We start from the raw sequence: 139,985 nt of genomic DNA, 5'->3' as shown, positions 1-139,985 counted from the left end.
AGGTCACAGGTTTAGCTCTTGGATGAGATAGCCTGCAAGGAAACAAGCACGTTGACACTGATTTTCCCCCGGAGTTCATTTTCCACTTTTCAAAGTTCTACTGCCGTAAAGTTCAGTGAAACTGTGTTGCAATTGTGTGTGTGTGTGTGTGTGTGTGTGTGTGTGTGGAAGGTTTGTGTTTAGCACATGTTTAACCTATATGGACACTGTGTTGTGTAGTTTGCGTCATGTTTTACGAAGCTCTCGCCCTGATGGTGCGGTGGGTCCATACGCGCCCCTAGCATGTCATTCCTCAGTAACCAGCTCTAGGGGTGCCGCTTGCTCCTCACTGCTCTGTCCATGGAAGTGCGTCCCTGGCCAGTGTGGCTGCTGGGAGCTCTCTCCCGGCCCGGAGTGTCTCCTCCGCTGAGTCCCTCTGCCACTGAGAGGGACCGGGCTCCTGGCTATTTAAATCGGCACCATGGCAACGGCCCCCATTCTGGGTCAGGATCTGACCTTAGCAGCTGTGACGCTTCCTCCCCCAGTGCCAATAAAGGGGCCAATCACACCACATTAAAGAATAGAAAACCGTCTACACGTTTGTGCATTGGCAGAGAATTTCTAATCATTTTTTTTTGCCCTGTGACAAAAGAGTTTAGCTCTAGTAATTGAAATAAGAAAGTTGCACTGGTGTACACTGAATCAATATTGATTATTCAGTAATAGTCAATAATAAGCTTGTTATGTCTAAATGTTGAGACACAACATATTACTGCAATTGTTCGTGCACATGATAGAAACCATTTGATATCTCAGATATGAAGGTCGTCCCAAATTCGTAGGTTCTGTGTACACTATTGTGTTCACAATGTTAATAGACAAGTGATATTAATACTTGTTATAACACTGTAATTGCAAGCAGTGCACATGCAGGTACACGGTAATAACTGAGCGTTTGCAGGGATGAGGAGCAGATAGTGTTAACTGTAGCTGCAGTGCCTCGCTCTGCTGTTCATGTGGGAAAGGAACGAAGACCCTGGAGACAGAGTGCAGTCCTGAACTCTGGAGCAGGCCAGTCCAGCCTCACAGGGCCTGATAATGTCAGCCAGCCTGCCTCCAGGGCTCTTCATTTCCCGGCTATTTCATTATTAGTAGTATTTCTCTCTCTCTCTGTCTCTCCCTCATTCCCATTCTGCAAAGTGAACTCAGATTACAATCGCAGAATTTGATTTGGATCGAGGGGGTAATTCTTTCCAGATGAGGGCTGCTTTTCTGCTAATTGCGCCCGGAGCCATGTGGATTGCTGCTTCAATCAGCACAGCAGCTCGTTAATATCCACCCCAGCTTTGGCTGGGCCTCATAGGAATGATGTGAAAGAGAAAGGAGCCAAGAAAGAAAACAGAGCAGGCAGGGTGATAGACACAGATAAGGGTGAGGCAGTCGGCTCTTTTCACCTCTCCCTCCTCCGTGCTTGTCTTCTCTCTGCTTCCCATCTCCTGCTTTTATTTCGTTTTGTGTCAGTTTCTCTCTCTCTCTTTATTCATTCTGTCATTTGCTGTGTCTCTCTTTCTCATACTCCTCTATATGTCCTTCCCTCTCCCTCCCTCTGCTCTGCTACACGACCACTGCCTGGTCGCAGTGATAGTGGCAAAGGTACCTCGATCTGTATTGCCCCTGGGGGAATTTTCTTGCACATCAGGAGCTCGTCAACATACCTGACAATAATACAATACAACAGCAGTACAACACCACCATACAAAACACTGTTCAACAGCATTGCTCAATCAGAACTCTTCTAGTGTCATAAGATTAAAAAAACAGACAATTCGCTTGTTAAGAGCTTGTAACGATGCTCTGGTAATCTTGCCACCAGTCCTGATCACTTTTTCCAGCTTATGATTGTTCTGCAATGACAAGCCACTCTCCCAGCTCGGAGTGAAACAGAGTTACAGCAGGAGACTGGAGCACCATGGCAGAGGAGTGAGTTTGCATCAACAGGGTCTCAGCACTGCCACCTTCAGCTCTTCTGTTCAACACAACTGGTTGCATGAGCATGAAAGACCAGGAAGTACTTCACTGAATTTACACATGCTCTGGTATGCATATGGTGCCTTGCTTCTGGCTGAATTGTGTGTGTGTGTGCTACCACCTGCATGTGGCCGAATTTTAAGAAAAATGTCTCTGCTATGACAATAACTCCTGACAAACATAAAGTGAGCGGAACCTCTAAACGATGGAAACAACGATTACTTTTGAAAAATATATATATATGTACATTCTTCTTAAATCTAAAGGTGCCCAAAATATGTGTTGCCACTCAATAATTAATAATAATAATTGCTTACACTTATATAGCACTTTTCTGGACACTCCACTCAAAGTGCTTTACAGGTAATGGGAACTCCCCTCCACCACCACCAGTGTGCAGCCCCACCTGGATGATGCTCAAGTTTCACGCTGGTAGAATAACGGACAGTAAAACCAAAAAGAAACACGGAGTCAGAGGAATGAGCTCACAATGACAAGTACACATTGTGTGTATACAAGGCTGTGTGTTTTGGAAGGGAGGAGAAGGCAAACTCATAGGGTTTATCAGATATAAGACAGCCAATCGCATCACCATCCTCGTGAGTCCTCGAAAACGAGGGCAGGGACTTCGATAGCAATCTGAGCACTCAGGACCTTCCACAGCTAACTGTCCGGTGACACCCAACACTGACCTCTCTCCAGCCAGTGTGCTCAGAACAGCCAGTGTAACATGATCACTTCATGGAAAGGCTGTCCAGTGGGAGAGTCAGGATTATGTCTGGGCTCCACAGCCTCTCTTAATCCAATTCAAAAGCTTTCATTGCTCATGCACAACATTGTCCAGCTCTGCATGAACTCCGTCTCACGGCTGCGGCATTATTAATAATGTCGTTGCATATTAATATCTTCTTTCTTTTCTATGTGCCGAGCGTTGCCTCCTGCTCGATGTGCTTCATCACATCCTTTTTTTCAAATTTTGATCAGGAGAAACAAAACACCCACCCCCCCTCCGCCCCCCTCCACCAGACAGCCCATCAAAGGTATATTGTCCCCTCACCCCAGTGATGGTGCAGCTGCCCCAGGGGCTGAGTGCCCAGACAGAAGCTGGCGCAGAATCTCTGGGCACTCAGTGGCACTCCACCCTGCAGTCTGGGCAGAGCCGATGAACCATTGAACGCGGTTTCTGGAGGGGAGGAAAATGAAAAGAGAATCCTTGGAGACAGACCTATCCTGGGCGCTTGGGACGTCATTCTCTGATTACTCAACAGGAACCCCAGACTTGTCCAGACTCACAGCCTTCCTCTCTGGGCTGATTACTCTCCCAGACTCCACTTCTCTGAGCCCTGCCAGCTTTCTCACTACCCTGCAGTCTCTGCCCACACTGGGCTCTGCACAGCCCGGCGCCCGCCTGCAGAAAATTGATTGAAAGATGATTGTTACTGTGCCATTTTTCATTCGGTGTTGCTGTTTGTCTGCTTCCAAGCCCTCACCCTCCAAAAGAAAGGAAGTTTGACATGCTAGAATAAAGTAATGTCATTTCAGACAACACATTTCTCACCTCTGTGATATTAATCAACGTCATTTGAGATTACTGCACCAAGTGTGAACACTGTTGTAACTTGCCCCTATATTTGGGTATTCAATCCATATTTAAGTGATTGATGTTCCTTCTGGCAGCTTAAGTGGGGGGTGTTTTTTATTCATCTGGGAAAGTTTTTTTTAGATCCTAGTCTAGAGTACAGACAGACAAAATAATTGCCTAAAGTTTGGGGGGAACAAAAGCTGCCTTCTGTTCCTGTCGTTCTGAAAATGCTGTCCGGATCTCAAAGATCAAAAGACATACCAATGTGATAGCCAAGTAAGGTTCTTAGCCTTGCAAGGTACGAAAGGGATTGGACAGTGTGTTATGAAATAATTATCCCAAACAAATAAAGAGCAAGGGCTTTCAGAAATTCCACACCCCGCACTCCCAAAGGATCATGCTGTCAAGAGTTGCGAGTGTCTTGAACAAGGTGCCCAGCGGTGTTGTTTTGAATGATTTCAAGACACAGCAGAATGAGATCCTTGGCTGGATTATCAACTAACTACCAAACAGGCTGGATAGGCTGAATCCTCAGGGATCCTCTCATTTCTAACCATTCTTCTGTCATTTCTATGCGCAAAAAAAGTCACAAAATAAATCAATGTTCAGTACTGGCAATGGTCACAACTCCAAACTCACATTTCTTCTGTTGAAATGCGATACCTGTCAAGAGTGCGAACCAGAATCTTTTCCTCTCACACCAATTTAAGGTGAGACAGAAAACCATCTGCAGTTCTAGGGGTAAATTACAGCACGCCTCTGCAATTAAGCTAATGACAGCTCCAGTGGAATTTCAAATTGAATCTGCTGGGAAAAGCCTCAGATTAAACATGCAGAAATATATGTGGCACAAGTAACAATTTAATTGGGTTTGCAATTTTGTTTGCAAGTTTGTTATAGGGAACATCTCCTTATAGAACGTGACAATTTCCCATGGGGTTTACAGTTTTGCAGAAGGAGAGTCTATTTGATTTGTCTGTTTACTTAGGTACCAGGACCTTATCAGCCTGAAGAACAAGCAGACAAATTCTAACAAATTGGATCAAACAAATATGGTCCAAGCAAATAAAATAAAATATATTTTTTTTATTTATGGCAATTATTTCTGCCATTATCCAGCTCCACAAAACGGAACATTCTTTTTGAAAAGGAGGAAACCCACTTAATGTGATGCATAGGATTAACATGTCATTTCTGATCTGCAGGGTAAGTTGTGTTGTGTTGTTATCCACTGGTAAAGGAAGGCGTGACAAGTCCAGTAAAATGAGTAACCAGGAGTGGGTATCTGAAACAAGGGCTGAAAATCCTTTCTCAGAAACCACTGACTTCCTTAATTTACAACACAGCGCCTGGTGTCTTTTCGAAGATGTTTAAAAAATCTTTAAAGTGAAGTACGTGCTCAGAGGGGCCCTGCCCTGGCTGCTTTCTGCCCTGATTTATAGGTCCGTCTGAAAACATTCCCAGAATCCTCTGTGTGATAGATGGGGCCAAATAATGAACATGTTAAGCTCGGCCCAGTGTCTCTCTCTCTCTCTCTCTTCTCTCCCAAGCCTGCGAAACATGAATCCATATAAAAAATTGCGAAGGAAAAAAAGCCAGTTTGTTTCACACCAGCAGATCAGGGCCCGGCCTGCACTCTCGGCGCTTTGATTGAAAGAAAACAAAGAGCGTGGCAACGGCTCTGAGGACGCCCCGACCCTCCTGCGGGCCTCTGCGCCTCGCTCCTGCAGGAGTGCCAAGCATCTTCTGCCTATGACGCTGGCACAGAGCGGGGAGGCTTTCCACTTGTTGCAATTAATCTAATGAAATGGGATGAACGCAGGGGCATGGAAAACACACACACAGAACAAAAAAAGAAACAAAGAAAGAAAAGGCTTTGGCAGCCCAGGCTGGGCTTTAATTAGTAATGAGCTGGCAAGGCCTGGATAAAGGAGCAAAGTTCTCATATTCCTTTATGAAGATATCCCATCTGTCAATGCCAAGCTGCCTACGGGGAGCCCTCAGAGCAGAACCGAGAGGCTGGGATTTCAATAAAGGTCTCCGGGGGACAGTTTGTCAGTGTTCTGGAATATCACAGGCCCGCCGTGTCAGTGTCTCCATTTCAGCTCATCTGCCGCTCGGCGGAGGAATCCAGTCCTCTCCATCTCCCCAGGCGGCGGAGCAAGGAGCTGGTATCAGGACCGAGCGGCCACCCCCTGCGGTCCACTGTCCCAGCGTGTCAGCCAGCCTCCCCTGCTGGAGATGGGGGCTGGCCGAGACGCACGTGTTGGGCTCGAAACTGCAGGAACAGGATTAGGAGAACGAACTCCTGTCAAGCACCATGGAGGGCCTCTGAAACCTTGGACGCTGTCTTCACTGAGCCGGACCAGGGACTCCGATCTCAACAATCTGAACATCTTATCTCAACTGTCTTAATCCCGTCCTTAGCTCAGGCTTGTGTGATGGAAGCTGCTCTCAGATTTCACCAGGGGCAGCAGAAGACCAGCTAATTTTCCCTTAATGACCTTAGAGTGTCGGATACTTAAGTTTTGATTTGTCTTGATGCCAAATAGCACAATTCCCCGGTGGTCTATATAATTAAGGCAACTAAAAATTCATGGCAGCAAAGCTGTCAGACATCAGGAGTTTTAAACCATGCAGGAGATTTGTTGCTGAGTAGTAACTGAACTCTGACTTATCTCTTACTCCAGCTGTGACTGAAGTCGACACCAAAGAAGGTTCTCTCCCCTCCTTGAGCCGGCCGGTCTTGAAGTGCAAACTCACAACTAGAGACGGTTGCAGACCATCGCGCAGGACCCCCATCTAAACCCCCCGACTCGGCCATATCACGGAAAAGCAGAAAAGGAAAAGACAGAAAAGGCAACGAAAGTGAAGCCAGTGAAATGAGTCGCGAGACGTTACTGCCTCTGACTCGACTCGGCTCCACAGAGGTGATGCCACCTTCACCCGGATGGGAGGCTCCCGCTCTGTCGCCCCTAGTTGAGCAGCTCTCCCCTGTGATCATCTGCATTTCACAGGCTCCTTTCACCCTCTCCCTCCCTCTTCCCTCCTTTCCCTCACTCTCCCTCCCTCTCGTTTCCTGTGCTCCGGGCTGCCAGACGGTCCCGATTAAGAAGGAAATGATCGCCCTGCTGGCTCTCTCGCCTCTGACCATCGGGGCCATTAATGGCCGCGACTGCAGTGATTGCCCTGGGGGTTAGGAGCTCAGCGTTTAACCCTGTGCTGCTCTGCAGGCTTGCAGCTCCTCTGCACATCTCAATGGCCCTTTATGCTAAGAGGCAGGTCGTGAGGCATGATCTCATTTGTAAATGGCACATCAAACAATAGTCCAGTTTTTAAAATGCTGAAGTACAAGTCTTTCTATGTCCCCTGGCCTGCTACATTTTAGATAGATAGATACTTTATTGATCCCGTGAGGGAAATTGCAGTGCAACAGCAGCTTAACACAGCCACAGTGTAACGAATGATACAATAATAATAATACAGTACATACAATGCAATCAGTACAGTGAGAAGTGCACTAAGAAGAGTTACTCACAGTCCAGAACAGAACAGTACACAAAAAAGTCGTATTGCACAATATGACTATAAATATAAATGTATTGCACAGGTCCCTGGCTTATATTGCACAAAAACGGTTGTAAACGGGAAAAGAAAAAGAACAGATGCAGTTTAATGTTCAGTCCAGAAACAGGTCCCTGTCAATGTTGCCTCTGCCCAGACGCAAGGTGGATGCGTTGTACAGTCTTATGGCAGAAGACTATTTTGCACTTACTTGAACCATCGTGGTTATTTTGCCCATGCCTATGAAGAGTTTCATTCTAGGTTGGCATGAAGGCATTTGCTTTGTATCCAATCATTCTTGTTGAGCTGCGAAAAAGCACCTGCATTTGCCGCACAGTGGTAGAGTGTGTGAATTCACAGTCACAGCAACTCACCATGCTGAACACTACGGAGCAAGCCACTACACAGTACATATCTATTTAGGTTTTGTATATGTTTTATATATTTAAGCTAGCTGGCTTATTGGTAGGGGATGTGAAAGGATGGCTGCTAAAGAAAATTTGAGTTTTTAACTGTTGTGGATGAGCAGAAGCATGACGAAGAAGAAAGAAAAGGAGCTACGAGCAGAGGCCAGAAGCTGCCCTGTTTTCCAGGAAATCCGAGTCTTTATTCCCCACGAAGCAAATGGGGCACTTAGCTTTCCCAGAGAATGTGAGGGGAGTCGGGTTCTGAGTCTCTGACAGTCGCTCCGACATTTCAAAGAGACAGAGGAGGGAGCCCAGGGGGTTCCATATCAGCACTGCGGCCACACAAGGGCTCCGTTGAGAAACCTGGAATGTGAAAGCACAGACAGAGCACAGAAGGCCTTTAAAGAACACTGAGAACAGATCGATAACGAGGCCAGCGATTCAATCACTCCGTCAAGAGGAATGCCTCATGTGAGACTAAAGCCCAGGTTAAAGACTGATGCTGCAGTCAGCTCCAGAGTCCCTCTTTACCTGAGTTGTCAACAATGCCTTTATTCTCTTATCACAGAAGGCTATTCACTGTGCTCGGAATGCATGGAAAAGCACAAGGAGGCTTTCTCATTTTATAAGGACACATGATAGCAGACGGGGCAATATTTTTAAAAAGCAGGTCTCTCTCTTTGTCAGCCCCCTGGTCTCCTGGGCCATGTATCAGTGCCCTCTTTGCAAAGCAAGACCTCGGAGCCCAGCAGATCTTCACAGGGCAAAGAGCCTGATCAACTGAGAACCGTAGCTGCACTGAAACCCCAGCAAGTCTTCCCTCAGCCATGGGCAGTCAGAACTTTGAAACTGTCTGTATATTCTCAAAACAATAACAACAGCAATAATAATTCTGCAGTTTCCACACCTCGCCCGGAATACCAAGGCCCCAGCGCTAACAGGAGATGACACACACTGGAATTCGAGCCCCAGGCCAGGCCTGCGTGTGAAGGTAAATATTTCTTTGTGGTCAAGCAAGCAGCTCTAACACCCCAGAGCCTGCAGGCGCAGGAGGTCCCATCACTGGGCTTTAATGGAGGCGAATTCTTGAGTCAACATGCTTGTAGCTTGTGTTATCTCCAGGCGTAGAACATTCCTTAAAAGCAAGCAGGACGGTTATGGGACGCCCTGTCCTTGCAGGTCTTCCCAAACGCAGCTCTGATGGAGAAGTGTCCTCCTTCAGGTGGAGCCCAAGAAATCTTTTCATGCCTGTCAAAGCCCATTCAACAGAGGAGGGATCTTGGTGTTCCAAATGCAGTTGCATTCAATTGCAACTTGTGGGAGTTTTTTCTTGGCTAATTTCTCTACTCTTTTTTTTTCATTTCTTATATATACAGGAAAGAACAAGTGGCTCCATACTGTGATGCATTCAGGCTCCTTTTCCAGTTACATTTCCATCCATGAATAATGACATAACCAGAATAAAAGGCTTTCATACAGGGCTTACAAAACCTGCCACCCCCCAGTCCATCCTGGCAAAGGAGATGAGCTGATTTCTAAAAGAATGCCCCAGAGCACAAAACATTACACATCAGTCTAGGTTTTCATAAACCACTCTGACAGCTCAGCCTCTTTGAAAGTGTTTGGTATTCTTCTTTTTTTCTTTCTTTCTCCTGAGGGCATTGCATTGCAGCAAACCGACTTCATACAGCTGGAATGTTGTGCGAGGTGGTGACCTCAGCAGAGATAACCGGGGAGCACGTCGGAAACGAGGAATCTGCCACTCAGGGAGGGATCGCGGTCTGAGGTTGTGGCAGGTTGACGCTGCGATGGCCCCAGTGTTCAAACGGGCAGCACAGGGGCACAGAGACTGGAGGAGTGAAGTAGAATAACATCTGCCAATAACGAAGACAACTGCGTGGACAGACTGGTCTTACGGAGAAAATTGACAGTTTTTTGTATGGATGGTTAAAAGGAGCAGGGACGAAGGATTGAGCTCCATTTCTCCTTTTCAGTATGTCATGTGACCTCAGAAGCAGGGTTGCACTGAACCCTCCTAAACCACGTGCCAGGACAGACACATGCACACACACCTGTCACAGTGCTGTTAGGGCCTGTTGTTGCAAAACCCTTGCCTTGGATGAAAATGTCAAGGGAAACGTGACAATCTGATTTGTTTTTGTCTTTTTTTTTTCCCAAAGCAGTGTTCTTCAGAGGTTTGTGGGTGTTTAGGTCCAGGGAGAACATACTACAGTTGCACACTATCATACACAAGGGACAGGAGGCGTTTCCAAGCTGTCTGCTCCCGGCTGTCAGCTGCTGCCTCGTGACTAACCCTAACCCTCTGCAGAATGTCCAGGCCCAGCTGTCCCACACAGACAGTGACACACAGGAGCGCGATGCTAAAAGTAAGAGCTTTTTCCAAAGACCCCGTTAAGAAAACTAGGCCAACTAATCAGTTCAGGAAAGTCCCAGCCCGCTGCCCTTTTCTCAGTCGTCCCGCGTGGGCAGAGTCTGCGCGGGCCGCGTGTGGCCGGGCCCAGGAGGAAGCGACAGGGACTCTGAACGGACGCGCGTGTCGAGTGCAGCAGCGCTCCTCATGGAAAGAGGCCCCAGAAATTCTTCAGCCGGCAGGGCCAGAAGGGCAAGGTCCCACATCTGCACATCATTTATCTGGGCCCCTTCAAAGGCCTGGAAGCTGCCACAGGTATGAACGCTAATCAGAAAAGCCTTCCCCCTGCAGAGCAGCACGGCAACACCTTGACCCTCTGGGCCGTGCCTGAAACCTGCGCGCCGGAGAGAGCCCCTTCATCCCTGCTCTCCCTGCTGCCTGGGGCCCCGTTATTTACAGCTGCGAGAAGTTAAAGGCATCTCGGCCTTTCTCAGGACGAGGAGAGTCTTAAATCACAACAGCATCTGTCTCGTAACACACCCTTAAACACCTGAGTGTAAATTTGAGTTTACTACCCGTTCTAAAAAGTTATGAGGGAAAATAAATTGTAGATTTGGGAGGGGGGGGGGAGGGGGTTAAGTGAGATTCACAGTGATCTTAGGAACCTTGGTCGCATAGTCTTCATACACTGTGACACATTGTCCCATAAAACCGAATGAATTGAGGCATTTATGATATAAATGTCATTCTTTTCATTGACGTCACTGGCGTATGACAACGAGTCGTTACGGCTTGTTGTGGCACAGTATTAACTTTTTTCCTATATCTAATCTAATCTAATCTGATCTATGTCAAATATCTAGCAAGGAAGACGCCTCTCGCTCAGAGGCTACTGTATTTGCAGGGGCAGCATGTCCAGCGCAGGAGACCGGGAGCCACGACTCCGTGACCGCGTACAAAACGGGAAAGAAACCGTGCGTGGGAGCGGCCGGGCGAGCTCGCCGGTGGCGGCGGCGTCACTCCGCGCGTGTGCGAGCGGCGGTGTCAGAGCCGCGCGTGTCAGTGTATACAGGGAGTTGTGAGCAAAAATAAACACGACGGACGAAAGCCCTCACGTGGCGTTCATTACCAGATTCTAAGAAAACATAAACTGTTTTTTTTTTTGCTTTATTATTTTCTTCACCCACTACCCTCCCCTCTCTCTCCCCCAGCCCCTTCTTCACCTCCGCCCCACACGTGTTTCCAATAAACCAGGTTATTTTTAGCAGTTTGGGATTTTCGGAGGAATTTCAATAACTGCTTGCACTTTTTTTTCTCTCTCCGCCTGATAGCCACGCTCGGTTTATTTTAAAAAAGAGCCCCATTTACTCAGCGAAGGCAGAGTTTTTCTTAACTAGCGGAGCTGATGCTAACTGCCGCCCGCGCCTTCCTGCGCCGACACCGAGCCCGCCTCGCACCTGCTACACTCCGAAGGCAAAAACAAAACAAGAATTCCTTCAGTGAGGACCACCTGGCTGTCTCATAATTAGATACCGGGATATAGACTAACACGTGGCCAATAAAAGCCAGCTCCAGCGCACTTGGCAGGAGAGAGTGAGGGTTTTGAAGCCCGTCGGGACGCTGTTTTCAACCCAGGCGATTTGACTGTGCTGTTGCATCCGGGTACATGACCTGTAATACACTTTTTTATACAAGGCCTAAAGAGAGCTTCAGGTTTTTAAAAAATGCCATACTGGAGAGAGTCAGGCCTTTATTCCCAAAGGCAGACGCTTTCTTGCATGATGAAAGCTAACACCTGGCAGTGATGATGAATCCAGTTTAGTCCAGTGATCACTGGGATCTACAGCCAACAGGCTGTGTCTGTGCAGTGAGCGCCCGGCTGTTTTCTGCGGGCTGTGTCTGCGCAGTGAGCGCCCAGCTGTTTTCTGTGGGCTGTGTCTGCGCAGTGAGCGCCCGGCTGTTTTCTGTGGGCTGTGTCTGCGCAGTGAGCGCCCGGCTGTTTTCTGTGGGCTGTGTCTGCGCAGTGAGCGCCCGGCTGTTTTCTGCGGGCTGTGTCTGTGCAGTGAGCGCCTGGCTGTTTTCTGTGGGCTGTGTCTGCGCAGTGAGCGCCCGGCTGTTTTCTGTGGGCTGTGTCTGCGCAGTGAGCGCCCGGCTGTTTTCTGTGGGCTGTGTCTGTGCAGTGAGCGCCTGGCTGTTTTCTGTGGGCTGTGTCTGTGCAGTGAGCGCCCGGCTGTTTTCTGTGGGCTGTGTCTGTGCAGTGAGCGCCCGGCTGTTTTCTGTGGGCTGTGTCTGTGCAGTGAGCGCCCGGCTGTTTTCTGCGGGCTGTGTCTGCGCAGTGAGCGCCCGGCTGTTTTCTGCGGGCTGTGTCTGTGCAGTGAGCGCCCGGCTGTTTTCTGCGGGCTGTGTCTGTGCAGTGAGCGCCTGGCTGTTTTCTGTGGGCTGTGTCTGCGCAGTGAGCGCCCGGCTGTTTTCTGCGGGCTGTGTCTGCGCAGTGAGCGCCCGGCTGTTTTCTGCGGGCTGTGTCTGTGCAGTGAGCGCCCGGCTGTTTTCTGTGGGCTGTGTCTGTGCAGTGAGCGCCCGGCTGTTTTCTGCGGGCTGTGTCTGCGCAGTGAGCGCCCGGCTGTTTTCTGCGGGCTGTGTCTCTGTGAAGGCAGTGGTGGCAGAGGCGCAGTGCAGATGTGGGAAGGAGCTCAGCCAGTTCTCAGGCCCGAGGGAAGTTCCTTGTGATACGTTGCCTGTGATAACCCTGAGATAGATATTGGCAGCAGTCCGTCCCGGGCTATGAGGGGAGGCTTTAGTGTCTTTTGGTTCCTTTCAGCTTTTGTCACAAAGCTAAATTAATTTTACTGCATCTTTTTTTTCCAAACCAGAAATTCTTTGAGGGAGGCTGCAGTCTCAGCCTGCAAACCTCATTTTCTTGTGCCTTTGAATCTAATTTATTCTTTGCCAATAACACTTTAATTGCTTCAAAATGTGCATTTTCAGAGCTCAATGGCATCTGGTCTGCATCCCATTTCCTCTGCACACTGAAAGAAATATTATTTCATATGCAAAAAACAAAGAGCAGCTGATCCCACAGGCTGCACTGTGGAAGGTCTTAAGAGCCCCTAACAAAGCAAATGGCAGCAGGGCTCTGAGACTTCCAATGTCTAATATAATTAACAAGACAAATATGAATGTATTCAGCAGCTGGTGTGTAGCTGAACAGTAAAACCAACACGTCTTTGATCCCAGTGTGACGAAACCCAGGAAAAGAAAACATCTTGACTTCCTAACTCCTGTACCTGCGGCACTGCAAACGCCACAGGAGAATCGGAGTCCACAGGCTAACCTGCCATTGAACACATAGCCCTTTTAGCCCACCAGGATGAGGTTATCCTCCGATCAGCCACCGGTCATTTCCCTTGCAATTAGGTGCTCGTATGGCCCTTCTTCAATAGGTGTGTCTGGACTAACACAAGACCTACCCTTTTTGCAAACCTCCTTTACAGTTTATAGCCTACTCACTAATGGGAGAAGAAGCTTGATCTGATCTTGTTAGTGACATCTCCTGGCTGTATGACTAAATTACAGACAGACAGACTAGCACTGTACATGCAGCCCTCAGTTTTCTGGTACATGAAGTTTCTTAACTGGGGAAAAAAACCCTGATCTTGTGCGACTTAAAATGAAAGTTCCCAGTCGTTGCTGGAGTGCAGGTTTTTGCACAACCGCCTCGCAAAAATCAAGAGAATTTTCATTTCTTCTTCTGCCCTCTGTTCACAGCCAGGCCTGTTGAAAAGCTCTGTCAGATTGTGTTTGTCTAATGGAAGCGGTGAGATTGTGTTTTTATTGTAGACCCACCCCGTCTGGAACAGCCGGTTGTACACAGCCGGGAAGCAGGAGAGTCGGCGCAGACTGAGGGGGTGGCGCTACCCCTGCTGGCATCACTGCCAGGTTCCCAGCGTCACTGCTCCACCTGAAGCTGAGCAGACCGGGTCTGGCTGACACCCACCCTGCTCCGGACCACACCAGCCCACACCAGCCCACCCCAGTCCACCCCAGCCCACTCCAGCCCACACCAGTCCACTCCAGTCCACTCTAGCCCTCTCCAGCCAACCCCAGTCCACCCCAGTCCACTCCAGTCCACCCCAGTCTACTCCAGCCCACATCAGTCCACTCCAGCCCCCTCCAGTCCACCCCAGTCCACACCAATCCACTCCAGACCACACCACTCCACTCTAGCCCACACCAATCCACTCTAGCCCACTCCAGCCCACACCAGTCCACCCCAGTCCACTCTAGCCCTCTCCAGCCCACTCCAGTCCACCAGAGTCCACTCCAGCCCACACCATCCCACACCATCCCACTCCAGTCCACTCCAGTCCATTCCAGTCCTAGCCCAGAGGTACAGAGGTACAGAGGCAGAGAGCACAGCCCAAGTGTGTCCCACTCATCCTGGCCAAACTTCCCCTGGGCTTTACCAATCATGGCCTCCTAAGAATCCCCATCTCTGAACTGGTTTCATCACTCTGTTCTCCTCCCCCACTGAGAGCTGGTGTGTGGGGAGTGGACTGGAGCACTATGGCTGCCGTCGCATCATCCAGGGGGGGCTGCACACTGGTGCTGGTGGAGGGGAGTCCCCATTACCTGTAAAGTGCTTTGAGTGGAGTGTGCAGACAAGCCCTACATAAGTGTGAGGAATTATTATTATTATTTCTCAGCTGAGGACGGTGCTCCTGGCCAGAGACTCAGTCAGACAGGTCAGTTACACCAGCTCAAGGGTCCTGTAGCCTAGACACAGACCCACCGTGACACAGCAGAGCTGTGTGCCAAGCCAACCACCACCAGAGTCGCACGGTCTCGGCCTTTTCATCTCATTAGCCCAGGTGAAGAAACGGGGGTTCAGATTTTTTTTTTAAATGAGAGAATCCATCGATTTTGCACAGTTTGCATTTTGACAAGAGATTATTGCCTTTAAGATTGTTACCGAAATAAATTATGTTTTAAAATATATATGCTACAGACATAGCTCTCGATAGAATGGACTTTATATTCACCACCACCACCACCAACAACAACAACAAAAACACCCTCACAATTTTCGGCATCTGAGTCAAACCAGTTTGACAAAAAAAAATAACGCCCCCCCTGCCTAATCTGTCGGAAAACGTTGTGTTTAAAAATTCGCCAGTATTGTGCGTAACAGTGTTTGCGCGTTGGGTCGGTTGTTTTTCAGGTTCATTAAAAAAACGTCTGTAGCGCCGAACTAAAAAGACATCCAGGCCCGACGGGCTCCCTTTATTCGCTGACCTTCTTAAATAAACTGAGCCGCTATTATCTGACTGACTGGGGGCTCTTTCTCCAGCACGGGCGCAGTCATACGTCCACAGTGACTCAAGCTCAGCCTCCCGGAACTTTTCCGTGGAATTGTACACGTTTTTTTTTAAAGCAAGCTGCCTGCGCTAGAAACCCTCCACAGAGGTACTGTAGTTTGTAGGGCTGATTTCCCACAGAAAATTCCTGAAAAAACTAATAAGGGGACGCACACTTGAAGATGCCTACTTCCACACACACAGCCTGCGTCACACACATACAGCCTGATTAATCCGTTACGGGCTCAGGAAACCGCACTTCACTGACGACTCAAGAGGCCCCAGTCGTGCCTCAACAATGCCGAGGGGAACCGTCAGCCCAGTCCCCCCAAAAACCTCTCCAGCTTTTCTGAGACAATTAACATCAAAGCCGGCCGGAGCTCCGCGTCAAGAGCTTCTGGAGATCTTTTCAAAAAGAAATTTGTAAAAAAAAAGGGGAACAAGAAAAGAAAGTTTTCCTTTGCCCTCCAGCTTCAAACGTGCTAGGAGAAAGGGGGTAAAAAAAGTAGAAATATAGACGCTACCACAATCCCTTGAGGAGAGATTCTGAGCGGAGTCTATCTGTCCATCTGTCTGTCTGTAATGAGGCATTTTATAGGTTTAAGCGCATTTTGTTTTGCTTTTATTTTAAAAAAAAACAGCTGATGCTATGCACAAACAGCCTGCAGCCTATAATTAGTAACCAGATCGTCTCTCTGCCCCGGCTGTGCTCATGGAGTAGTTAAAACCAGAGGCCTGGTGAAACAGGGCGAGTCACGAGAAGGAGGCACGCGTTCTCCGGAGACCACGGCGCAAGTGACGACCCGAATGAGCGCCGCACTTTGTTTTCCTTTCTCCGTGAGAGAGAGCATAAAACTTTCACTGAGCAAATGAACAGGGGAGGAGAGTGAGAGAAGAGCCCGTTAAATACCTACACCAGATCACTGCTGTAAACTGGGAGAACAGGGTCCTAGCACAGATTCCTGTAGTACGGCACGAATTACTGTACGTCACCCCAGTGTAAGCATTCAGCCCCTATAAATGTCCTCTCCATTCATACTCTCTGTTCCTCTCTATTTATTAAACTCTGTTCGAAAGCACACATTTCCCCAGATGCCTCATTTATTAAATGAACATCAGAAAAGAGCAGAAGAGGGTTTGAAGGGTTTTGAGTGAGAAGGAGAATCCAATGTAATTGATCAAATTGTAATTTAATCCACCACAAATGCTGTCATTGGCAATGACCAGCGTGGTACTATCACACCCACATCAGATCCGAAACTGCACCCCTCCTCTTCGGCGATGTCACACGTCTCTGCGTCGCACACTTCGCTGCTGAAGTGAGCCCAGGCCTACAGGAGCAGAACAATCTTTTCTGCGGCAGAGACATGAGCACTGCCGAGCAGGGCCTTGATGCATTGTGAGAAGGCTATGGCAACGTTGTGCAGGGTATTTAAATGAACATTGCAGTGAACTGTTTGGCCGTGCGAGATGTCCTGTCTTGCTGCTCCAGGCCTGGCCCGGCAGGAGCTCAGCGAGCTGGATCGGACTGAGCCACCGAGCTCCGGGCTCCAGCCTCGAACTGTGCAGGAGCTGCAAGACCAGGTGGCTGCTGGAGAACACTTTGCTTGCTGGCTTGAAGATGAACCAGATAGCAGTCTGGAAACCAGTCACCACCAGCACCCAGGCAACAGGGAGCCCTAATTCCTACCGCAGGCCTCCGGGATAAAAGAGGGATCCGTTTTCTTTGGCAAGCAGAGCTGCAGTGCTGACAGAAAGGAAGGACTTGATTAATCCTAGACACTTAGTCTAAGTCTTCTAGCCTCCTGCAAGCTGGAATATTGATTACTGCGGTAGCTGCCGTCCTGTGCTGGGCGTTCTTTTCCTTTCCTGGGGCTGAGAGCTGAGCGCGCTCTTTCCTCCTGATAAATGGTGCTTGTGCAAGAGTTTAGAAATGGTTCCATTTGTCCCTGACACAGTCCTTCCAGCAGATCTAGAGGGTTTTACATGGGGCTCAGACAGGAGCTGCTGGAGGCCTGGCAGTGTCCCACCTATATCAGGCCTGGTGTAGCCCCCAATAAATACTCCAGCCGCATAGAGAGCCTGCTGTGTGCTCTGCAGACGTGAGCGTGTTCAGGGCCAGCGCAGCAGGTAGGCCCACATGAACAGTGCTTTGGAAATATGCGCTGCTAATTACAGGAGATGAAAATCTCATTAACTGAATAGCGGCGAAGAGGAGCAATTTGATTCTTCGTGTTGTCATTCTTTGCTCTTTTCCATGTTTCCCACTTTATACACACACAGCTGTGTATGTACGTACAGTATAAAGGGTCTGATGCTTCTTCTGCTCTTTGAAGTTCTCTTCCCTCGGGTCGTGCACTGGCACTCAGACATGAAGTGCCCAGATTCCCAATGCTAAGATAACATTCTAACAGCAAGAGGAAAACTGTACCCAATCTGTCCGAGGAACAACATTCCACTTATAATGAGAAAACTGCTGGTGAATGTGAATTAATTTGGCAAAGGAAGCTCCTCCATCCTTCATAAAGGGAGGGAAAAGCATCCTGCAAGCCTTTGTTAATGATGGGGGCCTGTTTCAGGTGGCTCTTTTATTCAGGGGTACAGTGGTTCTAGACTTTCCTCTCGGGACACCCACGTGGAAACACTACAGCACGCGCTGCTACAGCCGACCTCCTTTCCAGCACTGAAATTGAATGTCGTCGTGCCCATCCCTCATGTCGGTATTTCCCGGTGTCCTTCCTGTCAGTAGACACACGCCAAAACATCAAAAACATGTCGTGGTTTTTTCTCGAGTCCATAATCACAACTGCCCTGCATTGATTGTACTAGGCAAGCTAGGCACACCCAGGCTGCCAGGAGCCCGGAGACAGCACCTCACCGGGCTGCTCCTGCAGAGGTCAGAGTTTGGAGATTGTCCCTGTCCTTGCAATGTTTCATTGACGGTCTTGCAGTTACAGCTTTCATGCTTTCATAGAAATATGTTACATGTACGTGTGGTATGTCCCATGTCCCATTGATGAGACAGAGAGATTGGCTACCCTCTGTGTAACAAACTGCTGCTGTTGTTAAGGATGGCATTTTTCTTAAGCCACTCCCTTCATGGTAACACCATGTGGAACGTATTATTTTGTCTGAAGGACTTTCTGACTATCCGCCTGTTCCATGCTTAATCCCGCCCCCACATCCTTGCAAAAACTTTAGTATTTTGTTTGGCTTTTTTGTCTCATTAATCAAACTGTTTCTAATTCCTTTGTCCTTTCTCAGATAAAATGAGGGCATTCATCAAGGATCAGCCTGTGCAAACACAACTGCTCCTGTGCCCCAGCCCTCTCAACTGGCTGAGGACCTCAAATCTTTGTTGTACCAGAGGCAGGTTAATGATCTCGCTATTTTGTTTGATTCCTCTAGATCCCTCCCACTTGTTTGCATGACCTGAACAAACAATCACCCAGTGTGCGCAATGGGGCTTGCAGACGGGGAGTATTCTTAATGAAATTCAACGCGCAGGGGCTGGATCACTTCATGAAGTTATTGAGACATCTTGGACGGCTATGCAGTGTCCTCTAAGTTCAGTCTTAACAGAGGCCCTTCAGATAGTCTTGGCACTAAGCTAACAGGAACCAGATCACATTACCGAAGGCTACAGTGAGAGAGGCCTAATCTGCTTTAATCTCTCTAGCTGCCTGCCGTGACAATCTGCACGAACCCTTAACCCCGAGTGGCACAACACAAGAAGACTGCCGCTGAGCGCTGTGCTGGGAAAAAGGAGGACAAACATGAGAAGCTCTTTAGGACTGTGGCACTCTGTGAGCCAGTGAGCTCCCAGGTGCACTGCTCTCTGGACCTTGTCCTTCTGGCCAGCCTGTGGTCACAGTGCACCTGAGCCAGTGAGCTCCCAAGTGCACTGCGCTCTGCCTGGTCCTGCTGCTCTGGACCCTGTCCTGGCCAGCCTGTGGTCACAGTGCACCTGAGCCAGTGAGCTCCCAAGTGCACTGCTCTCTGCCTGGTCCTGCTGCTCTGGACCCTGTCCTGGCCAGCCTGTGGTCACAGTGCACCTGAGCCAGTGAGCTCCCAAGTGCACTGCTCTCTGCCTGGTCCTGCTGCTCTGGACCCTGTCCTGGCCAGCCTGTGGTCACAGTGCACCTGAGCCAGTGCTCTCTGGGCTCCTCTCTGCTCCGTACAGGGACGCAACCCTCATACTGCTCTCCTGCCTTCCCCACGGCAACGTGAAAGATCGAACTAACGAGGAGCAGGGGAGGCTCCCAGAAAAATCCCCAAAGCACTAATTAGAACAAAACGATAGAACTCATTATTAGGCAGACCCAAAGATTTATAAAAAAAGGGGAAAAAAAAACCTAGCGAGAGAAGAAAGGCGCTCCAGTGGCTGGCTTTGTTTGACCCTATTTACCTACCGCAGATCTGCTTTTCTTTCTGGGTTCCTTTCCCTTCTTGTTCAGAGCCAGCTTCTCTCCGCTGGGCCGTATTTCACGGCAGGGTAATTTGAGTCTTATTTTTCTGTGAGTCAGGTTTCGCCCTCTGCCAGCAATCAGCACATGGTCCTGGTTAAAAGCCTCACGAGTTTGAAATGAAACACAATCCTTCATGGAGTTATTTTTCTCATTTTCCAGACTTCATTAAAAACTTTTTTTTTGTGACAACAAAAAAAAAACTTTGGTTGGGGAGGGGTGGGGGGGGGGGGTGGTTCAGCAAAAAGATGAAGAGGGGGAAAGAAGGGGAAAAAAACAGCTGCAAAATTTTTGTGGCTTTTCTTGATTCTGGGACTGGAACAGCCTAAAGAAAACACACAGCGCGAGAACAATGGACAATGTCAACCGCTGAGGACGGTTTGAATCAACTGGTTTTACATCACAACACTGGCTAAATGCAAGCAGCTTCAGGCTGCAACAACTTTCACAGCTTTCAACAATAATCATGCCGAGCCTGGTGCTAAGATGAAGTTTGACTAGTCATTGACAAGCAAACTGATAATTCTGCAAAGCTCTGCTTCAACAGTCTGGAGGATAAGAGCCAGACCTTTTTAGTGGAGACCCAGCCATGCTTACACAACAGCTGATGGCTGTAGTGCCTACTGTACATATAGCTTAAGATATACAGTAGCGCCCTTCTGATTACTGTATAGGATGAGCACTAACTTTTACTGTGTTCTAATGCTAAGGAGTTTTTATGCTATCAGAAGTACTGGCCAGATCCTTGTAATTGTCCGTCTGGGGAGCCGAATCAGACCCCGGTTGCTTTCACCGGCAGCGATCAGCGCAGCTGGGGAGGGCGACGAGCACACGGACGGGGCCCACGCTCACGCCACCTCACCCCGCAGGGCCTCCTGCCTGCGCTCACGTCAGGAGCAGGCCCTTACTTTCATCTTCCTGCAGCAGCAGCACTGCAGCAGCAGCCGCCACCTTACCGAAGCTGTGCACCCAAACCCTCTATTACAAAACCGCACAGGCCTTCATTAAATTTATATATAGGTCTTTTTCAGGCCCAGGAGGAAGTATTCCAATTGGTTTACACAGGCCGTGGCTGAGCTGTGACGAGAGTGAGGGTGGGGAGAGGGTGCAGTCAGCAATCAGCACCATGCCTGGGGGCCTTCAGAACAGGACAGTGTGTCACTGGCTGTACTTATAGCACTTTGTGTGATTGATGCCCTTTAATTCACGGTGCTGAGTCCCCGAGTGAGCTGGCAGCCATGCCGAAACAGCCACACGCTCTGAAGGTGTAGCTCTCCAGCCGGCCAGCCCTGTGGAGGCCTGCGATTCCTTCAGATCCGTGGGTAGGAGTTGGCTGGTTGGGGGGGGGTTTGGAAGAGACACAATAGGTGCCAATCAGGTGGGAGAGAAGGGAAAGCAGTGAGATGCACACCCCAGTGTGTGGAAATTAATTCTTGAATGATTTTACCCAAGGACATTTTGCGGTTTTCCTGTAATTATTGATCATGCATTTTCACTTGGCTAATTTCTCCATGGTTTCACATAGCTTGTGTTATACTTTGCCACAGGTCTGTATTTTTTTTTTACGACGTCTTATTGTGTTTACTCTGTGCTTTTACTGTGGAGCAAACGCACAGCAAACTCTAGCACTGGGGATGACACAGACAGTGGCTTGCTTTAAGCCCCTGCTGTTCGCCATGAAACCCGAGCTGGGCTTTGAAGGAACCTGTAAAAGCCATTAGCCACTTCTGAGCTGAGAGTGACCTCAGGATCCCAGGCCCCTTTACTAATTGAGAAGACACTCTGGAAAGAATTATTCTGGGGCTTTGAACACTCGAGTCCGTGGCCTCTGCTTTTTTAATGCAAGTCATAAACCTTAAGCAAACAAGAATGGTTACTTGCAACAACTTACTAACTTACTAAAACGTTTCAATTAAAAAAAAATGCAACTCTAATTAGAGTGCGGCTGGTTTTTGGCAGCATCTGTTTGGGGTACTGTTTGAATGGCATGTCTGATTTCCAGATGGTGTTTTATCACTTTGGCAGTGGTGTGAGAATCATAAAAAAAATCTCCCGTTTCTTCAGAGTGGGCTATAAATTTAAGAGAATTTCAGGGTGGCTCATAATGAAGAAATGAGTTTTCCGTGCCTCTGCGGGGCCAAATTAAAGACAGGGCTGTTCAGGCCGCCTTCTCCACTGTCACACATCATAGGCAATTTTACTGGCTCAGGTGCACGGGGCTAGTTCTGGTTGGAATGACTATAAATGCCAGTAAGAAATACATTTTACAGAGGCTGCAGACAGTGCAATACTACTATTGCTGTCTTTCAGAGTGCAAAAAAACAGACACTTCATAACTTAGGACTCAACGCTGCCATGATCATTATTCTATTCTGTGCCTTCTGACTTTGTACACGGGTCTACTGGCCCTCCCAGGGCTCAGGGTTGTGTCTTTTTAAATTTGGTTCTATAGTCACAAACGGCACATTTGCTGCTGCTAAAACAAGTCCAGTGAGGGATTCGTCACTGTGCTTCTGGCTTGTACCACTGTGAACGAGTGTGAAAAGGATCGTGTTTTACCATGTCTCCAGAAATGAAAAGCTTGAGACACTGTATTAAAAAAAAAGACATTTTGAGAGGTGTTACTCTTGCTTAGCATTGGGCAAGTGTACAGAAATCTCACTGTCTTGGCCTTGATTGAACGTGTTTTTTCAGACCTGGTGAAATGTGTGGAATTAGAGCTTTCTGTTTGTTTCATGTTCACTGTAGCAACATATCATTCCTGGCTGACTGGAAGTGTGGAATAATTGCAAGTTCGTTGCAGGATTGGCAAGACTCTGCTTGAGACTCTCCATTGATGACCACGGTTTTCATTGCAACAGTAATCAGCAGAGTTTTCACGCAATGAGAAAACCTAACAATTAATCATAAAAAGTAAACACAAACTGTCAAGGAGTCACAGGAATGTTTGAAGGATTCTCTCAAGGACAGTTGTGTATCTACAGGAGATATAAGTTGTAATTACCATGTCTTTTTTTATCACTGTTCCAATTTACTCAGAAAATAGGAGAATTGTTGATTGCCCATGCCCTTCAATTTGTACTGGCAGTTTTCTTTATTAGGAAAAAATCATGTAGAAACAGGACAACTTTTAGAAGTTTTGCTCAGCTGTGAGCATTTCAGATGTTCATTACTACACAGACAGAGATCACATCTGGAATAGGTACCTCCAGCTTTGATAGCAAGCAGAACCCTGCAGCTCTTGGAGTGTTCCCTTGTAGCTTTAACAAAGAATCTTTTTTTACGACAAAGCATTGAAAATGATTACTCCCTAATAATGATATCAATTAAAGACATCTGTATGAAACATGGAAACAGCCACAGGAACTAATAACTCAGGCATGTATGCAGAACGGGGAGGGCTTGCTCACTCTTAGATGAACGGCAGATGTTGGGAGGCTGGGAAGGAGATTAAAGGGAATCTGCACAGAGAGCTGAGAGTGGAATCGGAATGTCTGAGATCTTTCTCAGGATTCAGCTGCAGCCGATTTGGATCATCCTTCTGGAATCAGATCAGAAAGACGGAGATGAAGGCAGAGTAGAATGATCTGTCTCTCGTTATTGGAGTTATTGCAGCAGAACCCCTGATGCAGACCTCCGCGTTGTCTCCTTACCCTGGTCTGGCCTGCAGTCACACCGCTGAGCTGAGTGAGAAGAACCAGTCTCAGATCAGATGTGACCGTGTATTTAAAAATATGCTGAATACATTTTAAAATATTAATAATTACTCTAATCGCAAATTAGTCTCTTTGCATGAAAATGTTTCTTTTTTTTAAGTGGGGGGGAAGGGTTGGCTCCAGTTTAATCAATTCAGTCAAAAAGACATGGAATGTCCTTCCATTTCAGAAACAGAAAAGTATTAATTAACAAGGTAACAGGATGACAAGCATATATAGCACAAATGTCAAGACAGAAAAAATTGCTGTACAGCAGATTGAAGCATAGAAGTGATTTTCATTGGCGTCCTTCAGGGAAGTAGTGCGGGAAATACACACACGTGTTGTGATTTTACTTCTGTAAATGCTTCACATCTTAGAGCAAAGGTCTTGGACAACCTTGCCCAGGCTGGCGGCTGTGTTCCTAACGAGCCGCACAACACTATGACTGCCTGAGAGGTTAGCTGCCCCCCGACCCACAGGGCACTACCCCCTCTGGCAGTACAGCCCTGCACAGCCAGGCGGGTTTGTAGGGATATTTCTCAGGTAATCTTTTTCCCTTTCCGGAAGTGGTTAATTGTGCTCATATGTGACCCTGAGCTGGCTGTTTTGTTATTAAGATAATAGTTTTGAGAGTGCAGTGCAGCTTTCTCTCCCATTAACCCTGCGTGACCCCGCAGAAGAGCAACCACAGCTTTGCTGCCACACGGACTGAGAGAGGGCCAAGGCAGCTCTGCGGCCGTGGAAGTGAACACACTGGGGTATTATTGTCATTATACATCCCCACACGCACTGACACACTCACTGACACACACGCACTGACACACACACTGACACACACACACTGACATACACACTGACACATGCAGACACATGTACTGACACACACACTGACACACACACTGACACACACACACTGACATACACACTGACACATGCAGACACATGTACTAACACACACACTGACACACACACTGACACACACACACTGACACATGCAGACACATGCACTGACACACACACTGACACATGCAGACACACAAAGACACTTAGGACACATAAGACACACGCAGACACCTAAGACACACGCAGACACATGAAGGCACATGAATACACAGGCACAGACACATGGATAAAGTAGTTTAGAAAATCTGTGGAGGGATGGAATAGGTATGCAAGAGAACCAGAACACAATATTTCTCCTGCTTCACAGAAAAAACATTTCCTCTAGTACAAAGTGGAGTAAATCTCAAAACAGAGGTACTGGCCAGTGGCACAGCTGGAGATAGGCCTGCTGTCTCCACACCAGAGTTTAATGACACAATTCTCACATGAATAATAATATAATAATATGTTCTTTGAAACTTCTTTAAAACATTTCTTGGCTCTTAAACATTTTCTTGTGCTCTCTGTACTGTCACACTCTCCTGAAGACCAGGAGTGCTCTCTGTATTGTCACTCTCCTGAAGGCCAGGAGTGCTCTCTGTACTGTTATACTCTTCTGAAGGCCAGGAGTGCTCTCTGCTCTCTCACACTCTCCTGAAGGCCAGGAGTGCTCTCTGTACTGTCACACTCTCCTAGAGACCAGGAGTGCTCTCTGTATTGTCACTCTCCTGAAGGCCAGGAGTGCTCTCTGTACTGTTATACTCTTCTGAAGGCCAGGAGTGCTCTCTGCTCTCTCACACTCTCCTGAAGGCCAGGAGTGCTCTCTGTACTGTCACACTCTCCTGAAGGCCAGGAGTGCTCTCTGCTCTCTCACACTCTTCTGAAGGCCAGGAGTGCTCTCTGCACTGTCACACTCTCCTAGAGACCAGGAGTGCTCTCTGTATTGTCACTCTCCTGAAGGCCAGGAGTGCTCTCTGCTCTCTCACACTCTCCTGAAAGCCAGGAGTGCTCTCTGCTCTCTCACACTCTCCTGAAAGCCAGGAGTGCTCTCTGCTCTCTCACACTCTCTGGAGTGTTTCCACGAGAGGAGAGTGAGGCCCCTGGACTGCAGTCAGTGACACAGAGCTGAATCTGAGTTCCTGCCTGGAAACTACAGGACAGCCACAGCCCCCGCAGAAGATCCAGCCCTGAGCGCACCGAACGTTTCTTTTTTTTTTTCATTTTAATCTCTGCCCTTTATTTGTTTCTTTTTTTATTTTTAAACTGCATGGTGTTCAGGAGGGCCCATTTAGGAAACCGGTGATCCCCCCTGCTGGGGCCGAAGCTTTTTTCTTTTTTTGTGAGAAAACTTTACTTCATTTGTAATGTGGTGGCAGGAGGCAATTAATTCAGAATAACCTACTGGGAGAGGTATTTCCATTCAGCTCTGACTGATGACCATATAAAATTGATTTATGAATTGAAACAGCCATTAATTGATTATATGTGCTTTAAGGGGGGCGCTCATACTTGGGGCAATGTTCTCATGGCTCGTTGTGATGTCTTGCCCTATTCAGCCTTCTTTATAAAAACACACCAAGAGGGAGTTTGCAAAGCAGGCTTTTCTTCAGGGACTCAAAGGTTCTTTGAAAAGGCGAAATCAAGTACATTAAGTAGGTTGTCTATTCCAGCTATAAGTGCCAGAACTTTTCAAAGGGCCCTGCAGCAGACAGAAATCTTCAAGTCGCAGTGCTTTGCTTTTTTTTCATGGAGGGACGTTTTCGTTTGTGCGTTACACTTGCACATACAATCGCAAACATGCGGTACCCTGCCCTCGGCGAGGAACTCTGCTCCGCTTGTCTTCTTTTCAGAGCACTCTTCCATTCTCCAGCTCCCTGACCTCTTTCCCGAACAATAATCAAAAATAACATCACTAGTTTTTTGTTTTGCTTACCAAGATCAACATCATATCTCTCAAGTCCTTCAGGGCAGTTTCTTTGGCAGCAGCAGAGAGCTGGTTTGTTTTATTATGGCTTCGGGCAGTTCAATCGATCTTTTAGGACAGGAGCCTGTTCTGTTCAGTTGTCTCCCCCTGAAAAGCAGGACTTTCTGTTTAAGTCTCTCCGATGAGGAGGCAGTAAGAGAAGACTGTCCACTAGCTCGTGTGGAGCAAAGTCCATTTGCGCTGCTGCAGACCGTGAAATAATGACAGACCTTCAGCGAGACTTTCCTCACAAGCACTCCCTCCATCTGGACTAAATAAAATCTTTGCTTCGCAGCCAGAGGTGTCAGATAAAGAAACCAGAGATGATCACTATTTAAAACATCCATCCAGAGCGTGGCTTATCGTGCCTTGACTTATTTGTCCATGTGCAAGCGAAATATTCCCCTATCCAGAGACATCAGTGACTTTGGATGGTGTCAGCATAACAGGATCTGATGATGACAATATAAACAGAATCCCAGTGAACAGTTTGCTTTTGGTTCACAACGTGAGACCGGTGTGGTTATCTGGAATAGTGTTTTCATTTAACCGTGAACTTTTAAGAAAACAAAAACATGCTTGACAACTTAACACACTTCATAAATTATTAGAGCTTCAGAAAAACAAAGGCAAGCACTAGCATTTAATCAAAGGCCTGTTCACTTTTGACAAAGACTCTTTTTGACAGGTGCTGATTAGATGCAATAAAAGCGGTCTAGGCTCTTGCCAAATACAGGAACAGGCAGTGATTTCTTCAGACATGCAGAAACAACACTGTCACAATCTAGCATGGAAGTTGCTCTGGAGGAGTCACAGTCATGGAGAGCCTGGGCTATCTGCTTGCTGTCGAAGCTAGTGGCTACTTGCCTGTGTTGGAATGTTGTTATGGTTGGCCAGCAGATTCAATGCTCATGTGCTACAAAGGGAAGGGGGCCAAAGACTGGTGCCACAGCAGAATAATAGGTTTTATAAGAGAATCTATGGAGCAACATGCATCTACTTACAGGAATCTCTCTGGCAATGTATGATGCTTAGCAAGAAATCAGCAGCTTGGCCAGGAGCTGCTCATGAGACCTGTAAAACATGAAGAACTCTTTGCAAATAAAACTCCTTGAATATGATCCGAGAGAATTTAAACTAGAACTCCAGTTTGCTTTTTTTGCATGATCAATACCTTCCATTCACGCGACAGCCTTTCTCATTTAAAATATATACAGTTTGTTGAATTACTACATTGAGATGCTGTGCTAAAGGCTAGGGTGCTGTTATCTGTAATGGGTGATAGGAGACCTGTGTACAAATGCTGTTAATCTAGCACAGTGTGCTACTCTCCATTTTAATTTGTTTTTTAAATCCTAGTGCCACATTTTAAGTCAAACAACAACAACAACAACAACAGTAATAATAATAATAATAATAATAATAATAATAATAATAATAATAACAGAGTTTTATTAACTCCAGCTTGGTGACTGCCTGAAGCATTGAAGCATTGTGAAAGCTGAAAGCCGCAGGCGAGAGGATTGTGACGGCTCAGATGTGGAAGGTGGGCTTTACGCTGTGCATCAGACTTCTTTAAAAAGTGCTTCTCATTCTCTCTCCATTGTGAGTGTGGAGGGCTGGTGGGTGGTGCCTGCGCTGCCCTGCTGAGAAAGGTATTTCTGGGGAAGAAAAGCACCACTCGCTTTGAAAAGCCCCCCCTCCCACCTCCAAGAAAGGGCCATTTTTCCTGCCTTTGGCTGAGCTGTCACGAATAAATCCCTGTGGCCTTCCGTAACTAATCAGCAGGAATAAGGGGGCTTTCGCAGTGCAAGCCTACAAGACACTTATTACCCAGCCTGCCCCGCTGTGGGAACGGAGGAGCTGATGGAGCTGTGTGAGAGTGGGGTGGAAGTGAGGGCCGAAAGGAAACACCCCCCAGACCCCGCACCACCCCCGCGATGCACATGGTACCCCCTCTGTCTAACCCCTGCAAAAAAATATAATAATAAACACTTGGAATAATATTTTCATACTCTGAAACCGCCTGGGCTCTGCTCCCTATCTGAAACTCAGATCAAGAGGCATGAATACCCGCACTGTCAGGAAACAGAAAGCTGGGACAAAGCAATTAAACCAGACAATAACGATTCATCAAATTAAATTCCTACACAGACACAGCAGTTCCTTTCCCCCATGACTTTGGTTTTTTGGGGGGCCTTCAGCACGAAGGTTCAACAGGTTTTTTTTCTTTTTCTTTTTTTTTTAAAGCTAAAATGTTGTTTTCAGTTTTATGTCCGTATGACGTAAAAACATGTCAGCGTATTTAGGTTGAGCAACGGAAAACCAGGAATCTTTAGCATGAGCATAAACGATAGCATGGGTTACATTCCGTGCAGCACTGTTGCAGAAGAAAGGCTTAATATCAGACTTTTCTGTCAATTTTCCCAGGGAAATCCCCTGGCCTCCCTCTGCAGCCCAGTGTCTCCCCTTAGGCTGCTCCATCTCTGCTCTGCACCCAGCCTGCTGCAGCTGGGAGGGATACCTGGGCTAAATGTTTCTTTCTGCCGAGAGAGAGCCAGGTGTGGAGATCATGTCTTAGCTGTGCTGCAACCCTCCCTCAGGCCCTGGAGACCTTTCAGTGGGTATAGCTGGGTTGAAACAGAAATCTCAGGGTTTGACTATTATTGTGACATTCTCTATTATGGGGTCGACCGTTGTCGTGAAACCAGTCCACTGGACTCCCAGGAGTGCTGACAGCTCCTGCCACGAGGGGCTGGCCGTGTGGCCCAGTGGGGTATCTGTGCAGTGTGCCTCTGGATCTCTGAGCTGCCTGGAAGGAGATGCTTTCCGTCTGGGGACCAACCTCACACACTAAAGTTGACACCTAAACTGAAATCAGTTTGTACCAAGTTTACCCACACCTGAAGAAGGCTCCACGGCCGAAATGTAGTGTTTTCTTTCTTCTCTTTTCAGCATGGAATAAACCTTTACTTGTTCCTTTGCAGCCTACGCATGCTGACGCAGCTGCCCACCTGAACTACTTTACCCATTTCTTGTGTCTTTTCCAACTGTGAATCAACTATTCCCAATTTTGCGGTTGCATTAGACAAGAGTTTCTTGACGTATTAATAGAACTCATAGTTTTTTTTGGGGGGGGGGGGGGGGGGTTTCAGAGGTACTGCACGGTTCGGCTTCCGCAGGCATTACAGCGCGAGTGTGTTTTGTTGAGCTGATGGATGCAGAATTAACTTAACGCACAAGAACAAGGGTTTTTTTTCTGGAGGAGAATCAAGCCATTTCATTATGCACAAGAAAGGCAGACTTCAACCCACGACAAGCCCCACATTTGTTTTCTCCTTTGGGTTAGTCATGCAAGCACTTAATCGCAGGAAGCCGACCTAATGAAACTCCTCTGAGCATCGCTCTCAGAGGGCTCCTCACTGAGAGAAAACATTGTTCCAGCCCTAAAAGCACTCTCATAATTACATCCCTCCGAAAGGGAACTAAGGCTTAACCATTGGACCCTTTAAAACCCAGACCGGGACTAATTGGAAATGACTGGGAATATTTTCCAAGGCTTACACAGTTTAATGTTATTAATGGGATAGCATTGCAGCTCCAAGTTGGTCACTCATTTGTCGACCATTATTGCACCAGTAAACTACTTTATTTCAATCCTACAGGAGTGCGGATCTCATTTAATGAGGTATAGCGTAGGGACTATTGAGTGTAGTGTCTCAGCTCTGCTTCAGAACCATATTTTACTTGAATCCACTTTTGTAAATTTGTACAAGACCCACCCACAGCTGTATTACGGAGACCAGCTATGTCAGAGACCAGAGAGGAACTGCGAAAGCAGTACAGTCTGGTCAAATCACACTTCAACTACATTAGAGCAACAGGTCCCACCCCATGGAGCATATAAAAGAAGCAGAGGTGACCAGGAGCCATGAGGAATGACTTCTCCCTCTGTTCTCCATCAGTGAAGGACAGGTACAGCCTCCAACTAATTTCTGCTCCAGGTTCTTTGACCTGAGCCAGAAATAAAAAGGCAAGTGAAGTCCGCCCAGTCTCATTTATTCCTCAAATCAAACAAAATGTACTGGGTGATTGTCTGGGAGCACAGCTGAAGGCTGGCCAGCCTCAACCTCCGCTCCCAAGTGACTTAATTTAGCTAATGATGACAGTTTGATATTAAAAGTACACACAAGACAGACAGACAGACAGACACGGACACGAGCCTGAAACTTGGACGGAAATTAAGGGGGCTCTAAAATCACAATCCTTCAGACTGCTCAGCCCTCTTCTTGCACGGTTTTCTATCCATCCCAGCTTAGGTGCAGATCTCCCTCCCCCAATTAAAAATACACACTAAGCGTGTTGCACGGACCTTTACTTATACTAAGGCCACAGCACCTACTGCAACAATGCCACAGTGGCTTAGTTCCCAAATAAAGCAAACGTTCATGGACAAGGTGTCTGCAACACTGGCTTTCCGACTGCTCGGCCCACAACACAGAACAAGACCTTCCAGCACATCTTAGGGCCCGAAACCCATTCTGGTCACGACCTGTGTTTTAGCCTTGCGTCGTACCAAGCACTAGAACCGATGCCAGGACGCACGTCATGACCTCTTCTGCTCACGTCATGTCACTTGCACGTCCCTGTAAAGCCTTGTGCGTGTGGTTATAACATCCTGTGTAGCGCTCACGAGGGTTGTGTGAAGCTATTACACGGCAAACGTTCAAATAAAGGCGTTGCCACAAACAGCAGAAGCGTTTAATTTTCTATTGCACCTTCTTTATCTCGCTCCACAAACACGGTTCAATGATAACCTAGCGCAGAAAATCCCGACGTACTGTACGTGTGTTGCTTGTGAGTGCTGGGAAGATGTGGGAGACTGTGTGTGCACGTCGCCGTGCTCCAGGCTGTGTCTCGGCGTGAGGAAGTGGATTCCATGACTTTTTGACCTTCAGCCATAATCCATTCCGAGTGAGTCTGCAGGTGTGCAGGCTGATCAACTTGCTTGTGATATTTTTTTAATTGGCTGAAAATGAAAGAAAGTGCAGAACAATGGGGCCTATTGGAAGGCAGGGAGTTTTATGAGTGTGCTGAAGACACGCTATAAATTTCGTTTCTCCTGCAAGGTTCATTTCTTTTCCAAACTGAAGCTTGAACAGTTGTTTCTAGATGAGGGGCTGGGCTTGTTTTAATCCCACCGGGGAATTTAAAAAAACAGACCCCCTTGAGAGAGCTGCCCCCCACAAGAACCAACTGGAAATTGAGGACGGTCAGAAGTGGCGGCCGGCTGGTGTGTTGCCAGTTTCGATCATCTACACAATCTGAGACAATCAGAAGATGGTTTAAACAAGACAAAATAACACTTCCACTTTTGCTCTCAGAGGAACGTGAAGGGTGATTTCTTGCTCCTTTTAGGCTCCATCACGCTCCTCTCCTGGGCCGTACTGCCCTGCTGGTAACCAACGGCGCCAACGCAAACTCCAGATCGTCTCAGGGCAGATAACGAGGGGCTCCTGAATGGCGCGGGGGGTCAAGCGACAAGGAGCCACCCCAGAAACCAGGCAGAAGAGTTACAGTTAACGCACGGCACAATAGGTGCAAGAGCTGGAAATAAACCTGCTAAACTCCAGCAGATGATGTCAATGAGGCCTTTTGCAAAATGCACCTCTGGGAGCCCAGACGGAGCCGCTCTGCACCCCTCAACCCCCAGCGCACTTGGAGAGAGCCAGGCCTGGCTAGCCCTTGTGGGCTGTCCAATCGCCCCGGCCCTGATAAGACAAAAGAGAAACAAGCCACCCTCGGCCCAATTAGCGGGAAGCAAAAACAAATGAGATGGGTGTGAAATTCTGGGGCTGAGAGCTCAGTGTTTGCGTTGCTCGGCAACAGGGGTGCAATCTGAGCACCTCACCAGGTTCCCAGAGGTGGCAGAAGAGTGACACGTACAGTACACACAGAAGGGAGGCTGGAAGAGGCTTAGAAAAACATCAGCTTTATTGTTTATTTTTTGTGCTTTCTAACCACAGCCATATCATTTCCACAAGTCTTCTCACACTTATTGCTACATGTCTATCAGTGCGTGTCTGATCCCTACACTAACAGTGAATTTGATACGCAAACTGAAGAGTACTGTATAGTCTGATGCCTTTGTGTTTAATCATCCCAGTTAGAATCTCTTATCTTCCACTCATTACAGTTTACCACAACATTTCTTGTTTTTTTTTCCAGGGCTTCACTGTGCTAGAACTCTGCATTTACTGTAGTTTTTCAGTACTTATCCCAGTACTGTATCAGTCGGTACCATTCAGTTCTGTACATAACCTCGTGTTTATAGCGCCTTTACTTTGCTAGTCTCGACTGTATACCACAGTGATCATCGTCTGAGCAGACTTGATGTTGAAAAAGTATTGGGTGCATATTAAGTAATACTGTTAACAAAGAAGTTTTTTTACATGACGATACAAGCACTGATGTTTTCGTTGGTAGGCACATAACAGAAACAAAAAGAAAACTGACGCGAAACAGGAACATTAATACATAACTCCACAATAATGCCTCCTCAATTAGCCTGTTGTGACTAAGGGTGAGGAATCTTGCAAAGCATTGCCGACGTTTCTGCTCTGTACTGTTCCCTCACTACGCTTACCGATTCTCGAGATTTTTTACTTCTTTTTTGGTAATGGACAACACCTTGGCTTCATGAGACCATAATTCACGAAACCAAAAAAAAAAAAGACGAAAGTTTTAGTCTATGGCTTCTCGATTTAAGACAACGCCAGCAGCAGCAGCAGCGATACACGTTGACTTCTCACGCAGGCGTTCACAAAAAAAAGTCCTTCAGGTTAAAACGCACGCCCTCCTCCTCACTGCCTGTCCCATCAGGAGCGCAGGCTCTAGTTCTGCCCGCAGCCCCGGGCCGGCTCCTGCACTCGGGGAACAGCGCCCTCTACCGAGCCTGCCGGCACGCACACCCTGAGCAAACCCGCGGAGGCGACCCCTCTGAGCCTCGGGCTATATCCCCCACACTTTCGCCTTGGTCCCTTTTGCTTTATTTTATACAGACGGGACATCGAAAGAGAGTGAGAGAGAGAGAGCGAGAGAGAAGACAGGGGAGGACGGGGTGAAACGTCTTCGGTTTTGATGAGGGCTCTTTTGAAATCACAAAATCTAAATCCTGACAAATCCCCAAGTCTTCCCTTTTCAACGGGAGACGTGCCATTGATCCGGGCAGGATTCCTCCACACGCTCGGCCCCCGCGGACGCCAGGCGTCTCAAAACCGAGGCCCACATTCCTGAGATTCATCTTCAACCGGTCCATGTTCCTCTTTGTTTTAAAGCGGGACGGGAAAACAGAACGGGGGAGCCTCGCTCCGTCTTCAGTGAGCGCAAGGCGTTCAGCCACTGTGAGTACAGACATGTCAGAGTGGCAGGGCTGCTCCCCTGTCTGTGCCAACTCCCGCAGGCACTCCGGGATGAACCGTGTTTTTTTGGACAGAGTTTTAAAACAAGAGGGTTTCTGGCGTTGGATGCAGATTAAAAGGGGATTTTTTTCCTTCTTTAAAAATCTAACATTTAATTATCTGTCACTCCCTGGTGATAAGGAGATGGAATGCACAGACAGTGTTCTGGCCTATGATGTGAAGTATTGCTCAGATAAATTAAAAAAAAAAAGATACCAGCACCTGACAGCTATTTTCCTAAGCCTCGAAGAGTGGAAAAAAAGTTACTTTGTGTTTGCCCTGCAATAGGAAGGGCTTAATGAATTACAACCTTTTTATCTTCACTGTAAGAATGACAGGGTTACTCTTTTTTTAAAGTCAAAACAAATGGGGAACCTTTTGTATTTTAATCATGAGAAAGCTATATAAACTTACAGTACCCATATACTAATGCACTTGTGTGCAAAAGACGCAGGAAGGAAAGGATTCTGTGCATAAAAGGTCATTGGTATGAGCTGCATTCACACCGCCTTCATACAGCGAAAGAGCTGAAAACTCCTGCCTCCTGCCACAGGGGATACACAACCAGACACGCACAAAACGAAATATAAGTCACTTAAGAACATGAAGGAAAAAACTAAAGCAAGAAAAGGGTGTCTGACATAGGAAGACGGAGCAGAAAACAAGGCGACGTTAGGATCACCCAGCTTGGATTTTCGGAAGTGCAGCAGTGGGCTAGGCCAGGAGCAAGTGCAGTTCTCCTTCTCTTCCCCTGCAGCCAGTGGGAGATCCACAGTGACCCGGCCAGCCCTCTGTCACGGGACAAGAACCGTTTCAAGAGAGCTGCTCCCTCCCAGCAGCGCGGGACCCTCATTAAGGTTAAGTAGAAGCATATTTAAATGAGAGTTAAGCAAACACTCCAGTGTGCGGCTGCCCCTCCAAGTCCTTTTTAATGCCCATTTTTGTCAGGCAAAAATTTTTGTCCCGGGAGGGGCTGGGGCTGAGGTGGGGGTGAGGAGCAGAAGGAAAGAGAAAGGCAGGCTCTATTGACTCCTGAATGAGGAAGATAAAGAGGACCACATGGGAAATGTCGGAGGAATGGAGAGAGCAATAGCCCCATTCCTCGTTCTCATTATTATCCTGTTTTTTGCCAGTGGCCCAGTCCCATTCAGGTCTCGCTGCTTTGGCTGTTGAGTGAGCTCGGGGCCCTTTCAGAATCACTGGATCACGTTAAATCCCCATTCAGGCCCTCATCAGCTGTACCTAGGGCAGCACAAAGAGCCCAGCCGTATAATTAATAGTCTCTGAGACGACCCCTCGCCCGGCATTTACCTCAGCTATTCCGAGCCTCTTTACAAGAGCACACAGTTATTATGTGTAATATTTACTCCTTTTGATATTCTTACTGGCCATTGTGCCCCCCAAAAAACTGAAGCACCCCCAGCGCCACCAGGCCCCCCTCCTTTCTCCTCAGTGTCCCTCCCTCCCGTTCCGCCCTCCAGACCTACAGCTCCCGGCAGCTTGTGCTCCACTGATATTCCAGTTGCTGATGGTTCGCTTATTTATGCAGAGGGGGGTGGGAGTGGGGAACAAGCTACCCAGCCGTGCGGTTGAAGCCGATACCCTGGCTTCTTTCGAGAAACAGCTGGATGATCAATTCAATTCAATGATGGAGCTAAATGGGCTGATTGGCTCCTCTCACTGCTTGTAATCGTTCTTATGGTGTCTGAGACTCAAATCCCAGGTCTGCATTGAGAGTTAAAAAAAACAAAAAGGGATTAATTTAAAGAGATAAAACACTCACTAGGTAGATAGTTAATCAATCGGTTTTACATACATTAGGTTTTTGGTTGAGTCTTAGAGTTAGGGGGATGGTACAGCACCTTGTCAGTGAGGGGGACGCAGAAAAGCTTGAGCACGCAGGGACACACCAACGGTTCCGAACACGTGATCAGGGTGTTCACAACACGGAGGAAATTGAGTCCACTACGATACAGGATTTATCAGTGGACGGTCTTTTTGTGGACACCTTCATCCTTAAGGACATAGCACTTGGGAAGTGAAGCTTCTGTGGAAACATCTTCATCCTGAAGGATCCCAAAGCACTTTTACGTACAGGAGGGCACACAGTTTCACCAGCCGCTGCAGTGCAGCGCCACCCGGTGGGCATGCTGCAGTCATTCTGCACCAACAGCCTCAGATCAGTTGGAAGTGTGAGAAATTGCTCCATCAGTTGAATAAAGGGCGAATTGTAGGGAGACTAGAATGTGTACCCCTTCTGTCCCCTGTGAATACTGCCATAGGATTTCAATCACCAAGAAATATCTCATGTGAAGACCTCCTACAGCAGTGTCCCCAATCACTGTAGTGAGGCGTGGGTTTGGAAATTCTGGTCCACAGAAAGAGCACCACTTACTAAAACAACCTGGTCTTCCTTATAGCTCTCCTGTCCTATCACTGCCCCGCCTTGCTGAGCTTCTGACAAGTTTGATGACCCCCAAAGCCCAGAAAAAACGTCAAATAAGAACCAAAGATTAACAATAATAACGAAATGTCAAGGAAACAACTCAGTTACACTGGGATTATCTCAAAGAGTAGAATCACATCCTCTTTTCGAACACAATAAGTGTCTGTGGACAGAGACAACTCAGTGTTGGCTCAATGACCTCAGTCAGTGACCTGTGGCATTTTTACTCCCCCCACCTCACCTGCCCCTCACCAAATCCAAACAGGACACTGTTAACGTGGAAGAAAAACAGGAAACAGCACCACCTTGTGGTTGTGCTGCATACAGGCTGCCAAAACCGCCTCTAAAGAGAAAAGGACTCTAAGCTGGGATCACGCACTGCACTTCCCCTCACAGAATAAGGTTTTGTGGATCACAGAGACAAAATAAATATAAGATGCAAACAAACGATCCCAGAAACCAGCTATTTTAAAATGTATTGTGTTGATTTAGAGATACATGTGCAATGATAAAGGGCTAAATCAGCGACTGGGGCTCGAGGCGTGGACGTGAGGGCTACCCCAGGCCCTGCCCGCTAGCCGGGACAGATGGGCGACTGTGGGTGCTGCGATGGCCGATGCCCCCTCTGCGGGACAGCTGGCTGAGACTCTCGCTCAGAGCCCTGGGGGGCTGGGGGGGCTGGGCCGGGGGAAGGATGTGGCCGCCCTTCCTGGACAGGACGCCGATCTCCTCTCTCAGGGCCTCGGCCTCCTGCGCCTGCGTCTCCACCAGCTGGATGAGCCGCTGCCTCTCGTCCTCCTCCGCCCGCCGGCGGCCCTGGAACTGCCCGCCCTGCTGGGACAACACGGGCAACATGAGCGCTCTTAGCTTTCTTGCTGGGCAGAGGGGGCTCTGAGGTTTCGAGATCGGCAGCGCCAAGCGAGCAAAACGGGCGCCTCGCCCCGGTACTACTTTCAGAGACGTCAGCTTCGACCCCGTGCGCTGAACGGCGGCAAGCTGCCAGATTCACGTCTTGGGCGTGTGCCTTCTTACTGTTGTGAAACTGTATTACCTGGGGCTCTTGACACAACCTGGCACGGTGTGTTCGTTCAAGCTCTTCGCCAGACTTTTGCTCTGCCTGAGAAAGAGAGAGGCCAGAGACTCCAGGCGTGCAGAGCTTACCATCTTTCTCTGGCGGGCGTTCAGCCGCTCCTCCAGGTCCTTCCTCTCTGTCAGCAGCTGGTTCACCTGCAGGAGTCTCTGGGTGTTCTGGCGGGTGACTTCTGTCAGGATTTCTTTGGCCTCCTGCACCTTAGCCTGGGGTCGCACACAGACACACAGGCACGGTCATTCATCCCGAAAAGAGTGACACTAGCGGGAGGGTCAGAGGTGAGAGGCAAGAGCAGCCACCATCTGGGCATTCAAAACCATTCCATTATAGGAGTTTAGTACAAAGAGTTCCCCCATTACTGGACTAGTTCCTTAGTTCAGGTCTTCAGTCCCCAAGGCCAGATCGTCGAGGGGTCCTGTCACAGCCGGCAAGTCAAGTCAGCACTTTTAGCCTTTCATTCTGTTTAATTTATTGTACTATTTTGTGTTTACCTGCCTTTTTTGTTTAGGTTTAAAATGCCTTGAGATGATGTATAACTAAAAGGACTATACAGTATAGTTTACAAATGCTGCTGCTGCTGATGACTATTATTATTATTACTATTATGGTAACACATAAACTGAAATGTTTTTTTTAATATATTCATAATGAATTTAGTGAAACTCTCTCTTTTAGAAAATTGTCATCACTACTGGCTTATCTTTAAGACTCACTGATGAGGCTCTCCATGACCACCGGTCACAATGGCATACAGAACACAGTCTTGACACTGGAAACTCCTAGAATCAACCTTAACCATGGCTTTGTGTATCCTGGCGTTGAACCTGTGACTGCCATGGACTAAGGCAACTCAGACAATTCCAGTCCGATGAAACAGACCGTTTACTATAGTGAAGCCTTAGTCACACGACCTCGGACCTTTGCACATCTTTCTCTGGCCATTAATGAGGTTTGTGAAGCTGTTCCTCGCGTTACCTCCCAGAGCTGGAGCTCACGGCCATTGTCAGCCTCCTTAGCTTGGCTCTCCTGCTTTAGTTCCTCCAGGTTCCTGTTGATTGACAGGGTCTGCAGGGCCTCCAGGTCTACTTCTTTGCCAAACTTCATCATCATCAGCTGCTGACATTTTTCCTCAAGCACTGTGAAGAGACAGCATGTCATTATTAGAATCCTTCCTGTGAACTATTAAAAAAATATATCAACGTCCAGGCTGAGGAATCTAGTAACTTGCATTTTCTGACTATTTTTATGCATGTTTCTCTGAAACCTAAATAAAAAAAACATTCATCAGGTTTATTACAGTAGCCGGCCAGCTTTCAGTGATCATGAACTTACGAACCTTGTATCTTGGCCGTCATGTCTCTCTTGTCGTGGATGAGCTGCACGTGCTCCTGGCGCGCCTGGCGATACAGCTCCCTCTGCTGGCTCTTCTCCAGTTGCAGCTCCCGGATCCTCTGCTGCAACCCCACCAGCGCTGCCATGTTGAATATCAGGGCCTGGGACAGCTTGCTGGGCACTGTGCCATTATTGACATACTCAATCTTCATGGGCAGAGAAGAGAAGGAGAGGGAGAGGAAGAGACAGCAGTCAGGTCAGTGAGACTGTGGGGACATGGCCATAGTCATTCAGGACTCCTTCAGATGGAGAAAAAAACCTTCATAGGTGCTTTTGTTTTATTATTTAAATGCTCATTGCACTGTGCAAACAGATAATCCGCAGTAAATCCAATTCTTAAGTACCTAATTGTAATAAGTGAAGTAATGAGTGTAGCAGGAGATAAAGTGGTTTACTGTATCTCACTCTAAGCAGGACCCCATCTGCACAGACCCACCTGATGGAGTCTCAGAGGCACCACCACATCTAACTCGTTAAGCTTCTGTTGCTTCTCCCGCTGAAACAGCTCCAGCTCGCCCTCTGCTGTCTTTAGGCTTGCGCTGACAATTTTCTCCTGAGAGGAAAATGGCAATTGTCATTAAAAACCAGAGCCCTGCAAGCAAAGCAAATAAACCAGCAAAGCCAGAGTGCAACACCATCCTACGTCTGAGTCTCAAATGGATCAGAAGAAGTTAAATGGTTGTGACATTTTCTGGGGTATGTCCATGAAAACAGTGCCCAGGCAGCCTCCTCGGAGTTAAGACTTGCCTTCTTAACCAAGGAGTCGCATTCCTTTTTCAGGCTGTCTGCGATCTTCTTTTCCTCCATCAGGGCCTCCTCAATGTCCAGTCGCTTCTCTCGCAGCTCAATGGTGCTGTCAAACAGCTCTGGGTTGCAGTCTGCACACAACCGGCACAGAGCATGTCAGCCGTTAAAACAATAGTACGAGAAACAGAATCACAAAGCAAGGAAAATGTACTTGGGAGTGGGTGTAAACTGGAGTACACTGGTAAGAAATATCATGAAGACTAAGTGAATTTCAATGGATACGAGGCAGTGGCCTGGGTTACTCACTGGGTGGGCACACACTGTCATCTAGAGGGCCAGTCTCTGACCCTGAGTCTTCTTCATCGCTGCCCCAGTCAGACTCTTCATCAGACTCCTCCTCACTCTCCACTTCCTCCTCTGAAGGCAATCATGACAGCCAAACTGTATTAATGTTTGCATTTTTGTAACCTAACTTGTCACATTTCCATGGCTTGAAGTCAGTAAGGTACTGTCGAATACTACAGAAAGAAAACTGATAGTCAGTTGTCAAAAACCGTGCCGTCCTGTAAGCAGATATGTCCTCCCTGTAACATAATCCTCAAGCTAACACCAACCTTCATCCCCTTTCCTCTCTTTCTTCTTCACTCGCTTGATTTTCTTCTTGAAGACCTTGGTGAGGAAGTCTGCGAACTTGTTGTTCTCGCCCAGGGAGGCCTGGAAAGTGGCAGCAATGGCTCTCTCTTTCTCCTGCAGCTTGGAGATGTCCCGCTTCTTGGCTTCCAGCTGCTGCTGGCACTCCTCGTACTTGCACTGCACTCACCAAACACAGCCAGGTGTCAGAGGAACGCTCGTGAGGAACACTCACAGTACTCTTCCAGAACGTGAAACTAATATCACTTCTCCTTTGTTTAACTGTGCCCCAGTTGTTTTAGCTGAGTTAGGAGACAAATTATTGCCTTGCAGAATGACTAAATATTAGGTTAAAATATAATTTATGTACACGGTAACCTTCAGGTATGGATGTGGATGTTTGCCCGTTTTGCCTTCCGGGCATGTACTGTAGAGGCAGCAACATCCTGTTGCTGTTTCCGTAACATCAGTTTTTTACAGGACAGGGCTGTTAGCCTTGTGCCCAGCCTCCAGCATGGAGGACCTGGCGCCCGACATGGGACACGAACCCACTAGCCTGAGATTATGAGTCTCATGATCTACCAACAGAGCCGGTCGGGGCCCAACCTTCAGGTAGGATTTCTATGCAATTGCTTAAGGCAGTATCTACTATTCCAATCTGTTCAATTGGTGGATTTTGACACTACCAGATTTATACAACTCGTTTTACCAGTTCGTGAACAGTGCCCATGATGAAGGAGATGGCTGTGCCATAGGTCTGACTGGGACGGCCCGTATTGAAGACTGCCCACCTGCAGCTCCAGTTCCTCCCCGATGCGCGTGTTGACTCGCTCCTGCAGGATGTTCTCTCTCTTCTCAAACTCCTTGAGCAGCAGCAGCTCCTGGAACAGCGTGACGTGCTGCAGGTCCACCAGCTTCATCTGGATGTCCAGCTGCAGCTTCTGATGCCTCAGCAGGAACAGCTCGGCATCGAAATTCTTCGTCAGGTCCTCAATCTCTCACCCGGAGCAGAGGGAAGACAAATCAGAAAGGCTAAAGCTTTCTTCAGATAGCAGAGAAACAATGTAAATGAACATGTCTGACTCAAAATGGGGCATAAACCTGTAGAATTCAGATGGACATTAGCTCCTCTATGTTAAGAAAGCAGGGAAGAATGGCAGGCAACGTACCTGGTCATTGGAATTTACATTCTCTGTGTGGGGGGCTAAATATATTTTTATCCTGTGCTCATTTATAGTCATTTATAGTGTCCTTGTGATAAGCACAACATTTATGGTACTATAAAAAGCTTGTTCTGGGTTTATCTGGTTTATAAAATGCACTCTGAAGTGCTTGTGTTTCAGAGCTGGGTCAGTAAAGATACATTAACCTCTCAACTGTGTTCTCCATATGGCCGTCAATCGTAACACTTACTTCAAAACTGCAGTGAACTGCGCTGTGACCTCCTGCCTCCCTACACCCCATTCAACTGAAAGAAGAACTGTGTCTTTCAATGTGGGGCTGGTCATCATTTGCCAGAAAAGTTTACCAATGCTTCCCCATAGCACAGTCTATCCTAGAGAGCACGTAAGCTGCTTTATTGATTATCGATTCAGACAGCAGTTCTCACCCTCTGCAGCAGGCTCTCTTGCAGGTAGAGGTGTCTAATTTCCTCTGCCTGCTGCATTTCTTCCTCCAGGTCAGTGAGGACGGCGTCATACTGCTCAGTCTGGCTCTCGCTGGAACACGGGGTGCCCTCCCTGTGGGGGCTCTCGCAGGCCAGCATCTCCTCCTGCTCTCGTCCAGCCAACTCAAGGCCCAGAAACCCAGACTCGTCTTCTCCCCCCTCCGGGTCTGCAGTGCGGGCGTGCTTGGCTCTCAGCTGCTTGTACCTCAGCAGAGTGTCCCTGGTGTAGCGCATCTTCCGCTCGGGCATTTCTTCGGGCAGCAGCGTGGGCACGCTGGGCACAGGGAGCCGCTTGGCAGGATCCAGGCGGCTCTGCACCGTCCGCAGCTGCAGGACGCAGTCCCGGATCTGCCGGATAGACTCCACTTTGGAGTTCCGGAGGCTCATGATCTTCTCATTCATGTCTGTTTTGAGGTCATGCATCTACACACGTGAAAAGAAATATAGTAAAGAAGTCAGAAAATGATATCAGATTACCAATATTTTTTAACAGCTTTCCACCAGAATTGTCTTTCAATCTATTATTTAGTTATTTTACATACTATTTAAGGAGTCAGTCAAACCAAGCTATTTTTTTTCACAATACAGATCATACTTACGCAATCGTTTTTTATGATAAGATTCGTTAAAACATTTAACGGGCCAGCAGCCATGTCACCCTGCAACTTACAATTGGCAGCCCCACTGGAGCTCAGCAGGTGTGAGCCTGGTCAGTACCTGGATGAAGAGACCTCCTGGGAAAAACTAAGGCTGCTGCTGGAAGAGGTGTTAGTGGGGCCAGCAGGGGGCACTCACCCTGCGGTCCTTGTAGGTCCTAATGCCCCAGTATAGCGACGGGGACACTATACTGTAAACAAGCGCCGTCTTTCGGATGAGGTGTAAAACTGCGTCCTGACTCTCTGTGGTCGTTAAAAATCCCAGGGTGTTTCTCGAAAAAGAGTAGGGGTGTAACCCTGGCGTCCTGGCCAAATTTCCCATTGGCCCTTACCAATCAAATTTCCCATTGGCCCTTACCTCCTAATAATCCCCCTCTATGAATTGGCTACATTACTTTGTTCTCCTCCCCCCCCCACTCCGATGGCAGGCGGAGCGACACGCCGGTTGGAGTATTTCTCGGTCACATTTAATGGCAACGTCAGCTCAAAGATTTGGTTCAAACCACCAAATGGAGACGGGGATCTGGACCCTGCTGATGCGGGATTAACGCTAGGATGAGAGAGAGATGCGTTAAAACCTTTAAAGGTTTTATCGTACTATCCACTGAGCTGTTACATGGAAATGCAATTAATTCAGATTGTAGAGTAATGGAATCAGAATGATGATCTGGTTTCAAAATGAACACCTTCTCTTCCAGGTTGACCAGCTGGACTCTCTTCTTTTCTGCATTCATTCTCAAGTGCTCAGGCACAGTGAAGTCCTTTGCCGTCTTCAGCTTGAAATCCCCCATGTTGTCCTGGGCAATTTTAATGGCCTCCACATCTCTGGGGTCCTCAAAGTTCTCATCTGGCTTTGAGGCATAACTGAAAATAGACACTTGGTTTAGGAGCTGTAATATTGGACGACCTCTAGATTTTGGATGTGTCTGAACAACCAGATCTTCAAAATCCACTTCTATACAGGACTGGTACAACTAGCTGAGTTGCATATCCATTGAACTAAACCTAGGAGCTCAGCTCTAGCAGACAGGAAGGCCTCGTTAACAATCCAATCAGACTGTTGAATTTACAGATTACCTCAGCACCGTACTCACAAATGAATAAAAACTCTCCTCTGCAGACCCACCCTTTACAGTCTCGAACAGTCTATTATGTTAATTATTTAAGATTTTTTTTTTACATTCATATTTTCAGTACTCCCAGAAAGATTCTGTGCTCTTGCTTGCCCTGTAGCTGAAACAAAGCCAATAACGGAAGTCTTACAGTTCCTCCCACTCTTTCTTCCTCTTCTCGATCTTGGCCCGGGCTCTCTCGGCCTTCTCCATTGCTTTCTGTAGCTTCTCTGCCTGACGACCCGCCAGCCTGGTGCCTGCTGCATGTGTGCCACGTCTCTGAAGCATGGCATCGTGGCCAGGGCCACCGTCCCTCTCCTCCTCTAGGTAAAGCAAAACCCACCAGTTGGCACAGGCAGCATGAGGACAACAAGCCTCACAAATACTTGCATCTCTCTGCACGGCTTCTTCTCGTGACTTTTCTGTACATAGCACCTTGGGAACATCCGCGAAGCCACGACACAAGCATGACAGACAGCGTGGGGCCCGGGGACAAGGAGGAGTGCTCGTCTGAATACGAGGAGAGGAGCACTGGCACTAATGGGCAGTACAAGAACCCCTCTTGACATTAGAGAAGAGTAACATAATAAATAATAAATATCCCTCAATAAATAATGAATTTAAAATACCATAAAAGTTGATCCATTTAAAGCTATGTTCAATTCCACACAGATATTAAAGACGGGGCTAGGCTCACCGCTGTAGCTGCTGTCCCGGCCGTACTCCGCCCGGCTGCGTCTCCGCTCCTGCCCCGCCTGGCTCGCCCGCTTGCTCTTCTGCTTCAGCTGGTGGTACTTCCTGGACAGCGCCAGGAGGCGGTAGGTGGACACCTTGTAATCGCTTCCGAAAGCTCTCACGATGACCGTGTCCGACTCCAGAGAGTCCCAGAACCTGCGCAGAGCCAAGTGAGAAAAGCATTTTCTTTTTCCTTGGAGCTAATGTCTGTACCTAGGAAAAAGACCAGCGAAGGGGAGATTGCCGATGAGTATGCTCAGTCAGTGGACACGCTTCACTGAGCTCATTCAATTCCAGGGTGCCTATAAAGAAAACATTACTCTGCTATTGTTTTACAGACAGATTTTGAAAATTCCAGAAAAAGGTTAAATTAAGTCTCGTCCTGGAACAATAAGATATCTTCTAAACTGGGGTTTGAGAATATGGGGTTTTGTATAGTGAAGGAAGATGGCTGCTATTGAGTATTCCAGTTGCATTCCTGTCCAGTAATGATATATTGAGCCCACGGGGCTGAACAGTACCGTTCCTGCAGCTTCTGCAACCCAATCCTGTGCTTCTCCTCCTCCCAGGCCAGTTCTTTGCGAACCGCACGGACCCTCTGAGCCGTCAGCCTTTCCGTTTCCTCTCTGATCCGTGGGTCCAGCTCAAACTCCTGGGGAAGACAGGAGAACACTTTGGTTTTGGACAGTGACTGAAGCAGCCTTGTTTTACATCCACTTGTCCTCTGACTCTTTTTTTTAACATCTTTAATAACATGAAAACTGAGGTGCAGTACTAACATTGCAGGGACACAGTCAATCATAGCTGTTTGTACTACGGTCCTAACCCACTGCATTTTGCATCTTTCATTTTGGCATGAATAACACCTGCAGCAGTGCACCAGCAGTGATCTGTGTACATTTCAAGTTATTCACATACTGACAGGGTGGAACATCGACTATTTGTGGAGATTTTCAGTAAAATTAATAAAATTTCAGCGTTCAAGGCTTGCTAAGAGTTAAGGTTCATACTCCTAAGACACCCAGCAGTATAAAAAGCCTTTTGTTCACAAGAGTCACAGAAACCTTTCAAGATGTTAACATGTGCGGCAATACTCCGATATTGTTTTGAAGAATAAGAGCACAGCGGCAGTGACAGCACGTGCCCGGGCGCTGCGCTGGCCAACCTTACCGCCCTGTCCAGCCGCACGTGCTCGGGCAGGCTCTGGTTCTGCAGCAGGAGCTGCCTGAACTCCTTCTCCAGCTCACTCAGCTTCCTCCTCCTCCCAGCTCTCCTCTCCTCTGCCTCCCTCCTCATCCGGTCCATCTCCGATTTCTGCTTCGCTGTCTCAATGCTAAATCACACAAAGGTAAAAACCTGGGCAAAAGATGTCCTTCTGACACGGACTTTTTCAAATGTTGTTTGTTCGGTGCCTTCTTGATGTTTAATTGTTTAATGCTGATGTTTCTATTTACATACCTGTACGCATTTGGATCTTCAATGTCCTCTGCAACCTTTTCCTTTTCTAGACCTTCCTATTATTGTTCAAAACAAATGAAAACATGACATTGTACCATAACATACAAAAGAACACAGCACTTTTATTCTGAGATAGAAAACACAGCACACAGTTGAGCTGATTTATTTTCTTTCTGTTTGGTAAAACTACAAGTTGCCTCTTGGAAACAATATACAGTATCATAAACCAAATGGTACTGTATTGTAATCAATGGCTGAAGCTGACAGTACAATGTCCTGCTTTGTGCTTCTGCCCTTGTATTACCAGTATGAGTCCTCACCCGGGGAGAAGGGACCTTGGCTCTTTTCTTTTCCAGTGCTCTGTGGAGGTCCTCCTGCGGCAGCAGGCTGAACACAAAGATATTGCCGTCCTCCCCAGCAGTGAGGACAAACTGATCGTCGTGGCTGCAGCACACCCTTCGCAACGCCCCGTACTGGTTGTCATGGACACTCAGTGCCCAGAATCCTTGCATGGAGGGGAGGACAGGGCTGTCGGGCTGCAGGGGGTACACCCTCACCTGGCCGCTCTGCATCCCACAGAGCAACAGCTGCCTGTTGGAGCTGCAGTACAACAGGTAAGAACAGGACAGGATACGGTCATTTCGCATAGCCTCACCACAGCACACCGCACTGCACGGGACAGCTTTGTCATTCCTCTGGCGATACAAAGTCACGGGAAAACAACTCAGCAGTGACACGGCTCCCTGTACTCACCTGAAGCTCATGGTCCTGATGGGATCGCGGTCCGTGTCCTGAACTGGGAGGAAACTGAAAGGCTCATCCTGTCTCTCCAGTGGGTCCTGCTCAGCGTCCTGCTGCTCAGAGAACTTGCAGTGATAGAGAAATCCGGAGTCGTACCCACCCTGTACAGAGAAAGAGAGAAAGGAATCAAGAGCTGAACAGATGAGAATTTCATTAGCAACAGAAATTCAGAAGTATCAGTGAGCAGACTGTGTATTATTAACAATATTAACATGTCTTAATCGAATGCTACTTCCCAATCTGTCCTACAAAAGAGACGTTCAGGGGTGTGCTGTACAACACAGGACACAGCACTCAGGCTTACCGTAACAGAGCCTGCTAACGTAAATTCTGTTTAATATTCAATATGTGAAAAGCCAGGCAATAAAGAATTGGGTGTAATAACGGTGATTTGAGTATGCTCTGCTTGGTAAAATACTATATATGTGACTGCAGCTATTGTTTTCTTTGGGAAGCAAGCTGAACAATCCCTTACAGAGTTAATATGATTTTGGGAGGGGGAATTCCAACAATAAGAGTTTTTGATGAAGATAAATGTGGCGATGGTTTTATGGGGATGGCCCACTTCTGCGAATAAGAGGCGTGCTCTCATGAGGCTCCCGGAAGCAGAGCAGTACCATGGAGAGCCAGAAGGCTCCAGGCTGGGAGTAGAGGCCACAAAGCAGGGGGCTGGGGGGGTCCGGGATGTGCAGGGGGGGCAGCTCGTCCTCCTCGGGCTCGGGCTGCTCCTGCAGGTCCTCCTCCGTCAGCTCCTGGCCGAGCTCCTTCTTCCGCCTCAGCCTCTCCTCCCTCTCCTTCTGCCTCTGCTCCCTCTCCTCCCGCCGGTGCGCCACCTCCGCGTCTCTCTGCAGGGCGGGAGGGACAGACAGCCACCCGGAGAACCCTCAGACACGGAAAACCACTCGCCTCCCGCTGTCTACGCCCTCCTCCCTCAGGAACTCTGCCGCAATTCAGGACGATAAACACATCTGCTACCAACACACGACATCCTGTTGCGACATCTCTGTCGCGCTGCTGAACGCCAGTTTTAAGTCAAGCGGGGAGCGGCGTTCTGCATGTTCAGAAAGCACAAGGAGGCGGCGGAGGTACGGCTCCAGAGGCTGTCCTCGTACCCTGATGCGAGACTTGATGCTGCGGAAGTGGAAGTGCCGGGTGGGCAGGCTGCGGATCTGGTAGGTGGTGCCGGAGCTCGGCAGCTCGGGGTCGGGGGCCGGGACCTCCACCACATGGCCATTCTCACACAGGACCAGCAGGGTGCTCCTCTCCTGGGCACAGAAGAGGGCTTTGAACTGCAGGTGTAAGATCCACCCTTGCCTTCATGAAACAATCTAAGGGAGTGGCAACCATTTGGTCCATCAGCAGAACGGACCAGCATGCTCCCTGTTCTTAGTGAAGGGGAAATCCTCCCATGGTGCATTCATGAAAGACATCTGTTTCTTTTTATAGTATTATTTTTTTTTAAATACTGTTCAAAAAGATATATTTTTTTAAAAAAGCACTAAAACGTACTATACAATAAGGGAAAACAGATTTGCAAACATCTGCTGCTTTAAACGGCGAGTCATCTCTAACACCCTACTGACCCACAAGGGCGACCAGTCGGTTTTCACTGATCGAACTGGTTGTGAGGCAGAAGAAGAGGGAAGGAAGAGGGGGACGCACGTGTGATGAAGGAGACCAGTCCAGGCCCTGCACAGGCCCCAGCACGTTAACAAAGCCAATGGGCTCATATCGCTCCCCAACAGTGAAGAAAAACACAGTCTTGTCCAGGCTCTGAACAGAAACACAAACACAGACACTTAAAAATGGCACTGTCAGATATGCTCAGTATGCTAAAGCTCCTTGCAGTGAAGGGTAACTGGAATTTTATTTTTAAATACCTAAAACTAACAAATGATCTTCTAGTGAACAAGATCAACACATGAACTAAAATGTCCGCTGTCAGCAGGTATCTTTTACTCTTCTTGCCGGCGTAAGCGTCCCATCTTCTGGGAGCTGGGAGCGACCTGCCTACCCCAGTGGCCAGGATCTCTCCGTTCCTCTCGTACGCGATGGCGGTGACCGGGCCGGTGTGAGGCTTGAAGGCCTGCTTGAGACGGATCTCCGCGGCGCCGGAGCGAGAGATCCCCGCCACGGCCGACAGGCCCAGAGGATTGTAAACCTCCAGAAGTCGCACCACTCCGTCCTGGAAACCCACCGTCATCAGGCCGCCCTTGGGGTTCACCTGGAGGAAAAGCAAGAAGGACGAGGCAGTTGTTACATCACGCCCCCGGAGAACTCACTGCCCTTAATCAACTCCTTCACATTCCAGTGCAGTTCCCAATGAACTAATCAGACACACTTATACCAACCTGACACGCCACTCCTTGCTCAGTGTTGGGTTTTACCCAGCTAGAGCTGCATTGTTCCCTGTTTCACAAGATTTCTAAGTTTTTGGCTCTGACCCCTGGCTTTGTCTCTGACTTCGTCTACTGGATCTCGACTTGGTTATTGTGGATGTACTGGTTTTTGACCCTGGCCTGACCTCCTGAGCCACATTTTCGGATAATCTCCTGCTGGTACTTCGAATTCAGAGGATTCTGCTTGGGGTCCTTCTTCCACACCATAACAGCAGTCACACACTGGTCCCCGAAGAATCACAGAGACATATCAGACATCAGAGACTCCGTCAAAGCGGCAGATACGGACACCTTACCATGCGAGGTGCCCAGGTCAGGGTGGTTCCTCCTTGTCTGAAGTGGCCAGTGGTCAGCTCCTTCTTAGCAAGGAAGTCAAAAATGCGCACAGACCCTTAAGATGGGAAGAGAAAATAGCCACTGCAACAATGCCTAGACTTCACTGCACACAACTCTCATGATATTGAAATTCTTCGGAACAGAAAGTGAAAGCTTAAACCTTTTTCTAGGTATGTCATTAAGGGTTGATATTTAGGCTTATTACAAGGTTTGGCATTTTGGCACACTTTGACAAACTTTTAAAATAAAGGCTATGTGACTGTAATTTGAAATACAGCTTCTACAGTTCCCAGGTCTATTTCCAGCACAGATTGTATAACGGTGACAAATCAACATTCTGTGGCTAAACAACAGACTTGTCTACCATCAAAGTAATAAGTGATTCTCACGGTCCAGCGCGGTCGTGGCCATCAGGTGAGAGGTAGTCGAGACATCCATCCCCTGGATAATTCCCGAGTGGAAGGAAAACAGGCACTCCGGGTCCTGTGTCTGAAACCAGATCACAACAGTTTAAAACAACAGTTGAGCCCCTATTCCTGAGAGACTGTGTGGCATGAACAACTGTCACCAACAGACCACAAGGTCGGCAGTTAAAAGACACGTGCATACTTCAAACCTACCGCAGGTTTTCATCTGCCAAAAGCCTGTCCATGCTTAGGCTGGGAATGTTATCTTGAAACTAACGTGAGTTAACAGTTCGGGAGCTGTTCCGATTGTTTTCTGCTTTGCTAAGATGTGTCTAAAAGGGAGAATGACTGGAAACTCCCTTAAATCAGCTCAGACCCCCCTTCTTCTCACGAGCCACCACTGGCAGAACTCATAACAATGTCATCCTTCAAATGTTGGATTAGTCTTTTTATTCAAAAATGTAAGATATGAAAACTTACAATGTTTGAAAATGACAGATCGAGTTTCCAGATGGCCCCCTGTGCATCCTGTAAGAAAAAACAGTAGACATGATGATGCTAATTAATAATGTAAAAGCAGCGATTTTACTTCAAAGTACATCACAAGCTTTACCAACTTCTTCAATGCTTACAGACATCAGAATATGAGATGTTAACACTTATTATTACTGCATATTCTTTTAGTCACTAAATCTTGACACGGTTGCTTAAATTTAGATTTTTATGTCAAACAACAGTCAAGAAATAAGACTGTTCATATTGCACTGACACTAAAAAAAGGTAGTGAATGTTCATAAGTACTGTATAGGCTACAAGGAAAATATAAATTAAAGTTACAAAAAGAATAACATAAACTCAAAGCGCCTATGCAGACCCCTGCTGCCAGTTGTAATCTGTTGGCTTACCAGAAGCACAGACCCTACCTGAGCAAACCAGATGAAGGAGTCTGGGCCCGAGCCCCTCACCATGGAGTACAGGCTCACTCTTTTCCCAATCACGATCTCATTCATGGGCTCAATCTCAAACAGCCCGCTGTCGTCCACGGAGTCTGCAGAGTCGACACCCTCAAAGTCCCACACCTGAGCCAACCACAGGACACGTGTCACGGAACATGACAACGAGCCTAGAAACACTTGCGATTCTCACAAACTTAAAGAAACAATTAAAGAACCGAGAACAGTTCACCTTTAGCCAAGACATGGCATTCTGTTAGAAAGTGACGTGTTGTTAAGACATTGTTCGGTGTAACGCATGGAGTGGGTTAGCTGACCCACATTTACTAGCATCTGCTCAAAAAACACGTCTACTGCTTCATCCATTCATCCGTTTCTCAGCACTGGCAATGACACCAGTAACTGTTCTGTAGAAAGAGGAGCAGGGGGCGAAGTGAGCTGTGCCTCACCCTGATGGCCCCATCAGTCCCGACAGTGAGCAGCTCCCCCTCGTCCAGGACGAACTGCTGGATGGGTCCCAAGTGGCACGGCCGCCCCCCTTTCCGGCAGATCTCCACCTTAATCAGCCCGCCGTCCCAGAGCAGCATGTTTCCCCACTCTGAGCCCGACACCACCTGGCACAGCGGGAACAGAGTGGTAACTGAATGCTGGGCCCACACAGAGGGCAGCATTCAGATACAGTATGTGCACTTCATTGACTAACATCTGAAGCCCCTATTCATAAAATCGTTGTCATTCAGGATCATTAGAACAGGTTAGTTCCTCTGGATACAGTTGCTAAATTGTTGCGATCACTCTATTTTTGTTACTGCTAGTTTAGGACACACGCAGTGGAATAATTAGTTACTTTTACCTGCTCCTTCCACTCTTACCCTCCACTTCACTCCAAATCCTTCAAGTCCTCTTTCGTGAGAGAACCAAAATAAAATGACACTTAAAGCACATCGGGTTAAGAAGTCAACTTACAGCAAACACCCCTGGGTTTGCCTCAGAAATCAGCATTCATCTTTGAAATAATGTGTGACCTGCTTTTTTGAAGTTCTGCATTCAAGGGAAAGAAATACAAGCAATTTTTAACAAACCTTGCCATCAGGTAGCTCCACGTAGCCGTCAATGTCAGTCAATGCTGTTTTTCCAAACCTTCCCAGCATGCCCTGCAGCTTCAGCCCAGTGAAGGTGCTGGCCATCTTCCAAAACCTGCATTTAAGCAAAAAGTCTTATGTTACACAAATAACTTAACAAAAACACAAAGGCTTCAAAAAATAACAATAAGAAAACAAGGCAGAATTAAGTAGCAGAAGCACAGTGTCTTTTCTTCGCATGATTTACACAGAAATCCTGTTTTGAAATGTTACACCAAGACTTTTTGTGGTTCAGTCTGGCAGAAATCACAAAAATGTTTGTCAGAGCTGCGTGAACTTTGTTCACCAAGTTCAGCCCTGTCCATGCTAACTCACTAACAACAGAAACCATTGCTGACACGTTTCCTGTTACAGTTTGGAGTAACTCAGATTAGTTCCTCTTCGTTACAGCCCTGAGATCGGCACTGACTTGATGTGCCCGGAGCCGGAGCTGGTGAGCTGGCCAGGGTTGTCCGGAGAGAACGTGACTCTGTAGATGTCCTGGGAGAAAGCCTTGGAGCGCAGCACGACCTGCTCCTCCTGCCAGTCCCACAAGGTCAGCATGTAGTCAGGGTTGCTGCCCACGCTGGCCAGGAGACTGCCCGTGCTGTTAAAATCTACACAGCTGTAGGCCTCCTCTGTGCCTCCTACAGTGTGGGAGATAAGCATACCAGTATTTCTTCTGAGGCGCTCCAAAACACAAAATAAAACAAACTGGGCTAACCTGTATTCTTTCACCTGAAACAAACTTATTTTTAACATGCAAAGGAACAAGTAAAGGTTTATTCCATGCTGAAAAGAGAAGAAACACAACGTTTTGGCTGTGGAGCCTGGGTGACGCAGGTACACAGCTACCTACTTGAACTACTTATTTTTAACATTACATGTGCTATTTGTTTTTCTTCATCTACTTTAGAATGTGAATTCTAACTACTAATGACAATATAGACTGTTGTCTGTGGTTATTCCTTCTTCTCATCTAAAATTTGGCTGCTGGCTTCTCCATTTGGCTTTTATACATACAAACCTCTTAGTTTTCTGTAAGGTCGCAGCGAGGGATACTCATAGATAATGATATCTGGCTGGGTGCCCTTCTCTGCTACAGCAAAATAGTTTTTACTGGGGTGTACCTAGAGAAAGAAAGACATTCAAAATGAACTTGAATGAACTGAACTTAACAATTTCATTGTTTCTAAACAACGTTTAGCACATTTTCTATTGGAAGGTCACAATATCTCAGACACAGAAGGCATCTTCTGTTAACAGTGACTGAATTTACTGTATGTTGCGCTTGTCCAGCGGATAATCTCATAGCAAGAACACTACAGCACAGCAAGCAGGCGGCAAATTGAAAGTGAGACCTGACATATGTAAAATGTATTGCCACTGATGAACAATGTATTTTCTAACGAAGCTTTCCTCTTTACTAATGAAACAATTTATTGTAACACTCTTTCACTCCATTATGATGGTACTGCATCCACTGATGCTGTACTGTACAACCACTTTGTGATTCCTGATGATGTACTGTACCATGACTCTGCTCAGTCTGTAATGTACTGTGCAACTACTGTGCTGATTGTGTGCGATGTACTGTACAACCGGTCTGCTGATTCTGTGCGAGGTACTGTACCATTATTGTGCCAATTCCTCCTCCACTACAACTCCTCAAGTAACGCTGCTCCTTAGTTGTCCAATCCAGGAGGATCACCAGGTTCCCAGCCACAAAGGCGAGGGTGTTCTCATCGAGAAGCTGCAGATTTGCCCTCTTGGTGCAGTCATAGCCAAAAGAGTGTCTGGACAAGGCTGTCAAAGACTAAACTGCCTGGCTTTCAAAGTCTTCAAACACCTTTTGTCTTAAAACAGAGTCATAAAAGCCTGACACCTGTGAGATGTCTGGTGGGATACTGCTGTTGCCTCTTTGAGTAAGGTACTTTACTTGAATTGTTTTAGTAAATGCCCTGCCTTATAAATGGGTCTGTGGGCCATATTTGTACATGAGAATTTGCTCAAAACTGAATTACGAAGGAATAAACAATAGTGCTTTGCTATTTGCATTTGCTTGTTTTGCTCTGGTTGAATGTGAAATCGGTTAGTGTACATTTTCTGAAGTTCTGTTGGTTTTTTTTTTGTGAGAGGTACTATTACGCCACAGTTTAAGTTTAAACCTTGAAGTTCGAAAGGTTTTGCAGAACAACTTTCAGTTTCAAAACCAAGGAATGAGAAGGCGACATTTGCAGTCCTGGCTTAAAGTGGACACAAATGCAACTTGTTCAACAACAGAACAACAAAAGGTTGTTTTTTTTAGTCTAATCTAGTTGTTTGAAACACAAGGATACAGCAGTTGAAGCAGGTTAGTAGGAATGCCAGAGTCTGGGGACACAAAAGGTTTAGAACAGAGCTCCTCGTACTCGTAGTAAAAGTCTCGAGGGACCTTCTTCACTGCTGTGCAGCTGTCCTCTCCCTCTTCCTCCTCTTTATGAGCATTTATACTCGGCTCCTGGGGTCCGTACTTCCCAGCAAGCTCACCACCTTCTAGAGACGGGGAAACAGAAATAAAAGAAAAGGGAATTAGCTCTCAGAGAGCTGTCAAACGGAAAGCTAACGGAATTTACTAAAACTCTGTATTTGCCATGTGGATTTAGATCCTATCTGAACTAACGCCTTCATGCAGATACGAAGTAGATGAGTGGTGAAGACAGGTTGACAGTACCCTCAGCAGGCTGTGTGTGGGCTTCAGCTTCTCCCTCTGAAGAGCGGACATTCACATGGGGCTCCTTCACTGCCTCTTCACCGTCTGTGGTCTTACTGCTTTCTACCGGCTCCTGGCTTTCTGTTTCGGTCTCCTCTACATCAGAATACAAGACTGATTTCATTCAACTTGCTATAGTCCAGAGCTCAGATCTCAGCACTACAGTCTGATTATACTGTAAAAGATAATAAGCATTTGAAAATGGCTGAGCTAGACCTTTACATTTGTGAGTGAATTCACTGATGATTTTAGCTCAAATTGAGAAATATCTCTTGCATCTGAATTACAAAAAGGCTACATGTTAGATTTTGTGGTCAACCAATATTGCATTTTCCTTTACCATTACCTGTAAATCCATAATGCGAAGTGCCATCGTGAGCTGTCTTTGATATGGACATCAAGGAAAGTCTTCCAGTTTTCGCTGGCCTTGATGCTTAGTTCTTACTGTTCAGCGCTGTCTACAGGTAGAAAGGGACACTCACCTGGTGGTGTCCCTGGAGTGTCTGGCCCTGCAGGCTCTCCTTCTGCCACTGGGGGGACTCCGTCCCTGGCTTCTGAAGCCTCCTGGTCCTTTTCACCGGCCGCATCTTCCTCCTCTCCTTCGACGCAGCGGAAATGGAAAGAACAATTAGTCTCTGCTAGCCCCCCGCGAGATCAGTGACAGCCAGGTCAATGGCAGGAGAAGCCCGTTTCTGCAAGCAGTATCACTTTCCTCCCTGCACAGGCCTGAGAAGGTCATCTCCTGCGTCCTTCCGGCAACACACACGGGTGCCGACTAGGACACCTTCGGTACCGCCAGGAGGAGCGAGCTGATCAAAGGTCACTGCCGAGAGACAGGGAGGGGCGGCCCAGCGTACCTTCTGCCCCCCTCTCAGGCTGCTCCCCGGGGCCTGTGTCCTCCTGGCGCTCAGAGGGCAGTTGGGGGTCAGTGAGCTCGCGGTCAGAGGTTTCACCCTGAGCGCCCTCCTCCCTGGGGCTCTCCATGTCCACTGCCTCCTTCTCCCTCCCGTCCTCTGCAAATCAGCACAGGGAAGGCCAGATTACTGTTTCGCGCGTGTCTTCGCCTGGATGGGTCAATTTTCATCACAGCTCCTCCGTTCTGATATTCCGGGACGGCAACAGCTTTGGACTCTGTGCCGTTTTGCTCAAGTCGGGTCTGTCTCGCTATCAGGTCCCTAAGGACGGAAACGCAGGCTTTCTCTAGTCCAGGTGACCCCGGGGTTTTACTTACAGGCAATAAGAATAAGCAGCCGGTGTGAAGAGCAAAGGAACACCCGCAGGGCCCTATCAGCTGTGACTCAATACGGCACTACTAACAAATTGATCCAATAAACGTAGTTCAATGCAAGCTGTGGCGTACCATGATGACGGCACGTCACCACTGGCAATCAGCAAACAACAATTTGTTATGGGCAACAAATGAATGAAAGGCCATGATCATATCGATCACATATGAACCACAAGAGAAAATATAACAGTCAGCTTCAGGAGCTGTTCTTGTCGATGCCCGAAATTTCACATTTCAAATAATTTTCCCCGAATAGGCTACCTATCTTGTCCGCTCAAAGCGTGAAAGAGAAACTCCGATTTTTACTACGTTCTTTCCTCGTGTCCCGTACACTGGAAACAAAATGAAATCATCTTCAATTAACTTCTAGGAAACGTTTTCTATTCTCATTTTACCCTCCTCAGCAGCGACTTCGCTCTCTGTTTGCCCCTGGGACTCCATGTTCGTTTACTGTGGTTACCTAGCAACCTCCTCACGTGGCAAGTCGCATGCGCAGAGGGGTGGAGTAGAGAGGTACGGTGCAGGTCTGTGAGTTGCGTCTGTCCCAAAAAATGCTGTACTGTAGACAAGCGGGCATGTCGGCTGTTATAAACACTACAGAATGAGAAGTTATCTTGCCCAAGTAATACAACCGACCGAGGTCTCATGGCGCGACTTACTGAATGGGTGTATCTGTTATATTAATAATTAACTGCTGCGGCGATTGAGAAGAGAATAACCTTGAGAAAAAAAACACTATCTGTGACAGGTTCGCTCGAATGCATGTATAAAAAAACTAATTGAATGCAAATACCACCAACAAAAAGCAATCTAGTTCCGTCTTAATGACTTTTTGTAATTGTTTTGGGTTGACATCGGTGTATTTTACATTTTCCCTGTTATAAAATAACAAAAGAGACTAAGCTCCATGATCTGTTGTCAGCACACTCTTCGTGATCACACGAAACCTTGAGGAATCCTACTCCGCTGGGCCCCTGGGCAAGGCCTTTAACCCCAACTGCTCCAGGGGTGCTATATAAATGGCTGATCCTGCGCTCTGACCCCCAGCTTCTCTCCCTGTCTGTGTGTCTCATGGAGAGCAAGCTGGGGTATGTGAAAAGACAAATTCCTAATATAAGAAATTGTATATGGCCAATAAAGTGATCTTATCTGATCTAAGTTTGTTTATATTTTCCTAGTCAAGTTTGCGTGTAGTGGAGAGGACCCCCTTCACCCACCCGTGAAGTTCAGCACCCACTCGGGTGACCCAAAGCAGATCAGATCAGGAGAAGGGGTGAGAGAAATTGCTTCAGCGGGCGAATTAATTTCCATGTCAATACTGTCAATTCTTCTTCAGAAGAGCCTTCACTTCACTGGTTCCATTATTTACCCCTCTGCTTCTACTTTTCTTATTACCAACATCCACGGTCTCCTCTGTATATTGTAATAGTGTTTTATCTTGTGTATTGTTTTTATTGTTGTTGTAATTCTGTACAGCGCTTTGAGAAGGCACCTTTAAAGGCGCTATATAAAATAAAGTTTATTATTATCATTATTATTATTATACTTGATCATACGGTGCGATGCGCTTCCGCGCACAAAACAGAAGTGCACCTTTCTGACCCATGGGTCAGTTTTGCCACTTCACCGGAGCCCATTACGAGAACAGCAGCAGCAGCAGCAGCAGCACTCTCACGTCTTGGTAAACGTGCCTGCTATGCCAGCAGGAAGACGGGGTGTTTCACAAGGGGCACGGGAAGGGGTTCCCCTTGCCACGCCTGCGCCGCGTGAAGAGCGAGCGCGCCGCGGTGGAAAGCACGCGCTCTTCCCGGGCCTGCGGGGAAGTCACCCCGCCCTTTGTGACGTCAGCCCGGCCCGTGCTGCGACCAGGAAGTCTCCCTCACACCGTGCTACTTTTCAAAAGCGCTTCCGAGCAGACCTGCACTGCCGAACTGGTGAAATGTTCCTGCGTGTAGCAAGTTAACCAGGCGATTAAGGGGGCGAAAGACAAAGCCGACGCTTCGGTCTTTATGTTTTCAGAAATTGTTAGTTATGACTTATGAGATAATACTGGACACCATCTGCAAGTATTATGTGAGTATTTGTTATTGACTGGAGTGTGTATCGTGTGCGTCTTCTTATTGTCAAACTGAAAGAGCCGACTTACAAATCGCGTACAGCAAAATTGCCAGTCGATATGAGTTCTGAATTCTTTCCTAAACCTATCTGATGTGTTCATAAAGTTAATATCAACTAGAAAACTGTTTTAAAAACAGATTTTTTAAAAAACAGGTGCTCAGCGTCGTCTCCTGTACTGTAGATTTTGTAGAGTGGCTGTTCCCCGGGAGCCGGAGTAAATAGCTCCCAGGCACTATGCGATTATTGTTGAATGGTGTCGAGTTGTTGTAGCGCCGATCGATCTCCTACAGTCCGTGCAGGGGGAAGGGTAATGACGTCATGCAGTGATTCTTCCCGGTCCAGCGCAGCTGTGAGGGACTGTGAGCTCAGAAAAGCAGCCTGCTCTCAGTAAGTCACGGTGGCCGTGCCATTAGTTTGCTTGATGATGATGACGATTGGGTGACACGGTGCGGCTCTGGGCTTGAGTCCAGACCTGTGGAGTTTGTATGTTCCCTCTGTGTTTGCCTGGATTTCCTCCGAGAGTCCAAAAACTGACTGGAAGGTTCATTGGCTTCTGGGAAAATTGGCCATAGGTGTGAGCGGGCAGTTGTCCGCGTGTGTGCCCTGTGAGGGACTGGCGTCCTGTCCAGGCTGTACCCTGCCTTGTGCCCGTTGCTTGCTGGAGATAGACTCTGGCTGCCCCGTGACCCTGACTTGGAAGAAGTGGTTAGAAAATGGACAAAATATGATAATATTTTGCTCCCATCATGTCCTTCCTATATGAGAACATGTCAGTCTCCCTTGACAAAAAAAAAATAACATTAGTAAGAGGTGCTTTCTTTCCAATGTGGCTGTTTGCGTCTCTGGTGAGCCGTTCAGTCTGAGACACAGCTGTTTCTGCAGGAGCCCCAGGTGAGGTCCCTCAGCAGCTAGCGGAGACGGCAGCCTGAATCTCTCCGGAAAGTGATGGCGTCCTCGTCCGACCTGGAAGGTACAGATGAGCCGCCGCTTCTAGCGTCATCCCTTACACACAGTCAGTCCACGCAGGCCTGCGTCCACGCTCAGTGCCGTGGGACAGCAGCATGGAGCGGTGGTTGAGGGTTCGAATCTGCCACTGTGCCTTTTATCCCCTTCGGCAGGCCCCTTCATTTAAAACGCGACTGTTAATGATAACATGAGAAATCTTCAGGCTGTTGTAAACGAGGAATTGATTCTCGTTTAACCGGCTAATACCGTGCACTGAAAAACGGTAAAACGGGCGCTCTTTTTCAAAACATATCGAGCTTGGACTGTCGGGGAGAAGAAGAGCCAGCGGGCATTGGAACAGGTCTGAGGGAGTCGAGCCACCCAGTCGAGTCGCCAAGGCCGAAACCCTGGTTCCTTTCAGTTAACGACTAGATGAGATCCTCTGATCAATTAGCTGCCAGCTAGCAGGCACGCAAGCCAAAAGGTCTGAGCATCTTTCTTTCGCGTGTGATGGTTACTCTGTTTCTAGCTGCGCGTGTCCATCAGGAGCCTTGGAATCTGTGTCCTACCCACAGCCCCCTGGCAAATGTATGTACAGTATTTCTGTATCCCTGTGGAATCTCTGTGCCTGTGAACTGACCGGATGACGAAGAGGTCAACAGGGAGCTGACAGTTAATTTAATCAGGGTATGGGTCTCAACAACTACAACAACTTTGGTTGTCTTTGAGCAGGTTGTAAGTTCCTTTCATTGAGGTTTCTCCTGTTCTGTTCTGCAGCACACCTGGGACATGAATACAGGACGTATTGTCCAGGAAGTGTTTTTCGGAAAATGTTATTTCTCAGGTAGTTGCTTGTGATGTCAAAATACAGCTGCAAACATCAAGCAGAGAACACGGGGGAGGTGACGGACAAGAATCTGTGTGGGTGTGGCCCATCCAGCCTGTGTGTTTTGTAGAAGCTGGTTGGTTTGGCAGTTCCTGCCCTTTCTCCTCTATGGACTCCCCTGTCTCAGGGCCTGCTCCTCTTAGAGGCCGGAGTGTCGGACAGATAAAGCTGAATTTTTTTTTACCTCCCCTTCCAGTGTGCAGTGCATGTTTTCAGCAGCATGTGGACACCGTCGAAAGCATCATCAGAAATAATGATTGATTGATTGATTGATTGATTGGTAGACACCGGGGACTGGCTGCCGAGGTTGAAAATTCAATTGCTTTGCTTCACCGAAGAAACCTTTCCCTTCGTACAACAGACTACGAAAGCACACTGAGAATTTTATAGCTTCATGTTTTTCTGTCTCCGGTGTGTTTTACTTTGGCCGGGCCTTTTGGCGCATTCCCGAGAACCGCCAGCAGGTGGCGCTGACTTGTGCTTGTGCTGGCAGACGGGTACGGGGCCGCCGAGCCCCTGAAGACGCACATCCAGAACTCCTGGGACCTGCTCGTGGCGGCGCTGTACAACATCGCGCCGCTGCTGGACCACCTGCTGGCGGCCCACGTCATCACGGACGACAACTACAGCGACGTGCAGGCCGAGAGCACGGCCAGGAACAGGGCGCGCAAGCTACTGGAGGTGGTGCACTACCAGCTGGACGAGGAGAAGACCCGCCACTTCCTGGAGTGCCTGAGAAAGTGCCGGCACCAGTACCCCCGGCTCCGGGACTGGCTGAACACCGAGCCCGGTAGGCCTCCGCACGACGCGCTTTCAGCAGGGCGGGGCGTGGCGCAGTGTAACCTCCGCGCCTGCTGGCTTGCGCTCGTCCGCGTCTGCCTTCCGCCCTGGCCTGAGAGCATTGTAAACAGACACCTGCTGCAGGAGACATTTCAGGAATAACTGAGGGGAGGAGAGCACGTGGCCAGGAATAGCCACTGCGCCATGCGTGGGAGTTTTTTCTGTGCTTTCAATACACCGGCAGTGATCACTCAGAGACACCCATGTGTGGTAATAACATAGGGTGACTATGGCTGCACCCGGACTGTAAAACTCACTGTCCACTGCTGGAACTCAGGACACTGTCTGTCTTCTCCCAGTGTTCCCCAGAAATGGCCATTTCTGTCTCACATTAAACTTGTCTCCAACTTGCACTGGACTGCGCTGCGACTTCTTCCAGTCCTACAATTTGCCTGGCTGCACTTCACAGCAAGAAAAAAAATATTTTTATATTTTGCTTATTGAATAAGTAATCTCGAGTCACAATCCGAGCGCCTTGATCTTTCTGACAAGATGAGACATCTTGCTCTTGAATTGTAGTGGAAGTTTTAGGGATTTCATTTACAATAATTAGACAGATATTGGTTGTTGACAGCAGTAAAGTACAGTAGCTGGGGGGGAAGGCAGTCTAACCCTACACTGACAGCATCTTTCCTTCTTTTCACAGCAGATATCAAGCGAGGCCCAACAGGTATGTTGTTCCCCGGACCCTGACAGTACTGCTCATTTCTGCACAGTTGCACGTGCTCAGTGAGTGTTCTCTGCGGAGTGAGTACCAGATTTAGTCGTAGCCCGCGGAGTAAAACCCGAGCCGGTTGTTAAGGGAGAAAGCTCTCGGCGCCTTGTGGACTGCTTCTGGAGCGCCGTGCCTCTGTCTGCGTCTCTCCCCATCAGAGCAGAAGCTGCAGAGCCAGGTCAGCGAGCTGTGCCACCGGCTGGGCCCCCTGGTCACCCCCCTGTCCGTGCGGCTCTACTCCGAGGGCGTGCTCTCGCTGTTCGAGCTGGAGCAGGTGCAGGCTGCGCCCACCCCCTTCCTGCAGACCCAGAAGCTGGTGGCCCTCTGCCTGGCCCGCGGGGAGGCCGCCTGCCGCAGCTTCTACCAGGCCCTGCGCCGCGAGGACAGCTTCCTGGCCAGGGACATCGACGGTGAGTGGCCCCCGTGCCCCTTCTCTGGACTCTGCCTTCACGTCCGGGTGCGTGGCCGAGGTCATGCCGGATGCTCACAGGCGGACTGTTATATTAAAGACCCAATTCCCCTGCTTGGGCGCGCTGGTGGTTCTGTAACAGTGGGGATGATGCCCGCGCTGAAGCCACGAGAACATTTGGAAAGAAAAGCATTGTAACTTCTCTTTTTATTCCTTTTCCAGCACAGTGAACAACGATACTGAATTCCTGAGGTGTTCAGATACTGTAGTGAACATAGTAACTGCACTGACTTTACCAGGAGGGCTTTGTCTCCTATAGCGTGTTTTGTCCCTGGGTTGTGTGTGATTTTTAAAGAACGTCTTTGTTTCTCTGTTTCTCTATTTTCCTGAATTTCCAGATTGCACGTCTTCAGTGAAGTCCTGGGAGGGTGGTGTCAATGCAATCCAGCCAGGTACAGAAGCCATACTCCAATGCAGTCATGTTGGTGTCAATATGCATTGTCCCCCTACGTCTGTTTCTAAAGAGGGGAGGATCATCCAGGATCAAATGGTAGGCAATTCCATTTGAGCCACACACATCAGGCCAGAATGTATTCAGGTTTCTAGGCATGATGTTACCCCAGTCCATCACAGGACCTACTCCCAGCAGTACTAGTTCCTGTTTATAGAGCTGCCTCGACTGGAGCAGCTGGGGTCAAGTACCACACTCAAGGTACCCTGTGTTACTGCGTCACTCACAGGTACTTGTACGATAGCAGGGTCTACAGCAGGGATTTGAACCCGCTGTCCATCAGTTACGAGTCCAGAGCCTTGCCCACTACACTCCACTGCCTCCAGGATCAGTTAACTTCCTTTCCATATAGAGTGATCAAGCCTGCTTTTGAATGACACCTCCCCTAGAGGTTTATGATTAGAATATCCTTTGAAACGGTTGACTCTCTGGGGAAGAAATAGAAGTTCTCCAGTCTCTTTAGCCGTAGTGGTCAGGCACTGCTTCTGTGATGGTGAGCGTTCTGTGTTGTAGTGAGCACCATGTCTGATGCACATCCACCGATATTGGCAACAACCAGCTGTGCCCTAGCTGTAGAAGAAACGAGCCCCATTGAAGACAGTAAGTATGCCGGAAGATTTTTTTTCCCCACACGTTATGCCGGTTTCTGACAGCCAGCTTTCCCTTTAAACCCATTTCACCTCTGAACTCCTGAGCAGACCTGGAGTGGGTCCGGCGCAGGACGGGCCTGGAAGGAGGGAGGGGTGATACGGGGTCAGGAGGCAGACTCTGGATCTGTTTGCAACTGTCGTTACAAACACAGTAAATAAGAACTGATGCCTTTGCCCCTTTCAGATCGGATTTAAAAAGGTTACCGCCCGGTGAATTTCGGGGATGCCCGCAGGTGACTAGGGAATACACGGGCGCTGCCGCCGTTCACTAACTGGTGTCTGTGTTGTGGCAGTGCTTCGAAACCTGACCCTCAGGACCGAGTACGGAAAGGAGATCGATCTGCCCGCTGCGGAGAAAGGTTGGTCTGATCCGTGGCTCGTCGGGAGCGCCTCGGTCGTGCTTTCTCTGCTGCTCTTGAACCCCTTGCGTCCTTCTTTCCCCCGGACAGATGTCATCAGCCAAGTGATGGGGCAGCTGGGCCTGCAGCTGGACGCGGGGATGACCCTGAACGTCTGCGAGCTGGGCGTGGCCCTGGGGCTGCCGCGCAAGGCGGCCAGGGAGTGCCTGCTGGAGCTGGACAGCACCGGAGACCTGCACCAGCTGGCTGCCGTAGTGCACTGCTTCATGGAGAAGACCCAGGACCCCAGCCGTCTGCTGGCCAAGGCTGCAGCCTGCGACACTAACAGTACGCCCACATCTTTAATTCACCTTCCTTCTTCTCATGGTACACATAGCTCGTTAACCTGTAAAGATCGGGGGGAGTGCTATTAATTACCATCCAGCACCACAAAGTTGCCTCAAGCAGTCCTGTCGAAGCAGCATAAAATACTGTGGCTGTTGCTCTAAGAAAATCATGTCTGCTTAATAAACATGAAACCCAGCATTTGGGTCTCGCTCTGTTCCACTGTAAACTTAACCCCGACTCCAGTGCGGACATTATCCCCAAACCTGTCCCGAGCTCTGGGGCTGTTCGGTGGGACTATAATCGCATTTGCAGGTGTGGTGAATTATGAGAATTTATCCTGACGGGAGCTGGGTTCTCCTCTCTGCTGGCAGGACTGAGGCTGTCGGAGAGGGGCCGGCTGCTGCTGGAGCTGCTGCAGGAGGCCGCAGCCCATCTCGAGAGGGGGCAGCAGCAGCAGCAGGAGGAGCAAATCCAGAAGTGCTGGCACCTTTTCAGCTTCCTTGCCTGGGACTGCCTGGCCGTGGTGGAGGAGGACCCGCCCGCCGTGCGCTGGTCTGGGCCGCTGGGCGCCGTGGAGCGACTCAAGGGGAATGGGCTGGCAGAGCCGGAGCTGGTGCAGGAGCTGGAGGAGTGCTGGGCCGAGCAGACCCTCAATAGCCTCCGGCAGAGCCTGTGCGTCCTGGCGCAGCTGCTGAGGGACCTGCACCCCCGGCTGGACAGCGTGGAGTTCTCGGCCCGCTTGGAGGGAGAGGTTTACCGCTGCAGGCCGCGCAGCCTGCACAGGGTCACCCGCTTCAAGGGCCTGGCCTCCAAGGTCATCTACAAGGTGCTGCAGCAGAGGGCCCCGCCTGCGAGGGAAGATCCAGCCGTCTTGGGGGACGGGACCGTGGTGGCCGCGCAGTACAAGGAGATCTGCCTCAAGATCGCCCAGCTCCTGGCCCGGGTGGCTAAACGGGGGCAAGGCACCGACCTTGCGCAGGCCCCGCTCTTGGATATCATCCAGGAAATCCGGTCGGCACTCTCCACTCCCGAGCTCGCGCCGGACGCCTTCGACGGAGGACTTCATTTCCGGCTGCTCTCCGTAGTCGAGTTCAACCCCCTGGTCCTGGGTGTGCCGTCCCTGGTGACCCTGCACTGGCACACACTCCGCGTCCTGGAGGAGTACCTGCGGAGCAGCGACAGGCACTCGTTCCAGTTCGTCTTCGAGGACGTGCGGATGGCGGGCGGCTGGGCGGAGCTCAGGGGCATTCGCAGCGTGCTCGGCCCCGTCGCCATCGACAACGGCATGGAGGAGGTTTTCCAGTTCTCGACGTCCGAGCCAGCCTCCTTCCTCGTGCGCCTGCACTGCCGTGGATACAGAGGGCAAGAGTATTTCCGACGCAGCGAGCCGCGCTCTTTCCAAATATCTGGCCTGCCCGATGAGGCAACACCAGAGCTGGAGAGGGAGGGAGCTGGCGTGGTGCTGCTGGCCGAGCAGGGGAAAGCGTGGCTCAGGGTGCACAGCCCAGAGGGACCGAAGGCCGGGCTGCATGCCCTCACTCAGCGGTACTCCGTGCTGCTGCAGGAAGGCAGCTGCTGCTTCCTCATCAAGTCGTCCGGGCAGCAGTGCGAGGTCAAGTTCACTTTTAAAAATGGGCAGATCGCAGCCGCCGAGAAAAACGGCTGCACAGTTCTGTGAATTTCGGATGGGTCAGCAGTTTGTCAGAAGCGGGGTTCTTCATATCAATATGGGGAAGCTATCTTTTAGGGTAGCACAGTGTCAGTTTTTATGGACTCTTATCCACGTGCCTTAGAAATGGTTACTGAACACTATGAGTAAGTGGCTTGGTGCAGATATTAATTACGTTACATGAACGGGCTCCTTACCCAGTTTCGGGAGAGGCTAGTGGTTAAGACTACCGGCGGTTTTCAGCACATTTGAGGTTTTGCTACTGTTTGACAATCCTATTATTTTTTATAAAAAATGTGAAAGTGGCGCCCTGCATAATAGGGGTCTGTTCTTCCTTGAGATTAGGAGTTGATGAAGCATGTATTTCAAAAAGTATTTGAAACGGAGCATGAAAAGAAACTTACCACTTAGAGTTGCAGCAAATTCTCAGTTATCATGATCACACTTACAGTATCTTTTTGTGTAGCATATAGACTGAGATTATGTCGAAGGGACATGACAGATGCTGCATGCCAATTATCATTTGTGGGCAACTGGGCTGATCAACAGGACATCTGTGGTGAAGTAAGTGTATGAATTTATCAAAACGGTGCCAAATCCAAAACATTTAATCAGTATGACTTTTTCTTAAACCAACTATGCATGGAGTGGTGTTTTTTTGGTGCTTAGTACAGTAATACCTCATGTGTTGTCTATGAATGTCTGTACCTCCTGGATCTGGATGACTGATATGAAGCTGTAGTAATTCCTGGATGCCTTCAGATGTCAGCAATAAAATCTTTTAATTCAGGTGTTTTATGATTGTTCCACCTCACTGTCTGGATACCTCATCAACGTGGAAATAATACCAACTAGCCCAAGAACATCTCCGACCCATTTTAAAATGGATTCATCTTGATTTATTTGATTTGGGTAAAATTGCATTATAATTTAAAATTCCTAAAACTTTAAAAGTACATATAAAAAGTAAACTTAAAAGAAAAAAAGTCTTTAAAAGCATGGGCATAACATGCAATGTAACCTTGATGAGCATTCTGCTCTTTTTGTTCTCGGAACAGTGAGAAGCACTTAATATTACATTTTTAGCTCAGCCTGCTTAAAATAAGCGGGCAAAGAAATGTAAATCCTTCATCTGAGCTTCTCTCGTCCATCAGCAACAAGCAGAGTCACTTAGTGTGAGTGTATAACGCAAACCACCCTTCATCTTTCACCTTCTCCACCTGCCAGAGACAAAAGAGACAAAAATGCCTTGAAAACATTTGGACTTTGTGATGCGAAGGAAAGTAAAAAAGGACTTTGTGACATTTAATATGCGCCAGTTACTTTTCCATCGGTAATACACCCCTCAGTCTCTAACTGCTACAAAAGGACAATACCGCTAACTGATAGCTTACATTACAGTTCAAAACACAGCTTTACAAAGGAGATGAGCAATAAACCCTTCAGAGGTTATGCTTTCACTTAGAAAGAGAGCACCCCTGTTGCATTAGGCAGTGCGATATTACCTCTTCATCCAACTTAAATGAGGTATAGCATGGTTAGAGCCAGGGTAGTTGGAAAGTTGTAAGCTGTCGTACCTTGGACCTGCGCTGGATGGGTGCGGGCCTTCCCTCTGCTGTACAGGTGCTCAGGGGAGAAGTGCTCCTACTGCCAGAGCCTGCAGACCTGGCACAGCAGATGAGACCCAACAATCATGCAAGATTTTAAGACTTGCGCAGTTGTGACTTTTCCATTTTTTTCATATTCCTGGCTTACCTCTCACATTGTTTGCATGTTTTTTTATTTGAATGTGGAGTAGGTGGCGTATACAAGTATGAACTGCTACTTCAAAGTGTCATAACTGTCAGTATTAGAGCAACAAAATGTGAACAGCAACAGAGGTCTGAATACCCTTGCAAGGTACTGTTAATACTATTATGACTATAATACTATATATATATGAATAATATATGTATTCTATTATGATCAATGTTTAAAACATTTTGATTTACACCACCATGTAAGAAAATCGATAAAATTCCCTCTGGAATGTTTATCAGATTAGGAGAGGAGAGTATATAAAAACTTTTACATGAGGGCCATAGGAATCATTGAAACAAAACGTCCTGAAGGTATTAAAACTCCTCACCTCCTACTGTAGCTCCTATCCACAGAGGAAGGTGGTGTTCCAGCAGTAGACTCAATTTCAGGCAGTGGGATAGACACCTCTACAGTCCTCCCTGTAGCAATGAGCAAAAAAACGGACATGTCAACAAGTTTGTCCTGATATAAATGTACTATGATTTACAATTTTGATAGATGATGATTCTTTAAAGCTTTTCTCCTAGCTGTTAAGGTGACCATATTCTTTAAATATGGACATTGTGAAAGGACTAAACAGGTAGTATCCTATAAGGACAAGGCTAAATAAACTGTACAGTAAAATATGGTCAAATCAACATAAAATGCACCTAAAAGCATTTTGCTGCAGAAAAGTGAAGTGAAAGGCTTTTTTTCCCCAGACAACACAGAGGTCCCTTCCTTACCGGCAGCACCAAGGCTGGCCAGGGGGGGCGAGGGGATGGGAGAGATGCTGGGGGAGACGCCGCCGCCAGAGGACACCCGCCTCTGCTGCTCGATGAGCTCCAGCAGCCTGCCGCGCGCCTCCGCGCTCTGACGGTTCAGCTCCGCGATCCGCTGCTCCACGCTGGACACGGACAGGGAGGGGGGCGCCCTCTGCTGCCGGGACCGAAGCAGAAACACAACGAGGAAAATGAAACAAGTCCAGTTTGAACGGCAGGAGGTGGCTGGGTTGAAAGCAAAAAAAACATCGATCCCGTCAAGATGACTGAAGTCAATTAAATCGGGACCAAATATTTCTCTACTGGTGAAGCATGCGACTACTGACTTTTTTCTGAATTTAAAGTTCAGCTGTCTTGTAGAACTAGTTCTGTAGCCAAGGGGCAATTAAAAACATTCAAAAGTTGAGAGTATTACATAGTAGACTCAGGACTAAGTATCCATGAGAGTGCCCTTATTGAGGAAGTGCTTCTGTCAGGGTGTCTCACCTGTCCTCCATGCTCCTCAGCCACACATGCCTTCCTCGCAGGTGCTGAGGCTGTGTTTTTGTTCTCCTGGGGCACAGCGGCCTCAGCTGCCTGGGATCTGAACTGCCCCAGCTGCGCCCGGATGAGAGAATTCTGTCTGCTGAGCTCCGTGATGTGGCCCAGCAAGGACTCCTGCTTCTGCGCAGAACTCGGAAGTTGGGAGAGTTCCGCTTTCCAGGCGGGAGCCTGCTCGGGTCTGGGACTCTCTGGGATGGCTGCGCTGTGGAGCCCAGTCTTGGGGAAAAGGCTGGAGCTGGGCAGGCTGGCGAAGGAGGATGCCACGCTGAGCTCCTCCAGCTCGTCCCGGGTTCGCTGGGAAGTAACCCCCACAGAGGGGGGCACCACCTGTCTGTCTGGTCCTGACTGCCCCATGCCACAGCCCTGTCCGTTGAGGTGCGGATCCCGATTTTCTGTGAAGACATTTCTTACGACTGGAAACACATGAAGCAGATTTGAATTATGTTATTAGTGATCTAATGGGGAAAAAAAATCCTTTAACAAATCAAAGCAGTGTTTTATTCCGAAGCTTTGTAAGGAATCTATCCCACACTTTGTCAGATGTCTACATTAGAACGCAGCAACTGTTAAGTACAACCCAGAATAAAACAAGGGATATGTATTATAATTTAATCAGTATGTTTGAAGCCAAACAGAATTAACTCCCCAAGCAGGAGACCAAAGAATGCTAAGCGTCACATGTCCAGACAAATGGAACTTGTAATATTGGTGAGTGAATCACAAAAGCCGGGAAGACGCCATTATCTACATGTTTCAGACAGGTGGGAGGTTCCCGCCCTCTCCCTCCTCACCTGACGGTGCCGTGCGGGCGGGCAGGCTGTCTCTCTGGCGGGGGGGTGACAAAAGCACGGCGGGGTGAAAGAGGTGCTGTGGGAGGACCGTGCCGGAGGGCCCCTGCTCCGGACTCGCGTTCCCGGGAAGGATCGCGGTCGGTACTGGCATCCCTCCGTCTGACACGGGACCGCCAGCACAAACAAACACGCACAAGGACCAAGACCGCAGCACGTTACAGGTGTGGCAGTACAAGGCAAGGGCAAAATGAATGGCTAACTACTGTATTTGACAAAGATCAAATGAAACAGCTCCTCATATTTGGCTCAAACAGAGAAAACAATCAACACTGTCAAAGCTGGTTTCAACAAAACCATGACAATTACCTAAAGTATATTTTGTGCACAGTACAATTATTAACACGAAACACTACTAACACTTAACTACACCATTTGGTTAATGTAAAATATAACTTCTGTGTGACTTAAAGAAGATCAGTGTGGGCAGCTGTTCTGTAAGTCAAGTTCAATCTGCTGGGGTACTACACTGAAGTACCTGTGCTTTGTGTGCCAATGGCAGCAGTATCGGCTGCCAGTCTGGACTGTGGCTCTTCAAAGTCTGTCTTCACTCCCAGTGCTCTCAGCCCCTCTCTCACGGAGCTCAGCTGCTGCTCTGTTGCTGCAATGTGCTGCTGCAGCTTCACCTGTAGAAAGTAATAGACACTGTCCATTGGGCCTGAAATGCATTTAATTACGCCAGTTTAGGCTTGCTAAACATAACCTGCTAAGTGACATGAGGTCACCACACCTGAGGTTTAGCGTTAGAAAAAAAAAACACTTGATGAAAATGAAGCTCAAGGACAAAGGTTATTCATGTTTGTTTTCTCTAAGAAACATTGTAAAAAAAAAAACCTCTTAAGCTCATTGTAAAATCTCTGTGTTGATGCTGAATCCAGAGCAACCCTACTACAATCAAATAAAAGAAACTGTTAATGGTCAGGAAATGTAACACAATAAAAAGTAAACCTACTGATCTTTCAGGATGTAGCGAGCCCGTGCTGTACCTGCATGGCTGAGTTCTCCTCTCTCAGGGCCAGAGCCTCTGCAGTCAAGGCGTCGATCAGACTGCGCTGCTCTCGCGTCTCCTCCTCCAGCCTCCTCCTCTCTGCCATCTCCCCCTGCAGGGCACGGTCACTCTAGCCAGGGCACACAGCACGGTCACCTCATGCCTTTCAAAAACTGCACTTGATACGCTTGTAACAACTAAATGGATTCCCGCTTTGTGGATGGACCATAATCCAACAATCAACAACAATAATATCCGATTTCTCAGTTTTTTGGCATCCAAGCAGCTACGTTTCACACAGCCGCAGTCAAGACTCCCAGCCCAGTGCTGTAATGAGAAGGCTCGGTACCTGTCTGAGGTGTTGGGCCAGCCTACGCAGCGTGGAGACCAAGGACACCGAGAAACCAGTCAGTCCCGGGGCTCTGTGAGGTGGGGCCACGCTACTGTGGGGATCCTGGTGGTCCAAGGAGTCCAGCTCCTGCTCCACCTCACCCAGCATGCTTTGCAGCAGCTCAAGGCTGGACTGGTTGCTGCTCAGAGAGGCAACTGCCGAACTGTCCAGACCTGGGGGCTCCTCACAGCGCCTGCGACTGGAGCCCAGGGGTTTGCTCTTCTTACCTACACATTGTATAACCAAAGTCCCGTTAAGAAGGGCACTCGAAATGAAAATGAGCACATACCATGGATATACAGGTACTCTGCACTTTATTTACTCATCTGCCCAAAATGAAAAACATTACCGATTTCATTTTATTACATTATGTTTTACATACACATTACACATTTTTTACATTACATTACATGTTATTACATTGTAATAAAATTCCTTTATTATCATTTTACTAAACACAGATTTAAACATACACGGTAAGTGGACTGCGCATCCTAAAGGTCAAGCCCTGAATCCCGCATTGTCCAGAAACACCGTACGACACACAAAGTTTATGCTTGTTTCACTGAACTCCCAGGGGGAGCTGAGCCAGCCTCTCTTGCCTACCTGCCCTGCGGGGTCGGGGGTGGGGGTTGAGGATGTGGGTGACGAGGGCGGAGGAGTGCCGAGGGGAGGCCGGGCTCGGTGCTGCAGCCTGTCGTCTGGGCCGCACTCTCTGGACCGCAGCTGTGGCGTTGAGAGCTGCTCCAACACACAGCACAGGAGCTTACTCCAACACCAGCACCCAACAGCTGGTCAAGAGCAGCTGCCACTTCACGACATTATACTGACAGGAGACTGTTTTAAAATCCGTAAATGTGAAACTAAGGGAAAGGCAACCCTTGGACTTCTCGTTACATTCCAGTCTTTTGTTTCTGTACTGACACAGTACTAACACTCAACCCTGTTTTGGACGTGATGTCCCGAGCTGAAAGAGCAGCAATTTATTCGGCACACCTACCTGCCCGCTCCCCAGAGGGCACCGCTTTGGAAAGGGGAGTGTGAGGGCTCCTGGGTGCACCAGCAGCCAAAGGCGCATGTGAAAGGCTGTGCTGCTGATCGCCAGGCCTCCCCTGCTGACCGATCGGCTCTTTCTCCCGGAGATAACGGCTGTATCTGGAACCACAGGGCAGAGAGCAGCTAAAGGTTAGCAAAGCTATAAACTCAGAGCATGAACCTCAGCAAACATTTTAATATTTTCTTTTTTATTCCGCTTACTCATGGAAAAACAAAAACAAGAACACAAAAGAAGACTTTTGAGACCGTGCGAATCAAACGATCCCCACATTCCTCACAGAGGGCCCATATGCTCAGCACAGAAGTACCTGCTGCCACAGGTGGTATTCCTTCACAGAGGGCCCATGTGCTCAGTACAGAAGTACCTGCTGCCACAGGTGGTATTCCTTCACAGAGGGCCCATGTGCTCAGTACAGAAGTACCTGCTGCCACAGGTGGTATGCCTTCACAGAGGGCCCATGTGCTCAGTACAGAAGTACCTGCTGCCACAAGTGGTATTCCTTCACAGAGGGCCGGTGGCTTTTACCTGCTGATGTCAATGTTGGAGTTGAAGGTGACGGATTCGGACGGATCTCCCTCTTCCTCGCTGCACTCAGACTCTCTCGGACTCGGGCTCTCATCACACACCTCGTTCAGAGCCTGGGACGTGGTCAGCAAGGGCATTACTTTGTTACTCACACAACAGGTTGCAATCCCTAATCACACTTGCCACCCTGGTCTGTGGATTATAACTTTAGCAGCTTTAGGTGAATCACTTTCAAAGGATGGTTTCTGCCCACAGAACAAGGATAAGAAATACAGTACTTACTTTTTTTAAAATATTGGAGCATATGTGGTACAAATAAACTTTTGAATTTGTTCTGTCTCTGCGGTGCTTCTGCATATTAAGAGGCAGTTCAAAAACTAATTATAGCATAATAAAACATGAAAAGCCTAAAAGGCAAACACTGTACGTTAATTATATTTTGGTGTCTTTAAAGACAGACCTGATTTTGTGGTCTCTGTCACTTTTTCGTGGCTGTGAAGTCGGTAGGGCCTTGGAGACAGGGCTTTGAACACTTAATAATGAGACATTAGCATCTGCCTTTTTAAATAAAACCGTCCTACTCTTTCAATCCAGTTCTAAAACCAACAAGGGACTCCTCTCCACTGATTCATCCCCGGCTGGATGGATGAACATTTCCTGGCCTCTGAATTCTGAATAGGCCTATTGTATCGTAGCATTTAAAAACAAAAATTGCTGCTGAGTCCAGGGTAGATCCTGTGCCTGTTCAGGCCGGAGAGGCACAGGGGGTGATAGGTGGCCATACCTGCGGGTCCATGATTGACTGGCTGAGGATAGACAGCTGTGTGGGTGGGTCAGGCCTCTGCAGCACAGGCATCACTGAGGAGTCTGGGTCACAGTCGGGGGCCACAGTCACATTGGGGAAACCTGGGGACAACACAGAGTCATATCTGCTGTGTTCACCTGAGTGACTGCCGTTGCCAACAATATGCCACGGCGCTTGATGGCAGATCAAAAGAAAATAAATGTGGCTTTTAACAACGGGTGGAGTAACACTGTGAAGGAGCACCGTGCATCAGTCCTCCATTCGGCGTTCAGAAGAGTCTGAACGAGCATCGTGCAAATGCCACATTTGTTCTTTCAGTTCACAACTGAAATGAATTAATCTATAGCAGAACCCACCATTTAAGTCCTCTCCTTTATTTTAAAGCAATGGTATTATATATATATATATGGACAAGAAACAGTGAGAATTGTATAACTAAAAAACTATTAAGCTCACTGGAAACACTCAACATGCTTCTGCTGTCATATTCTTTTGTGCCATTTTGCAGGGCTGCATATAATTACTATCGGCAGCGAGCTCCACTCATCTGAGCTTGACCTGCACACACTCTGGCAGGTCCACGGAGTGAGGCACATGGTCACAGGAAGTGACAGGGATTAGCTTAGCACCCAAGTGTTGGATAAAGAGGGGCGTGAAGATGGCAGAGAGAATGAGCGAGAGAGCAGCAGCAGCAGCACCTGTTTGCCTGCGTGGCGCATCACCAAACAAATCCTTCACGACAGCCAAGGCTCTGTCCGACCTTTCCAGCACGTCCTGCATCCGATACTGCTCCGACAGCACCTGCGCGCAAACACAGGGGCTGCACTCAAATCCTGCTTAACAATACAGGCATAGAAAGTAATTCCCCCCCCCCCAGTTACTGTCCATCTCCTAAAGTCTTTACATCTAGGCTCCCGCAGAAAACAAACACTGCAGACCTGTGGCATTCTGTTAACTGCTACTGAATGTTTTTATAACTCTGCATCAAGAGATGTCAACAGCTTAACTTTTCATCTTAGGGGTTTTTTCTCCTGTACAGATAAGAGGGGTTATTTAACCTCAATGAAAAAGTAAAATTATGGGCACCCTGGTGTCACAGTGGCTAGCATACAGGGAGGTTAGACTTCTGGGAAAACTGGCCCTGGTGTGTGTCTGTATGCTTGTGTCTGCGATGGACTGATGTCGTGTCCAGGGTGTACCATGCCTTGCACCTAGTGCTTGCTGGAATAGGCTGCAATTAGTTTACTGCAGTCATTAGGATACTATAATCACATGGGTCTAGTGTGTATTATTAGCAGTTATCCCATGGAGCTCACGTAACTTCCTCAGTACAAAATGACTCAATTCAATGTGCCATAACAAGTGCACATTCCCTACGCACAACAACAAACTATTGATGCCTGCCATCCACAGTGCGACACTGGCAGAAGAGAAAGGTCTGTCTTGCTCCTGCCGGTACAGTGCGAACTCACCTCCCTCATAATGGCCAGCCTGGCTCTCTCCAGGGGGTCGGGGCTGGCTGGGCGCCGCCCCCTCAGCGCCCTCTCCCGGAGCTCCCACTGCGCTGCGGCCCTGTTCTTCGAGCGGTGCAGCTCGTGGCGCCGGCTCTGCGTGCAGCACAGGGGCTGGGGTCACAGAAAGGATTCCACCCTCCCCGCTCCGGCCCCGCAGACTGCAACCCCCAACCCCGGCTCCTCCAGCGCTTTCCCCTGGTTCGAGGTGGGGAGCTTGCATCGGGTCAATTCGCTACTAGCGCCCAAACGCCCTAGCTTGGCCGAGCGGTGGCTCTGTGGCTAAGGATCTGCACCTGTGGCTGGAGGGTTGCCGGTTCAAATCCCGCAGCTGGCAGAGGAATCCTACTCCTTTGGGAACCTAAGAAAGGCCCTTCACCCCAGCAGCTTCAGGGGTGCTGTATAAATGGCTGACCCTGCGCTCTGACCCCCAGCTTCTCTCCCTGTCTGCGTGTCTCACGGAGAGCAAGCTGGGGTATGCGAAAAGACAAATTCCTAATGCAAGAAATTGTATATGGCCAATAAAGTGATCTTATCTGATCTAGTAAAACCAAATAGCCTCGTGTCCTGTGTAAACTCTCGACAGGGGGCAGAGAGCCATCAAAAGATGGCCAACTTTGTGATTCAGATTGGTGAAGAGACTGATTTAATCTGAGCCAGAAGGAGATGGAAACAGGAGACTATTACAGAGCAGCAGGCCTCGCAAACTTTTACAACTGCAGTTTTCTCTTGTTTATTGTCCCCGGTGCACGATCTCTTTATAGACTACCAGGATTTACAGCGCATCAGAGGCTTGTTTTGAGAACGCTTCCTCTTCTTCCCCAAGCGCACGGTGGCACTCAGTCCCACTTACCAGCTCCTCTGGAGTTGCTCGATGGACGCTGAGATCCTGAATGGTGCTCTAAACGAAAAAAAATAAATTAATGAATCGATCAATCTGCAAACAAGGCAGGACAAACGCAGTGCCTGACGATATTTTGATCGCCGCTTCATTATTAAAGAGGAAAACGTCGAGCCAAACGGCTGCCGAGCATCAGGCATCAGTCCCTCAACACCCGGAGGTTTACAGGGATTGTAAACCCAGTTGACTGCAGCCGAAACCGCTCACGGTCCACAGCATGGAGGCCACAAACAGGTGCTGCGCTGAAAGACTGCTTACCAGCTGGGAGTAAAATGCCACCACGGGTCCAGTGTGTATTACTACCAGCTATCCCATGGAGCTCACATGACTTCTTCAATAGAAATGACTCGATTCAATGTGCTCTGACAAGTGCACCTCCGCAGGGTGACGCTGGCAGGAGAGGAAGAGCTGTCCTGCTCCTGCCGGTGCAGTGCCGGAGAGACGCCTGCGGACTGTCCAGGGAAGGCAGGGGTGAGACTCACCACCCAGTCCTGCTGGCCTGCCGCTTTCTTCTTTCTGACCCGCGTCGCCTTCCTCCCCGGCTGGCAGGAGCGGCTGCCTCTGACGAACGACATCCGTCAACACGCAGCGCAGGTCCGGGCGGACGCGTCCTGGGGCTGCGGCAGACGACCAGGGCAAAAGAGTCAGAGGCCCGAGGTGCCTTTTTCAGAAGCGCTTTCAATCACTTCTGATTTTGATTTTTATTTTTTTTTACCCGAAGAAACTGCTATTATTTCATCCGAAATGCGCTTTTGACGGGGGAAATGAAATGTTAACCCCCGTCTCCACACACTAGCGTTAAATCTCGAATTAGCAATCACGGGACCGTTCCTTGTGCGAATTTAGCACTTTAGACCCCCACCCTGTACAACTAATTAAGAGTAAGTATATACTGTAGAGCAGGGAATCAATTACATTGTCACGCAACACGAACGTATTTATCCAATGACCTCATACAAATACACAGTAAAACACTACAGGAAAGGTGCAATTTATAACCGAATAATTCATGTTTATTCATTATTATTATTAAAATAATTAACCTTATTTGATTGAGTCGGCTTTCCTCGTAAACGGTTGAACACCCAACTTACCTTAACGCACTTCTGTACTGCCGCCGTCTGTCTCCAATACGCGCCTGTAGGTTAAAAAAATGGGTTCACTTCCGCCATGTTACCAAGGCGACCGACGCTTTCGTTGCATTTGCATTATGGGAAATGAAGTTTTAACTGCTACTTCGACAGCATCGGCAGTAATAATTGATTGCCTGATGTAATTTACGTTTTTTTTTTTGCTCAGTAAAAACAGTTCAAATCCCCAGAGAAAGAGTTTGGGCTACCACAGTGTTTTCGATATTTTCTTCTATTCATAACTTTGTGAGAATCATTTTCACAGTGAGGTTTCGCATTGCTGAATTAGAAGATGGGCACTATGAATATAATAATTATTTTGCTTACTTTGCCTACTGCCTCGTCTTTCTCACACCTAAAAAGGCTCCACAGCCGAAACGTTGTGTTTTCTTTCTTCTTTTTTTTCAGCAGGGAATAAACCCATACTTGTTCCTTTGCAACCTACCCACCTGAACTACTACATGAATGAAAGAATACGCGTCTTAAATCCCACAACACAATTTGAGTAATGCGATTCGACTGCTCTTTCCACTCCAGAAATCTGTTCAAAATCAATTCAAATAATCAAAAATGTCATTTCAATTATAGGTTTATCTGAATAACGTAAAAAAAATAATTGTATTTGTTTACTGATGAACTGTTTACATCTTGGAGGCCCAATTCAGATGATAAATGTCTATCCTCTTGCTCCTGGCAATTCTATGTATGGGAGAAGACTTCGATTCAGAAATAGGCCTTGTGAATGTGTAGTTTACATCGCGAACAGCTCGAAGAACATTCAAAACAAGCGCCCTACAACCGCCCCACGCATGTTTCTATAATGTTAGAAAGGTGTGGGTGGAGAAACGGGGTGTTAACCCTGGTGCGCGCAGATTAAAGTACCCAAAGGTAACTGTATTGGCGGGCACCACTCTTCACCTGCGCCGCGTCAAGGAATGAAAGTGCTGAGGCGACGGGCCAAAAAAAAAAAATAAAATAAATCAAGACAAAAAAAAACAACAACACCACCACCATTCAAAATGTGTTTACTCCAATAAACGCGGGATTGACTACACGTCGTTAATGAGGCTGGCTGGAAATGAGAATCATCCAGGGAAGGGCGCAGAGAGCATCCCCCTGGCCGCCTGCCTCGGTAGCACCCATCTAGGAGGCATCAATGTTTTATTAGATTACACTGGAAGCCTCCATGAAGTGGGCAGCGCCGGAGAGAAACCGCAATCGCCTCCAGTTCGTCTCCGCTCGGCGCTGTTCTCACAGACGCGGACTCGACGCGCGGGGGTTGCGTGGGGAGCGTGACGGCGGCTTCTTCTTCTCTTCTTCTCATCTTCTGGCTTCACCCTCCTCGCTGCTCGGTAGCCCGTCTGGACCCGAACCCGAACCCGAACCCGGACCGGGACCGGGGCAGCTCGCCCATCATGACGGGAGGGCGGCGAGAGGCACCCAGGGGACGGCACCTGCCTCTCTCGGCGTGTGCGTCGCTGCTCGTCCTCGCTGCGCTCTGCCGGAGCATCAGGGGGCTGGAGAATCACAACAAGCCGGTCGCACCCGCGGCTAAAGGAGCCGAATTCAATCGGATCTACTCCGGCTTTGTGAACCGGGAAGTGGAGGAGATTTATACATTTAACTACAGCACAAAGCCCGGCGAGGTGAGAACGGGTTCCTCCTGTTATCTGCTTCACATCTATCGTTATCCTAATGCCACGCAGCTGCGTTAGGTACAGTATTCAAGTGCGTGTTTTTTTTTTTTGCGTGCGGCTCGATAAGGTGCATCTTTGCTGGGTTTAGCGAACTAAATATTGCACCCCCGGATTTGCTGTTAGAAATAACTTTGCTTTAAGAGCAGTCTAAGAAAATCCAATAAAGATCGGGGGGGGGGGGGGGGGGGGACCGGGATGTGGCAGTTTCCATGAGGGGGACTCGTTAACGGATTGCGATCCATCTTCAATCATCTACACAGTACAGCGAGCCATCCAGCGGCTCTTACAGGTCGCTTCGAAATCGACTGAGTAAATTAATTGATTCGATGAAGTCAGAAGTGACCAGCCGTGGGCCTCCAGAACTGGATCGTCGTGGTATTCAGATCAATTCTAACGGCTTTACTGGCGCGGCCGATGAATTACAGACATTTACAAACACATAGAACATGCTCGAGAGACAGGCTCTCTGTTCCTCGGGCCGAGTAAGAGGTCTTCTCGTTGCTTAGTCTCTTTAAAACGCTTCATTGCGCCGATCGTCTGCTTCAGTAGGAAGCCGGACGTGTTCCGTGTGTTGAGAAAGTTGATGACTTAAGGGTGACGCACCAAACCTGTTGGGTCGAGGCTCTGTTTTACCGGCTCCTACCACACCTGGCTGCGCCGTCTAGGTCCAGGGTCCCTCCTCTACAATTCCTCAGTGACGGCTCTCGCGATGTACAGTAATTGTTAGTGATTTGTGTTGTAAGCACCTGTCTGCTCCTCGTATCATCCCCTGCGGCGGGAAACATCATTTCTCCCCCGTGAGCCCAACACATAAGACATACAGTAAGCAGTGTTACTGTTAGTTAAATAAAATCTCTAGGCACAGAGATATTTGAATAAAGCAGACATTCGTGACTGCCCAGATGGCGAATATACCGTGTGTAACACGTTTAAGGCCATGATATGTAAATATGAATGTGAAACATTAATTAAGCGAGATATTAGTCTGGAACGGCTGTTGTGCCATCTTCAGCAACGCTGAAGAAGGTTTAACAGCCGAAATGTTGCGTTTCTTTTTTCTGCTTCTCAGAGTGGAATTAGCCTCGACCTGTTCCTTTGCGGCTAGCGCACGCTGTCACGCTGACGGTGTCCAAACAGGCTCATAACTTGAATCCCAATCAGACCTTTCCTGATGAATGCTTGCTGACCATAGTCATATAGTGAAATTATACGTTAATAAGGAGATCAGCCTATTTTCTCTCTCTCTCTGACCTTTGACGTTTGACCTTTGATGAGCTCCCGTCTGGCCCCCTGTGTCCTCACAACTTTAATCAATTTCTGCAGGAGCTGGTTTGAGTGCTTTCAAATGGTAATTGCGTTCTGTTGTAAACAGAATCATTTGTATAATATTCTAATTAAGCTGGGGTATTTGAATGTCTCATTATGTTTACAATATAGAGCGCCACTGCAGTACAGACTACTGATGATTTATCCTAGTTTAAATTCTTCAGTACAGCTTTGTGAATTAATCACTGCCAGGTAACTGGACGTTGATTTCTCACAGAATATACATAACAGAATACAGCACAATATTGAAAAATAATAGCAGCTTATAAATGTTCCGTGCTGAATGTTATATTTTCTTTCGATTATTTTATAAATAATGATGTATGTGGGGTAATGGTATTGATAAATGGCAGTATTATTTTCACACAACTAAAACTGTTGCTGCTGTGTAGAAAGTGGTGCACGCTTTTGGTCTTAATTTGTTCTTTCGTAGCAAGCGACACCACACCTAGTAGCAGGCATTTAAACGAAGAGCTATGACTTAGATGGGAATGTGAACCTCAGGCCAAGGCGTTACTGGCGCAGTCATCACTATCCGGCCACGCTGCAGTTCGGCCCTTCGCTCTCGAACAGGTGGGGAAGCAGCTGCCAGTGTCCGCGAAGGCTGCAGAAGGGATTACACTGCTCATCGGATCGCTGTGCCTGTCTCGGCGGAACAGAGCTGCAGTGGAACCACTTCGGATCTCTGTGTTTGTAGCTCAAAGACACATGTACCGTAGCTGTTGTGCCCGCTACCCAAACACAAGCACGCTGTCCAGAGCTGCAATGGTGTGTTCTCACTTCTGCGAGCACGCGGACCGCTGTGCACTGGGGAGCCAGAGGACCCAGGGAGAAATTTAACAACTACTGGAAGATGTGGGCGGAGCGGTGGCTCTGTGGCTCAGGATCTGCGCCTGTGGCTGGAAGGTTGCCAGTTCGTATCCTGCAGCCGGCAGAGGAATCCTACTCCGTTGGGCCCCTGAGCAGGGCCCTTAACCCCAACTGCTCCAGGGGTGCTGTACAATGGCTGACCCTGCGCTCTGACCCCCAGCTTCTCTCCCTGTCTGTGTGTCTCATGGAGAGCAAGCTGGGGTGTGTGAAAAGACAAATTCCTGATACAAGAAATTGTATATGGCCAATAAAGTGATCTTATCTTATACTGAGAGCGACTATCACATTATCCTTTGCTGATCATGATTTACACTGGTAAATGTCATGGTTCAGTCCATTAGACCATGGTGCAGACTTACTCTAGCTCATGGTAACCACCAGAATAAGCTGTGGGGCTAGTAAATATTGCTAGCGTTTTGTGGAGTAAGCCGTGGCTTCCTATATAATTATAGACTATGCGGATCTTCTCCTGGGTATAGACAGACGAGCAGGCTCTGTGCATCACGTACCGTACACACACAAGAGCTCTGAGCATGTGTGACCATGACTCCTCATTGATTCAGCCCCATTCCCTCGGGAGGCTTGACTCATGTCGCTTAAATCTTTTTAGCACTTTCCAATGATCAGGTTTGCTGAAGAAGCTGCTTTTTTATCTTGCCTGCTTATCGCTATTGATGTTCCCAGACACCAGTGTTTAGTTAAGACTTGAGCTAACAGGGGATCTGTTTGTCCAGTCAATATGTTACTGCAGGCAGGCTGTGGTGCTTGATCAAGACTGTGAAGAGAAACCTAGAAACAAAAAACTAAAAAGTGGCACAGTGCTGTATCTCTCCTGTATGATTCATGGGATGCTTACTATGTTACTGAAAGGCATGCACAAAAGCTAAAACCATGTGCTGAGGAGGGTGAGAACATGTGAGGTTTATCAGGGAGCCAACCCACACATGTCCATCTGGCTCAGGCAGTGCTCATGGTGTTCTTGATTGTGACTTTCCAAATCTCTGATCTTTGCCTCTTTTCAGACTCATATCTTGTTTCTCTCCTCTTTCTGTTTTTTCTATGTTTGACTCTGGCAGAAGGCACTAGATTAGATATCTGAAGCTTCCTGCTACACAGTACCTAGTGTATTTGTGGGGCAGTGCAGTGCTCTGTGAAAAGAGAAATTCCTAATGCAAGAAATTGTATATGGCCAATAAAGTGATCTTATCTTATTTCTAGCAGTTAGAGGAAGACTTTTCAGCTGGGTTGCCTTGAGGGGTTGCTATGGCATAATTCTGTGTTATTGAACCGTTGCCATGGACGCCTGGAGTCATTCTAGAGTTAATGTCTGCAATTCGCGGTTGGGGTGAAGGATAATTGCTTTTAATTATGTTGGCTAATTGGCATTCATTTTCTGAGATCTTGCTAATGAGGGGAACGATGAAAGTGGAGGACAGGCTGAAACAGAAGAGACAAATTCTTTTTAAAAATTCGTTAAAACTGAGTTACTGACTAGGATTCCCTAACAGTTGTGTACTGTAAGGCTCAAGTAAAGCAAAGCAATGGATTGGCTTTGAACTATTTTCAAAGCGCAGGAGGAGACTGAGTGGCATTTCTGAGACCTGCTTCCTGAGAACTGCTCAGGAGAACACGGCAGGGCCCGCAGAGCTCCAGCAGAAGACCTGGAAGTTGAAATCCTGCTGTATGAGGAATGGCAGGGGAACGTGAAAAGGGGGGTATATTTTACTGGGGTGCCACTCCCAGTACTCCCCCAGCTGTGCAGCGACTCCATTGTGGGCCTCCATCGAATCGGACAGTGCTGGGCATGATGGAGCTGTGGCAGGCCTGGTGGATAAGCGTGATCAGAGTGCCCTGGGCGGGGTGGAGATTCTCAGCTCACAGGTGGGACGGACTCTTCTATAAGGCACTCGGCTGTGGTGCTGAGGCTCTGAGCCTCAATCACTGCCGTCTTCTCCCTGCGCTCTTGACATGTCAGCTGCATGTAGGAACCCCTATAGTCTGTGGGCTGTTCCTGAGGTAGCAGGGTAATTACATGCCCCTTTCCCTGGCCTGGCTCATGCCCCTCTGTCGCCCCCTGCAGGTGGACGCCGTGCGGGTGTACGTCAGCGCCGGCTCTGATGACCCGCGCTACCCCGTGATCTTCGTCGTGCGGCAGCAGAAGGCGGTGCTGTCCTGGCAGGTCCCGCTGGTGCTGAGAGGCCTGTAAGGAGCAGTCGTCTCTACCACGGCGCCCCCCGCTGGGAAAGGCCTTCCATCACCATGATCGGGGGAAAGCGTGTCCTGCCTTCTCTTTCCTTGAGCATTGATAAAATACGTCACAGGGGTTCTTTTCCAACCACAGGCAACAATATTATCATTAGTAATAGCAAATGATTCAATAAAGCCATTCGTGGTGGCCTGACTGAGGGCACGGCTGCCTCAGAGCTCTAGATTCTGGACTGGGGTGCCTTCTGTGTGGAGCCTGCATGGTCTCGCTGTGTTTGTGTGTGTTCTGGCCTCGCTGTAGCACCTCTGCTACAGTGCCAGATCCAGTGCAACTGGGATAAGGTTTGAATGGCGAATAAAAGTCAAAGTAAACAAACAAAGAGTCCTTAGAGAATAATGCCAAACGCCATGAGACACGAAGTGCAGACCAGCTGTCTAGCAGCCTGCTTTAAGATTTACGGTTACAGTTACGGAAATACTGAAGTTGTAGAACCAGTCATCTGAATAAGACCAGCATCCCTAATAAATTAGGTTAAAATAAAAAAATGTGCCTTGTTAAATTATTTCTTTTTTGTAGTTATCAGAGAATGTACACCTATCAGGAAGTGAGCCGCACACTGTGTCCCTTGGAGCCCCAGTCGGAGGAAGTGACATCAGAGCAGTTCCTGTTCATCGATGTGGCAACCATGGCTCCGTTCAACATCCGCTACGAACTGCTGGTGCAGCGAGTCAGCCACTTCAGGCTGGAGTAAGAACATGCCCCCTCTCATCTCAGAGTTAGCGCCAGACTGCTCTGAGCGGGTGGTACTCACACACTGCATGACCTAAATGCCTGAGACTGTGCTGTCCCTTGATGGAAGAGGAATTGATTTTTATAGTCATCATGGTGAGGCTAAGTATGGTTCTGGAATGAGGGGTCCTGGGTCACATGGAACACAATTACTCATGAGACTGGATGCAGCAAAACACATTAGGTTCAGACATAACAGCATACTTTTTTTCTAACTTGTATTGTTAGACAACATTATAAGCAATCATCGTATTTTGTCCTTCTGTCCCGTAGGACTGGAGTGGAGTTTAAATTCAGCGCCACACCCTCCCAGCCCATGGTAAGTGCTGGGGCTTTGGTCACAGGAGTCTGTGAGTATGAGAGGCTATAGATTTGCCGGGCACTCCTCTAATTTTCATTTAAAGAGTGATGTTCTTTCACGTGTCCTGTTGGTAATGTCGTATGCGCCGAACAGTTCTGTGAAAAAGGACACATCAATGTTTCCAAGCCGGTCCTTTCACTTGTTTTCCTGCTGATGTGGCTTCTTTCCCTGCACAGTACTTTCTGTACGAGTTCCCGGAGGAGGTGGACTCCGTCGTGATCGAGGTGGTGTCTCGCCGGGCAGACCCCTGTGCTGTGGTGTCTGTACAGGACATAGTGGTGAGTGAGAGGTGGCTCCCCCCGCCATCACTGCACCAGGGACACGACAGGAATATCAGGAGCTACACGACTAGAGTGCACGCTGCCCCGCCTGACTGCCGTCTTTTCTGTTCCAGTGCCCGGTGTATGACCTGGATTACAATGTGGAGTTCATTGGGGTTTACCAGTCCATGTCTCTGAAGGCTGCCATCACCGTGCAGGTAAAAGGTCCATGAGCAGAAAAGGCACACGCCTCGGGCTCCGGCCGGGTCGCTGGCTCCTGGTTCAGGGGGTGCCAGTTAGAGCAAGCACTGGTTCTGCGTCACTGGAGCCCCAGTGGTAGAGCTGGACTGCGGCCGCCCCCCCCGGTGAGACTGGGGCCCGCATGGCCTTCGTGTGTGACTGTGCGGCTCCCTAGGGTGAGCCTTGCGCTGCAGCGCGGTCGCGTGACCACGGCCGGTTTGAGACGGGCCGCGGTCTCCGTCCTGCCTCTACCTGTCTCTTTCGCTCTGTGTTTTCTCCGGCAGAGGAAGGATTTCCCCGGAGGGAAGTTCTACATTGTGTTTGTCATTAAGCCTGAAGACTATGCCTGCGGAGGAACTTTCCCCTCCACAAAAGGTGAGCTCTGCTCTGTCCTTCTGACTCCATGGTGTCGGCTCTCCCTGCAGCCAGGAGCAGCCAGGAAGGAGCAGCCAGTTGCAGTCATGATTGCTGCTTCCAGCTGTTTAGCCATGGAGAATTTTAAGTTCCTCCCAGCAAAGTAACAAGGAAAGACGAACCCTGCAGCTGGTTCAGTTTTTTCTCTTGCCCATTTTCTACGAAGCATGGGTGCCTCCATTAACTGAGCTCGTGGCCGCTGAGGAGGTTGGAAGTGTGACTCTGCACGAAGTGATCAGACACGGCCGCGGCTGTCCGTGCCTCTGGGGGCGGCAGACTCATCGTCTCGCTCTTTCTTGCAAGGCAAAGGGAACCACACCTGGCAGGAGGAGAGGGTCAAGGGTCTCGGCGTCACCATCGTCCCGTCCGCCACCAGTGAGTGCGCGCCGCAGATCCGCCTCTTTCCTCCTGCAGCTTCCTCGCGGCAGACAGTGTCATCAAGCACACGGGAATGAAACCGCGCAGCGCGCTGCGTTTGCTTGTCACGAGAACAAGCCCCCCGAGTGTACGTGAGTGACCCCCCTCTCCCTCTCTCTCTCTCTCTCCACGCTCTGCACTCCGCCCCCCCCCGTCAGAGAGGGTGTACATCCATGCCATCCTCTTCTCCTTGCTCATCTTCCTGCTGTTCTATGCGAGTGCCCTGATCGTGGCCTTTGTCCATTACATGAGGTACGTCTTCCTCCTTTCCTGATCGGGACAAAACGGGAGATCTCCCCATGCTACAGAACAGGTCTGCTGCAGCGCTATAATGAATATGAATCGTGATCAAGAAGAGCACATGGACTGATCCTGTTCTAAACTCTGTTCAAATAACAGTGGTGCTACGGTACTATTGAAGTAATAAATGATAAAGTAATATCAATGACAAAGTAGGACGTGTGATTTGCTCTCATTGCATGCTCAGATTCAGATTCAGTCGTCTGTTTCAATGATTTTTCTCTCCTTCTGATTGCTGTTCAAGGATTCAGAGAAAGGAAGGTGTGTATAGCCCCGACGAAGATGACGGTGAGTGGTAGCTCTGGACTCGGATTTGGCTTGTTGATCGGGGAACCATGGCTGTAGTTACTGCCGTCCGCACACTTGAGGTGTGTGAGGTGGCGCTCTCTCTAGGAGGAAGTGCGTTTCCTGTTCCATGTGTACTTCGGGAAGAGAAAACGGCCAAATCATTAGGCTGGTCATTAGTCTTCCTCCTTTCCTGAAGCTGCTTTGCTCTGCAGCTTTGGAAAAGAGTTTGATAAAAAAGCATACATCTGCAGCTGCTAGACGATGGCAAGTTAAAGAGGACCATGACCTGAAAAGCTTTCACTGCTCGCAGTCGCTCTGTGTGTTGATTTCACCCCGTCTCCCTCGTTCTCTCTCTCTCTCCTGTAGGAGAGGGCTCGGTGGCATCCTCGCACCCCATCGCAAGTGGCACCCCAGAGGGAGGGACCTATGGCGCCATAGGTGAGCTCCCCTCCTCCTGCTGAGCATGCATCACTGGCAAAGAGCATCACGCAGCTGCTTCTGAGCAACATTTCTAACTCCCCCCAGGGGCATCGAGGCCAGCTAGAAGAGTTGATGCTCGGGGGCTGGAATACAGTAATCAGGGCTGTTAGAACTTCTAGAGTTAGTTGTATGGCTGTCATGGCCTCTTCTCCCAGCAGACCTTTCCCCTGTACTGTTCATCCAGTCGATACCCTGCTAGTCGGCAACACCTGTGTAGCGGAGCTAGTTTGGGCACGGTGATGTCATCGCCCTCCCTGCGTGTAGCAGGGACCTCAGCCGCCTAGGCTGGGGGGGGTCTCCTTTAGCTCACTCGGCTGGCTCCCTGTTGCATTACGCCGGAACCCGGGTTCGCGCCCAGGTGTTGGGGGACGAACCGGCGGGGTGGAGCGGCGTGGGCACGAGTCATACCCGCATGGAGACAATAGACGCACTCGTCCCGTGAGCTCCCGTTGGTCCGTGGCGGCAGGGTGGAAGGCCGAGGTGCTGTGAGCTGCCTTCTCTCCGCAGACGAGTCCAGCCCCGCGCCCAGCCCCGCGCCCAGGGAGGCGCTGCACTGCCGCTCCGGCCCCGACAGCTCCGAGGACGAGGACGGGGCCGTGCACGCCCTGCGGGACCTGGAGAGGGAGAGCGCCTTGCACAGGAGCAAGGTCAGCACGCACGCCCCTCTCCCCTCAGCCGTGCTGCGTCCCGCCGCGGCGCTCCGCAGGCAGTGCCTGTCCCCAGAACTCAGCTGGCCTCTGTCTCCCCTTTCAGGCCTTCCTGTACGTGTCAGACCTGTCCCGGAAAGACAGCAAAACAGTCAGCAAAAAGTACAAGATCTACTTCTGGTGAGAACGTTTTAAGCTGGGTACAACATGTCGGAGATGTGATATTGTAATGAGTGCTTTAAGTAAACTGGACATAAGTCCCTGATGAGTCTCCTACAGTTAATGTACTAAATTGAGTAGCATCTTTCTTGCTGCTTTCCTAGGCCGATGTCCCACAGCGCTGTTAAGTGAGGTCAAGCGCCTCACGAGGTTTCTCTTTATTCTCAGCTTCACTTTTTTTCCCCTTCGAGCTCTCAGCCTCCTCCCTGCCTCTTCCTCTCCAGGAACATCTCAACCATCGCAGTGTTCTACGCCCTGCCGGTCATCCAGCTGGTCATCACCTATCAGACGGTGAGGCCGCAGTCCGACCGGCAGCTGCCCCTGTGCCGTTACCCGCTGCAGGGTCGGGTCACTGCTCGTGCTGTTGCGCTGTACTTGTCGTTCTTTTCTTAAATGGGTGTTTTTTGTGTATGCAATAGGTGGTGAATGTCACGGGGAACCAAGACATCTGTTACTACAATTTCCTGTGTGCCCATCCTCTGGGGGTGTTAAGGTGAGGACCCAGCACCTGGTGTGAGACGTGCAGCTCCGGTGTTTCACGCACTGAAGTTCAGTTTGTCGTGCTTCCGGCCGAAACTCGGAAGACGCACGGCGGGACCTGCCAAATCCTTTTTCATTAAGCTCCACTAGATGGCACTGCCGCCTACATTTAGGCTTTACTAACGGAACTGGAATTAATACGACAGAGAAATTAACATCAGAGTTTCCTGAATGTGTGTTTTTAATCGCAGGGATATACAGGTGTAGTTATTTTTATGCTAGGGACATAAGTTATACAATGCGGCAAAGCGTGCGATTTGCCCATCGCTCATACTTGTTTCAGTGCCTTCAATAACATCTTGAGCAACGTGGGATACGTGCTCCTGGGATTCTTGTTCCTGCTGATCGTGCTGCGCAGAGACATCCTCCACCAGAGGGCGCTGGAGTCCCGCGATGTGTATGCCCTGGTGAGCGCTCCTTTGAAACCCGATTAGAAGCTTGAAAGTCTGCTCCATTCCCGCTTGCAAAGCAACTGTCCCGCTTCCCTTCGGCCTGTGGTCCACCTGGGGTCAGCCAACAACAAGCCAGGGAGTGTAGCAATTCAGGAAAATGCTGGGCGTTGTGGACAACATGATACATGTCGCCCTGTTGTATTAACATGGGAGTAACATGCATGCAAACCCACACCTTGCACTTCAAAGAGAGTTTGGTAGCTTGGCCTCATCAGGGACCCTCTCGGCTTTGAGCTAAGCAGATAATGGCAGAGACTCCTGTAGTTTCTATGTCTGTACACTTGACGTGCGTCTTTTTTTTATTAAAAAAAATGCGATGAGCACTGCCTCTGCCAGAGTTTGAATCTGAGCACAGGCAGCCCGTGCACGGTGGAGTTTGGATGGGGGTGACGGCCCGTCTGTAACTGCTGGCACAGTTCCGCCACGGAATTGCTGGGAACAGATTCTCTGGGTTTCTCTTCCTGACAGGAGTACGGCATCCCCAAGCACTTTGGCCTCTTCTACGCCATGGCCATCGCGCTGATGATGGAGGGGGTGCTGAGCTCCTGCTACCACGTCTGCCCCAACTACTCCAACTTCCAGTTCGGTAAGGAATGAGCACAAGGTCCAAACCAGCAGGGCAGAAGGGCTACTTTTATACCCACATCCCTTCTTCTGCTGCTGCTGGTCTCCTCCTCTGCTACTGCCATTGCTACTGCTACTGCAGGTGCTATTACAGCTGCTACCAGACTGATACCTTCAGCTGCTGTTAATGATGTTGCTACAGTGTCTCAGATACCTTTCGTGCTGCTACTAACATTGCTAACGCCGCTACTCTGACTGCTGTTATTACACTAGGACTGTTATTAGGGCTATTACTTCCAGAGTCGGAGAAAGTAATCCATTGCAGGTACAGGTTACCTGACTAAGGGATTACTATTGCAAATTAATAAGAAGATGTCGGAAATTGCCATTTAAAGACGTAATGTTACTTTGCATGGATGACTAATGACTATTTTCACATTTGTTTTCCCCAAATACTTATTCTTATTTTAAGAAGTAGTTCCTTACACCAGTAACTTGTGGCAGTGATGGATTACATTCCCCTACACGGATTATTTGTATTCTGCTGTTAGTGCCACTAACTCGCACGCTGACACCTCCCCAGACACCTCGTTCATGTACATGTTGGCGGGGCTGTGCATGCTGAAGCTCTATCAGACCCGTCACCCCGACGTCAACGCCAGCGCCTACTTCGCCTACGCCACCTTCGCCATGGTCATCTTCCTGGCCGTGCTGGGCGTGGTAAGAGCCAGCTCCTTCTCCCGCGGTTTCTTCAGGAGCAAAACGCAGCTCGTATACGGGCAGGCTGGACACTTCGTCCTTTACATCTCAGTGCATTACTCAAAGAAGGTCCAATTAAAAAAATCTCCCTACTGCAATGTGAACAACGAATCTGAAGGAAAGTAATGGATAAAGCCCCATTTATGTGGATGGGCATTACCAATAAAAACAGATTTTATATATTAATCTAAAATGCATTTAATGTTTGCTAGGTTTGTGCACTGTACAGTATATGCATGTCTTAGATGCAGTCAGTAGTTACAATATGTTTATGTTATGAGCATCAACAATTTACTCGTGTTTTCTGCTGTTTAGAAACTTTGAATGTTATTTATACAGCTGAGTTTTGGTGAGAAGAATCCAAGCTTGTGATGTAGTCCTATTTAATTCACTTGAAATTAATAATCTCAGGGCAAACTATATGCGAGCAGACATCATCAAGAAGTGTTGACGTAGCTGTGGATCAAATCGATAATGACACCTTGTCATTTTTATTTCTCTCTTAGCTTAAATCGAGCTAAAATGAATAAAGGCTAAAATTTTAGTAGATGAGCATAGAGTTGTTTCTGCATAAATAAGGAAAATCCCTGGGTGAAAGGAATAGAAAAACACAAACTATCTAAGCGTTTTGCACAGCAGTGTAGCGTAGTCATATCAATAAACAGAGCACACCCTTTCATTGTTACTGTGGCCTGCACTATTTCCAGCTATTATGCCATATTAGTGGGCTGGATGAATGTAAAAAGGACCAGATGTATCCAGATGTTGCTCTGCAGGCAGTGTCAGGAACATGCACTGGAATATTCTGTCCTGCTCTTCCGTGAGGACAGATCCAGCGCTCTCCTGCTCCAGCTGATCCGATGCTTTGTTCCAGATCTTCGGAAAGAACGCCGAGTGGTTCTGGATCCTCTTCTCCGTCATTCACATCCTGGCGTCACTGGCCCTCAGCACTCAGATTTACTACATGGGCAGGTTCAAGATCGGTACGTGCCACTCCGATGGCTGGCTCCTGCTTCTGGATTGTGCCCCACCCCTGAGGTCACAGTTCTGACCCCAACTGACCCAAATCCACATCCTAAGACCTTGGTACTTAAGCACCGTTAAGCTTCATTTCCTGGCGTACACCCCCAAAACCCAAAACTAGACCTCCGAGCCCTTAACTCAAGTCCCCATGCTCCAACCCCAATCCAAAACCTGCACACCAACCACGCTCTCGGCCTGACATTAATCCTCAATCCCTCAATCCCTCAATCCTAACATTAAACCTAAACTCTAAATCTAGCACAACTCTGAGATGGGGTAGCCAGAAATCTAACCGCACTCTTGTTTCCGGTGGTGCACGAGGAATCTATACTTGGAGGAAATGTCGAGCAGTATATTTCCATACCTCTGTATTCACACTGCAATAGATTGCTAAAGATACAAAATCTTATGAGCACCAAAACCATATGTTCCATTTCCTTTATTAATGCAATAACTTTCTGGGGGGGGGCATGGTGGTGGTGGTGGCTGGGTTTCTGATTAGTGACACCAGAAACCCGTAGCCTGTGCAAAAGCCAGATGCCATGTTCTTTGTTCAGATTGAATTAGCTGTAAATCTATCAGGTCCAGGGAGTGTGCAGCTCCATGAACCTAATGGCTGCATTACAACAGGATGTGGAAATGTGAACCGCACACGGGTCTGTCTGTGGCTTGTGTATGTGTATGGATCGGATTTATTTCTAGTTACATCATCTGGTCTTTAATTCATTTACAGTTTGATTATAAGGGGACTGTTACTTGCCTTCTGACATCATTCTGTATCTCTTTCTTTCCCTTGCTGAAGATGTTTCGAATGCAGGTATTGTTTGCACTCAGCACGTTAGTGTTAGTTCATTTCATTTTGTCTTGTGCTCCAGGTGCTTATCTCAACCCAGCGCAATTTCCTTTAGGGATAGAAAACCCATGTGTCATGCAGAAGTTGCCTACTGATTTCAAAGGAAGGAATGTCTCACTCAAAGGTTCAGAACATGAGGAGGACCACATGACCCTCTCTCATTTGCAACCAATCTATCTGGTTGGATAATGTTGAAGTTAGAATCCGCAAGACAGCAGTTTTGCCCTTATTTGCGTGACATTTTAATATCTGACTCCTGATCAGATCAGGGACATTATAAACGAATGTATTTCTGGCCCTCTGATTGGTGCCTTTCTCAGTAAAGGCGTAAAATAAAATCCCGGATCAATTTGTGAGCAGCTGGCATTCAGCTACATGCAGACATCTCATTTCTTACTGAATGTCTGAGTGCAGTGTAGTTTGGTGGCAGTAGTTTGACTGATTGCATTTTATTACAACTGGCATAAGGGCTAGGAGTTAGAAGAGACCGAGGTAAAGTGCTGTTCATTTCATCCCGCAGATATTGGGACCTTCAGGCGCATTGGGATGGTCTTGTACAACGATTGCATTCAGCAGTGTAACAGACCGATGTACATGGTAAGGCACTCTGCTATTTCTCCATTGTAAATAATTATAGAATTACCTTTATTCAGTCCTCTTCAGTAGGAAACTCTGTTGCCAGCTCACAAGTGAAGTATCAGGTGGAATAGGAGTTCAGATCAATATTTGCAAACCTGTCCTACTGACCTTTGAAATGGAATAAAAATCAGGCAGGAAAACACATATTCCTGTTGTGTTGGATTTGTGTGGCTTGAAGGCATGCTATGCTATGTCAAATGCATGGTACTGGGGAAATGCAGGTGTATAACATACAGCTCATGTGTGGCTGCAGAAACCGGACTGCAGCTCGTGCTCAGGCTGTAAGGAATAGGCCTCAGACACACTTGAGCACACCGAAAATCTCTTGCAAAAATATAAATCTCGCAAAGAGATGGCGCAGTCAGCAGCTCGATCCCAGCACCTTCTGTCTGGAGCTTGCGTGCTGCCTTTGGGGAGGAGGGGAGGGATTTCTCAGGTGCTGTGGTTTCTGTTCAGCTACAAAATACACAAAATACACACTGGCAAGGTGTCACAGTGTGCTCATGGGAGTATCTCCACCAGGAGCCCTGGGATTCCAGGACTGACCAGGAGTAAACGGCTTTCCAGCAACACATGGGGGAATCATGGATAAACAGTAGAACACAATTTATTTAAAAAAAAATTCCAACTTGGATGAATCCAAATAATTCCTTTTTTTAAGCTACCATTAGGTCAGCACTAAAATGTTTTTTTTTATGCAAAGCAATTAGTTGTGGTCAATTTTGGCAGATGAAGATTGTCTACGTTCTTCTTCCGTTGTTTATAGTTGCAAAACCTCAGCATAAATGCAAGAAAAGTAAAAGCGAGCCAGTTTGCTGTGATGTAGCGTGCTTCTAACAAGTCTCTTTCCACCGCTGTAGGACAGGATGGTTCTCCTGATCCTGGGCAATCTCGTCAATTGGTCTTTGTAAGTAGAGCTAAACTACAGTATGTGATAAATCAAAAAATAACACCACAGATCTGTACACTGTCAACTTTAAATCTCCTCAGTTTGAAAGCGTTTATTTGTACGGTAGTTTGCTTCTCAATTCTGTGAATCGTTGGAATGGAAGAGGGCATGCAGCCCAAAGGCAAAGACAGTCACCGTTTGTCCTTTGAGCCGATTTAGGGCTTGAAGGACACATTTACTGTTCTTTATAGTGCTTGAAAGGATTAATGTCATGACTTCTCAATGATGTTTAAGAATGGTGACTTCTGGAAGGCCAGGGTTGTGGGACAACGAGGGTTTTGATACGTCGTTTGTTTATTTTGTTTTCTTCCTAAAGAAGCATGTAAGAAATAAGAAATTGCCAAAGAAATTCCTGCATGCTGTCTGTCAGAGCATACAGCATGATGGATTAATGGATTCAGGACACGCTAAGAAACATCGTGACACACTGTAAATGTCGTTGATGTAAGAAATGATTATATTTGTTTCTTAATCATATTTTAGTTCCCTTTAAGTCTTCTTAACTCATCTTTTTAGGTTTTGTCCTGTTTATCGCATACCAGGAAACGTACCAGATAACGAACATTGTGAAAGGTGCTTGTTCGCCTCTGTCTTTAATGATACAAGGGCGTATTCTGTGTTTCCGTGACGTGCCAGTTGTGATTTTAACTGGCTTTCCCATTGAGGTCAGTCCAGGGATGATGCACTGCAGTGGGGTTTGCTTGTTCAGCTCGGTTCAGTTCAGGCTCTCTGCTCTGTTGCAGTGCTGTTGTTGGGCTAATCTTAAAGCCAAAGGATTTTGCTTCTTACCTCCTCGGTATTTTCATCTGCAACCTGCTGCTGTACCTGACCTTCTACATCATCATGAAGGTGAGAGCTCTGGGGAGGTATTGGGGGGGGAGGGAGGAGGGGTGCTCTGATGTGGAAGAATGTTTCAAGTCATGGACCTGCCAGGGTAGGTAACCTAACCCTGTGTGCCCACCGATGTGACAGCCTCATCACAGGGACCAGTTGTCTGGCACCAAAATACCCAAATCTTCAGATTGGTTTTCCATGTGCTATAAAAGTCCACCATGTTTAAAGTGCTGGAAGCAACTTTCTCTTTTTCCCTGTCGGTCGGAGAGAGCTGTTCTTGTTCCGGAAGGTTCCAGTGTCTCCTGCCCTCACCTGACTTCCTGTGAACTTTTGATCGACAGCTCCGGAGCTCGGAGAGCCTGAGGCCCATCCCACTGTTCTGCATCGTTGCCACGGCAGTGATGTGGGTGGCGGCCCTTTACTTCTTCCTTCAGAACCTGACCAGCTGGGAGGTGAGCAGCTGCAGCTGAGCCACACTTCTGACGGCCTTGTGCAGTTGTGCAGGAAGCCCTCTGTTACACCAGGATTCATGGGAGAAAGCTAGCTAGTCCAGGTCCCAAAGCAGATTCCATAGGATCTATAAAGAGGCAGCTGGATGAGATCCTTGGATCGATTAGCTGCATGCAATGACATTAATTAACTAGGCAGAAGAGCCTCTTTCAGTACGTAACCTTTCTTATCTGGTCATGTTTTCTGCACAGCCCTGCTAGTATTGGCTGAATGTTTCACGCTGTAGAACTGTGACTGTGTGCCAGCCTCACAATTCCTTGTGAACATTATTCTTCCACAAAACAGTAATTGTGTTATCTTCAAAATATTGCCACCTACATAAATGCTGATAGAAAAATGTTTGTCCAGCACTTCTCCAGTAAGTAACAACGTGAATGCAACTGAAAGAGCAGTTTTGAGGCCTGGCTGTATACCCTGGGTTAAAGGCCAGTGGAAACAATAGCTGGCCATCAGAGTTGGAGGTCTTTTCTGAGAAACAATGACGATTTTACTAAAACATGAAACTATTTTTTTTATCAAATGACCTTATCCTTTAACGAACATGACTGTAATTTGCAGCGCATTTTGTGATGCTAATATATTTTGCTGACAGTTTATCAGGAGTGTGGTCAGCTCTCAGACGCTCATCCAGGCTGGGCCTGGTCAGCACTGGGATGGGAGGAAAACCTGCCGCTGCTGTTCATTCTGGACCAGCAGGGGGCGTCCTAACCTTTGAACCACAAACTCCTGGCCAGTGTCCCGGTGTGGTGATGGGGGACACTGTTCTGTAGGAGGTTCTGCCCTTCGGCTGAGACCTTAAGCAATATTAATGTGCGTTGGCAGTAGCCGATTAGAATCAAATCTCCTCTTTGGGGGAATCGTGGTGAGCAGCTCCTCGAGCCCCTGGTCTGTCTGCTGTGTTTGACCCCTCAGGAGTCCCCAGCGCAGTCGCGGGAGCAGAACCGTCCCTGCGTGCTCCTGCACTTCTTCGACGACCACGACATCTGGCACTTCCTGTCCGCGGCGGCCATGTTCTTCTCCTTCCTGGTGAGAGCGGGACCTCTTTACCCCCCCCCACCACCTCCAAGAGCAAACTCTCCGCTGCACTCGTATCGCATGACGTGACAAGCGCGGGACGCTCTCCCTGTGTGCGGCGCAGAGCACCGCGGCTGACATCGCTTCAGTCCCCGTGACACATGCTTAGCAACCTCCCACTTTACAGTAGTGTAGGTTCTCTCACCAGCTAAACGTAAAATTGTTTTATACTTACTGTTTCTGGTTTTCTTTTTTCAGGCGAACGCTCTTGTTTTTGACCGGCGCTGCCTATGTGTGTCTTGACTCCCCGTTTCAGGTTCTCCTGACATTAGATGATGACCTGGACTACGTGAGGAGAGATATGATCCCTGTGTTTTAGGCGAGAGGAAGGGTGGGAAGAGGGCGGCCAGGGTTGAGGATACATCTGGAGTCTGCTCAGGGCCAGCACGCTGCCGGGCTACAGCACAGGAGCCAAGAACCGCAGGACGAGGAGGAACGTCATCTGGAACTCGGAGGTGTAAAGAATCCTCCGGTCCCGATCTCCTACTGTCACCCAGAAAATAAACGGATTTGCTGCCTAAACTGATCGAGATGCTGTCCTTCTCTGCTGCAGGCCTGTGAGTACCTGGGCGCTGTCAAGCAGATGCACGTGTGTCTGGGCTCGTTTTCACTGAGCATGCTACACAGGTGACTCCACCCCCCCGACACCTAGACTGAGTAGAACTCTGCCACGGTAATTGACCGTGTCTTCTGGAGCGGCAGAGTTTGTCTCCGTCTGGTGAGTGGTACCGTGTGGCTCTGGACCCACGAGCCTCTGTGGCCGAATCCCTGCAGCGTCAGAGCAGAGCGTGCAGTCGTCACGCGCGTGTTCAGACACAGGCCTTTTCACAGGCTGGTTTGAATTTATTCTGCAAAAATTGGAATTCTCTCAATTTTACTACACCGACAAAAGTCACTACCAAACAGAGGACCTTTTTACAAGCATTAGCACTACCAGTTCTGTCTGGATGTGTCCCTGTCGGCCCTTCCTGAGTTTGCCAGATGGCCGTGGCCCTGAGTCACTGCTCAGCTCCAGATGAAGATCTGCACATCGGCTGAGGACAGGAGTTAAGTTGATGTGCTTTATCGCACAGTCCTGCAGTGACAATTGCTTGCTGCTGTGTGCCACACTGAGAATATTTCCTGAGCTCTGCTGGGAATTCATAGGATGCTAAAATGCCCTGCGGAGGAGAGAGGCTTTCTGCAAAACTATGCCCAGAATGAGTGTTCTGCTGTGAGCCTGCTGTGATGACCTCACAGTGGCTAGCATGCCTTGTGATGTATAATACAGACTATTATTAAGACAGACAAGAGCTGCAATTTCTTGTATCTTTCTGTGGTTTGCTGTCATCCGTATACTAGTGTTGGGTTTTAAACGAATTTGCAACATATTCCTTCCATCAGTGTGACTCTCTGTGGGTAAGAATGGTGCCGACCTGTATGAAGCTCTGCCGTGCACGTATGAGAGAGTTGCCTTTTTATTTTTCAAGACATACCAGGGCCTGGCTTTCTAAACTGTTATGAACTGTTTCAGACAGTATGTAGTTCCTTGCTCTTCAGCTGGAGGTGTTTTATTGTTGGTATCTGTCTTTCCTCCAGATACTGTTCCTCAGCCATGCCAATGAGCTAGTTGTGCCAAACAAGCGTCATAAGAGAATTCCCTTAATTTTCTAATTTTCTAATCTTCGCTCTTCAAAACAAAAACCAGAAGTGTTCACTATGTGTTGAGCCTACACCCCACTCGTGAGATTTCACTCCTTGCCCTGTGAGATGTCCACCTGACGAACGTGCTGTGACAGATCTTTGGGTGTTTGATGTTCAATGTTATTTCTTTGGTTTCGTAAATATCAAGATCCGCATCTACAGTGGTCTTCCTCTTTACTGCAGCTGTTCCTCCCCTGTTGGGTTTCTCACTGTGGAAAGTATCCAGAGTGAAGCACTGCTGCAATGCTCAAAGCTGTGCCCATGTCTGCTTTTCACGTTCAGAGAGTTTTATTGTCATGGCTGATGAGCAGGGCCAAAGCAATAACAATTAACGTGACATTTACAACCGCAACATCATAAAATTATTTGAGAGGCTTACTCTCATCATGAGTTTTATAAAGGAGTTTCTTCCCCTCCTACACCAGTAGGACTGAAAGCTGTTCTGATTCTGGCAGGTCTGTAGATCTGATTTGTTATTTTAGGAAAAGAAAGTTTGTCTAATCTCCTAGTAAGCTTTATACAGTGAAGCAGCAATTGCTTCTCTGTTTCTGCAGGCTGTGCGGGCACCCAGAGCTTTTAAGTGTTTTTGCATTCATTTTCAGTTTGATGGATCCAGGCCTTTTGCTTTCAGAAGTGCGCAGTTTTGACATACTACTGCATATGTAGTACGAGTATTTAATCCTGAATCCCGTACTCAGTGAATTCATCCTTGCACATTGTACATTGGGGATGCACTATTCCGGTGCTACAGTGTATAGCTCAGTCACTTTGTGATTGAAGGTATGCAGGAATGGTATTATTATTTGTCTTAATTTGTACAATTTCTAGTCAAGAATACCGCTTCAAAATTGATTGCTGTTTTTGTTGTTCTCCTTCATGGAGAAAAACAACTTAATTTCTCATTCTCCGTAATAATGAAGATCCCTACTCTTTTCTCAGTGTCTCCTTGTCAATGGGGTTGCTTCATCAAGTATTTGAAGAACCGGTCAGTCAATTTTGTTGTCATTTGAGATTGCTTTTCATTTCAACAATGAATTGATTTTCCGTAAGTAGGAATGCAGAACAATGAAAGCTGGTTTAAATGTTGAGCTTTTCTTTACTTTTCCTGACTGTGCCTGAGGGGAATATGACTGATGTTTCTGTGACTTAATCAGAAGCCCAGAACAGATCAGATCTCTAGCTGATTATCAAATTCTTCTTCTGTAAAGAGGAAGAGCAATCAAATAAAATGTGCAATGTGCAGTAAATGAGATGAAATTTATAGAAAAAAAGAAATGTAATGACAGCCTGGTGTTTTAGTTGTTCCTTTGTATTTTTAAACATTAAAATAGCGTGTTAAAGATTTTCCAAATGTGTTATTAAAGAGGTTGAATTATGGTTTAATTCAAATGCAAATGTGCTCAGTTCCATGGAATTGTCATGTTTTTACCCAGTGATGCTGTATTACACAGCTTCTTCTTAAGAATTAAAGTTCAATTTTTACTAAGTCAGGTTTCGCACACTAAGTGTGCTTGCATTGTAAGCAGCAGATTTAAACTGAAACTGAGAAAAGATTCCTGGACTGATGTGGGAAATAATGGCTTTGTCTTTTATACATATATAATAAATCATTACAGCACTGTATGGCAGAAACATAGATTGTTGGGCCTCTCTCCCAAGTATCCAGTCAAGATGTTTTTATTTTGTGATGTATATGTGTTCATTTGTTCCTTTTGTTTTAGATAAAATGTGATCAAGAGGCATCTTAATTTTCTACCTGTGCCTGTTATATGTTTCTACAGTATAAACTTCCCTTGGTTGATTCTTTCCTATATAGTATCTATGTGAAGCTCACTATTTGGTTGTGTGTTGTAAATCTGTAATTGTAATGGCATGTTTTAATCAAAATAAAAAAAATGTTCATTTTATCGATACCTGATCTATTCGTTCCATGTCAGTCATTTTTAAAATTCGTCTTTTTCCTTCCTTTATCTCTGTGCTTCAATGGTCAAGAAGGGGGTCATCCCCATCCATGAGGCCATGTGAACACTCCCCCACCTCTTCACTGCTGCCCGTTGGAATCCAGGGACAGGATACCACTGGCTGAGGGAACTGAGGATCAAACTGCTAATTCTGGAAGCACATCTTAATGCTCCTCACATTGGCAGAGGGAAACAAGGAAATGTTTAAGACAAGAGCTGCACAAAGTGCAAGTTTATTTTATTCTCAAAACGATCTCTCAAGGTCTACAGATTTCATGACGGAGATGGAGATTCTTCTCATCACTCAGCTTCTATCACTCTCAGTTCAGAATTCCCTCATGTCATTAGGCCCTGAATTTAATGATTCTCCCGCTGAAGTCATCCTTTAAGTGAGCTTGGTGGTAACCAGGAAGAAGAATAAGTTGATATATAATGCTTAAGACGAGGTTATCCAGATTTTAATGGGTGAAGCAGTAGATAGACAAACACTGGTCCTGGAGGAATGTTGTCTCTTTGGTTTTTTGCACCAGCAGAGTTCTTAATAACAGCCGAAATGATTTCAGTTTTCTACCTGGGGTATATTTGTAAATTTACTTTCAAAAATTGATAAAACCCTATCCCAGTTCCTGGGCCTTTGAACTACCCTCATTCAGGTGTGTAGCCTGAAATGTAACCAACTGGACATCTGCAGCAGGAAAGAGGTCTCATTATAAGCATGTCTGGCACAGTGTCACTCCCAGTATGGGTGTGTCTGCTACAGTGTCACTTTGTGTGGGCGTGATCTGACTGTCACTCTCAATGTGGGCGTGTCTGATACAATGTCACGGTCAACATGGGCACCTGATATAGTGTCACTCTCAATGCGGGTGTGTGTGATACAGTGTCACTCTGTGTCGGCGTGATCTGACTGAGTGGCACTCTCAATGCGGGTGTGTCTGATACAATGTCACTCTGTGTGGGCGTGTCTGATACAATGTCACTCTCAATATAGGCGTGTCTGATACAATGTCACGCTCAACTTGGGCACCTGATATGGTGTCACTCTCAATGCGGGTGTGTGTGATACAGTGTCACTACTAATATGGGCATGTCTGATTCAGTGTCACTCTCTCCTGTGTCTGTTATCATCAGATGATCATCTGAACAGAAGTTGAACAGAAATAATGGCAAGCTAGTTGCGGAGTGATTGCATATGGTTCTGTGTGCTGAAACCTGTACTCTTGAAGTAGAATGTAGGAGAATGGACTCTCGGGGAGGGGGCAGGAGAAAGGAGTTGAAACCTAAACAAGCAAAGTGGATCATTCATTAACACTGGAGATTCATTAGCAGATGTAGAGCTCATCTGGAACAGAAATCGGGAGAGACAGTCCTCCTTCAGGACCAGGGTTGGAAACCACTGGAGTAGCCTATATCTGGAGAGCTTTGTAGCTCCTGTCACCTACTGATATCATAAGTCATGTAACCAAGACAGGCTCACTTCGTACATTGCCCTGATATCAGCAGGGGCTAATGGCTGTGTGATGCAGAAGGCCGGAGATTCACGTGTAGCCATGACGATCTCTGGCAGCGAGCGGAGATTTTATCCCTAATATGATGGGTAAAGTAAATACTCACCTGTGTCTGTTTCATCATTACCTAATGCAGTGGGGAGTGCGAGTCGCAATAAATACTGTTACTTGGGTAACGCAAAGTTGGACCCAATCCCCTGTTGTGGTAGCCTGTGTATTTAGGAAAGAAATGTTTTTTTTTTAACTTATTTACCACACTGTAAAACTCCACAGGGGAGCTGAAAAGTTGTAAGTTAATTACAAAACCAGTTGTTACGTCCTTTTCGGGGGGGAAAGAAAGAGGGATACATAAATATTTGTCATCTCTGACCGGGACAAGAAGAAGACTCAGGTGATTCATTTGAAGTGAATGCGTGTGTGTGCTTCAGGTGGCCGGCTTGCTTTATTGGCTGGTTTTGTGATGGGGGCACTGGATCTCCCCGCTGAAGGTTCTCCTGGGTTACATCGTGTGCTGCTCGGCCTCACTAGTGTGGCTCCAGAGTAGTTATGAGATCCACTGAGCCCTGGCTGTGAGCGCACAGCGGAATAGCCGTGCACCCCGGGGCTGTGTGTATAATGCCGTGTGTGCTGTTGTTACAAGGTGCTGGAATAACGTCTGATCCAGTAACAGGCTGTTCTCACCAGTTTAATGTGTTAAACACACGGGGCGGAGGGAGGGGGGCAGCCCTCTCCCCCACCCCCTCCCCTCACGGCAGCACTCAGACATGGATTGTGATTTCCACAAGACACAGGACAGCACGCCAGGACCAGCTCAGCAGGCGATCGCCTTTTCCTGCGCGCCTCGGGGGGAAGATCCCTCCTTCCGCGCCAGCGAAGACAGCGCGTCTCATCCCCCGGCCGCCGGCTTGTCTTGCAAAGCTGACTTCGTCGAAATGCGCTGAAGAGCCAGCCTGCGCTCGGGCATCGTCTTCGGTTAATGTGTAACCGAGGTTACCGCTGAGCTGCCCTTTGCTGAAAGATACCGTGAGAAGAATTAATGCTGGAAGTGAACGAAATTGATGCCACAATCCTAACACTATAAACATAGAAGGCTCCTGTATTACTCGTGTCGTATCATTTGGGAGCATTTTATTGAGGTAAGGTTATTTCTCACTGTGATTCCACTTTCACCGCACGAAAACCTATTAAAACTTCCTGATTATTCTTGAAATATTATTATAATTAGTTGCCTAGGGTAACTAGAGAATTCTCAGAGTCTTTACTGAAGGACTGAACTAAAGCTATTTGCCCGAATTGCTTGTATGTCGTGTGAAAAATGAAAGTTTAATTACTGCTACAGCTTCAGAGATTTTGGCTAGTGGTTACAATTATAAACCAGCACCTTAAAGGCAAGAATGGAAACTTTTATGAACTAATTGTTTGAACTTTTGAAAAAAAAAATCTTTTGTAGTGTGTTTTTAATTCTGCTCTCCAGATATAGTTTTGTCTCACTCTGTCCGAGACAAAGTATGAACAAAACCTACGAATTATAACCCTGAAATCGATTTCCTCAAAATTAAGTTTATAATGCTTCATATTTTCTGTGTCGAATGAACAGCCAGTTTTTGTTTTCACAGCGCCGAAATTATTTACAAAGTGCTCAATAATTTGCATTGGGCAGCTAGCATTTTCTAAAGGATATCTGGATATTTTGCGTCTTTGTTGAGCCTTCTGAATTTTCTTGGCTCGTGCCCAACGTGGACGTTCTACAAGCTTCAGCACGAATTTCACGTCTTTAGTCAGAAACAGTGTAAGACTCGGGGTGTATTTTGACTTTTCCTGTTTCGTGAATACGTAGTGGACGGGGCTTCGGCACCTGAAGGTATTGCTACCGCATCGATTTTGCTCCTCGGGTTTGGTCCCAGATCAGCTGTCAGTATACCGGCGTATCGTGCCCACACCCCGTCTCAACACGGGCTGCTCCTGTCCTCTCCCGATAAGCCCCAGTCCACCAGGGGTTCTGGTCTGCAGTTAAACTGACGCTTTCTAAAGACTTGGAACGCTTTCACTCTGATCCATTCAAAAATGATCTGTCAAAATAAGTCATCCTGAAGGTCTCAAATGTTTCCTTCAACACGTTGTGTTCCAGTCTTGAGAAAATGATGGCTGAGGGCTCTCCAGTTCCAGCAGTGGCGACGGCCGTCTTATTACTTTAATTATTTGCACAACCTCAAATGGAGCTTTTAAGCAAATGTATTTCCGTTTAAAAATAGGAATACCTTACTTATCTACTTTCCTGTTATCTGTTAATCTTGTCGAACATACATTTTCCAGAGCTATAATAACAATAAATATTAGGCAGTGGGACAATTAAATGAACCTATATCGAGACTCTGAGTTGATCTATTTGCCTTCAAAGATATATTTGAATAGATATGTGTATAATCACCAGAGTCTGAAAGACCAGACGAGACAGCTGGCGCAGCTCTTGCAATAGGGTGCAGCTTATACTGCCATTGGTTTCTGCAAGCCATCAACAAGATGAAACACACGGCTTGGATCAAGTCCAGAACAGCGCTATATAAGTGTAAAGAATTATTATTATTTATTAGGTCTTCCTCCGACTCTACTGTACGTTTGTAAATACTAAGTGTAAGCTGTTTGAAGGAAGTATGCACGTCCATTCTTCCTATTCTGTAGCATTTCTTTGATCATGATTCAGACAGATGACAAAATACACACGCTGCCTGCGCCAGAGCTGTCCTGTGCTGTTTCTCCATGTCTGTGTACCGTGGGCTGTCCAGACGGCGTGTGTGTGCACGGCAGGTTTCACCCTGCATTCAACAGCAACCGAGAACGTTCATTTTATACTGTAAAACACTTAACATCGCTTCTTTTTTTTATATTCTGTCAACTCTACCCTGAATACATCGGATGTGAGTTTCCGCTGTCTTTGCAACATACATGTCGGCACGTAAAGTATCTGCCAAAGCACGCTCTGTTCCCTGACAGGATTAGGGTGCTAAAATGTTCTGCAATGACCTAAGCATTCAGTAGTTTCTTCTACTCAGAAACCGGAAAAATTAGAGCTCAAAACGAATTAATAAATGTTTCAGGTGTAAATGATTAACAGGTGAATATACAATCTGTGTTGGTTTAAAAAATCAAGCTACTGTTCTACCTAGAGGAGAAGGACAAAAGGAGTGTCATATCTATAATACATATTCTCCGTTTTTTGCATGATAAAATGTCCCTTTTGGAAAGACGTCTTCTATAATAACACCATGAATGTATTGATGAAGTGACTGCAGCAGTCTGGCTGTGCTCTACGCATTCTGCCGCATACATGTGGTGTGCGATCGGTAATTGGCAACGGTAATCAACCTCTGTACAATCTGTGTTCAATCTTTTTTCCAGCATCACAAGTGGCAAGGCTCAGTTCATTAGCACACTCCTGCCCCTGCATTTTTCCAACGCAATTAGTCCCTCTCTGCAGGTCAATGAGACGTGGCAGGGCGCGAATCACACCAGCGCCCGGGTGATGGCAGAGGCCTGGTGTGGAATAAGGCTACAGGGATGTGACTGCCTCTCGGAGCACCGATCGTTGTCCTTCGCCGCCCCCCTCCCTGCCCCCACGTGGGGCTCCACTAAGGGACAGGCACGTCTCTTGCACCAGAGGCTTTCACAGGCCTCATGGCTTCTCAACGCTGTTCAGATAAAACAAAGACCGGTGCCCACCCCTTGATATGGACTCCAGGGACATGTGGGGCTCAGTCTCTGCTGTCTGACTGTGTCTTACTTCTCCACGGTAGATACTGTAAATAGGTGTGAGCATTTGCTGAGTCCCTTTTCATAATGTGATAAAAAATGTTTGGAAATATACATAACACAGGATAAAAAAAAAACAAGATGAACAACATGTAGAAGAAAAACACTTCACTAGGCAGCAACATTGCGAGCGGATCTCAGTATAATACGGTATAAGTTAAGGTCACTGAACATCAGTAATGCCATTTCCGGATTAATCTCTGAACTCTGATCATGGAGCAAGTAATTGTTTTCTCTTCTGACGTGTCTCCACTTTAACAAGGGCCCTGGAGACAAAGGGCCCTAAGCAGTGCAGGTAATTTCCTGTGCGAGACTGATTAATGCCGCACTGTGATTGTGTCCCGTGCTCTGTAGGTAACGGTAATGAGGACAGTCCCAACATGACGCCTGGCCAGTGCTGTTTGGGAGCGGGGGTGTGGAGTGGGCCTTCGGGGACGAGTCTAGATGGGCAGCCGCTCCTCGAGTGACCCGTCTTTGGTGTGGCCGCCTGAGCGGTATGGACAAGGGCCCCAGAAGCCCGAGCCCTGACAAGTAACCTCTGAGTTTCCCGAGAAGCCTGAAGCTGCTGGACCCGACGACCATGAAAGTCTACCTGTCCTACCTGGTCCTGCTGGGGTCCAGCTGCGTCATCTCCACCTACGGCCCCCACCAGCGGGCGCAGAAGAAAGGAGACATCATCCTGGGGGGGCTCTTCCCCATTCACTTCGGCGTGGCGTCCAAGGACCAGGACCTCGCCACCAGGCCCGAGTCCACCGAGTGCGTGAGGTAGGCCGCTGCCCTGTCCTGCCTGCGCAGTACGCTCGAGCTCTGAAACCACGCAGTGGGAAGGTCGGGGACGACGCCTGCATGGTCTTTACCTCGTGTTTTTGAAGCGCAGTGAATTGGTAGAAGCGCTTCTGCCTCTACAGCCGCCTAGCCGGCTGGGGGCGCAACAGAGTGGGTATGATGTCGGGCTCAGAACCGACGGGTCGGGCGGGGGTTTGAATCCCACTGTTGTTATACCTTGAGTGAGGTGCTGTACCCCAGGGGCTCCAGTCTACTTGGCTGTACCAGTGGGGACCTGCCCTGCTCGAGTTGGAGGTTAATCTCTGCAATAGACCATTGTCCCATCCAGGGGGGGAGACAGATGAGCTGTATGTAGGTTGCAGACACACTGTCCCTGATCAGGACTCTCTATTCTTGTCCCAGTTCAGTTCCAAAAACGACTGGAAATGAGGCGGGCCATTATCGATGCAATGTCAAAAGGTCATTGATAACTCGCAGCCACTAAGCTTTCTTCCTAAGCCCTGATGAAATGCCTTGGCTTCATTCAGGATCAGCACAGAGATCGTGAAAGGGAAGAGTTAAGCAATGGAGAAATCAATTCGATACTTTATTGCCACAGCAACCCGCTGCACGGAATCTGGTTTGGTGAGCTCATAGAATTAAAAGATATCAATCTTAGAGCCAATAACAAACAGCTTCCTTCCAACACATCTACACATACTGTACCATCCTAACACACCCCAGTAATTAGATAAATTAACAGTGAGACCAGATGAAATAACAGTGAAAAGCAGAAGCTGAGGTAACTCTAAACTGTCCAGTCTTCAATCATGGTGCTGATGACGTTTCAGAAACCACTCGTTGTTTTATAGTTTCTTCAGGATGGACTTTTGGCCATCTGCTCCTTTGATCAGAGCTCACAGGATGACTGGACTGCATGAGTCATCACAGATTTCGAAACAGTCATTCGTGAAATCGCATGAACTGAGACTCAGTAATAAAAAAATATAAGATTCAAGAAATATATTTAAAATATATTTAAGGTCCTGCTTAAACATGATACAAGCTAAACACAGACTATAGATAATTTAGAGACGTTAGAGTATTCAAGTGTTATTTGACACTGGAATGCTTTGTAACAGAATGTTTTAAAATTAAAATTTTGCTAATGCTAGGTATTTTTTCTTTCCTCGTGTTTTTGAGCGTATTGAGGGTCACTTTCTTCAAAGACCCACATAACCCAAAGAGACAGAAACTGCACTTTCAGTTGCCTGTTCAATTTTCTTGCATTCATAAACCTACACTTCCTTTTTATGATGCTAAACTCAGAAAACTCTGTCAACTGGTAGCACGTTTTAAATTCTTGTTCACACCTCCCCGCGCAGCTCACTCTGAGATGACAGAAGATCCTAGGTGTTTTCCACGCTGCGGTGTGGTCCGGATAGAGTTTGTTGGAAATGGTGAGTGTAAGGTGCAGTAGAAACCACAGAGGCTTCCAAGTAAGATTTTATATGAGCATCTGAAATCATCATCAGTCTGAGCGAGTAATTCAGTTAAGCAGATGAATTGAGAACCTCGGAGACGAGAGGGGAGGAAGTATTGAGTGGTCCTACAGTCTGTGAGTGATGGGTCTAAACTTACAGTCTTGTTCCCAGGGGATGTGGCTCCTTGTTTCTCTGCAGCCCCGAATCATACTTTTATTGTGGGATTTCAGAAGAAGCCTATCTTCAATAAAATTTTACCAGGGGAAAAAAAGGCATATCCATAGTGATCCGCTCAGTATCTCATTTTTTTTGTTATTGTCACGGTTTCCTGCAACTGCAGAAATTCTAATGTAAGCAATTATTTTGGGTAGGGAGAGGAAGAGAATCAGGATTGTACGATTTTGTTTATTTCCGGATGCCAAAAGTAATTCCTTGTTTGAAAACAAAAAAATCTAAAAAAGCCTCTTCTAATTTGTGCACAGGTTCTGGTTTTGTTTGAGGCTTTTCCCAAGAAACACCTGCAGATCTTCGTGTCCTGTGTGTCAAACATCAGTACGTAGTAATTTCTCAGTTTGCTGAGTAGTGTTCCTCCTTGCTCTGTTAGCCAGAAAATGCGTGACTGAAACATAGGGATGGACATTTACTATCTATTATGTATTGATAACAGTAGCACTGAAAAACAGAGCCCTCAGCGAGCCCCCAGTGTTGGGAAGTGACTACAGGAGGTTCACTGATCAGTAAGGGGATGAGCAAATGAGGAGATCTCTGGATTATTTTGTCTAGCAGGTTTTCCAGTTTTTGTTTTCAGGCACACCCCCAATTTGGAGGTGCCAGTTGTGTGTTACTCATGTACTGGCACCCAATTACAATCGCTGTGGCTGCACACAGGGGAGAGTGAGGAAATGTAGTTGAACAGAGAGAGCCGCTCATCTTTCAGTGCATCATGGGCTTTGCCAAACCCTACTGGAGGTCCTGCACCAATCAGAGCAGAGGTGTGTCCCTCCTGCCTGCAAGAGCCTGGTAGGCCACAGGGGGCGCTGTGTCGCTGAGGGCTGAGACAGCCCTGGCTGGCTTATCTCATCCTACCCCCAGCACAGCCCGGCCACTTGTGCACATGACCCGGGTTCGAACCCACAACCATAGACCTCAACCTGTACTTGAGCAAAAACCATTCCCAGCTCAGCCACTCAAGAGTCCACCTACAGTACTACAATTCTGTTGCTTTCAACTTGACAAAAAACAGTTTAATGCACTTACTGGGTGGTAAGTTAATAGACAGCCCTCCAGAAACAGCCTCTCTCCTAAATTCACAAGATCATTCTGTTCTTCAGCTTTGCTGTCACAAAGCACAAAGTGGTTTTGCGATCGTGCATTTCGTACAAGGTATCTATAACAGTAAGATGAGGAATCCATGTATAGACTTTTGTTTAGCATGGTCCAGGTCTTTAGTCTGAATCTCTGAGGGTTCAGGCAGTTTGACTGCATTGGAATTTCTATTTGTCAGGTTTCTGTCCAGTGTTAGGAGCTGAACCGTTACCACTGTGCTGTTACCACCCTCTTTTTCTCACCAGATAACCAAATATGTTCTGACTTTCCCCTTGAAGCTTTTACAAACATGTCCCTCCATCTCTTCTTGTAATCTCTCACAGCCTCACCCTATCTTTGTAAAGTGCAACAGGTTCAACATCGGGCACCACCTGAATATCAATATCATGCTCACTCCTGGTGTTTTCTCTCTGTGGGAAACAGACATTTCCTGTTCCATAGAAAAACAGATGTTGCAGCGGTTTACAGTACGCCGTGCAGGAGACAGAGGCAGGGCACGAGTGGAAAACTGTCGGCCAGTCCTGCCTCATCTACCTTACACAAGAGAAAACCCTTTCATGGCATTGCCTCATATCAGTAACTTGATGTGAAAGCAGTAGGCAGGGTAAGACCAGGTTTAGAGGCAGACGTTTGTGCTTCCAGCAGTCAACAGCTGAGGAAAGGGATTGTATTGCCAAGGGCCAGCTCCCTGGGGTTGTACCAGAGATGGACGGGAGAGGTTCTGGTACAGGTTAGCTGCTTGTCCCAATGGAGCAAGGTGGGTCAGGTCCTTTCTTGCTTCCTGCCTGTTGTTCAGGTTTGAAAGTGGGAAACAGAATCCAGGTGAGATGTACAGTAGCTGCTGTCTGTTCCCCAGGGTCTCGCCTCTTGCACACCTTGCAACACCCATCCTTTCCTCCAGCTCTCCAGCTTGACTGACCCCCTCAGCACCCCCCCCCACCTGTAGCACCAGATACCCATCTCTCCGAGCCCCAACCACAGAGCAACACGTTGTGGCTGTCCCTGCGCAGGTATAACTTCCGGGGGTTTCGCTGGCTGCAGGCCATGATCTTCGCCATAGAGGAGATCAACAACAGCAGCACTCTCCTGCCCAACATCACGCTGGGGTACCGCATCTTCGACACCTGCAACACCGTGTCCAAGGCCCTGGAGGCCACCCTCAGCTTCGTGGCGCAGAACAAGATCGACTCGCTCAACCTGGATGAGTTCTGTAACTGCTCGGAGCACATCCCCTCCACTATCGCGGTGGTGGGCGCCACTGGGTCGGGGGTGTCAACTGCTGTGGCCAACCTGCTGGGCCTCTTCTACATCCCGCAGGTGAGTGGCGGGGGTAGCTGTGCCCAGTAATAGTACTAACGATCTTAGACTACGTGCTGCTCATTGGTGGGTTCGTGATCATGTCTGTGCTCATTAGTAGATTGGTCCCTCTGACATGTAACGAAGCCTGACTGGACGTTACTTGCCATTATTTTATTGGCCAACAGCTCTAGAAAGGTAGCAGTGTGGCAAGGGCAGGAGGTTGAGGAGGAGTTGTTCAACAGAGACATGTCAGCCGCAGACTGCGTCTGCCTCGTTACTCTGCTGAATGTATCCCTCACTCCCCCCTCCTGAAGAAAACAAGATGGACACAGATAACGGAAGTAATAATCAAGTCTGTAGTTGTTTTTTTGGACAATGTATTATTGTGTTGTTGATGTTCAACTTAATAAATTAGGTATGAGCTAGCTCTCCAGGCCCCTTTAAAGAAGGCACACTACACTAATTGCTGTTAATGTAATCATTTATCCTATTAGCTGGCTTCAAATAGAGAACAATAAAGAGCAACTAACAGATACTGTAGGTCTGCATAATGAAATATGCTTTACCATCCATTTATATGATAGTCATCATTAGACATCTAATAAATGCAATGCGCCATTACATTTCTTCTGAACACACACGTTTTGGAATACTATTTCATTTTGTATCTTACACTTGATGTTTTTTGAACATGTAGCTGCAGGTGGAGAGATAATAGCTGTATCCTAAGGTTATACGTGAATGGAAGGCATGTTGTTCCTTCATAGATTTACAACTATATAGAAATGGAACACTTAGATCTTGTGAGTCAGCTGTGTCTTTTTTCCTCGGGGCCAGAGGAGTTAACTCTCAGAGAGGCAGCCGCCTTCTTGTGGCTCTTGGAAGTATGGAAGGAGGTATCTGGCCTTGTCGTTGATGCCCTGGCTTCTTTCAAGAAACAACTGGATGAAATCCTGGGATCGATTAAGTACTCTCTACCAAATGGGCTTGTTGGACCAAATGGCCTCTTCTCGTTTGTAACTGTTCCTATGTGTTTGCACTGAGGTCTTTCCTGGAGCAGATCTGGCATCTGCAGCCAGGCAAAACCAGAGCAGACTGCAAGCTGCGAGCTTAGCCCACTCTAGTGCATCTAGAACCAGCTTATGATTTATCGGCAAGTCTCCTCTCGCATGTGACGAGAGACACTGTGCAGTTCTGTCTTCACACTGTGAGAGCGGGGTAAAAAAATAAATTTACAGGGTAAAAAATAAATTTGGACAGCTGTCTATCAGAAATCTATTGTATGCAACCAACCTGTAGTATTTGCAGTTTAATGTCATAGAGTTTGAAGGGGATTTCCGTGAAAAATATGAAAACTATCCTACATTTAAAAAAGCTATGTAGCAATAAGCATGTTTCATACGGTATAAATAATACAGCATAGCAAAATGTACAAATACTTCCAGGTTGTGTATACATCTCTTTTCCAGTGTCTTACATTAAGACAAAACATGGCAAACCAAAAAATATATAGTTCAATTTACATGTTTTTGATATTATTTTTTGAACCTGCTTTGTAGCTCCACAGCTCTCAGAACAAAAAGTATGCCACCTGTCCAAATCGCCCAGGGCTCTTACCTTGCAGTGTTTTCTGCCTTGTTGAAGGTCAGCTACGCGTCTTCCAGTCGCCTGCTGAGCAACAAGAACCAGTACAAGTCCTTCATGAGGACCATTCCCACAGACGAGCACCAGGCCACCGCCATGGCCGATATCATTGACTTCTTTCAGTGGAACTGGGTGATAGCTGTGGCCTCAGACGATGACTATGGCCGGCCTGGCATTGAGAAGTTTGAGAAGGAGGTGGAGGACAGGGACATCTGCATCCACCTGAATGAGCTCATTTCTCAGTACTTCGAGGAGGAGCGCATCCAGGGAATCGTGGACCGTATCCAGGAGTCCAAAGCCAAGGTCATTGCGGTCTTCGCCAGCGGCCCAGACATGGAGCCTCTTATCAAGGAGATCGTGAAGAGGAACATCACCGACCGCATCTGGCTGGCCAGCGAGGCCTGGGCCAGCTCCTCCCTGATCGCAAAGCCGGAGTTCTTCCACGTGGTCGGGGGCACCATCGGCTTCGCCCTCAGAGCCGGGCAGATCCCCGGCTTCAGGAACTTCCTGCAGCAGGTGCAGCCCAAGAAGTCCGTACATAACGAGTTTGTCAGGGAGTTCTGGCAAGAAACCTTCAACTGCTATCTGGAAGACAGCCCCAGAAACCCCTCGAGGGGAAACGGCAGTGCAAACGTCAGACCGCCTTGTACAGGGGAGGAGGACATCAACAGCGTTGAGACTCCCTACCTGGACTACACTCACCTGCGCATCTCCTACAACGTGTATGTTGCTGTCTACTCCATCGCCCATGCCCTCCAGGACATCCTCACCTGCACTCCAGGGAAGGGGCTATTCACCAATGGCTCTTGTGCTGACATCAAGAAAGTGGAAGCGTGGCAGGTGAGACATGGAGTTCACTCTGGGTCAAATCTGGTCCAGGCTTCTTTGAAGGCACGGTCTCAGTTTTGCATGTTGTAAGTCACCTTTATAAGCATTGCCTTTAGCTGGGAGGTATATCTTAATAGATTAAGACTTTAATCTTAAGGTTTCTTGATAATTAGAACCTTCGTGAAAAATCAAATACTCCTCCTCAGTAGTCAAGTGCCTGAAACGCGAGGCTGAGAACTTTAGATTTTCCCATGAACCAGACTGGCCCACACAGGGGTCTCCTGCTGTGTCTCTGTCCCTCTCTGTTGCGTCTCTTGTTCAGGGGTATTGAAACAATTTAGAAGAGGGGTGAAGGAGCTCTGAGCTTGTTTTGTTTGTTTATCTGAACATTGGCTTTATTTTAAAAAACAACATATGCCGAGGAAGAAATATGCAAACAGTGCTAACCCTGTTAACAAGCCTGTTTCATTTCACTCTCATAGAATACTAGAGTATTTTCACTCAAACACTGGGCAGAATGTGGGGTTTTGCTTTGCCGGGTGGTTGAAATCTTCACACTTTTCAGATTGTGGTTCATTATTTGGATTTGAATTATATTCAGTTGATGTTATTCCATTGATTTTGACTGGAAATGCATTGCAAATAAAAAAAAAGGGCTAAGGGCTAAGATCTGATTCTTTACAGGTTCTTAAGCAGCTCAGACACTTGAACTTCACCAACAGCATGGGGGAGCAGGTGGACTTCGACGAGAGTGGAGACCTGCTGGGTAACTACACCATTGTGAACTGGCACCGGTCCCTGGAGGACGGCTCTGTTGTCTTCGAGGAAATCGGCCACTACAACATGCATGCTGAGAAAGGCTCTCGCCTCTTCATCGATAAGTCCAAGATACTGTGGAACGGCTACAGTAAAGTCGTAGGTGCCCTTCAATCACTTTGTTGAATGTTTAGATAACTGGGAAATGACTCACCCTGTCAGATTGTGTCCTCAGAGGCTTTGGCCCCATATTCGTATATCTCAGAGCGTTACTGCATTGTTCCGCTCGTTATAGAAGAGTTCTCTGAGTGAATTGTATCAGAGAGGATTCTTGTCTGATAGGAGAATAGAGGATTAGGCCATTTCTCGATACTTCTTCTTGAAGCATCTAGAAGTGGCTGATTTATCTAAATTACTGTAGAAGACCAGTCGTTTAAAAACATCTGTATTGCTGAAACATCTGTGACAAGGATCAATAATGCAAGCACTGTCTCTTTGACAAATTCCTAATACAAGAAATTGTATATGGCCAGTAAAGTGATCTTATCTTCTTTCCATTCTATTTAACTAGCAGCTGTATTTGAATGTCGAGCTGATACAGGACTACCTGTGGACCTTATTCCTCTCTTTATCTTTCTGCACGCCAGGATTCCTTCAGGTATAAGGGTGTGAGGAAGATGAGTGTTACTTTTCAGGCTTTGACGTTCTCCAGTTTTCTTCCATGATTTAGGTCCCATTTTCAAATTGCAGTGAAGACTGTGAGCCGGGAACCCGAAAAGGGATCATCGATGGCGAGCCGACGTGTTGCTTTGAGTGTAAGCAGTGCTCTGATGGGGAGTTCAGCGATCACAAAGGTGAGGAGATGCCGCGGAAAGGAAGACAATAAAGCGTATCAAGCTCTCCATGTACTGCGAAAAGCCTGTGTTCGTTCTCAAAGCAAAATCTATTTAAATAACATCAGCTACAAGTGCATCAGCGTTTTCATTGTTTTGATAGCCTCAGAAACTCTGTATTCAACATATCCTTCAAAGCAAGCTTTTTTTTTTATTAAGAAAATACACTTTCTGTTTGTTTGTGTTTCAGATGCGAGTGTGTGCACCAAGTGCCCCAACAACTCGTGGTCCAATGAAAACCATACGTCCTGTCTTCTCAAGGAGATCGAGTTTCTCTCGTGGACCGAACCCTTTGGGATTGCGCTGACCCTGTTCGCGGTGCTGGGGGTTTTCCTGACCTCCTTTGTCCTGGGGGTCTTTGTGAAGTTCCGCAACACTCCCATTGTGAAGGCCACCAACAGGGAGCTCTCCTACCTCCTGCTGTTCTCTCTCATCTGCTGCTTCTCCAGCTCTCTGATCTTCATTGGGGAGCCCCAGGACTGGACCTGCCGGCTCCGGCAGCCGGCCTTCGGGATCAGCTTTGTGCTCTGCATCTCCTGCATCCTGGTCAAGACCAACCGGGTGCTGCTGGTCTTCGAAGCCAAGATCCCCACCAGCCTTCATCGCAAGTGGTGGGGGCTGAACCTGCAGTTCCTCCTGGTCTTCATGTGCACATTCGTGCAGATCATGATCTGCGTGGTCTGGCTCTACAACGCACCACCCGAGAGCTACAGCAACCATGACATGGACGAGATCATTTTCATCACCTGCAATGAGGGCTCCCTCATGGCACTGGGGTTCCTCATCGGGTACACCTGCCTGCTGGCCGCGGTCTGCTTCTTCTTTGCCTTCAAGTCCCGCAAACTGCCAGAGAACTTCAACGAGGCCAAGTTCATCACCTTCAGCATGCTTATCTTCTTCATCGTCTGGATCTCCTTCATCCCTGCCTACGTCAGCACCTATGGCAAGTTTGTGTCGGCCGTGGAGGTCATCGCCATCTTGGCCTCCAGCTTCGGGCTCCTGGCCTGCATCTTCTTCAACAAGGTCTACATCATCCTCTTCAAGCCGTCCAGGAACACGATCGAGGAGGTGCGCTGCAGCACCGCGGCTCACGCCTTCAAGGTGGCGGCCCGGGCGACGCTGCGGCGCAGCGCCGTCTCGCGCAAGAGGTCCAACAGCGTCGGCGGCTCCTCGGTGTCCACACCGTCGTCCTCCATCAGCTTCAAGAGCAACGAGGACCAGGACCTCCCCCCGGCGGGGCCGCAGAGGGCTTGCAAGCAGACGGTGAGCTTCGGCAGCGGCAAGGTGATGCTCTCTCTCAGCTTCGAGGAGCCCCGGAAGAATTCCGTGGCCGTCAGGTACAGCCGGAGGAAGAGCTCCCTGGAGGGCAAGGACAGCGGCGACAGCCTGATGAGACACAAGGCCCTGCTGCCCCTGCAGAACAGCGAAGCCCGGAGCGACCCCAGCTTCAGGACAGCCGGCAGCAACCCCTCCCAGGAAGCCGCCGGCGGGAGGAAGCGGGAGGAGGGCAGCACCGCTGACGATGCCGTGCCCTTCCCTTCCGCGAACTCTGCCGGCTTTGGGGCCAACGCGTTCACGGAGAACTCCAGCAACTCTTAACGACCTCTCGCGACGCTCTCCGCGCCCAACCCCCACCCCTTCCCAGTGCTCTCAGAAGTAGGCTGAGGCCGCCTGTGCTGAAACTGAGGGGAGCTCCTTTGCGACGCTCACGTTAGAATCACTTTTGTAACCTGGAGCTGAATGTCTAGCACTCTGAGCATCAGACCAAGTTTATCTCCTGCTCCTGCCGGGATGCGGACCTTTGCTATATCTGTGTGCGAGCTGACCCTTCCAATTGTTCTGCAACTCTTTGCCTCTGCTTTTTATCGAGGAGAAAAAGTACTAAATACTACAAGCACTAAGATCTACTGAGAAAGGCCCAATTAAAAACATGCGAAACGATTACACAAAAATGGTAACCCAGTTTTAGGGAGATGTTACCACTCTAATTACAAGAATACATTTTTCCTTATTCGTGTTTATATAAAACAAATGAATCTTAAATTCTTAAACTAATGCGACACTGCTGTTGTGCTTTTCCAAGGTCATTTGTGTGAGCTTTTCTGAACTGGGGTTTCAAGGGTCTGCTTAAAACACTTTTTTAAGATGATAAATCAATACTCTCCATAAATAAGTATATTTAGCATTTAAGGTTATTAAGGTATTTAACAATCAAAATTACTAGCTATAATAAAGTGCACATCAGTATCCATGTTTTTCAAATCTATTTTCATTCACCGAAATTTAGAATGATAGTTGCTTTGCATTAGTCACTTCTACTGATGTTCTACACATTGTTCAAAACAGCTTTTTTGAGTAATTAAGCCCCTCACATACTATAATTTTAATTGGTACTGTAACATTATTGGTACTGAAAGAGGACAGAGGGTGAATTATGAAGGGACTTTTTCGTAACATTTATCAAGTATTTTCTACATAAAAAATACCTGTTAAGGATTGTCCTTTTCTCCTTTTCTGTCAGTGCATGGTATACAGACAACAGATGAAATAATGCAAACTTTTCGAATTTAGGCAGTTTACATTTGTGTGCCTGGTTTTTATCGTGATAAAGACCACAGACAAAATTACTCCAAAAACGAACATTGTATCAACCCATCAATTCACCAATCAATCAGTCTTCATTTGCTATAGCACCCTTTGCAACAGTTGACCACAGAGGGCTTTACAGAATTATATTGTACAGCACCTGCTGACCATGTGGGAATAGCAGAGACACATCAACAGGTCTCAGGTCCAATGATAACCCCCCCCCCCCCCCCAGGCAAGAGTAGCGGCACATTAATAATGCTGGGTCATTGGCGATCTTTGCAATGCCCAAGGCTGGGATACTGCTGTCCTCAGGCTGTTGCCAAGGCTATCTAAGAGAGGTTGCTAAGGTGTCCCGTGTCTGCCATCTTGGGGCCAGCATGTATCCGGTAAGTAAAACTGTGCACATTGTTCAACAGCAGACCCGTTTGACCTGTACCATTCTCTTGGATACAGTGACGTCAGTGAATCTACAAGAACATTTTAATCTTTCATCTCTTTCCTGTACAGTTTTTGGGGACACTAAGCATAATTTTAGTTTTCCAGAAATGTAGGGTAATTGAATATATAGGGGCTAGCACTGCAGCGTACCGTGCATTCTCGGGTTAGGTGTTCCTGTTCTAGATTAGTCTTCACTGCTTGAGAAAAAATTGCGCTTCTGTTAATGCTAGGGACGTTTTATAATAGTCTGTATGGATCTAAATGTATTTTCATGTCATTATGAAAGCAGTTAATTACTTATTCAACGCGGGCCCTGTTGTTGTACGTAAACTTTAAATCTTTGGGCTTGATGTCAAATGTAACCCCTGTACGAAAGATTAAACAACTTTGTTTTAAAAGAAATGTCCTCTTGGAGTTTAGCTTATTCTGGATAATAATTCTATCTGCAGTACAATTACATGAAAAGAACACCACTCTGTGCTACACATAACTTTATTTTAGATAGAGCTACTACTCTCCTGGACTGACGTCTGTCTGTGTCGATGCTTGTCCGTTTTGCCTCCATCATCTCGCGGCTTTGTCCAGCACAGGGTCGCTGGGTAGCCAGGGCCTATCCCGGCAAACTGTCTGTGTTTAGCAAACATAAAAACTGGTACTTGAAAACACCACTTTTTTTCCGGTGGGTCGGGAAATGGTGGTGGTGTCTGTGATCTGTTTTTCACACGCTGCTCCACTTTCCGGGGGGGTTGTGTGAGGTGCCTGGTTTTCCTCCCACCCGGACCCTCAATTACCGCGCCGAGGGTCTCATTAACCGCCCAATTGGACGAGCAGAAGTCTCCAGAGAGGCTCGCTGGCCTCGGCCCTTGAGGGTCACAGCTCCGGCTCCTGGAATCACGCGTCTCTCCGGGCACCCCCTGCTGGGCCCGGTGGGTATGATTGAAACTCCAGCAACAACCTGGGAGCTGCCGAGCCCATTCAGCACAGGCGCCGACAGTCGAGGAAGAGATCAGGGCTACACGCACACGCACACGCACACGCACTTCAAAGCTGATTTCTTCCTGCCGACCGAGGGAGTGGGATTTCCCAACGGCGATTCCAGAATAAACACGATGACGGTGGTTCACGTTGGATGGTGCGAGTAGGGCGGCAAACGGATTATCTGGCTGACTTTATTGTAACCATTGCTAGCTTGGAGAATAAGCAGTTTAACCACTGTTTCTCCTAAGTATAGTGACCATATGTAGGAACAGTCATAGACTGCTCCCCCAGAATTACATTTAATCCGACATTATTCCTTTTATTTTGCCAGCTAAATCCGGCCAGGTTATACATTTATACAGCAGAACATTTTACGGAATTTGTACCATCATCCGCATGCACAGAAAGTGTAAAGAGAAATGATTTTTAAAAACATTTTTTTTAAGTGATGAAAAGAAAGTCCACATTATAGGCACCTCGCTCAATCAAACTGACCTCTGCACGGGTCCCAGCTCGGCAATTGGTCTGCAGCTAGCTAGCAGCTTAATTATTGTAATTACAGCGATTCCTCTAATCGGTCATTCGTAGATCTCTACAGTGAGATGGACTCAAAAGACTGCACTAATCGGAAAGTCGTGGGTAGAGACTCCTGATCCTGCTTTGTTTTGGCTACCTATCTGCGCAGAGCTGCGGGAATCTGCGCAACCAGGACTCGTCCACTCGCTACACTCCGGCGTAGATAAAACCATCGGCGGGGGGGGCAAAAGCTGTCTCAGAAACGGATTAGGAATTTGTTTTTAAAGTATTTTACTACAATTGTGTTTATGCCTATTTAGGTTTTGACAACAGGTGACGGTTAAGGAATGTAATATCAGTAAGCGCTCCGGTTTGTAATGGTATAATCTGACCGGAAGGTCACATGACCTGGGACCCAGGAAGTGAATGGTCGCTAGCCCCCCAGCAGTTGTTTTTAGTAGTTTACTGGACAGCTGCAGAAATTTGTTCCCCTGGTAAAGTACCGGTACGGTTTTTGGCGGTTAACTAGACACACAGTCTTCAAGTTTCAGTCTTAGTCTGTAAAATCCCGATTTTTTTCTGCATCTCCCTGCACACCAATCGCTACAATTGCGGCTTTAGTAAGATCCAGGATGGCCGACGACGATGATGACCCCGCGGTGTGTATTTTCCTTTTTTCTCGCCTTTTCACGCTCTGTGATACTTTTGTAATGTCTTCGATTAATTCCAGCCTCGTAGAGCCTAGTGCTCATTTCTTTTCTCTTACTTCAGTGACGGGGGGAGACATAGGTGAAAGTTCGCCCGGCTTGTTTCATTGTACTGGTCCTGGGGTGATGACACTATTCATGCACATCGACACCGGCATTCGGTATTTCAAGTTTTGTTTCCCTGCAGTGCTCATTTTAGAACAGTACAGGTTTAATACAAAAGAAAAATTGTGAATTTAGGTTGAACTAAAAGTTGAAGCTCAATTTAAAAACAAGATCCATAAATTAATTGCTTGTGTAAAGACAGCGGGCTCAAATTAGAAACTGCAAGTTGTGTCCACCACCGAGCTTCATGGCAGAGAGGATCTGTCTGTTTGTACATGTGCCAAAAAAGCTTAATTGTCGTGCACGTTTATTAGTCGCCTGTGAGTATTTATAATGCAAATCCCGTTTAAATGTTTAGTCAGAAGGCAGTGATGTGGCCAAAGCAGTGCTACCCTTGATTTTTATTAAGAAAGGGGAATTTTAGACCTCCAAGCCACCGTCTTTTATTACAGATCTGCAGCAGCTGGTTGACCTCTTAACACCGTCATTTATGAAACGATGTAGTTCAGAGATCACCTGAAATCCAAATACCTGCACCCCATAGTTCTTGGGGATGCCGGTGGTTCATTCCTGAACCGGTTAATGTACAGTATTGGCTCAACTGAAGGAAACTCCGGTGTTCTAAGTTCTTACTAAACTGGTGACTTAAGGTTGATCTCTGACACCTGCTGGAGTCGAGCTCTGCAGAAGCCTGGGGTGGCCACAGAAGAGTATAAAATGTGTAGGGGTTACAGTGGTGTGTGTGTGTGTATTTCAGATGAGCTCTGTCCGTGCTTTACTAAGAGTAACAGGAATTCCAGTGTGGAACGTGATTTTCCTCCTGGAAGTGAACCGGTCCCGTCTTTCCCTCTGTCTTGCAGTTCGAGGAGGATGTCGAGGAGGGAGGCAGCGGGGCAGAGGGGGGTCATGGGAGAAGGAAAAGGCTCTTCTCCAAAGAACGTGAGATTTTCCATTGGCTTCCCTCTGACGTCGCCTCATGGCACAGGAGCTTGTTTGTTTTAGACGTGAGACACGCATGTCCCGGTTTAAAGCTTCATCCTTCTCTTTTCTGCCAAAAAGCAGTCAAGGCTCGTTTTACTGCTGTCAGCTGTAGTAAACAGGACAATTCTAAAGCTTCTACTTAATATTTTTGAGGGCCTTTGCTTAATGGGAATATTCCTGAAGTATTTACCTCAGCTATTTTTTACGTAAAAAACAACTAACAAAATTATAGAAATTTCCTCAGCTTTTTATCATAAAACTGCGAGGTGCAGTGTAGTACCAGTGTACTTTTTCATATCAGAATTCCCCTCCTGCTGCAGTCGTCAACAGTCGTAATGTGTTTTCAGAGGTGCTGTACCTTGTTGACAGTGTTACATACTTCAAGACTTTGATGTTATTTTTTGGGGGCTTCTTGTTTTTTCTTTTCATTTTTTCTCTTGCTTTTTTCTTCATGTAGTAATAACAATAATAATGTGTGCCATTTCATTAACAATTGCAGCCTCAATTGCAGTTTTGTGTGGTTTTATCTCCCTCACACGCAGTTCGATGCATGATGTATGGATTCGGGGACGATCAGAACCCCTACACTGAGTCTGTGGACATTCTGGAGGATCTTGTGATAGAGTTCATCACAGAAATGGTACGTTGTGAGCACAGCTGCTCTGTTCTGCCTAGCAGTGTGAGCCTGAATTCGAAGGGCGAGCTTTGCAGATGAGAATAAAACATTCATTTAGTCGAACTCTGGGAAGCAAATGGAGGTACAGAGGGCCCCTGTTATCAGTCACTGTAATATTCATCAATATTCATTGCTTCAGCTGTACTTCATCAGTCAATTAAGGGAGCTATATTCATTTAGTTTGCACAATTATGCACTTTTTCAATGTACCAAAACCCAGCAGTGTAGGCTGGCCGGCAGGCGCTGCAGTGTGCTGCGATGTCGCCCTCCTCGCTGTCTGTAAGTTTTGAGGTGAATGCATTGCAAATGTACATATCGTATTTTTATATATTTGTCGGAATTGATGGAAAAAATAAATGTGTTGGTGTGAGGTTAAGCTCTATTCGCAAGAGGCAATGTGTCACACTTCTACCTTCCAAAATATCAGATCCATTTCCGAGGTAAGAATAATAACATTTGTCTTATCTGTTTTGGTTTGTTGTTTTTATGGGTTTTAGGTACATTTTATGTAAATACATGTCTGAACTTATTGTGTTAGGAATGCATCTCAAGCTAATTACATTATTCCTTATGTATATTAATTCCTCTTTCTTGCTACAAGTTGCTTTGTTTAGGAACCTGCACTTGTAGCAGGGACCTCTGTAAGGGTAAATAAATTCTTCATATTACTCACGTGGAAGACATCTGTTCTCTGCAGTACTAAAACTCCACAGCATGTGCTATATAGTGCACTTCTGAATAATTTAGTTTGGTGTTTTCCAGTCCTAATCCCAGAGGACCACACACATGCTAAGTTCTGATCCAGCTGAGATGTCTGCTACACAATTGAACTCCTTAATTGACTTAATAACAGGATTAATGTGACCTGTGTGACTGTTTTCAGCTCTTGTACATGTTGGAGGTTGTCTTTGAACTATTGCATTTCATAAATAAAATTCCAAGCAAGATGAGGAAAAAAAAAAGATTTTTTTTTTAATCAAGCAACGAGTTAGTTCAAGCAAGACTTGTTCAGGTAATTGATGTAATGTGTGTTCTCCACCCCAGATGTAGATAATAGTAACAGAAACATTGTGTTTTAATTAGTTGATCATGAAAGTTTCTGTTCAAAATAGACAGATCATGTTGCTTATTTGTTGTTCAGTGTGAGTTTTGGCTTGTGGAAGACTTATTTATACTTATAGACATGTTTCTGTTTTTCCTTATTCAATCCACAGACGCACAAAGCCATGTCTATTGGGCGACAAGGTCGAGTTCAAGTTGAAGATATTGTGTTTCTCATCAGGAAAGATCCTAGAAAGTTCGCGAGGGTCAAGGATCTGCTGACTATGAATGAAGAGTTGAAAAGAGCCCGAAAAGCCTTTGATGAGGCTAATTATGGATCTTAGTTTCCAAAACCAAATCTCTAGGGCCTATTTTTTACTGAACTGTTAAATTTTTTGGCTTTTGTTTGTACTTGACACTAGAATTTGTATTGAAAGTTCCGTGTGTTGTAGAAATGTGTACATGTCTGAAATGTAACATTTAAATTCTCTCAGAAGTTAAATATTTTGCAACAGCCATGTTTATTTTGTTTTACTGTAGATAATAAAGTTGCTTCGCACTTTCCCTACATTTGGCAACTGACAGTACTTATCACGTGGTTTATTAATGGAACAGAAGTCACCAAATTCATACAGTGCTTAAGCTTACAGCAGGTCACTCATAATTTTAGTCTCATTTCCTCACTTTCTTAGTATGTGACGGAAAAATAATTGAGAACATGTTCTTTCTTACACTGAAAGCTTGGAGAATTCCCATTTATTCTACAAGATCTTACTGGAGCACCAGGAGAGTCTTGCTCAAGGCTACAACGGTACCCTTCCCACCTGGGATTTTAACCTCTGACTTCCTTATCCAGAGTTCAGAACTCTAACCAACAAAACACATTCCACCGTGACGGAGACATGCGTTACAGAAATTTCCTAGTGAGCATCCGTAAGCAGTGGATTGAAAACCGCACGTTAGCTTGTTTCTTTTTTAAATCTGATTTTTAAACAAAAAAACCTCAAAAAATCTAAACACTTTGAAAACTGGGTAGATTACAGGATGCTTTTAAAAGAAACCCCCTTATGCCGCAGTAAATGTAAGAGACTGTTTCCTGTCCTCTCAATTACAACTATTTAAAATGCAGAAGAAGCACTTGCATCTCCTTTACTTTAACAAACTTTACAAACTGTTTGTCCCAGGAGCAACCAGATTATTTGAAGTACAACAGATTTCTTTTGGCATATCGTGAGCTAGGGTAAGTCATTAAGTTTCAATGTCTTAGGTACAGCTGCAGCTATACCACTACGAATGGAACATATGATTGTAAGTGTGATTGTGGGTTGTGTGCGCAAACTTAATGCCTACAATAATAGTGGTAGGGAATGTGTTTGCAGTATTAACTTTTTGTACATCATTCTATAAGCATGAATAAGATTATTAAATGTACATTATTGTCAAAATAAAAAATCGGACCTTTTCAGTAAAAGCAAAAGTATTTTTTTGTTATTTAGTATTGGTTTATGATGTAGCATAAATACAGTTTTCTGGAAAAAATATGCTGAGAGGTATTAAAAAACACAAATTCTATTGGTTTCAATACTCATTTGATGTATTTTTAATGCTGCACATTTATTAGTGACCTGATCTGCCAGAATCTGGCTCCAACAGTCTGTTGTTTGGCTTAGTAGGTCAGATGTAATAACAAGAAAGAGGCCTGTTCTCTCTAACCCAGAAGCCAGTGCCAAACGCCAGCCACACATTGTCCCCAAGACTGACAATTGTGAAACTTTCATCTTTTGAAGTCGTTAATGTAACTTGAAGCCCACCTAGAGAAAAAAAAAGGTCTAATCAGTGACGTTTAAAATGGCTTTCTTCAACGAAAAGTAAATAATTGGGACAGATGTCTGTTAATGAGACGAGTGTTTTCTCTGTCAATTGTTCTGTTCTTTATAAAGCACACTAGAATTTCTGCTGTAGCTGGGAAAGACATGAAAGCACACTTGCTTTCGCATGACTTGACATAGCTGCAGCAGACATAAGAACCACCCTCGGAGGAGACCTGCATGACTAAACATTATGCAGGTTGATTCTGACGTTCTTATTTTGCAGGTGTTTTTTTTTTTTAAGGGGAATTTCTATTGAGGTTAAGAAAAAAAAACTCACCTTGTAAGCATACACCCCTTGTGATGAACTCTTTAAAAAGGGATTAAGATTCATTCTTCGAAAAGGAATAATAACTGAAAATGTAGCCCTGTATTCAACTAAAACTTGAGCAATGATTTAGCAAACAGCCGCAGTTATCTACGGTGACGTGCATTTACTAGAGGGTCTGAGCTATAAAAATCTAGTGCCAAAGTTCGTGTGCAATGGTATAGCAACACATTTTAAATTCCAAATAATACCACATGGTCCTGGGATAGTCTCCTGCCTGTCACAGCCCTCAGCTTTCCGATCATGCATGCGTGAACAGTAGGTGCTCAATGCCTGTCGAATCTGTCTTCCTTAAGGACGAGCAAAAAAACCAACCAACCAACCAACCAACCACAAGGACCAGGATGAGGTCGGAAAACCCGGCCGGCTGCTTCCTCCGGTCTCGGAAGTGTGAGCTGATTGACTGCTTCCAGAGCGACTCCAGCTACATCCTGCAGGTGTGCCACTCCCGGGACCTGCTGACGGCCTGGCAGTACCAGCACATCAAGAGCACGGCCTGCCCCGTGGAGAGGGTGACCGAGCTGCTGGACGCCGTGCTGTTCCGCGGCGAGCGCTGCTGCTGCGAGTTTCAGGCCGTGCTCTGGGAAGTGCAGGACAGCTACCCCCGGCTCAGCCAGCTGCTGCGGCAGCCGCCCGGACCGACAGGCAAGGCAGCCCGCTGCTCAGGCAGCCGTCCCCGAAAGAGGCGGGCAGGCGCCCTGCAGAGAGCCCCAGTATATCGAGCCCCCATGCGAAATCTCCACCTCTAGCCCGTAATGCGTAACGTGTGGCTTACTAATTAGCTTTTTATTTTCTCAACCTAAAACAGGGTGGAAGTCAGATCTTTAGGTTTAAATGCCGGAATTCAATAGCTCACAAATTGAGGAAGACAAAAAAAAGGCTGTGATGTCAGAAGACCATCTAGTCTGGTTGTCGTTAGTAGCTCATTGAACCCAGGATCCCATCCGCCTGCTTCTCGAAAGGGTATGAGCTTTCACAAACATGGCTGGGTAGCTTGCTCTGTACACCCACTACCCTACCGGGAAAGGAGTGCCCCCCTGCCTGCGGTTTAACTGCACGTCCACCTAGTTTGCTCTCACATCGCCTGGTTCGTGTTTCACCATCGGAAATATCTCGAGTACTTGTGCATCAGGTGCTCCTGTCGCGTTTCTGTTCAGGGCCAGAGAGGTTCGGTTCCTTCAGCCTCTCAGTGTGTGCCTAAACCCAAGAAAGCATTCCATAACCTTGAAATGTAAAACATTATCCCTCCCAAAGCCGGTGTATACTGAGCATCAGATGCCTCTGCTCTGTTAGAACGTGAATCATGAGGATTCATTAAAGAACGACTGTGGTGTCCGTAACTCTGGTATATCCGGATATTTGTTCTTATAATGATTTGATCCGTCCCGCAGGTCGCAGTGTAGCATCGGCCCCGGCAAACGCCCGCCTCCTGTCAATCAGCTCGTTAAGACAGCCGGCGGGAGGCGACATGGCCGCCGACCACCCAGAGCCCCAGCGCCAGCCCCCCAGCCCGGACAGGCCGATGATCTGCTGCCTGCCTCGGTGCCTGTTCTGGTGAAGCCCCCGCAGCCTGACCTGCAGAGCTCCTGGGGGCCTGTTGTTCCTGCTGCCCACGGAGAGTCACCAGGCCGCTTCGAACTGACTCGACTGGGCTGTCATCAGACGGCCGTGGCCGTCTTGTCCTGGTCATTTATTTGGTTAACAGCGGACACCAAAGTAAACTCAGCATTACCATTACCAGTTGAACCATTACCATTTCAGGGACTGCTGCTGCCGAGGAAGGATAGACAGTTCTGCTAAAAAAAAAGGTCTCTCTACTTGGGTCGAAGAATTTGCGTGACTCTTCAGGTGAGCAGGAGCAGTGACCAGTTAGGTGAATTAGCAACAGGTACCATAACGTCTGAGCTGGAAACCCTTCTCAACCGCGAACAAGGACTTAAGAAGATGATGCAGCAGGAATGAACTAGCGTGATCACCACTTTCTCCCTGCCAGCATCCAAAAAAAAAAAACAAAACAAAAACTGCGATGCTGCAGAGCTTTCAAGTTCTTTCAAGTGGAACCGAAATCTCACCCAGGGCCGGCAGTGGGCACAGACGAGCTAGGCGACTGCCTAGCGCCCCTAGACCGCCAGGGGGGGCCCTCAACACGGCATAGTTTTAATCTGCAGGTTCAAAATGACCGAAAAACCCCTATAGCTGGTCTTCAGGTTGCTGCTGTGGATCATCCTAATGGATCCTGATCTCCCCGTGACAGCGGCTGGAGCAGAGCTCATGTTGATTAAAACATACCTGAGGTCAAAAATATAGGCAGCTTGATTTATAGAACTTTTTTTTTAAATAAAACGTCCCCATCTGCATCTGCTCCGCCTTACTGATCTCACCTCCCGTGTTATCAAGTGTACTTGTTTTTGTATTTCTTAATTTTATACTTATTTCTGTGATCCCCTTCTGCGAAGGTTTCAGTGCAATACTTTGTAAGTTATGATTTGCTAGAATTGGGAAGTAACAGAGATCCTGTTTATTATTTATTGTTATAAATGCTCCTTTTTACTATCTTCAATGTGAAAATACGTCATCATTTTACCGTTTTGTAAAATGTGTGCCTTGTGTTCTTGTTTATGTTATTTTTATGTATTCTTCAAAGCTGGTTCATAAAACATTTCTAGTTGTATGATTAACAAATACATTGACAATTAATTAATGATAATGACTAATAACGGGCGCTAATAATAGTAGCGTCTGTGCAAAGTGTGATCAGATCTGGAGGGAGTCTTGCCAGGGCGGGCTCTGAACTCACCCAGTCCTTATCAGAGTGTACCGATACCGCCGTCTGCACCTGGATATCACAATAAAACACCTGTATCCTGTTTCTGTATGTTTCAGATCAGAAACAGGTTCAAGAGACAAAAAAATCATAAACAGAAAAAAAAAACAATTAACTGCCAGAGGTAATGCAGTGAATTATGCGATCAAATTGTATTTTTTTTTTTTACATATACCAAATGTTTTCCTTGCTTCAGTTTTTACTAACTTCCAGCGGACGTAAAAGAAAAACAAAAAAAGTAACTTATTTTTCAAAGCAGAAAAAGAACCACCAGGTGGAGCATTAGCGCAAGACCCAGACACCAAATGAGTGGCCTCTTTTTTTTTTTTTTGAACAGCCAAACAAAATGATGTTGTTGTTGTTGTTTTAAAATCCGTCGCATCTGTGCCACATGGAGAACGGGACGGCTACCTTCACCCCAGCACACTCTTAGAAAGCGTCACCGACGCTGGGTTTTAAACGGTGCTTTTTTCATACAAGGAGCTCAAAGTGCGCCAAGTGCGTGTACCCCTCCCTGGGCCGGCGGAGGTGAGGGTGTTGCATGGGGGAGGGGGGGGGGTTGGGGTCGGTCCCCAGGACCAGCGGGGCAGCCGCAGCGGTAGGACCCGGGGGGGGGGGGTGTCCAGGGGGACCCGGAAGCGGCGCCGGAGTGATGGAGGCGCGCGCGGCCAATCGCGTGGCGGCGGGGGCGGAAAGGCCGCGGGCGCAGCGGTGTCCTCGCGCAGGCAGCCGAGGGTGATGCTGCAGCGGCTGTGGCTGCGGCCGGGAGACAGTTACTGCGCGGCGCCGTCAGGTGAGGCTCCGACCTGCGCCGGCTGCTCTTTCCCGGCTGTTACTCTGGCTTCCGTAGGAAATGAAAGGCGACATTTCCCCCCGCCCCGCCCCGATAACGGTGAGACGTCTTTCTCAAACTGTCTGTGGGGTGGGTGGCGGAGAAAAGCGAAGCTCGGTATCTTTTCCGGGCGAGGTGATACGACGCAGCTGTCCTGTCTCTGGTGTTTTAACGATGCCAGGGAGCGAAGAGCCGACCTCCTAGTCAGCAAAGTCTTCTGGTTTCCGAAAGTCTGCTGCTCGACGCTGGACGGGGCACGAGGGGGGTGAGCTCTAAAGAAACTCGCTGAAACGTGGCTGTTTTAGTAAAAATGTGGCAGCTTTTGTAGGCGCGCGTTCATGTTGCATAGTTGCCAACCGAAACGTTCCTGGAATAGATACTGATTTATGCAAATTATAAACCCAGGGAAGAAAAAACACCAGCCACGTAGTTAGGACTGTGTGCCTGTCTGGAGCTCAGCGAGCAGTGTGAGACGGAAAGCCTTACCTCCTATCAGCTTACTTAGGCACTGTACTTGTTGTACAGTTAACGTGCATGCTCTGCAGTTCTTGAGCACAATATAGCAGACCGATCGCCCAGAGAAAATGAATACTCTCTGCATTTAGTAAAATCAAGTACTCCGATAGTAACTTATTAAGATTTTGGTGTCGCTTTGAATAATTAATCATCCCTGACTGTCCGTGGTACACTGGAGCGCCTTTGACGGTTGTCCAGGCAGGACCGCAAGCTCATTGAGTTGATTGGCCACGGGCAGTGAGGTGATTAAAGCCCTGTTGAATGTCACGCCTGATGGAGAGCTCACAGAAGAGCCAAAACCTGGGAAGCAGCACTCCTGACCACCTGACATGGCACCCAGGTAGACGCGTACATTTACGTACACAGTGGGTTATACACACAGGAGCCAGCACGGACACGTCGGGCCCTGGGTGTGCAGGAAAGAGAATTGGGCTTTGTTGTTCAAACAGATATCTCACAGAGCATGCAAATTCGCAGACCACTGCAAGAAAGCTGGAGGAACAGGACCCGGAAAAGGCCGGTCGCTGGTGTTGTTGAAATGGGTGTGCAGCTGTCCTGCACCTTGGCCGAAGAGCAGTCTTGGAGGTTATTGAGATACTTTCAGGGAGGAGAAACAGGAACTGCTTTCCTGATGGGGAGAGGCGTGTCTGAGGGGCTTGAGGGCTGTTGTTTACTCCCCTTGTGACAGTTCGTCCAGGTACAATGGACAGAACTGTGGCCACAGGTTCTTTCTTTTCAGTTACAAATGTCAGAGCTGCTTGTTCATACTGTGCGACAGGGGGGAGGAGGTCTTTTGATGTGAAGGGTTTCTTCTCATCTTACTGCTTGGCCTTCTGCCTCGCGGAGAGGCTGGATCATCACCCCGACACGCTCGCCCTCAGATAAAGGCGCCTTTGTGACCCCTGGTCCTTGTGAGAGCCTGCTAGTAGGGGCGGACCAGGGGGTCTGCATCACAGGTAGTTTGATTAGCTGTCTAGGACCCCACAAAATGCTTTCCTTCATTGGCTGCAGATTTATTTAAAGAAAAACAACAGTGAAGGTACTACAGTTTGAAAGATTAAAAAAATGGATGAAAATGTACTTCCCTGCATGGTCCCATTTATAAATATAGGGTAGGGTCTTATAAAGCAGGGGTCTCCAGCTTTCATCCTTTATTTTGATAGATGGGGAACTCTTGTAAGTCATACAGTAGAGTTTATTTAGGCAAGAAGAAGAAAGAAACATTGTTTCCTTTCTTCTCTTTTCAGCATGGAATAAACCTATTCTTCCTTTATTTAGCCAAGTCCTGTTAGGGAAAATGACTGTCAATTGCTGTGACCTTGTAGTACGTACAGTATTTTACTGATCGCAGCTGAGAACAAATCAGAATTGTATTAACCTGCTTTTAGCAATTTCAAGTAAGCAACGTTAAAATTTCTTGCTTTTAAACATTACTGAAATATGAGGTTATATGACTGGTAATTTTCAAAACTGAAGAAAGCATGTAAAAATACAAATATTAAACACACTTCATTCTTATCAGTAAAATGCAGTTCCATTCCACTGCTCATTTTTTTTAAAACTCATTTTTTAAAATGATTATTTAATTTTTTTTAATGGGTATTAATTAATCCTTATTAACTGATTAATAATTAAAGACTAATTAATAAATAATTCTAAGAACATACACTATGGCACATATTAACAACTATACTGAGCATGTTCAATACTTCATATATAACTGCACAGTTTTAATCTCCAAAGACAGAAGACCGACTGCCACCTCAGTAATAACATTTTAGAGGCTGAGTCAATGTTTGGATGCTGGTTGTTTTTGCTTTATTTTTTGCAAATGAAATGAGATAACTTATGCAAATATTTGCAGAAGCAGATACAGTTCATCCACAGTACCTGCAGGCAAAAAGCATGTTTATGAAAAATAACCACAGCGGAAGGAGCTAACAATGTACCTGTTCAGATTACCAAGCCCATATCCCAGCTCCTCTCTCGTTCTGGGCATCGTGCTTGAGAGCACAGATGAGCATTCCGCCCGGGAAGAGATAGGAGAGGCTGCTTAAATAATGGCTGATTGTTCATTTAGAATATTGTTCCTGGGGGTACCCAGTGTCGGATGGTTTTCATTTCATCTGAACTCTCACTCTCCGGGGATTTTGGATGAGTTTTATTGATCATGCAGGGTGGTACTGGTGAACATGCTCAGTTGTGAGCTTCAGGAACACTGCACGTTAAGGGTAGGGTTTTCGCCAGTTCACCCTACAGAACAGTACGCAGGCTTTCCTCAGCTTGCCTGCTACTGTTTTTGCACTCAGTGGTCCATTTCCGACGAGCAGACACAGCTGGGTACGACAGTGTATTAAACATCTCCTACAGAGGTCCGACTGGTTGCATTTCAGTCAGTTCCCGCGCTCAGAAATGGGCTCAGGGATACCAATTACGGATCCTATTGGGCCTTTTAAGAGCCTGAAGCACATTTTTTAAAAAAAAATTGCTTCAGACAGAAAATCGAAGTCGATTAGCCTGCAGTTAAGGACTTGGCTGGAGTGAAGACACAGAAGACAATTACAAAATCAGAATTTTATTTCCGCTAAATAAAATGCCGACTGCAAGAGTGGAGGTTGCAAGGTGACCTGTAATATTTAGTGGAATGCAGCAGAGCAAGTATGTGATACAGGTGATGCTAAAGGTCTCAGTGCTCTTCTCCTGTTTTTTTTTCCAGAGGACCTGTCATGAAGAATGAGTTGTGCGGTTCTTTGACCAGACCTCCAGCCAGGAGTGAAGCGTTCCTTGCCCTGGGATACTATGACCATTGTTGGGACGTGTTGGAGTGAAACGTGTTAAGGGCCTGTCCTCTGCGACTCTCAGCCTGAGATCCCTTCTGCTCATGGGAGCACTTGTACTCATTAACGAAAGAAAGCAGATTCCTCCCCTTTCTTGAGAGTGTGAAGCATTTTTGTGAGACATCACCCCGAGAACATTAATTGCCAGGGCTGTAAGAGGGCGCCTCATGTCATTAACCCCCGCAGTGCTCCTGCCCTCCGGCCCGCTGCTCCCGGTCTTCCTTTAGATAGTTTCCTCTCCCATCATGGGCTCCTGCCCCAGGTTCTGCTCCGTCTCCCGGAAGGTCAAGTTCTTCGTGCTGCTGGCGGGCGGCGTTGTGCTCCTGGCCTGGATCAGCACTCTCAGCAGCGTCAGCCACACCGTCCAGGACGTGCCCCTGCTGGCGCAGCTGCCGGTGGGGGCGGGGGAGGGGCCCACGGTCGTCAAGGAGGCAGCGAGGGACGCCGAGGAGCCCGGGCCGGGGCCGGCCGTGACCTCCGCCCTCGCCCCCTCCCCGGCTCGCCTGCAGCCCTGCCCTCAGCAGTCCCCGCTTCTCCGTGAGTGCTTGTCCTGTTCTTTCGGGACGTGGCATGGTCCACAGCCTGGGAGGGTGTCCGCTGGTGCTCTAAAGTGCAGTGGCTGTGCAGTCTGCTGGGTGCCGCGTGTTGTATTGGCTGTGCTGGGTGTATAGGGCACCCTGTTGTGACGCGAGCTGAGACTGAGACATTGAGCTCGCGCTGTGTGCCTGCCCGACACATTGCATGCTGTGTTGTTATTCCTCTTGGAGCTCCATCGAGGCCGAGTGCACGTGTCTGCTCTCCTCAGCTGTGCGGGGTCCTCTCTGCTGGTCTGGAACTGCTGAGTTGTTGTTGACTCAGACTGTCTGCCAGCATTGTTGTAAGTGTGAGTCAAGCTGTAGAAGTACTGGAGCTTCCTCATTCAGAATACAGTGGAGGGTGAGTCCCTCTGAACGGGCCCCGGCTCCGCTCTTCCTCTCCCTTCTGTTCTTCACAAGCCTTGAGCTCGTGGCGCGGCCCCTGGCCGGGCGGAGCCAAGGTCAGCGTGCCTGGGTGTGTGCTTGCAGGTGGCTCGCTGGCGCTGTCCTTCCAGCCCTCGCTGACGCTGGGCGCCGTGCAGCGGGAGAACGGGCGGGTGGCGGCGGGGCAGTACCGGCCCGAGGCGTGCGTGGCGCGGCAGAGCGTGGCCGTCCTCATCCCCCACCGGAACCGCGAGAAGCACCTGCTGTACCTGCTGCACCACCTGCACCCCTTCCTGCAGCGGCAGCAGCTCCACTACGCCATCTATGTCATCCACCAGGTACTGCGCCCCCCATTTGCCTGCATGTGCAGCCCCTGCGCAGCTCAGGGTTTCGGCTAGGTAATAATAATGATCATAATTCAGGACACTCCACTCAAAGCGCTTTACAGGTAATGGGGATCCCCTCCACCACCATCAGTGTGCAGCCCCACCTGGATGATGCGACGGCAGCCATAGTGCGCCAGTCTGCACCCCACACACCAGCTCTCAGTGGGGGAGGAGAACAGAGTGATGAAGCCAGTTTAGGTGGTATCCTTCTCAGAACGTTACGTTACATGTAACTCCTGTAAAAACCTTCCGAACTCCAGGGTGTCACAGTGTCGCCTCGAATCAGTGTGGAACCGGTTCCCTACACAACACTTAAATCGGTCACTCTGTTTAAACTGCTCTGCAGGCACCCCTCTAGCCTCCTCAAGCCCCACCAGTGAGCCGAGGGCCACTGCGTGGTTAGGATGGGAATTGGACATAGAGGTCACTTGTCACCTGGGGCTGGTGCAGCTGATCGGTCTGAGTCATGGCTTCTCCTGCCTGCGGTCTTGTCTTTTTATTTAGGTCTGAAGTAGTCTCTTTCATCTTGCTAAGACACATCTCAAGCCACCTTTCCTCCGTTTCAGTCATTTTCTTTTGTCTTGTAGTTAGCAGTTTATTAACAGGGCGGCAGAGGTTAAGATGTACCTAAGCTCTCCTCCTGGGAGTGGAGCTAGGAGGCGCCGCTGCAGTTCCTGCAGTTTTGCAGGGCAGTGGAAGCGCCGCGTGTCTCCCGTCTGAGTTTGTGTTTGTGTTTGTGTTTGTGACTCCTGGGTCAGGCGGGCGAGGAGAAGTTCAACCGGGCCAAGCTGCTGAACGTGGGCTACCTGGAGGCCCTGAAGGACTACGACTGGGAGTGCTTCATCTTCCACGACGTGGACCTGGTCCCGGAGAACGACTACAACCTGTACAGGTGTGACGACCAGCCCAAGCACCTGGTTGTCGGCCGGAACGCCACCGGATACAAGTGAGTGCGGTGTGGGAGGCTGGAGTGGGCCTGTCCAGGCCCGCAAGGCAGTGATCCTTTTACCTGCTGAGTTTTTCCTGTGTTCTTTGTGGTGGTGTTTATGTCATTGGGAAGGTCCTGTTCCCTCGGTTTTGCACAGCGAACCTTTCAAAAAATAAAATGGAGGCTAGCCTGGGGGCTAACGTGGTAATACTGGCTCAGATTGTAGTATTGATATGTGCTCTCGTAAACAAACAGAGCCACAGTCACAGCTCATCCTGGTTTCACTAGATTTAAGGAGACTAGAGAGCACAGGGATCCCCCCTCTGGATGGGCGCCAGTCCATTGCAGGGATCACCCCCCAGCTGGGTACAGCTGGGTGGACTGGAGCCCCTGGGGTACAACAGCTGAGTCTGCAGCAGGGACTCGAACCTACAGCCCTCCAGTCATGAGTCCAGTGGTTTTACCCACTATGCTGTGCCTATCGAATCAGAGAAAAACATAATACATTGTTGTATTTATTTGTTTATTTTACATGTCTAGATTTGCCTAGGTTACCTTAAAACTTAGTTATTAAAAATGTAGTTATTTTTTAATCAGGGCTGGGGATAGATGTCTGTACCAGATGGAACTGGAATGGTATTTAAATAAAGATTTTCTTCAGACAGCTGGAAGGTTGAAGGCAATTGAGGGGGATATTCAGAGTGCAAAGATGCTTTTTTGAATACCTTTCCAGCTTTTTCCCTATCCCAATGAATTCACGTTTACCAGAGGTCGCAGGACTAAATGATAGCCCACAAAAATAAGTCACTGTGTCTTTATACAAAAAACGATCGCTTATATATTCTGCCACACCCCGGCTACCTGCAACTGCCTTCAGACTCGTTTTTCTTATGCACCTGCTTTCTCAAATGCAGCGGTTTCTTGGACAGACAGTGGTGCCTCATGCCTGCGTGCTCCGATCGTGAGATTCTGAGAAGTCACATTAATAATAGTAGCGACCTGAAAGATAACGGCTTCTCTGTCTAACCTCACAGGCTGCGTTATAAGGGCTATTTCGGAGGGGTGACGGCCCTGACGAGGGAGCAGTTCTCCACGGTGAACGGCTTTTCCAACACGTACTGGGGCTGGGGCGGCGAGGACGACGACCTCCGCATTCGGTGAGAACTGCGGCTCTGCGCTCTGACGTCGCCGAACACGCTTCTTCGGAACGGCTCACATACATTGTCGGCTGTTGCCCCGAATTCCTCGCGGTTCCCTTGCTCACACGTAAAATCCGAGTAGCCCCCTGCCTGGGGTCTCGCACCTCGCTGAGAGACTGTCGGGGTCTTTAAAGGAAACGAGCGCAGAGAAAAATGTTCACCTCTGCGTCACTTAGACGCTGTACTGAAGTGGTTGTGAAACTTGAATTAGCTCTCAAAGGAAAATTGTGAAACGTTTGGATTTGTCATAGCAGGATTTACAATCTCAGTAGCAGCTAGATATCTGTTTACTCATGATAAAACATTCTCACCTTATCTGGCAACAGGAGAAGACTTAATACAAGAAGAAGCTGTAAAAGTTAATACATGACTGATTGTCTAACTCCCCTTCTTTAAGACTCTTGCCCTTTGTATCAGCCACATATATATACTTCACCCCAGGGTGCAGGAGTAGAGTAAAGATGCTGTTGCAATAGTATGCTCTTCGTATGGATGCCATATGTTCAGTAGCTAATGTCCATCCCCTCCTCCAAATTCAACATTTCCTGTGTTTGCAGTTCTTGTGCTATATACAGTACACAGTGGTGCCAGTTCCTCTCAGTTTCGAGTCAATTAGCACTTGTTACACCCTTTCATGAAAAAAGCCTAACAGCAGAGGACAAAATGGGAGTTTCCTCAGGGCATGTAAGATTTCGGCCAGGCTTGTTTTGAGGAAGGAGAGTCCTAACCCAAAAGAGATATTCTGTTCCTTAATTTCCCATTGGAATTTTTTAAAATAAATGTGGAATAGATTAAAAAATCAGGACATGCAAACCAAATTCAATTATAATTTACTAAACTCTCAACATTTCAGCACAGAAAAAAGTCTTTGAAAGCACATATCTGCACATCAAAGGGATACTGAACAATTGAATGTTGATTGTAATGTAAACATTAATTAAAAAATCCATACAGATAAACTATCCTCTCTCTACTTAAAAGATGCGATGGACAACTATTAAACTGATGATAATCATTGCTAATTTTTTTCTTTATTGTGTTATATGTAAATTTAAGGAAGTTTCTCTAAACCTTATAATCTTTATTTTTACCAAATAATTAATCCGAATAGTGTAATATAATACCGTGTTCTATATTCAGTTGGAAATTAAACTACTAAAATGGAAAATCCCAGATTCTTCCCTCTTTATAAATATATATAATTAACATCTCTACCCAGTTCACACTTTACTCCAACAAGACTAGTAAGGTCAAATTCCATTTGATTTAGTTGCCCTTTGGTTTTACTAATAAATGTTTTTCCACATGTACGAGAGATCAGGTAGATAACATTTTTAGTACATGAAGTAACCCCTTTTAAAATATTTTTACTTCTGTGAGGATCTCTAAAGGAGTCGGAGTTCCTTGTGTTATTGCATCTGAACTGTTCAGGAAAGGGTAAACAATACGAGCAATGACTTGCTCCTCTGGACCTGCCACCATCAGGCCAGTCATCTTGTCCTGCTGGGACACCCCGCACGGATGGCACTGCACACCTGCAGTGTCCCAGAGGCCACAGGGGGCGCTGTGTCACTGAGAGCCGGCTAATCCCATCCTGCCCTCTGTGGTGCTGCTCGGGGTATCCCAGTCACAGTCGGCTAGGGACATAGTCTGTTGTTTTTATGCGTTGCCCAAAAGCTGGGCCCGGGGGGACTGAGCGCCTTGTTGCTGAAGGGCAGTGTCGTTTTCCTCTTGATTTAAATGTTCACATCTCTCAAGAGGGACTAGTAGTTCTGTTTCTACTGTGCGAATATGTCGCTTTCCCACAGAGTGGAGCTTCACAAGATGAAGATTGTCCGGCCACCTCCCAAGATTGCTCGCTACACCATGATCTTCCACACCCGGGACAGTGGCAACGAGGTGAACAAGGACAGGTGAGCACGGACATGGACTCAGGGGACAGGTGTGTGCTGTAGAGGACAGAGGGGGGACAGACAGGTGTGTGTGTGCTGTAGAGGACAGAGGGGGGACAGACAGGTGTGTGTGTGCTGTAGAGGACAGAGGGGGGACAGACAGGTGTGTGTGTGCTGTAGAGGACAGAGGGGGGACAGACAGGTGTGTGTGTGCTGTAGAGGATAGAGGTGGGACAGACGGGTGTGTGTGCTGTAGAGGACAGAGGGGGGACAGACAGGTGTGTGTGCTTTAGGGCAGGACAAACAGGTCTGGTTTGCAGCTAAAGGAACCATTATTTTGCTTACTGTGAACAATGCTCCTTACTTTGAATTGTGCTGCGATCTTTAAAGGAAGTTCCAAATCAACATTAGATATTTATTTCAGGTGCATTACCAGTGTGCTATTTAGTAGTAATTGTTGGAATGGAGACTTGATCAATGCTCTCACGTCTTTGTGCCTCCTGTTTCCCATAGGCTTTCTGCTTCATTGTTAACTGCTTATTCTGAGGAAATATCGCGGACATGCTGATGCCTGTTGTTTGTGGTGGTAGGGCTCCCCCTTGTGGAATGAGGAAGAACTATCATCAAGCCAGACCCGACTACACAGAAGCGAAGCGCGAACATCACTGTAATAAAAAAAGTGATGCGGCACTGCAGCTCTTCTCCTGGCATTGTCAATGCATTGGCTAAACGAGCCAGGTGCTGTGTAAATAAAATAGTCCTGAGAAATAGGTAATCCTCTTTATGCTGTAAATCTAGCTGAGAGGCTTAAAAAACGTATAGGGACGGGAACGCAGGATAAAAAGGAAACCAGTCAAGTTTTCACTGAGGTTCTGCAGTCCCGCGGTTTTCTTGTGAAGGTCGTGATTACAGGAATGCGGCGCGGTTCCGAGCCGTACAGAGCGGTGTAGGTGGGGGAGAGGAAAGGGCTTCGCTAGCTGACGCCGTGCTGACCTGTGTGGTGTCGTGCGCAGGATGCGGCTGCTCAGCCGGACCCCGCGGGTGTGGAGGATGGACGGCCTGAGCTCCTGCGAGTACAAGCTGCTGTCCGTGGAGAGAGCGCCCCTCTACGTCAACATCACCGTGGACATCGGCCGCCCACCCCCCCATGCCTGAGGCCATCCTGCCGCTGGGGGGGGGGGGCGGAAGGTGACTGCTGGACCAGGAGGGGCTGTGACCCACCAGACACTACAATCAACATGAGCGCCGGGGGACCGAGTCTCTCCCACTGCAAACCCGGAGCGCAGCCCGTACATCGCGAACTGCTGACACCCGCAGGAGCGGTTTAAGAGGCGAGTGTACTGGGAAGGAGAGCCCGGCCGCTCAGCTACGCATCTCAATCTCTTTTCCTTATCTCATTTTTTATGTCTTTTTTAATTCACGCGCCTTTGCGCAACGCTACCGTAATTGTAGCATAGATCATTTTTTGCACTGTAACAGGCTCCGAGAATGTACTTTTTTGAGGAGGGGGGGTGGGGGGGGAGGCAATCTGCTACTTGAATCGGGGTTAGAAAATCTGGGTTTTCAGATCTTCACTGTTGTCGAACTTTTTTTTTTTCTCCAGAGTGCAAAGAGGGTGACTTTTGTTTTATGTGTGGGTGTTCCAGTTTTAGTTTTCAGAAGAGATCTCGTGGCGTGGGTGGTGTTTGGATGCAGCGGGGGTGAGAGTAAGGATGGGGCAGACTGCGTCTGTAACAGTGACAAGTAAAGCGATGGTCTCTTGCTCTTCTGACTCTGGCTGTTTCACTGCTGGCCTGAACTCTCTTGCTGTAGCTGTTCACAGACGTGGTAGTTTGCTCTTCCCAAGAACCCTCTATGAATCGTTCGGCACTCCCCGCCCTTCAATCGTACAGAAATGCCAGACGGCGTTTGCACGGTGCTCAGAATGACAAAGGGATGCCTTCCACAGATATATAGATATATTTTTTACATTTTACGCTCTTGGAACTTACACAAGATGTCTTTCTCCCTGGAATGAAAACGGAAAGACCACGAAAACACAGACGTAATTTAAAACCGTCCGAAAGTGTAACGATATTATGAACTGCAGGAGTGAAGAAAACGCATAGCCGGTTTAGCTTTGTGTGTTGTTACTGTTATACCGCTATCCTTCTGTCACTCACTTGAAGTAATACAGGCAGGGCTACAGCTGCTCTCACAAGAGCTTAGCACAGAAAACGAGGCTGGGCCTGGGCTCTAGTGGGCGCGGTGGGACGGGAGAGCTCTGCTGCTGTGTAAGTGGTGAACCAGCGGGTGGCGCTTCACCTCTGCGCCACAATTTCCAAGCCAGAGCCCAGTAAAGTGGCCGGGGTGCTGGAGCAGCTGCTGTCCTTCAGAGAAGAAGGTTGCACTGATGCTGAATTCCGATTCGGATTCGTTCGGTCTGAATTTCCCCTTTCGTGCCACTGGAGCCGCTATTCCCCCCCCCCCACCCGATCCCCCGTGCAGTGGGGCTGCAGTGTGTCGCCCAGGTGGGGGGGGCACGAAGTACAAATTAATAACGCACTGGTGCCACCCCCCCTCTTCAGTGGAATTCCACGTCCACGTCCGGTTGGCCCCTAAGGGAAACGAGCACCAGGCGCGTGTTTGCATCACCGCGGTGGGACTCCGCTCCTCCGCCTGCAGCCTTGCACTCATCTCGGGCGTTTCCTGGCTGGAGCGGGGGCGGGCTGAGCCAGATTTGGGGAAAAATCCCCCGGAAACAGGGGGCAGGAACGAATTTGACAATTCCAACCCTCCGCCCCTCCGGATCTGCCCCAGCGGCAGGGGGCACTGTCCGCCGCTAGCCACGGCAATCTGGGGGATGGGCCGGAGGTTTCGGCATCAAGCAGCCTCCTGCGGGTCGCTTGCTCTCCAGCTGCGCGGTCGGAGTGGATCGGTACTTTTTAGGATGAACTGATTTTTTTTAAAGTGGCCACTCTCAGCTTTTCGTTACTTCTGCACCCCAGACCGGAGGACAGAAGTGGGAGGTGGGTGGAAGGGGTTTAAATTCAAACACGGGGGGTTTGGGAAACACGCTAAGGTAGATAGCCTGACTCCAATCGAGGACCGGCTGGAAGAGGACCAAGTAGAAATTAGCTACTAATTAAAAAACAGTCTTCTCGTATTTCTATGGCCATTCCGTTACTTACGTGTCGGGGCCGCTGCATAGTTGGGATGGTTTAAGCCTCTTCAATTGTTAATCCTTAAACTACCTTTATAGCCTGGGGACTTGCAAATTACACATTCCACTTTAAACTAAAAGCACACAGCTACCACAAATGTGCACTTTCGAACTCGCTGTGAGGTTTCTTTTTTTTTTCTGGTGTGAGTTTAGATCCTTAAAAAAAAAGTGCAACAAAACGCATTCTTCTGCTGCTGTCTCCTGTTTTCTGTGCAAGAATGAGTAGTGGTAGGTCCTACAAAAAGAGGCTTTATAGATACTTGACAATAACAATAGAATAAGAAACTACAGTCTGCAAAAAAAGTCTACTTTTTTTAGGCTTTAAAAAGCATTTATATATATTATCTGTGTACAACCAAGTTCACATGACTGTTAAAAAGAAAATCACCCAGCTTGCATATTTACATATTGATTACCACAGAATTACTTTATAGGAGAAAAAGAGCAGTAAAGTTTTCAGATTTTCATAGCCTGATGAGTTTGTTCACTCACTAGACACTGAATCTGAAAGATCTTGATATCAATTTAAGATGATTAACTACATTTTTCTTAAAGGCATTATTTCTATTAGAGATTTTTATCTGTTCAGGCTGGACAGGTTCCCATTGGTAATAAAGCATTTGAATAACAGAACAGAAAAAAATACACATTTTCCTTTTGCTTCCACTTTTACTATAGAGTTTAACATTTGTGCCCTTCAGTGCTACCAGTAAAGTCAGAAATACATTTTACATTAATATGAGTTCAGAATTAAAAGCAATAATACAGGACAGCAGTGATTTAATAATGAAATCTACTTTCTCCAGCTGCCCTAGATTCCTTGTTTAGTAAGTATTGCTCCCAGGATCAGAAGTGACTTTGCGCTGTTCCTGCACTTCCCAGCACAAAGCAGAATCCTGTAATCCAGTGTCTTACTGTTGCAGCGAAATCAAACGCTTTAGGAAAGGGGTGTCTCAAGCCGTGGTGCTGCCTTTTGGAAAATGGCAAACCTGTACTGGACAGGACGTGACTGCAGGAACAGGAACAGGAACAGGGAGTCTGAGGTGTAAGGTAGCTCAGTGTCTGGGTGTAGTTTGCTGGGACTGG

The 139,985-nt window shown here is 47.6% G+C and overlaps 7 protein-coding genes across 11 annotated transcripts; 5 read left to right on the top strand and 2 right to left on the bottom strand.

Moving 5' to 3' along the window:
- Positions 1–36,719: 36,719 nt before the first annotated feature.
- Positions 36,720–56,201, bottom strand: cfap44 (cilia and flagella associated protein 44). Its single transcript, XM_088922054.1, has 36 exons — positions 56,139–56,201; positions 55,313–55,468; positions 54,938–55,054; positions 54,417–54,551; positions 54,043–54,238; positions 53,337–53,499; positions 52,731–52,833; positions 52,134–52,350; positions 51,665–51,779; positions 51,032–51,196; positions 50,553–50,708; positions 50,110–50,157; positions 49,612–49,711; positions 49,183–49,277; positions 48,502–48,711; positions 48,150–48,260; positions 47,600–47,752; positions 47,105–47,332; positions 46,440–46,588; positions 46,007–46,286; positions 45,687–45,742; positions 45,399–45,561; positions 44,750–44,880; positions 44,191–44,384; positions 43,645–43,816; positions 43,068–43,245; positions 41,669–42,148; positions 40,851–41,054; positions 40,044–40,239; positions 39,736–39,846; positions 39,430–39,560; positions 39,119–39,235; positions 38,627–38,828; positions 38,266–38,426; positions 37,362–37,496; positions 36,720–37,031 (listed from the first exon to the last, which is right to left on the bottom strand). The coding sequence occupies exons 1-36, from the start codon at positions 56,182–56,184 to the stop codon at positions 36,756–36,758; spliced, it is 5,850 nt and encodes a 1,949-aa protein (XP_088778180.1). The 5' UTR covers positions 56,185–56,201; the 3' UTR covers positions 36,720–36,755.
- Positions 56,202–57,589: 1,388 nt separating this feature from the next.
- Positions 57,590–65,970, top strand: LOC148830222 (uncharacterized). 3 transcript variants are annotated; one of them, XM_088922488.1, is made up of 10 exons: positions 57,590–57,816; positions 58,744–58,831; positions 60,186–60,482; positions 61,182–61,202; positions 61,406–61,657; positions 62,055–62,108; positions 62,681–62,767; positions 63,111–63,176; positions 63,267–63,503; positions 63,875–65,970. In XM_088922488.1, exons 2-10 carry the CDS (start codon positions 58,807–58,809, stop codon positions 65,179–65,181), a joined length of 2,346 nt encoding a protein of 781 aa, XP_088778614.1. In that variant the 5' UTR covers positions 57,590–57,816; positions 58,744–58,806; the 3' UTR covers positions 65,182–65,970. The 3 variants fall into 3 exon arrangements, with proteins under 3 accessions (XP_088778614.1, XP_088778613.1, XP_088778615.1); XM_088922487.1 differs by having other exon boundaries at positions 61,179–61,202; XM_088922489.1 differs by lacking the exon at positions 60,186–60,482 and having other exon boundaries at positions 57,624–57,816; positions 61,179–61,202.
- Positions 65,971–66,048: 78 nt separating this feature from the next.
- On the bottom strand, positions 66,049–76,436 carry spice1 (spindle and centriole associated protein 1). Its single transcript, XM_088921403.1, has 18 exons — positions 76,397–76,436; positions 75,785–75,919; positions 75,255–75,302; positions 74,363–74,497; positions 73,589–73,691; positions 72,870–72,991; positions 72,086–72,198; positions 71,504–71,658; positions 71,110–71,244; positions 70,462–70,730; positions 70,111–70,242; positions 69,603–69,750; positions 69,068–69,226; positions 68,220–68,689; positions 67,698–67,890; positions 67,301–67,391; positions 66,750–66,837; positions 66,049–66,392 (listed from the first exon to the last, which is right to left on the bottom strand). Exons 2-18 carry the CDS (start codon positions 75,875–75,877, stop codon positions 66,339–66,341), a joined length of 2,508 nt encoding a protein of 835 aa, XP_088777529.1. The 5' UTR covers positions 75,878–75,919; positions 76,397–76,436; the 3' UTR covers positions 66,049–66,338.
- Positions 76,437–77,847: 1,411 nt separating this feature from the next.
- On the top strand, positions 77,848–98,742 carry LOC148830220 (SID1 transmembrane family member 1-like). Its single transcript, XM_088922097.1, has 26 exons — positions 77,848–78,078; positions 82,406–82,527; positions 83,108–83,278; positions 83,594–83,639; positions 83,858–83,959; positions 84,076–84,159; positions 84,466–84,556; positions 84,899–84,970; positions 85,171–85,264; positions 85,557–85,600; positions 85,967–86,038; positions 86,588–86,727; positions 86,834–86,907; positions 87,171–87,237; positions 87,366–87,439; positions 87,770–87,893; positions 88,407–88,524; positions 89,086–89,222; positions 90,136–90,244; positions 91,087–91,101; positions 91,658–91,734; positions 92,637–92,683; positions 93,469–93,574; positions 93,901–94,011; positions 94,982–95,095; positions 95,400–98,742. The coding sequence occupies exons 1-26, from the start codon at positions 77,848–77,850 to the stop codon at positions 95,460–95,462; spliced, it is 2,505 nt and encodes an 834-aa protein (XP_088778223.1). The 3' UTR covers positions 95,463–98,742.
- Positions 98,743–104,682: 5,940 nt separating this feature from the next.
- casr (calcium sensing receptor) lies at positions 104,683–114,696 on the top strand. Its single transcript, XM_088921498.1, has 6 exons — positions 104,683–104,867; positions 108,688–108,994; positions 110,621–111,460; positions 112,133–112,363; positions 112,935–113,058; positions 113,288–114,696. The coding sequence occupies exons 1-6, from the start codon at positions 104,683–104,685 to the stop codon at positions 114,694–114,696; spliced, it is 3,096 nt and encodes a 1,031-aa protein (XP_088777624.1).
- A 3,322-nt stretch (positions 114,697–118,018) lies between these two features.
- taf13 (TATA-box binding protein associated factor 13) lies at positions 118,019–122,599 on the top strand. Its single transcript, XM_088921934.1, has 4 exons — positions 118,019–118,277; positions 119,291–119,369; positions 119,954–120,051; positions 121,302–122,599. Exons 1-4 carry the CDS (start codon positions 118,251–118,253, stop codon positions 121,470–121,472), a joined length of 375 nt encoding a protein of 124 aa, XP_088778060.1. The 5' UTR covers positions 118,019–118,250; the 3' UTR covers positions 121,473–122,599.
- Positions 122,600–126,832: 4,233 nt separating this feature from the next.
- On the top strand, positions 126,833–137,460 carry b4galt4 (beta-1,4-galactosyltransferase 4). 3 transcript variants are annotated; one of them, XM_088922005.1, is made up of 7 exons: positions 126,833–126,941; positions 130,213–130,870; positions 131,398–131,630; positions 132,437–132,624; positions 133,641–133,763; positions 135,614–135,718; positions 136,711–137,460. In XM_088922005.1, the coding sequence occupies exons 2-7, from the start codon at positions 130,579–130,581 to the stop codon at positions 136,850–136,852; spliced, it is 1,083 nt and encodes a 360-aa protein (XP_088778131.1). In that variant the 5' UTR covers positions 126,833–126,941; positions 130,213–130,578; the 3' UTR covers positions 136,853–137,460. The 3 variants fall into 3 exon arrangements, with proteins under 3 accessions (XP_088778131.1, XP_088778129.1, XP_088778130.1); XM_088922003.1 differs by having other exon boundaries at positions 126,833–127,040; XM_088922004.1 differs by having other exon boundaries at positions 126,848–127,245.
- Positions 137,461–139,985: the final 2,525 nt, after the last annotated feature.

Source organism: Atractosteus spatula, chromosome 7 (genome assembly GCF_055471065.1).
Source record: "Atractosteus spatula isolate fAtrSpa1 chromosome 7, fAtrSpa1.hap1, whole genome shotgun sequence".
Taxonomy (NCBI): domain Eukaryota; kingdom Metazoa; phylum Chordata; class Actinopteri; order Semionotiformes; family Lepisosteidae; genus Atractosteus; species Atractosteus spatula.
The sequence above is the reverse complement of the archived record's forward strand: the minus strand, read 5'-3'. Positions and strand labels throughout refer to the sequence as shown.

Excerpts from the sequence above, each read along its gene's own strand:
- cfap44 (XM_088922054.1), bottom strand. The coding sequence starts at position 56,184 with ATGGAGTCCCAGGGGCAAACAGAGAGCGAAGTCGCTGCTGAGGAGG. Across the intron at positions 50,709-51,031 it reads GGACTGATGGGGCCATCAGG|GTGTGGGACTTTGAGGGTGT; the intron begins GTGAGGCACAGC and ends TGGTTGGCTCAG. Across the intron at positions 41,055-41,668 it reads AAGAGAGCCTGCTGCAGAGG|ATTGAGGACCTGACGAAGAA; the intron begins GTGAGAACTGCT and ends TCCGGGTGAGAG.
- LOC148830222 (XM_088922487.1), top strand. The coding sequence starts at position 58,807 with ATGGCGTCCTCGTCCGACCTGGAAG. Across the intron at positions 62,109-62,680 it reads TGTCAATGCAATCCAGCCAG|TGAGCACCATGTCTGATGCA; the intron begins GTACAGAAGCCA and ends TCTGTGTTGTAG. Across the intron at positions 62,768-63,110 it reads AACGAGCCCCATTGAAGACA|TGCTTCGAAACCTGACCCTC; the intron begins GTAAGTATGCCG and ends GTGTTGTGGCAG.
- spice1 (XM_088921403.1), bottom strand. The coding sequence starts at position 75,877 with ATGTCGTTCGTCAGAGGCAGCCGCTCCTGCCAGCCGGGGAGGAAGGCG. Across the intron at positions 73,692-74,362 it reads GGCTGGCCATTATGAGGGAG|GTGCTGTCGGAGCAGTATCG; the intron begins GTGAGTTCGCAC and ends GTTTGCGCGCAG. Across the intron at positions 70,243-70,461 it reads TGGCCCAACACCTCAGACAG|AGTGACCGTGCCCTGCAGGG; the intron begins GTACCGAGCCTT and ends TGCCCTGGCTAG.
- LOC148830220 (XM_088922097.1), top strand. The coding sequence starts at position 77,848 with ATGACGGGAGGGCGGCGAGAGGCACCCAGGGGACGGCACCTGCCTCTC. Across the intron at positions 82,528-83,107 it reads CCGCTGGTGCTGAGAGGCCT|TTATCAGAGAATGTACACCT; the intron begins GTAAGGAGCAGT and ends TCTTTTTTGTAG. Across the intron at positions 93,575-93,900 it reads CCTTCTACATCATCATGAAG|CTCCGGAGCTCGGAGAGCCT; the intron begins GTGAGAGCTCTG and ends TTTGATCGACAG.
- casr (XM_088921498.1), top strand. The coding sequence starts at position 104,683 with ATGAAAGTCTACCTGTCCTACCTGGTCCTGCTGGGGTCCAGCTGCGTC. Across the intron at positions 112,364-112,934 it reads GGAACGGCTACAGTAAAGTC|GTCCCATTTTCAAATTGCAG; the intron begins GTAGGTGCCCTT and ends TCCATGATTTAG. Across the intron at positions 113,059-113,287 it reads GGAGTTCAGCGATCACAAAG|ATGCGAGTGTGTGCACCAAG; the intron begins GTGAGGAGATGC and ends TTTGTGTTTCAG.
- taf13 (XM_088921934.1), top strand. The coding sequence starts at position 118,251 with ATGGCCGACGACGATGATGACCCCGCG. Across the intron at positions 119,370-119,953 it reads AAGGCTCTTCTCCAAAGAAC|TTCGATGCATGATGTATGGA; the intron begins GTGAGATTTTCC and ends CCTCACACGCAG. Across the intron at positions 120,052-121,301 it reads TAGAGTTCATCACAGAAATG|ACGCACAAAGCCATGTCTAT; the intron begins GTACGTTGTGAG and ends TTCAATCCACAG.
- b4galt4 (XM_088922005.1), top strand. The coding sequence starts at position 130,579 with ATGGGCTCCTGCCCCAGGTTCTGCTCCGTCTCCCGGAAGGTCAAGTTC. Across the intron at positions 130,871-131,397 it reads TCAGCAGTCCCCGCTTCTCC|GTGGCTCGCTGGCGCTGTCC; the intron begins GTGAGTGCTTGT and ends GTGTGCTTGCAG. Across the intron at positions 133,764-135,613 it reads GACGACGACCTCCGCATTCG|AGTGGAGCTTCACAAGATGA; the intron begins GTGAGAACTGCG and ends GCTTTCCCACAG.